Source organism: Castor canadensis, chromosome 7 (assembly GCF_047511655.1).
Source record: "Castor canadensis chromosome 7, mCasCan1.hap1v2, whole genome shotgun sequence".
Lineage (NCBI taxonomy): Eukaryota > Metazoa > Chordata > Mammalia > Rodentia > Castoridae > Castor > Castor canadensis.
In genome coordinates this window covers 137,075,522-137,217,853 of record NC_133392.1, presented here as the reverse complement: position 1 = coordinate 137,217,853, position 142,332 = coordinate 137,075,522, and the positions used below count along the sequence as shown (strand labels likewise).

General features: G+C 47.1%; 4 protein-coding genes, 1 long non-coding RNA gene and 1 other non-coding gene across 11 annotated transcripts; 3 read left to right on the top strand and 3 right to left on the bottom strand.

Annotated features, from left to right (window-relative positions):
* Window positions 1-6,332: 6,332 nt before the first annotated feature.
* Window positions 6,333-11,165, top strand: Gjb3 (gap junction protein beta 3). The gene is made up of 2 exons (XM_020159621.2): window positions 6,333-6,841; window positions 9,592-11,165. The coding sequence occupies exon 2, from the start codon at window positions 9,627-9,629 to the stop codon at window positions 10,437-10,439; it is 813 nt and encodes a 270-aa protein (XP_020015210.1). The 5' UTR covers window positions 6,333-6,841; window positions 9,592-9,626; the 3' UTR covers window positions 10,440-11,165.
* Window positions 11,166-15,415: 4,250 nt separating this feature from the next.
* On the bottom strand, window positions 15,416-15,624 carry LOC141425118 (small nucleolar RNA U3). The gene has a single exon (XR_012450213.1). It is a non-coding gene; the product is annotated as a small nucleolar RNA U3 (small nucleolar RNA).
* A 3,640-nt stretch (window positions 15,625-19,264) lies between these two features.
* Gja4 (gap junction protein alpha 4) lies at window positions 19,265-22,133 on the top strand. The gene is made up of 2 exons (XM_020159620.2): window positions 19,265-19,365; window positions 20,594-22,133. Exon 2 carries the CDS (start codon window positions 20,614-20,616, stop codon window positions 21,613-21,615), a length of 1,002 nt encoding a protein of 333 aa, XP_020015209.1. The 5' UTR covers window positions 19,265-19,365; window positions 20,594-20,613; the 3' UTR covers window positions 21,616-22,133.
* Window positions 22,134-68,532: 46,399 nt separating this feature from the next.
* On the bottom strand, window positions 68,533-72,764 carry Smim12 (small integral membrane protein 12). 3 transcript variants are annotated; one of them, XM_020159650.2, is made up of 2 exons: window positions 72,609-72,764; window positions 68,533-69,459 (listed from the first exon to the last, which is right to left on the bottom strand). In XM_020159650.2, the coding sequence occupies exon 2, from the start codon at window positions 69,452-69,454 to the stop codon at window positions 69,176-69,178; it is 279 nt and encodes a 92-aa protein (XP_020015239.1). In that variant the 5' UTR covers window positions 69,455-69,459; window positions 72,609-72,764; the 3' UTR covers window positions 68,533-69,175. The 3 variants fall into 3 exon arrangements, with proteins under 3 accessions (XP_020015239.1, XP_073936729.1, XP_073936730.1); XM_074080628.1 differs by having other exon boundaries at window positions 72,521-72,678; XM_074080629.1 differs by lacking the exon at window positions 72,609-72,764 and adding an exon at window positions 72,360-72,508.
* Window positions 72,765-72,911: 147 nt separating this feature from the next.
* Window positions 72,912-139,679, bottom strand: Dlgap3 (DLG associated protein 3). 4 transcript variants are annotated; one of them, XM_074080624.1, is made up of 12 exons: window positions 139,479-139,679; window positions 118,846-118,928; window positions 116,282-117,439; window positions 111,739-111,944; window positions 111,300-111,372; window positions 96,615-96,828; window positions 96,060-96,373; window positions 95,584-95,669; window positions 80,900-81,384; window positions 79,550-79,641; window positions 79,094-79,237; window positions 72,912-78,351 (listed from the first exon to the last, which is right to left on the bottom strand). In XM_074080624.1, exons 3-12 carry the CDS (start codon window positions 117,386-117,388, stop codon window positions 78,133-78,135), a joined length of 2,940 nt encoding a protein of 979 aa, XP_073936725.1. In that variant the 5' UTR covers window positions 117,389-117,439; window positions 118,846-118,928; window positions 139,479-139,679; the 3' UTR covers window positions 72,912-78,132. The 4 variants fall into 4 exon arrangements, with proteins under 4 accessions (XP_073936725.1, XP_073936726.1, XP_073936727.1 ...); XM_074080625.1 differs by lacking the exon at window positions 139,479-139,679 and adding an exon at window positions 135,747-136,198; XM_074080626.1 differs by lacking the exon at window positions 139,479-139,679 and adding an exon at window positions 119,140-120,898.
* Window positions 78,347-80,466, top strand: LOC141424982 (uncharacterized). Its single transcript, XR_012449978.1, has 3 exons — window positions 78,347-78,646; window positions 78,770-78,899; window positions 79,461-80,466. It is a non-coding gene; the product is annotated as an uncharacterized lncRNA (long non-coding RNA).
* Window positions 139,680-142,332: the final 2,653 nt, after the last annotated feature.

The following is a 142,332-nucleotide window of genomic DNA, read 5'->3' as shown; positions in this document are numbered from 1 at the left end:
GGACAGATGAGATGAAGCTGCCTATTGTGGGCTTGCATCAAAATAAAAAAGCGTCTTATAAAGCTATGGTCAGAATGCCCCAAAGGCCTAGTCTAAATGGCTGCACCTCGCCAGGCATGGTGGCTTGGTGGCCCATATCTGTAATCCCAGAACTTGGGAGGCTGAGGCAGGATGATAATGAACTGCAGGCCAACTGAACAGCAAGACCCTGTCTCCAAAAAAAGGTGTATGTGGGGAGGCTGCCCTAAAGGATCACTTACAAATACATAATTTAGCAGACTCCAGGCACAATGACCCTTGTGTTTTCTTCTGCCTCTCCTGACATGTTCCCTTTTTTTTTTTGGCCTTCCCAGGTCAGCTGCCTACTCTGTTACTTAGGTCAGGACCTCTTCAATTTGTAGAGACAATTAATTCAAGAGCCGCATCCCTGCAACCCAGACCCAATCCAAGTCCTCCTCTCTGATGCTCAGTGCTCATATCACTTCCTTAGCCCAGGATCAAGTCTCCAGAAGCTATCGGAAGCTCCCACACTTAAGATGGGAGGCTAATTTCAGGGTATACTGCAAATACCTCGTGCCAGGCTGGCTTGCCTAGCCATCCTGATGTCCCACACCCTTGTAACTTGAAGGGCGGCCTGAACAAAGGAGCCTCCCCCAACCTGGAAGGTGAACAGAGACTGGAACAGCCACACAGTCCACCTTCAGCACCATGGGTGGAGGGAAGGAAGGGAGAAAGATGAGGCTTAATTGAAAAAGACTTCCTGGTAGATAGCAGTTAGTCACAGAGAAACTTCTAGAGGCTAGAGAAGAACAGATTCAACAATTGCTCTGTGCTGGAGGCCAGGTAGGTCAGCTATTCTGCTCCAGACAGAAGACAGAGCAAGTACACAGGTGTGAGGCTGGACAGGACCCACTGTGCACCCAGGGCAGCAAGGACCCCAATGAGCCAGGGCAGTCAGTGAGCAGAGAAAGGCAGGAATGAGGACAGGGTATTCAGATAAGCTGGGGCAGGACAGGATCCATTGAAGTCTCACAGGCCATCCTGCTGCCTGTGGCTGTCTGTCTGAGTGAGCAGGAAGCCAATGGGGCATTTTGAACAAAATGGAACATGGTGCCTCTGGAGGTTGTTAGCAATAAGCAAATTGGGGCAAGGGTGAAGCAGGGAGACTAGTCTGAAGGCTACTGCAGTGATCCAGGAAATGAATGGGTCGTAACTTAATATCCCCAGGACAAGATTCATGCAGTCAGAGAGATGTGGCTAGACTCTGAAAATATTTTGAAAGTAGTACCGTAAGGATTCTTCCATTGGATGTGATCCAAGAGAAAGGAGGATCCACTATGACTTTAAGGTGTGGGGCCTGAGTAAATAGGTAAATAAAAATGCCATTTTCTGGAAGAGTGGATGAGAAGAAGGAGAGGAATAAAAGGAGTTCATTGCCAGATAAACACTTCTCAAGTAGACACCATACAATTTTTTAATACAAGGGTATCCCATGTACTGGTTAAAATTCAGTTTTTGTTTGTTTTTGTTTTGATTTGTTTCTATGTTTGACAATCTTTAGAAGTCAGGAACTTAATCTGAGTCATAATGAGTTTGTGATTCCTTAACAGCTCAACACATGAGACAGAGTTCAGGGAAATGGTATGGGTTGGAGAAAAGTATCTAGGAGTTGTTGACCTAATTTTGATTTTTGAGATGGAGTCTTGCTATGTTGTCTAGGCTGGCCTAAACACTCCATCCTTCTGCCTAAGATTCCCAATAGCTGGAAGTACAGGTGTGTACCACCACACCCAGCTTAATTTTGATATTTTCAAACCCTGATAGTGGATGGCATCACCAAGAGAGAGGGGCCCATAGACTGAGCCAAGGTCATCCAAGGCTAGACATCAGGGAGATCTGGAGGAGCCGTCAAAGGAGACTGAGAAAGTTCAGGGAGGAAGAGGGAGGTCAGAAGATTGTGAGGTCTTGGAAGCCAAATGATCCGAGTATCCCAAGGAGAAAGAAACCAACTTCACTACTGCTGCTAAGCATAGAGGGAAAGATGAGGAATGGAACTTGGCCATGGGGATTTAGCTATGGGGACCTTGACAGGAGCACTTTTGTGAAGCAAAAGGATAATTTCAAGAGAATATTTTAAAAGATCCAGGCACCAGTGGCTCACACCTGTAATCCTAGCTGCACAGGAGGCAGAGATCAGGAGGATCGAGTTCAAAGCCAACCCAGGTGGATAGTTCACAAGACCCTATCTCAAAAAATCCCATCACAAAAAAGGGCTGGTAGAGTGGCTCAAGACATAGGCCCTGAGTTCAAGTCCCTGTACTGGAAGGAAGGAAGGAAGGAAAGGAAAGGAAAGGAAAGAAAGAAAGAAAGAAAGAAAAGAAAAAAAAAATGGAAGTCACAGCAGTGTTTTCCATGAATTTATCTCTAAAGACAGCAGGCACCAGACAGAAAAAGAGTGAAGGGTAAAGAGAGGTGTTTTGTTTAGATCAAGTTTTTTCCAAGATGGTGAAATACCATATTTTATAATGGGGAAGCTCCAGCAGAGAATCTGAGGGTGATGATGGAGAAAGAGAGGTGGAGTGAGGCCCTTGGTGGGCAGATGGAGTGGTGCACCTACAGAGTGGCTACATCCCAACAATCACTCAACAAAGGCCAGCATTCGCTCCAGTTGTGCAGGAAGAACTTCCAAGCAACTATAGTTATCTTGGAAGAAACACAGTCCTCCTCCAACCTGGATTTTAGGCATTGCTTCATCCTTACCCACAGCCCCAGACATGTACAAGCACCCATTCCTCTGCTTGGCCTGCTTCCTTCTGGCTTCTGTCTGCTCCACCTCTCTGCTCAAGGATCAGGAACTCCAGGCCTCTGTGGCAGACACACAAATGTATGAACAGCCCCAGCCTGGGATGGGAGGCCCTGTCCATCCCAGGAAGCCCCTGCCCTAGGCCTGGACAGAGCTCAAATTGAGGGGGTGGCCTAGGAGCAAGACTAGCCCTGGCCAAGATCTGGGCTGGAAGAAGTGAAGTGGCTTCACCCCCAGATGGCAGGTGTAGGACCTGAGGGCATGGGGGTGGCAGAGGCAGCTGCCAAGCTCTGGCACAAGACAGCCTTACCCTGAGGAAGAGGGGTGGCCTAGATGGCTTCCCACACAGTCCCCTACTCAAGGAACAGAAATTTAGGGTGGGACAGCAAGGCCTCAAGTCATCATAGCCTCTCTGTGGGGATGAAAAATCTCACAGCTCAATCCAAAAAAAGCAAAGGCCAATTGTTGGGGGCACCGCCTGACACCAGGAGGCAGGGGCAACCATGGCAGGGTAAGAACAACAGTACCTGTACCCTAAACTCACCTGATCACCAAAGCAGAGGAACCCAATTGCACACACACCTCCCACACAGCCACACACGCACACAACCTCCAAACAACACCACCATCTCCACAATCATACACGTTCACAACCACACACATCAAAACACAGCCTCCCATACAGTTCACACAACCCCAGAAACACAAAATCACCCAAAGCACACACAGAGACAGTATGCATCTCCCGTCCTGGGCTGCAGCAGGAACATGACCCTGAGCTCCCGGCTCTGGAGATGACCTTATAGAAGGTTGTGAAGTGAGGCTGCCAAGGAAGGAGGTGAGCAGGCTCCAGAGAGGAGGATCCTGACAAGAAGAGGAACCTGCCAGGCAGAGAGCTGGAAGGCACAGGCCGGCAGAGGGAACAGCCAATGCAAAGACCAGGAGGCAGAGTGAACGTGGCCACTGTGATTGGAAAGCAGTAATCAAAGCAACAGCAGGTGGCAAGAGGTAAGGCAGGACTAGGTCATTTGCAGCCTTGTAGGTCAACCTCAAAGAGTAGGCATTAATCTAAAAGTAATGATAGGTCACTGAAAAGCTTAAGAGGGAGTGACGTGGTTGTTTTGTGGCATTAAAACACGCTTTAACTGGAAGACACCATGGGAGAAATTTTTATTTCAATTCTAAGTGGCAAAGGCATTTCTAATTATGACCAAACCCAGAGGCCATAAAAGTAAGATTAATACATCCGACTATTTGAAGAAAGTTTAATCCCACGTGGCAAAAACACCATATGCAAAGTCAAAATACAAGTGTCAGACAGGAGAGGGACACAGACAGAGTTTTTTCCTTCATATGTAAAGAGCTCCTAAAAAATAATGTAAAAAAACGTAGCCGCTGGCTCACACCTGTAATCCTAGCTACTTAGGAGCCTGAGATCAAGAGGATCGCAGTTCAAGGGCAAATAGTTCACAAGACCCTATCTCCAAAATAAGCAGAGCAAAATGGACTGGAGGTGTGTCTAAACTCTGAGTTCAAACCCCAGTCCCACAAAAAAGAAATAATAATAATAAAAAGACAACTATCTTTAGATAAATGTGCAAAGGCAAAGGATTGTTCACAGAAAAACAAACAAAAATGGTTCTTAAATGTAATGAAAAGATCAATCTCACTTATAAAAGTGAAATGCAAAATAAAAGTATACCACAGTACCACTGGCAAAGATCATAGAGTTTCATTATGCTGGATAAAAAGGGCGTGAGGAAACAAGAATGCTCATGACTCGTGGCAGTGAAAACTGATACACCCATGGAGGACATTTGACAATATCTGTCAAAATTTTAAATGAGCAGCTGGGCACCAGTGGCTCACACCTATAATCCTAGCTACTCAGGCAGCAGAGATCAGGAGGATTGCAGTTCAAAGCCAACCTGGGCAAATACTTCACAAGACCCTATCGAAAAAAAAAATCACAGAAAAGAGCTGGTGGAGTAGTTCAAGATGTAGAACCTGAGTTCAAACCCCAGTACCACCAAAAAAAAAAAAAAAAAACTTAAATGAGCATACCACTTTAACCCAAATATACATCCTATATACACAATTTCAAAATGGGTTAATGCTTGCTCAAGAACATTGGTTGCAATGGTGCTTGAAATAAGAAAGAGGAGGGAAGGGAGGGAGGGAGGGAGAATTGACGTAAGCCTTAATTTTCATCAATATGGGACTGATTAAACATATTATAGTACATATACAATTCAGCTCTTTAAAAAGATACAGCTCTATATCTACTGGCAAGGAAAATATCCAAAACTTTATTAAATGAAAAGACAAAGTGTACCATGGCATGCACGCATACTTCCATATGTCACACAAAGACTTCTCCAAAGTTAAATACTCATGGATGTTTCAGGATGGAAAACCATGAAGTAGTAGCTTTCTGGTCAGGTGTGGTCACACAGTCTGGTGTTTAGGACTAGCCCTAGAAATGTGGAAATATCAGTGAGTGAAGGTAGAGCTCCAGGACTGGATGAGCTCACCTCAGAGGAGAGACACCAGGCCAGGGACACCCACAGGAAAGATCAAGATGTGAGGCTTCCCAATGACCAAGAAACCAGGAGGGATGTCAAGGAAGCCAAGGGAAGAAAGTGCTCTGAGAAGGAAGGAGTGACCAACTGGCCAGGAGCTTCTGGTCAAGAAGGGGGACAGAGATGTGACTGTCAGATTTAGCTTCATGGAGATCCACATTGACCTTGATAGACTGTTTTTAGTGACATGATAAAAAATAAGTTGAAGATTACCTAGGAAGTAAGGAAGTGGGGGAAAGGCAAGTTTTGCTCTGAAATTGGTAAACAGCAAGTAGCAGAGTCATGGTGCCCAACACCCACCCACCCACCCATCACACTCACACAGCTACACACCAGCACATGGGCAAAACTACTGGGACCACCCCTGGCCATCCAATCCCAGCACAGATTTTCAAGGGCCATGACCACAGAAAGTAAAAGGTGGCCTATGCCCTATGGCTTTGCCCTATCCAAAAACAACATCGATGAGGTCTCCTGTGTCACCTAACCACTCTTGCCTCAGTTTTCTGGATCATAAAAGTCAGAAGGATCATACATGCCTCATCTGTGAGGATGAAATAAAACATGTGGGGTGGTTGCCCTTGTCCCCAGAGTCCAGCCCAGGTGGGAGTTCTCTACCAACAGGAGTAGGAGGAGAGGCACCACAATCGACCTTCCTAACTTTGGAGGTATTTATTAGAATAAAAGGAGGCACTGCTGATTATCCGGATACCCGGTTACAGTCCTGGGCAGATGAAATGTACAGTCACCATGGCTCTGGCAACTTCATCTCTGTCTAGACAGTGAAGGCACAGCCCCATTGTGACTAAGGTCCAGGGATTCGCTGCAAGCCAGGAGACTGGAGTCTTGGGGCTTTCATTGGTTCTAGTCATTGGCTCACTAGCAAATAAAACAAAGCCTCCTTGTCCCCAGACCCCAGCCCTGGTGCAGCCCAGCCACAGATTCCACCCTCCAGAGGGGTAGGGAGCATAGGGGCATAGGAGGATACCCCTCAGAAGTGTCCCCACGCAGGTTCGTGGCCTTGTGCCAGGCAGGGCGCGGGCCTGGTATCCATGGTAGAAAGCGTGGGCGAGTCATTTTATTGCCATCTTCCTGCCACAGCACTTAACAGTTTACAGAGTGTTTCATGCCTCTCATCTCATTGGAGCCTTTGCAACAGCCCTGCCCATGGCCACCCATGTCCCCATTCCACGCGTGAGCAAAGCAAGGCTCGGAGGAGCCACGCTCCTCTCCCGGGGCTCCGGGCGGCGTCGGGATTAGAACCCAGACCCCTGCATCCCGCCAGCCACTGCCGGCTCCTCCCCTGGCTGTCCCTCCTCCACGCCGCCCCTGGCGGTGCTCGCAGCGCAGCGCGCCTGGCCGGCTGCGGCCGCAGAGCTCGGCTAGTGGCTTTCTCATCTCTGCTGCGGACCTTGGGGACGTGGGGCCAAGCCCCACGGTGGCTGCACCACAGACGGTAAGTACCAAGCAGGGGAGGCTCCCAGGGCCCCTCGGCGACCCCTCTGCGGCGGCCGTGGCCGGGATGGGGTGCGCAGTGGAGGAATCCCCAACACCCCAACCCACCTCAGCTTTTGCGCCCCTAGATGCCGGGCGTGTGGCGGTTCCAGCTGCTGGAAAGTTCCAAGAAGGAATTCCCCCTCCCGGGTCCACAGCTCCCAATGTGCCTGGCATGGAGGGGAATTGGGGAGGCGGGGCAGGGAAGAGTTCTATCTTTGGAAGCCACTGTGGGAGGAAAAGAGCAAAAGTTGGACATGGCCGGTTTGGGGACCAGAAGGAAAAAACGGTTGTGCTGGGAGCTAGCCTTGGGGGGCAGCTGGGGGATGCAGAACCGGCTCCACCAGTCCCCAGAGAGAGACATTCTTGGCCGGTGAATTGCTTCCCTGGGGTGTGTCTTGGGGAGGGACTGGGCAGCCACACCTGGAAGGCAGAAGGGGGGCCCAGAGGGGTCTGCACCCCTTAAGCAGCCAGGGAAGGAGGGCAGGGGGGAGAGTTCAGATAGAAACCGCTCTTGGGGCCCCTCTCCTTCCCTGGCTGGGAGGCAGGGGCCCCCACCTCCACCTCACTTCCTTAAGCACACCACAGGTGAGTGGCCAGGCTGGGAAGGAAACAATCTTGGGACTCTTACAACCAAGAAATAGGACTTCTTTCCCTTTAGAGATAAGAACAGGATCGATAGATAGGAGGAAATTCTTGGATGGCACCCAGCCAGTAAGTGCAGAGTTGAGCTCTGATAGCAGACAGTGTTCAGAGCGATTCCACACAAAGGCCAGGGCTTAGAAGGAACAGAGTGGGCACAGAGGAGGGCCTCTGGGGATGGGGTCTTCCCAGTCACCCCATTCTGTCACAGCCTGTAATTCCCAAACGACAGGCACCTCGGAGGGCAGAAGTGCTGCAGGAGCTGCAGGCTTGCTTTTCCCTATCCCGCCTGGCCCTCCCACCTTGAATCTGAGAACTAAGCACTAACTCCTTTACCCATTCAGCATTTATTAAGTGCCTACAAAATGCCTAGCATCAGGCACTAAGCATGAAGCAACCAGCAAGATGGGTTGATGTTGTAACTGGGGAGACAGATGATAATAAAACCCCCAAAGTGACAAATACCTTAATTTCAAATGGTGATTCAGCACTGTGAAGAAAACAAAGGGGACAGAAGCAGAGGGTCTGGGGGCAGATTCAGATCGGAGGGACTCTGAGGAGACCCTAAGGCAATGATGTTTGAGTATAGGCCTCCGATGAGAAGGGCCAGCCATGTGAGGTTCTGGAGACAGAGCATTCCAGACAATCCAAATCATTGCAAACCCCTGAGGGGACCGTGTGGCAGGAACAGAGAGAGGCAGGTTGAGCACATGTGGGAGAGGAGGATGCGAATGTAAAAACCTAGGTTTGAGTTCTAACTACAGAGAGAAGCTAGTGGAGAGTTTTAAGCAAGGTGGTGACATGATTGAGTACATTGTTGTGGGCAGGAGGAGACCATGAAGGTAATATAGGGAACAGTGATAGTAGCTTGGACCACAGTGGTGCACCCCCCCACCCCCGGCATAGTGTATGCCCAGAGGCACAGGCCCAGCCAGAAGCACTCCCATGTATACACAGGCTCATACAGGCGCAGAAGAGGTACATGGTCTATACCTGTCCTGTCAGCGCGCCAATACCAGGTGCACTTAGCAGACCCACCTGTCTACACCCTCTGAGTCACGGAGACTGGGAGGAAGATGTGGAGCGCCCTTGGACACGACATGGCCTGACAAGCAGCACAGTGGGGGGTTGGCTGGGGCTCCCCAGGCCCAACACCGGGAAGGGGAGTTGTCTCTACATATTCCCAGGACCTTATGTTCCCAGAAGCAAGACCAAAATCCTCATGTAACTCCACCTGACCAGATACCCCATCTTCACTACCAGCAAGTTATGTGAACTCAACAGGCCCTTTCCCCTCCCCACCTCAGTCTCCTTTCTGTAAAATGGTCTCATGAGCTCAGCTGCACAGCATGGTGTTGAGGCATCAAAAGGAAGTTTCCAGATCCTGGCCTGGGGTACATGCAGCAGAGGAGGGGAGGGAAGGAAAGGTGGTAGAAAGCAAGGGTCTGGCCTGAATTCAACTCTCATCCTCAGTGAGTGGCCCAACCTCCTGGACTCCACCAGCACTTACTCAATGCCTACTGTATACTGTGAGCTGTTGCAATCATTGTATCATTTAGTTACCAGTTGCTTCACTTGCAAGTGGGGAGCAGAGTAGCATCTACCTCACGGACTCATTATGAGCAGCTGAATGAGCCCCTGCACACAGGTGGCTAGCCTCTTGCCTGGCACACAGCAAGTGCTAAATGAATGGTTATTGCTATTATGAGCAATGCACATTCCCTGCCTTCCAGCGTGCTACCTGTGTGTCTTTGGACAGGTTCCTTATTCTTACTGTGCCTCAGTGTTCTAACTGCATTTTGGGAGGAATAATAGTCCTGATACATAGGGGCATTGTGATAAATGAACAAGTACATCCATGTTTAAAAAAAAAATCAATTAAACCAGACGTGGTACACATCTATAGTCTCAGACCTTAGAAGGCTGAGGCAGGAGCCTCAAGAGTTCAAAACCAGGCTGGGCTAAATGGTGAGACCCTGTCTCAAAAAGAAAAAAAAAAATTAGAACTCTGAATGCTCAATAAATGTCGCTGGTCCATTAATATACTGGTTTTCCTTATCACTTCCTCAGGTGGGCACTGGTGCCCGGGGTCCCCAGCAGGCACCATGGACTGGAAGATGCTCCAGGCGCTACTGAGTGGTGTGAACAAGTACTCCACAGCCTTTGGGCGCATTTGGTTGTCAGTGGTGTTCGTCTTCCGGGTGCTGGTGTATGTGGTGGCCGCTGAGCGTGTGTGGGGCGATGAGCAGAAAGACTTTGATTGCAACACCAGGCAACCGGGCTGCACCAACGTGTGCTATGACAACTTCTTCCCCATCTCCAACATCCGCCTCTGGGCGCTGCAGCTCATCTTCGTCACGTGCCCCTCACTGCTGGTCATCCTGCACGTGGCCTACCGCGAGGAGCGGGAGCGGAAGCACCGCCAGAAGCACGGTGAGCAGTGCGCCAAGCTGTACAACAACCCAGGCAAGAAGCACGGCGGCCTGTGGTGGACCTACCTGCTCAGTCTGGTCTTCAAGCTCATCATCGAGTTCCTGTTCCTCTATGTGCTGCACACGCTGTGGCACGGCTTCACTATGCCACGCCTGGTGCAGTGCGTCAGCGTGATGCCCTGCCCCAACACCGTGGACTGCTACATCGCCCGGCCCACCGAGAAGAAAATCTTCACCTACTTCATGGTGGGCGCCTCAGCCGTCTGCATCGTGCTCACCATCTGTGAGATCTGCTACCTCATCTTCCACCGGGTGCTGCAAGTCCTGCGCAAAGACAAACCAGCAAAGAGCCGCAGCCTTCCATCCTCCACCAGCCGGGCCTCCACCTGCCGCTGCCATCACAAGCTGCTGGAGGCCGAGGAGCTGGGTCCTCACCCAGGCGATGCCAAGCTGCAGGCTTCTGCGCCCAACCTGACCCCCATCTGATCCCAGGGCTGGGGGAGGTGGGGATGAGGCAGGGTGGTGCTGCAGGTGGAGGGGTCCTATGGGTACTGGGTGCCCCCACTTTGAATTCGCTAAGCTATCCAATTCTATTTCAAGCAGGTATGTGTGGACACCAGGCATTGGGTTGTCTACCTGGGTGTAGGTAATACCGCAGCTCAAGCCTGCAGGAGATGGACATTTAAACGAGCAAATTAACTATGCATGCAGGGGTAGGCTTCATGCTTTGAGCTAGCAGTGGGGCTTCTACCTAACTAGTGCCCCAAGGGTAATGAGGCCAGGCTCTCCTGGGAAAACAGTAGGGGAGAGAGGTGAGAGGTGGTCCCCCACAGAGATAGCAGCAGCAAAAACACCTGGGGCTGCAAGAGCAGAGGTGCCTATCCTGGGCTGGATGGAGCAGACCTTGGAGAAACTGCCATGTGTCTGGGTGGAAAGCTCTTCTCCCAGAGCAAGTTTAGGAAGAGGCAGTGCCCCTGCGGATGCCCAACTGCAGCTCAAGATACCTGGGGATCCTCTGGGTCGCCACTTTCCTCAGCAATAGCCCCATCCTGCAAACCCTCCCCCCGCCCCTCCGCCACAGTGGTATTATAGCCCTCCTCCTACCAATGTGTTCACTCTGGTTCCCCTATTCTCTGGAACTCAGGGGGCACGTGTCAACGGGAGCACTCCCAAGGCAGTTTCTTTGAAAGCAATAAACGTGCGTTTTATACAGGTTGGCTCTGTCCTCCGTTCTCCCACTGTTCCACCCACAGCTCCCTGAGGACAGGGAAGGCAGAGCTGGGAGGGGTAAGAGCCTGTGGCTGGGAGGTGGAGGGATGAAGCTAGAAGCTAGGGTGGGGACTGTAGGAAACCTGCTGGTATGCGTTGTGGCCACAAGAGGGCGAGGTGCCCCCTCTGCAACGGCACATCCAGCTTTCATATTCCACCCTGAGTACACAGAATCACAGACACTCTCATTACAGACAAACCACATGCCCTCCTTCTTTGTCACCCAGTTACTGCCATCACAAACCACATCCCCACCCTGTGTACACACAATCCCTGCTATTCACACTCTTCATTCCTTATGGGCACTCACAGCAGGCCTTTAGCCTGCTCTAAAGGCGGGGTGCATCCCAGCCTCAACCAGCAGCTTTATTCAGCCCATTCTATTTTCCCCAGAGCATCTTCTCCACACTGGGCTCTTGGAAGGATGCTGGGACTGCCTAGGGATGTCCCTGAGCCCAAGATGCTCTTAATCTGGGGGGCACAGAAACACGGACTCATCTGCACTAGCCATTCCTGGGGTGGCTGTAGTTCAGGGAACACCAACACCCCACGCTAGACCAGAATGGGAAGCAAAGAGGGGGCGGGGGTGCAAGGGGGTGCAGAGGAACATTTAGTGACTATATCAAAGCCAAAGTCAGAAAGTCAGGCACCAGTAAGCTAAGAGCCAATGCAAGCAAGACAGGTCAGGGCACTATGTAGACAGAACAAGCTGGGGTTTACCTTTATTCTCCCTGTGGCAGTTAGCAGGTAGATGAGCCAGCCAAGTTTAAAGGGCCAGAGCTGGACTAACACTGTTCCTATACCCCCTAGATTTGAATCGTTTCTTGACCACTTCCCAAACACAGCTTCACCCTGCACACCTAGAGTAAGCGTTCCAGACCTCAGTCTTATCATCAATACAATGGGAACCATATCATCCATCGGGATCATAGCAGAAACAGATGGCACATCCAAACCAAGTCTCCTACAGAGACAGTTTTCAAAGGCATGAGCATGATTCAGAAAACTCACAAGGGACACTGCAGTGCCCAAGGGTAGAGCAGTTATCTTGGGGTACCATTGTACCAAGGTCACAATGGTCAGGAGCTACAGGATATATCCCTATGCTGCTGTACTCTCCTGCCTCCTGCTCTCCTGCCAGTGGCTCAGATTGACCCATCCAGAAGGCAGAAGACAAGGGAGCCTGTAAAGGCAGCCTCCTAGGCACAGGGCAGGGTGGGACAGGGGCTAGTAAAACATTAGCACAGTGTTGATGGAGCCAATAAATACCCAGGTATGACCATAATGGGAGTCTCTGCCTGATCACAGGATCACAGGGCCGGCTGTTACAAAGGTCTCGGGGAGGAGCATAGCCACCTACCTGTGGCAGTGCATTCCAGCATCTTCCTGGGTGGTTCCAGCTGTCTGCCTTAAGGGTGGCTTGGAGGTCAGAGCAACCAGGAAACAACATCGGCTACCCCAGAAGGGACTGAGGGCAGGGCATGGACTAAGCTTCCTGGCATGATTACCTTTCTCCAGGATGCAGGCCAGGACCACAGAGAAAGAGACATCCAGCCCTGTACATTCCATCTTCAGACAGGGAGCTGTTCTGAGCCATGCGGCCCACTGTCTCAGCCAGTACGTGTTTATGATCAAGTCCCAGTCGCAGCACTGTCACCATGAGGTGGCCCCCGCATCCCCTTGGCCTTCTCTTCCTAGTGTATATCACTACCTCTTGATCCCCCATTGCACAAGGACTCACAGCAAGCCTCCTTCAGCCATGTATGTGACAGATGGAGATTTCATAGTCTGCAAGTCCAAGTCTTACTGCACATGGTCACCACCGCCCTGCAGCCCAAGGTAAACAAGAGATCATTTTGTCTTCATTCACCTGGGCCCAAATCCCCTGTATAGATGGAATTTGTGTTCCCCTGAAATTCGTATATTGAAATCCTACCCCCCAGTGTGATGTTATGTGGGGTCTTCAAATGATTAGGTCATGAAGGTGGAACCCTCGGGTTTTTTTTGTTTTGTTTTGTTTTTCTTTTGCAGTACTGGAGCTTGAACTCAGGGCCTTCACCTTGAGCCACTCTGCCAGCCCTATTTTTGTGAAGGGTTTTTCGAGGTAGGGGCTCAAGAACTATTTGCCCAGGCTGGCTTTGAACCATGATCCTCCTGATCTCTGCCTCCTGAGTAGCTAGGATTACAGATGTGAGCCACCAGTGCCTGGTGGTAGAACCCTCTTGAGTGAGATTAGTGTCCTTTTAAGAAACAAGGGCCCTGAATTTAATCCCCAGAACTGGCAAAAGAAAAAGAAAGGAAAGACAGGAAAAGTTGGATGTGACGGTATGCACCTGTAATCCCAGGATTTGGGAGGCTGAGGTAGGAGGATCATGAGTTCAAGGCCATCTAGGCTTAGAAAAAAGAAAAGACTGGAAAGATGATCTTTCTGCCATTCAGGAAGTGAGTCTCCACCAAGGGCACTGGTCCCTATGTCCAATTTCTAAGCTCCAGCACTGTGAGAAATGAATGCTTCGCTTATGCCACCCAGTCTCTCGTATTATTATAGCAGTCTGGACTGGCTAAGACACCCCGTCATCTCTCAACTGGATTATTTCTTCCTTCTCTCTGCTGCCTGCCCTGATTCCGAGAGGTAGGCTGAGAAGGGCAGAGAGTGCAAAGGTATTGGGCTATTGGGAACCCACACCAGCACACAGAAAAGGAGAGGAAGCAGGATGGAGCCACCAGACCTGTTTCAGGAGCTCTGAAGTTGACTGGCCATGAGTAGTTCTGGGCTGGGCAGAAACAGTGGGGCCTTTGTCATCACTTATTCATTCCCCAGGGTCACCCCAGGAAAAGCATAGCTGCCTAGGCAGCAGAAGCAGAACTAAACTGCTAACAGCTGGTCTGCCAGAATGCACACAGCTGGGAGCAAGTCCTACAGTGAAGGAGGCTATCTACATGTGACACCCTCTCCTTAGTCTATTCCCAGCTCTGCCGCCAGGGGCATCCTGCCTAAGTTTAAGTTAGGTCACGTCACTCCTCTGCCCAGACCTCCAAAGGCATCTTTTCTTTACTTTTCTTTTTCCTTTTCTTTTCTTTTTTAAGAACGCCATCCAAGTATTTATTATTCAAAAATGCTTCTTACAAGCCAGGTGACAGTGACTCATGCCAGTAATCTTAGCTACTTGGGAGGTTGAGATCAGGAGGATCACAGTTTGAAGCTACCCTAGGCAAATAGTTCACCAGACCCCGTCACCTAAAAACCAGAGAAAAATGGACTGGAGGTGTGGCTCAAGCTGTAAAGAACCTGTTTTGCAAGTGCAAAGTCCTGAATTCAAATCCAAAACCACCAAAAAAATGCTACTTACAGAAAATTGCATACAAGCATTTACCACACTGAATTAAAACGGTTCCCATCATGGGAAGGCATGATAGAGGAGTTAATGATGCTGTGCTAGGGAGATGAGAGTAACATTAAAGGACTGGTGAAATAGCCCCATCTAGAAGATAACAGTAAATATAAACACTAATTTAACAGGAGACAAAAACTACACAGAAGAGGCCAACTCCTACTACCATCAGTCAAACAACAACACTAAAAATGTTGGAAAATAGAAAATGGATAATTTTAAACACACCAAAAAAGCTTTACTCCAACTCCTAAAAAAAAAAAAACTGGAAAGTCTGTTGGGTGCTGGTGGCTCAAGCCCATAATCCTAGCTACTTGGGAAGCTGAGATCAGAGGAGGATCAAGGTACAAGGGCAGACCAGGCAAATAGTTCACGAGACCCTATCTCCAAACTAATCAAGCAAAACTGACTGGAGATGTGGCTCAAGCAACAGAGCACCTGGTTTGCAAGAGCAAAGCCTTGAATTCAAACTCCAGTGCCACCCCAAAAAAACAAAAACAAAAAACCCTGAAGAGTCAACACAAAATGGTAGCACAAAGGTTGTACTACAATACTACAACAAAAAACCTACATGAAAACAACTTAGCAAGTACAGAATCTGTGGAAATGAAACTGGCCAGATAGCCAAAATTACCCTAGCCAATTTCACCACTCCCAGTTACAGAAAAATCATATGCATCCCCAAAATGGCACATTAGAAACACCCGAAAAAGAGACAGCCTTTCAAAACTGAACTTCAGGACTGCACGAAACCAAAACACCAATTAACCTTCCTTTTCCAACTGATATTTGAACATGGAAAACACTCACACTGCACCATCTCACTCTCTCTCCTAAAGAGTAAGAACGCACATCAATTTCAAATTGCAGTTGCATTAAAGCAACACCAGGAGCCAGCTTCTTCACGCTAAGTAGTATGCTGTGTTTCCTCCCCAAGGTTCCCGTATGACACATAGAGAGAGACTTCTCTAGTGAAGGACGGTAGAAATGATCCCTAAAGGTATAGTATTCCAAAGTCTGCAAGAGCTGTCCCACCTCACACCTCACTTGCTACCTGCCTGAACTCACCTCTCCTTTCCCAGCTACTCCAAGTCACATCCGAGCAGGAAACACCAGGCGCAGCCCTACCTCAGGGCCTTTCACTGTAGGTTCCTCTGCTTGGAATACTCTGGCCCCCAGACAGCCACAGGGTTTCCTCCCTTCCTTCAAATGTCAGCTGCTTAGTGCAAACTTCTCTTCTACCTGAGGTTGAAACTGGCCACACCTGCCCTTTCAGGACTCCTACTTGATTTGCCCCCAGCATGTACCACTAACATGACCTGCATTTATTTCATTGCCTGTCTTCCCCCAGTTAGAGTGTAAAAATCCATTTGGTTAGGGGTTTTCTGTATCCCTTGATTACTCTTCAGTGTCTAGGACAGTGCACAGCACCCAGGAGGTGCTCAGTAAATATTTGTTGAATTAATAAATTAATATGCAGGCCTGGTGCCCTGCTAGGTGCTGGGATGTAAACAAGCAGCTGCCTGCCCTCAAGGGGCTCACAGTCAAATGGGATAATAGGAGGGGGGTAAAGAAAAGCAAAGGTGTGGACTGAGGAGTGCTTCAAGTGGTAGAGGGCTTACCTAGCAAGCTGGAGGCCTTGAACCTAATCCCAGTACCACCAAAAAAAAAAAAAGAAAAAGGAAGGTGTCTAATGGGTACAGAATTTCAGTCTTACAAAATGAAAAGGTTCTGGATGGCTATCATATACCAATGCAAATATATTCCATATATATAAATATATACATATTATATATTACTGAGCTGTGCAACTAAAGTAGTTAAAGATGGTGCATTTTATTATAAATGTAGCATATTATATATTGTATATATAATATATGATATATATGTAGCATATGTATAAGTATATATATAAAATTTTTTCAAGACAGGGTCTTGCTATGTAGCCCAGGCTGGACTTGAACCCATAATCCTCTTCCCTAGTGCTAGGATTATAGGTGTACACCACCAGGTTTAGTGTGCATGTGGTATACATATATATATAACATATATATTAAACATATATACATAGTTTTATATATATATATATGTGGTTTTTTTACAACTAAAAATTTTATAAAACACTCTCACAGGGCAGCCACTGAGAACACAGAGGCACACCAATGCAGTGGAGGCCAGCAAGGAGACTTCTGGGAGAAGATGACCCTGAGGGACTAGGAGGGATCGCATGTGAGGTGCTCCAGGCAGAGGAAACAACGTGGACAAAGGCAAGAGTGCACAGGGACCCACACGGAGGTAGACGTGGCTGGTGACAGAGTGGACAGGGATGAGGGGTGAAGCCAGAGAAGTGGCCAAGGCCTAGAGGGTGGAGAGCTCAGGCCTTACTCTGTAGGCAATGGGGAACCATAGAAGGGTTTTAAGCAGGGCAACCTTTAGTCAGACTCTAGGGAAGTATGGAGGCTGAGTGGAGGGGGTGAGGCTAGAGGCCAGGAGATCAGTTGGGAGGCCACTGAGCTGGTGGCAGCCTGAGCAGGGTCAGGGCAATGGGAAAGGAAAGAAGTGTAGGGCTCTAGGGATATCTCCCCACAGATGGCCAAGTTGTACAGATTGTCTTGTTTGGTCTCACCTCTTTCCTCCTCCAGGGAAAGGACCCAGTTATTTAAACCCTCACCTCCAGAGTCCTTGAGGCAGAGTTTGGAGCAGAGTGAAGGTGCCTTGATGTTGTCACTCACTCCAGCCTCCACCTGCTCCCCCTTCTTCCCAGTAAATCTACTGGGAAAGTTTCAGGAGGGTTGGGCCCAGCCACAGAGGAGACACTGGTGCAAAGACTTCAGGCCTCCAGGGACCTCGGTTCCCATGCCCTTAAGGGTCAGAACTAAGTGGGCCCAGTTGTCCAGTTGGAATCCCAGGAGATTCGGCTCCGCCTGGCCCTGAGGGAGGGGCCTGGGACAGAAGCAGGCTGGGCCTGATCCCCCAGGACCAGTCATCCTAAAGTTTTTACAATCTGAGCCCACCTACTGCACCCCCAGACAGAGCTCTGGGTCCCAGCCCTGGGGCCCTGGGAGTCCACGGATTGACTCCTATTGTGGGGAAATGGGACCTTATTGCCAAAACCCCCAGGCCTTGCACCCATCTGCCACTCCACTTTCCTTAGCTGCCCCAGCCTCCACCAGCCTTTTCTGCCCCTCTGAGACCAACCCATAGAACCTTTTTGTTACAAACATTTTATCAGCGTTTTTAGCCACTGCCTTATATACTTTAATGTACCAAAAGTACATGAAACTCTTTGATTGGATTTCCCATCAACCCTCCATGATGGGTCCAATTCCTGTCCTCATTCTGCAAAGACAGAACTAAGCTTCCAGACTTAACCGACTTGCCTAGGGCCACAGGAGGTAACAGTTGTCTCACCAGCTGGGCTCTGCCACCCTGGGCAGTGACACCATATCAAGACCTCACAACTCCAGGTGCCCTTGCCCACACTGTCCAGGCGGAGTAAAAGATCCAGGAGTGCTCTTTTACTCCGCCTGGCTAACACAGTCCCAAAACAAGCTCCGTGACTCCCCTGACGCTCCCATAGAAAACTTCTCACATTTGTAATTTTACTGTCACCCAAGGGCTCACCTGGCCAATTTCTGCACCAGTCAGTGAGTGCTGGAGCCCAAGACCAGGTCTGGAGGGTTGATGGTGGTACTTCTGAGGGAGGGACTGCAGGAAGTCCCAAAAGGTGATAAGTGGTCAAGGAGATGCCTCTCCTTCCCAGGCTGACCCGTGGGAACCACCAGTTTCCGAGTTCCCCTGCATGCCCCACCATGCAGTCTCTCTCTTCTCTTCTCTACAAATTATTTTTTTTTTTTACAGATTTTTGAATTTTTAATATATTATATATAAAACCATAGAGACCACGCTTCTCTACAAATAAAATCTTTCTGACCTCTGCCGCTGGAGCCAGCCTGTGCTCTCATTCTCAGAGCCGACTGAAGAACCCTGAGCACTTGAAATTCCTGGGCGGGTCGTCTGTGCATCACTTCCAGCTGCACACTCCGTCCTTAATCTCATTAATGTTCATCCACACAGCAGGCCTGAATGCTTGAGAGTGAGCTCTAACTTTCATTCCCTTTGAAGCCTCTTTCCCATTTAGAGGCATGAGAATGGGAGTCAAGCTACAGATCAGGAGGCTCCCACCCCCAGTCTCAAGGGGCGCAAGGGAATTGCTTAGTGGCCTTCGATTGTGTAGCCTGACCAGGAGCAGGGATGGTTGAGAATTCTGGAAGATCATAAGGTATCTGGAGCCCCCACCAACTCCATCGACTCTCCCATTGTGGGACTCATATCCCAATGAGCCGTGATTGCTAAGTCCCGGCACACTAATGAGAGATCCCAGCCCCCGCATCTCAACCCCATACACACTTCCCAACCCCTCAGCCAGTTGCCAGATCTGCAACTGAACTGAACTATAATCCCTTCAAATCCAGGCGCCCTGAAAGATCCTAGTCTTGGAAATCCTGTTCCACGGATGCTGGGATACCGGATGGGAGACAGTGGAAAACAGAAGGAGGGGGCTGGTCAGTCCGTCGTCCCCGTCCCCGCCCCCCTCACCGGCGCCCTCCCTGTGGCGTTTCCTGCCCCCACCCCCGCCCCTTAGCTCTATTTAAGGCGCCCCCGCTGTCTGCGCGCTTCAGCAGGGCTCCCGCGGGCGCCGCTCCGGCCATCGTCCCCACCTCCACCTGGGCGGGCCCAGCAGGCAGGCGGTGAGTTGGGGAGCGGGTGACGGCGGGGGGACTGAGGGTTGCTGCCGGGCGCCAGCAAGATCAGAGCCACCCCAATCGGGTTCACCTAGCCTGTCTTTGGCCAGGCTCTTACAAGAGAGGGAAACTGAGCCGCCTAGATCTTGTTACTTATTCAAGCCCCCAGGTGGTAAGAGGGCGGCACTATTTGGACCCAGATCTTGTTCCAGAGCCTGGTTCTAAACAGCTTTCACCAGGGAACAGGCATCTCCCCACTTCTTTCCCCCTGTCTTTCTTCCCCCTAAATGTTCTGAGAACTTTGTGACCTGTGCCTCCATCCTGCAACGAGAATTCAAGAGCCTAGCTTTTGGAGGTGAGGGTGGGGTGAGGATGGAGGCAGAGAACAGGATCAAGTGCCCCCTCTAAGTCACAGGTGTTCATTATTGTTGACAGGTGGAGCCAATCATGATGTGGTTCTCATCTTCTAAGCCCCTCTCACTTCCATCCTCCCACACCCAGGCAAGGGCAAAGATTAGAAAGAGTGAGGCCAGCTGATGAGGCATGGGGTGCAGGGACCCAAGGTTTGACCTCCTAAGTACCTGAAGATAATGCTCTTCTACTACCCCTGCTATCTAGGAGTAGCCAGCCAACCTTGGGCAAAAGGGAGGAAGGCTATAGCATGGCTTTGGGGCCTTGGATAAGTTCCTCAGATTCTCTGTTCCATTAGGTAAAGGAACCTCAACTCCATCTAGATCTCCTTGGGCTGTGGCCATCCTGGGGCTTTGGCTGGGGACAAGAAGGCACAAATACATGAGACAGGGACCCTAGTCACAACCCTGGCATTCAGAGAAGCAAGAGTATTAAAAAGAGTTTAGCAATCCAGGCCCAGTGGCTCACACCTGTAATCCTAGCTACCCAGAAAGCAAAGATCAGGAGGATTGCAATCTGAAGCCAGCCCCAGGCAAATATTTCACGAGACCCTATCTCGGAAAACCCCAACACAAAAATAGGGCCGGTGGAGTGGTTCAAGGTGTGGGCCCTGAGTTTAGACCTCAGCACCACAAAAAAAAAAAAAAAAAAAAAAGTTTAACATCCCATCACCCTAAGCTCTGCATGGGCCCTGACTTCCTGCAAGCCAGGGTCTCCTTGCAGGTAAAATAGGCATGGCAGGCCTCCCTGACAGATTGTTGCTAGGATAAGCTGAGAAAGGTACTGTTACTGCCTTGCTGACCTGCTCTCTGTCTCCCTGCAGACAGAGGAGGCCCAGGAACCATGGGTGACTGGGGCTTCCTGGAGAAACTGCTGGACCAGGTCCAGGAGCACTCCACCGTGGTGGGCAAGATCTGGCTGACAGTGCTCTTCATCTTCCGAATCCTCATCCTGGGTCTGGCAGGCGAGTCGGTGTGGGGTGATGAGCAGTCCGATTTTGAATGTAACACAGCCCAGCCAGGCTGCACCAACGTCTGCTATGACCAGGCCTTCCCCATCTCCCACATCCGATACTGGGTGCTGCAGTTCCTCTTCGTCAGCACACCCACTCTGGTCTACCTAGGCCATGTCATCTACCTGTCTCGGCGAGAAGAGCGGCTGCGGCAGAAAGAAGGGGAGCTGCGAGCCCTGCCAGCCAAGGACCCACATGTGGAGAGGGCACTGGCAGCCATAGAACGTCAGATGGCCAAGATCTCGGTGGCGGAGGATGGTCACCTACGGATCCGAGGGGCGCTGATGGGTACCTATGTGGCCAGCGTGCTGTGCAAGAGCATACTAGAGGCAGGCTTCCTCTATGGGCAGTGGCGCCTCTATGGCTGGACCATGGAGCCTGTGTTTGTGTGCCAGCGTGCGCCCTGCCCCTACCTCGTGGACTGCTTTGTCTCTCGCCCCACAGAGAAGACCATCTTTATCATCTTCATGCTGGTGGTTGGACTTATCTCCCTAGTGCTCAACTTGCTGGAGTTGTTACACCTGCTATGCCGCAGCCTCAGCCGGGGGATAAGGGCACAGCATGGCCAGGACACCTCCACAGCCCAGGGCCCCTCCTCGGACCCCTATTCTGACCAGGTCTTCTTCTACCTCCCCATGGGCGAGGGGCCCTCATCTCCTCCATGCCCCACCTACAATGGGCTCTCTTCCAGTGAGCAAAACTGGGCTAACTTGACTACAGAGGAGAGGCTGACATCTTCCAGGCCCCCCCTCTTCCTAGACCCACCCCATCAGAGTGGCCAGAAATCCCCCAGTCGCCCGAGCAGCTCTGCTTCCAAGAAGCAGTATGTGTAGAGAGCCTGGGGCTTATGCCCCTCAACAGAGGGATCCTGACAAGTCTGGCAGCCTTGAATGCCTCCTCCTCAGATGCTCTGCAGAGGTGACTGGGACAGGACAGTGGATGCTTGCTGGCTAGAGAGCCTCATTGCAAGTTCTGGAATACCTGGGACCATCCTGGTGACAGAGGGGGCATTATGGCTTCCTCTCCGTAATGTGGCTTTGCCCTAGGCACAGACAGAGCCAGCTGGGGGTGCTCATGAGTGTTGCATGCCCTCTGACCTTTTTTTACCTGATCCAGAGGGACCCATAGCTAACTGAGTCCACCCTTACGGAAGAGTCTGCCAGGCTGCCCTCACACCTTCTCCTCCTGGGAAAAGGCTGATACAGGCTGCTGGGTCAGCCTTGGTCACATGGACAGACAGAGCCTGAGCTGGATCTGGCCCTGTCCAGGGGACTGACTGGTGCCTTGTTTCCATCACTCCTTCCTAGGTCCACTGTTTATGCTTCTAAAATAAACAGGACTTGATAGCAAACTAGGTGTGTACTGATGCTATTGTGTGCTTTGGCGCTGGGGGAGTGGCCTCCCTATTTCTCAGTTTTGTATAATCTATATTTGGTCTCTGCAGCCCCAACTCCAGCCAGCACCTTAAACCCTCAAACTTAAACTTTCAACTTCTCAGCAGCCTGAGTCCTAAATGGTCCACCTTTTGAAATGCCCAGGTGCTGGCCTTTTTTCTTCCCCACTGCCTCAGCCCAGTAATTGGTGGCTAGAGCAGTATCCTTGCCCATTCTGCCCCATACCCATCTGGTCCTGGCCATGCTGTCTGCTGCAGTGTGCTTTCTGGACACTGTGCTCTCCAGGTGTACCTGCTTCCATGTCCTTCACAGTCCAACTCGAATGCATCCCATGCACCCATCCCTCCTCATCATGGACCCCTTTGGGATTTTGGAAGGGAGGTTTAGGTTATTGTCCCTCCTATTGCAGACCTTTCTAGTCTGCCCACAAGAAGGAGCAACTCAAGGGTGTGCATTGTAGCTTCCCTCCATGTACCCACAATGCAGCTGGAGGCTCTCTTCCCACTATTCTAAACCCCACAGCCTCTTAAACACTGGCAGACCTGGAGAAGGCAGAGCATTGGTGCAGAAGGAAGCATAAGGTGAACTCTGGTATCAGAGGGTCCTGAATTGAAATGCTGCCTCCAACATGTACCAACCATGTGGTTTGGAGTCCATTGATTCTGAGTTATGGTTTTCTCATCTCTAAAATAAAGATAGCACGATAAACAAAAGCGAAAATGTGACTGTGCCTGGTTCATAATAACCAAGTAGTAAAACTTCTACACTTTCCAGCAAGGCCTGCAACATAGGTCTTTCCTCCTCCAGGAAGCCCTTCCTGACTTCTCCAACAATGCCCTCCACCTCTCAGGATCTGAACCACTGCTCAGAACATGTCCATCTCAGTGAGTCTTTAAGTGCTGCTGGAAAGACACATTTACTCCCCGGAGGCCCAGCCCAGCACTAGTTCTGAGTAAGAAGTGTAGGAACGAGTTAGACTAGGCAGAAAGAAGGCAGTTCTCATTTTGAAACGGTATAACCCCAAGAGATTGAGTTCCCCTGACAAGGTGCAGGCCAGAGGATGTGGTCCTGGAGCCAGTCCTACCTGAGGTCCTGAGAGATACCTGTTTCTGATATCCCCTACCTGTCCTCACTTGGAAAGGCAGGAGTTTAAGTGAGAAGTGAGCTTCCCAATCTTCAAAGTTCACCTTCTCTAGACTTAGTTTGGGGACTGGGGTAAGGCCAGGGCTCAGGACTGGGACATTTGGCAAGTCTGAGTTTGGGATCCAGACAGGTGGCCAACAAACACAGGGCAAATGGTTGGGGGCTTACAGGTGAGGATAGCATGGTGCTTGGGATGAGATGGTTTGGGGAAGGAAGCATGGTATGAAGATTTCTGTCTTCATATGAGGAACACTGTGTCCCATCCCACCCATCTTTTTTCACCAGAGCTGCCTAACAAAGGTCCACACATGGGATAGCTGGAACACAAATGTATTCCCTCACACATTTGTGGGGCTGCAAGTCCAAGACCAAGGTTATCTGAAGAGTTGGTTCCTTCTCAGGGCTGGAAGGGAGAATGTCCCATGTCCTTCTCCAGGCTTCTGGTAGTTTTCTGGTCATCTTTTGCTTTTCTTGACTTCTTCATATGACAGTTTCTTTCTCCTTTCTCTCTCTCTCTCTCTCTCTCTCTCTCTCTCTCTCTCTCTCTCTCTCTCTGTGTGTGTGTGTGTATCCAAATTTACCTCTTTTTAAAAGGACACCAATCACTGGATTTGGACCAATGATTCAATTTTTCTAACTTGATTCTCTCTAGAAAGACCCTATTCTAAGACCCCTAATAAGGTTACATTCTGAGGTACTGGTAGTTAAGACTTTAGTGTATCTTTGAGGGGAAGCACAGTTCAAGCCATATACCACCTCTTGACCTCCTCACCTCCAAGCATTGGTCAGGAAGGCTGAGGAGAATCTGAAGTTCTGTGGAACGCAGGCCACTCCTTGGCAATGTGGCCCAGATGAAAGCAGGTTTACATCTCACTTCTGGGGCTTGAACTCAGTGCTTCGTGCTTGTGAGGCAGGATCTCTACCACCTGAGCCACATCCCCAGCTCCACATATCTTACTTCTTCCTTTGCCCCTTCCTTTCACCCACCAGCCTATCCTTGACTATCACCAAAACCTAAGTGGATAACAGATGGCTCTAAGACACAGAAAGAGCATCCATCATGGAGTTAGGCAGCTTGGCTCCTGCCTCCCCACCTCACACTCAAACTACTACAATTCTTTCCATTCTCTATGCCTCAGTTTCCCTATTGTGAAATGACAGAGCTGGGTGAGAAACAAGACAGTAGGTATGAGTAGCAGTACATGGGGGAACTTGTCACTAATCACTGGTCCAGAGCTTATGAGTGACATGGTGTTATCATGACTTAGAAGAGATTTAAGGTTAGTTCTATAAAAGAGCACTTGAATTTACATTGTCTTCCTGTGTAAGAAAGGTATGAGGTTACAAGAGGTCCACTGGCAATTTTGCATAACCCTAGGTCATTTTATCTGTGACCCATGGGAGCATGTGAACATCATAGACCACACATAAACAAAGCAGATTGCTGCCAGGCTGCTGATACCAAAACATCTTCCCAATCAGTGTGCTGTCTACCTGGCCACTGGGTGGCTGACCTCCAGCACATTGACTGGGTATCCTTCTTTCCTTGCCATGCCTCCACCTGCCCATGGATGCTTGCAAGTAAAGGTATCCATCACCAAACTGCCTGAACATCTTTCTCCCAACTCGTTAAGCTTTTCCCACCCTTGGTTCTGATCCCAGGAACTACATGGCACTCAGCCGTGCAGTCTTCTCAAACTGCAACCACATGCAGACAGCCACTGAACTTGGCTCCTCCCATTCCTCAGGGAACCCAGATCTCCAGGGCTCTCTGACTGACCTCAAACTTGTCTACTTTCCTTTACATGTACCACTGTCCCCTGCATGCTGGACATAATACTCTGTCAATCAGAATCCAGGTTATCACCTCTTACCCTAAAACTTTTACCTAAGATGACATCAGTTTTTATATTTTCTTTCCTTTTTCACATAAGAATTTTTTTTTCCTGTATTTTAAAGGTAATATATGATCATTGTAGAAGTCCCACTATCTGGGATTCACAACTGTTAGTCCTCATAAATCACTCCTTCCTATTTTCTCCTGTATTTATGTTTAAATAAAATGTGAATATAAAGGTGTGCCTACAATTTTATACTCTGATTTTTTTCATTTTACATTATCACAAGCCTTTTCTCCACATCATTCAGTATCTTCAGAAAGATAATTTAGGAGCTTTATCAAAAAAGCTTTATCATTAGCTACTTAACCATAACTCCAGTACTGGATTTTTAGAATATTTACAACCAGTGATCTTCTATAACAAATTGTGCTGTGATGTACACAAATGTTTTGCAAAATGCTATTTCCTTAAAAGAAAGATATTCCAAGAAGTGAAATTACTGGGTCAAAAGGTATGAAATTTTACATTAAAAGAAATTTAGGGACTTTTTCTGATTGTGAAAATGATTTATAGATGATCCAGAAACTCAGAAAAGCACAAGCAAATCAAGAAGCAAGGCACTGACTACCTCCAAATGGAATGGAGGTGGAGCTGTAAAATCAGAAGCACCAACTCTAGGTCCAAGGCTCCCCTCCTCCACCAAGCAGGGGTGGCCAACCTTCCCCAACCCCATGGAAAGATGGAAGTTTATTCTCTTGAGAGGATACAACTCTCAGGATGGGAAAACACCATGCAGTCTATAAAGAAAACAGAGTAATTAAATGCAAGTTTGCATACTGAATAGTGAGACTTCAGCCTCCACCCCACCCCCACTCCCATGACCATTTGATTCCCTAACACTGGTTGAGGAATAAGGCTGAAGGCAGAAGGTCTGATCTGGCCTAGAGGTTGTGAGAGCCTGCCTAGAGCTGGTGAGCTTCAGTGCCTGATGGGTGAGGAGGACCATCCAGGAAGAGATGGGGAACAGCATTTTCCAAGGCTTGATATATTTGTGGCTCAGTGTTGGGTTGGTTTTTTTTTTTTTTTTTTTTTTTGGTGGTACTGGAATTTGAACTCAGGGCCTCACACTTGCTAGGCAGGCACTCTTTAGGGTTGTTTTTGATATGTACCACCAAGTTGCTTTCCAGAAAAAAATTGCATATTGTTTAATAGCACTGTATGAAAATGCTTATTTCAAGGCACTTGTAGTAGCATTGTTACAACTTTTAATTCCTATACTTATTAACTATTCCTTTCAATGTGTAAGCTTTGTTAACTAATGAGGGCAGACATTTTAATGCATACTTACTTCTTCAGCACTTGTGTTTCTTTTGTGAATTTTGTTTTTTGTTTATTTCTATCAGGTTTTAGTGTTGTCTGATCAGATTTTACAGCACTCTTCATAGAAAGAGAGCACTATGGCCTGAATGTTTGTGTCCCCCAAAATTCTCCCCTCAAAGGTGATGGCATTAGGAGGTAGGGCCTTTGGGCAGTGATTAGATCAGTGATTACAGTAGCCCCTTCATGAATAAGATCAGTACCCTAACAAAAAGAAGAAAAGGTCTGAAGCATAGCATGGTGGCACACTTCTGTAATCCCAGCTACTCAGGAGACTGAGGCAAAAGGATCACTTGAGCCCTGGAGTTTAATACCACCTTGGGCAAAATAGTGAGACCCATCTCAAAAAACAAAAATAAAAGACTGAGGGCTCTCACTCCTTCCACCACATGAGGACATGCTAAAGACACCACCCACAAAGAAACAGGCCCTTGCTAGACACTGAATTTCTTGGTATTTTGATCTTGGACCTCCCAGCCTCCAGAACTGAGAAAAATAAGTGTCTGTGTTTCATTTAAAAGCCACCTAGTTTATGGTATTTTGTTATAGCAGACCAAATGAATTAAGCCAGAGAAGATTTTAACCCTTTATTTGTCATATTTGTTATAAGAATTTTTCCCAGTGTGTCATTTTGTCTGCAGACGTATTTTATTTCTATGTTGTAAAATTTATCAAATTTCCCTCTCCTGTAACTTCATATATTAGCATTTCACCTACATTAATTTTAGCATATAAGGTGAATGGCTAACTTTGCCCCCAAATGATCTGTGGTTCCAGCAGTACTTAGATAATCCTTCTTACACTCATTTGTCACATGAGCCTTACCATATTCTGCATTTTTATACACAAGACAGTGTTTATAATTCTGTTCCATTAATCTATCACTTTGTTTAACACTGCCAGTCTTTTCATTAGTGTAGCTTGAGAACATGTCTTAAGAAACACCTGGTAGAATATATTCTCTCTTTATCACTTTTACTTTCCTTGAGAGTCCTGGAAGTCAGGTACATATTCTCCAGGCTGGTGTTTGGAAGTGTGTTCTCGGCAGAATCTGATAGACCCAGAAGAAAAGACCTACAGATAACAATCATTTGGGATTCCCCAAGGAAACAGACAGCTAGATGCATACAGTGAAGAGTATAGCCAGGAGGTCCTGACCACTCACACAGTGTCCAAACAGCTTTTTCTTTCATCATTAAGTTAGTTTTTAATATTTTTAAAATTTTTTTAATGTTGATAGGTAATGGATTTATTATTGCCGGGTCTTAGCACTTGCTAGGCAGGTGCTCTACCACTTGAGCCATGCCTCCTGCCCAAGTTAGTTTTTATTTGCCTTTATGCACTGGTTGGAACCTCCTATACAATGTTTTATTTTTGTTTGTAGCATTTAGTAGACCTTATTTTTAGAGTAATTCAGGTTCACAGCAGAATTAAGCAAAAGAGGCCAAGTGTGGTGGTGCACACCTGTGGTGGCAACTATTAGGAGGTAGAGTAGAAGGATAGATGGAAGCCAGCCTGGACAAAGTTAACACAGCCTATCTGAAAAGCAAGCCAAAAACAAACAGACTGGAGACGTGGCTCAAGTGGGAGAAAGCTTACCCTAAATTCAATCCCCAGTACCCCCCACCACCAAGAAAATAATTCAGCAAAAGATATAGCGATTTCCCTTCTATCCCCTGTCCCTACACATGCACAGCCTCCCCATTATCAACACCCTCCCACCCTGTACATTTGTTACAACTGATGAACCTACATTGAAACATGACTAGCACCCAAAGTCCATAGTTTACTTAGGGTTTATTCTCAGTTAAACAGACTTTAGTGACACTGTGTGTATATGTGTGAGCTAGGGATCAAACCCAGGTCCTTATGCAAGCTAGGCAAGTGTTCTGCCATTGAGCTATAGCCCCAGCCCTAGTGATATGAGTACATGGTTGAGGATTCTGGGCATTTGAGCAAAGCACTGTATATGAAAGAGTCTGAAATGCAATATAATAAAGCTTTCCAGAGGAACAGGAGATTTTCCATGGAAAATAAAACATTTTTAAAGCTATCGGTATTTTATTCAGAGAGAAAAAAGAGGGTCTTGCATTCAATAAAGAAATATATAGAGAACAACAACAAAACCAAGTAATCAGAAAGTGAAAACATGATCACAGATAGTGATCAGAAAGTGAAAACATGATCCAGCAGATAGGCTGGAAGAGAGTTAAGCAACTCCCCAGAAACTAGAGTAAAAGACAAAGATAGAGACATTAGAAAAAAAATCAGAGGGCCAATCCAGTCAGTCCACCTAACAAGAATTCCAGAAAAGGGGGACAGAAAAAGTAGAGGTATAAGTAATTAAAGAAAATTCAATAATTTTTTATTAAGAAGGCCACCAAATGTTAGCCCAGTGGATGAGTATAGATCCACACTGTGGAAAGTTTTCAAAACACCAGAGACAAAAAGACATGCCTACAAATTTCTAGAAAGAAAGCATAATTCCATGCATCCTTCATCTGATAAATCTAAGGAGCTTAAAGCCATTAAATGGCCCCCGGTGGAGATGATACTGGTTCCTGGGTCTGTGTGGTTGAGGTCTTTGGGGTCTTGACATTTTTTTGGGGGGGGGGGCGCGGGGGTTGGTAGATTGTTTTTAACTTTTATTTTTATTTTGGTGGTACTGGGTGTTAGAAATAAAGTCAGTGGTGGTCCATTTTCAAGGCAAGGCATTTAACTCTGGCCACTTGCTTGCATATCAGCTTGTAGATGTTGGGGGAGGACCAACTGATAAGGGAACTTAAACTGGAAGGGGTAAATCATAGGTAAAAACCGTGTACATGCCAGAAAGCACATTATTACAGGCAGACCTTCCTGCCACAAAGGGGACAAATACCACTTCAAGCCTGCTTCTAAAATTTGACCAGTTCTAAGACAGGCATATTTTAAAATAACCCAATAAGAAGTTTAGGTGATGTATGGGAAAGAATGTACACCCCATAGTACTCAGCCAATGAGGAACCGGGGGAGGGACTTGCACACTAGACAATATAATGCTTGTTTTAACTGCTTTGGGTGTCTCTGCTGGCCAGGCCCCCAATCTTGCAAGATCACCATTAAAGTCTCACTTTCACTGTACTCCAATGTATCTCTGAGTTCATTCTTTGAGTTTGGACAGGTGAATATATTTCTCACACTGAGGTTTGAACTTAGGACCTCATACTTACCAAGCAGGTGCTCTACCACTTGAGCCATTTCACCAGGCTTTTTGGCATTATTTTTGAGATAGAGTCTTGCAATATGCCTGGCTGGCCTGGATTGTGATCCTCCTGTCTGTGCTTCCTGGCATAGCTGGGATGCCACCATATCCAGCCATTGGTTGAGATGGAGTCTTGCACACTTTTTGCCTGGGCAGGCCTGAAACTGTGATCCTCCCAATACAGGCTTGAGCCACATGCTCAGCACATTTTCTTAAGAGAGGGTCTTGCAGTATAGTCCAGGTTGGCCTTAAATTCCTTACCCTCCTGCCTCTGCCTCCCAAATGCTGGAATTTGGGTGTGTGCCACCACGCCTGGCTAGGTCTTTGTTAAGTGGGAAATCTTATGTCTTTCTTTCTTTCTCTCTTTCTTTCTTTCTTTCTTTTTGTTGTTTGTTTGTTTGCTTTGTTTTGTTTTGCTTTGGGTACTGGGGCTTAAACTCAGGGCTTCACACTTGCTAGGCAGGTGCTCTACCACCTGAACCACTACACCACCCATGAAATCCTATTTCTAAACTGCCTTATCCCCTGTTCCACCTCACCCCACAGAATGGGAGAGAGGAAAGCAAAGTATCACAGACAGCCTGAGGTTGTAGGGACCTGCTTATATAGGCCATTCACAGAACTCAGAGAACCTCAACCAGCTCAGCTTGGCCATGACCCAGAGGAACCTCTAAAACCAGAATCAGGAACCCTCGAGAGGAAGAAGAGTGAATCTCAGGAGGAGGAAGGAGGGCTGGTAGACAGGAAGCCAAGGCCAACATAGGACCTAGAAAACTTCCCAAATGCAGCTGCCTGAGCATTAGGTCAGATCTTAGGTACAAAAGCCTCAGCTCATGGTGGTCAATCCCTGCCAAGGGTGGAACATAATATGCCAGAAACCCAGGATGGCTTCCCAGAAGGCTCTACAGAGGCCTCCGAAAGGACAGAGAAGATGACAGCAGGGCATTTCAGAGCCAGACACAGCTAGAATAGAGAAGAGGAGGAGACAGGCCAAGACTAAGAAACTCTACCAACCCAGTCACAACATCAGTGAAAATTCTGACATTATTTCAAATGAGGCCAAGCATACAATTGTGTTTCAGAGTGTGTGTTTAAAAAGGCATTCAATATTCTCATATTTAAACATATCAATATTCTTTCAATTCTGTCTACACAATTCTTTACTATTTAGTATCCCAAGAGGCTCAAAAAAAAGTTAAAGTAACACAAGCTTCTTAACACAGGAAAGTCTTTGAAAAGAGCCAGAGAACAGGACCAAGGATTTTGACATCCCAAAATTCTAGACCAGGAGTTTCTTGAGGGCCTAGACTATGCATCCCAATGCCAAAATCAATCCTTACACACAGCAACCACTTTCTGATCCAGGAGCATGAGTTCATTGAAGTTGGTAGAATTTAATTGAACCAAACTCAAAGATTTTGACAGAGCTTGGGGAACACACAAAAGAGTGAAGTCCATGAGTTTATTTGCAGAATACGGGGAAGGAGAGGACAGGGGAGACTACTTCTTCCACAACCAGTTTAGAACATAACTCCAAAATATTGCATAGGAGGCAGGTTAGGGACACAAAAGGAAAGGCTATATTCCTAAACTTGGGGTAGGGAGTGGGAAGAAGTGAGTGGCAAACAAGGTCCCATTCTATACAAGAGAAGCATTCTCTCTGGGTTGGAGCTCTCTCTCTCTGTAGTGAAAGTGATAGTAAAGTTTATTAGGAAAGGAATACACTTTCAAAAGACTGAAAGTGAGTCATCTCTAGGGTGAGAAGACAGGCAGCTTCTGAACCACTTCCTACTGAGGAGAGGATCCTAAGACAAATTGAAGGCAGTGTCTACCATCTTCTCATGATGGAAATGAAAGTGGGGAGACAGTACCTTTTCCCTGGAACCAACCACAGCTTGGCCATGACGTTCCTGCCCAGAACTCTCCAGGAAGGGCTGCAAAGACACAGAGCAAGCAGAAAGAAGTCCAGTGTGTGATGGTGAGTGTCCAAGGACTACAGAATCAAGAGCACAGGAGGACAGGCCCTGTAGCAGCATCACCAGCTCAGGAGTTCTAAGCAAACTATTGTTGTGACAGCATCTTGGCTGGTATCTTGGTCATTCTTCTGCTGAAATGAAGTACTTGATACTGGGTAATTTATAAAAAATAGAAGTTTATTGCTCAGAGTTCTGGAGACTAGAAAGTCTAAGATTAACATGCTGACAATTTCAGTGTCTGGTGAGGACCCTATCTTGCTTTTAAGAGGGCACCTTGCAGCTTCAGCCTCCAGGGAAGATGAACACTGTGTTCACATGTGGGAGGGATACAGGGGTAGAAAGGGAGCCTAGCTAGTTACCTCCAGTCCTTTTATAAGGTTTTGAACCCCATTCATAAGAGCTCCACCCTCACAACTTAATCTCCTAGAGGCCTCCCTCTCATTGACAAGTTTCAAAATGAATTTTTAAAGTTTTTTTATTTTATCATTTTTACATTTACTCACATGTGTATCAAATGAATTTTGGAGTAGACACAAACATTCAAACCACAGCAGTTGGGGCTTTCCTTCTTTGGGTACTGTTTAAGCCTGGTTCCCAGTCTTTCCATCAATTTTATAAATTATCTAATGCCTTCCAATTAAATTTTCTACTTAATCAGAGTCCATGTATATTGCTTTCAACCCAGAGTTGTTTTGCTTTGTGCTTGTGTGTTTTTGTTTTGTTTTTGAGACAGGGTCTCACTGTTTTGTCCAGGCTGGCCTCAAACTTTTGATCCACCTGCCTCAGCCTCCCATGTAGCTAGGATTAGAGGTATATGTTACCACACACTGCAAAACAAGAGTTTTGATTTATACAAAGCCTGTATAATTCTCTGGCACAGTCCCTAAATGTCATCCAATTACTAATTTATAAATTAACCAGAACAAGAGCCAGATGTAGTGGTACATACCTGTGATCCCAACTACTTGGGAAGGAGGTAATAGGATAGAGGTCTGATCCCAGTCCCACATGGGAAAAAACACAAGATCCTATCAAAAACAAACTAAGGACCGGATGTGGTGGTACACACCTATAATCCCAGTTACTTAGGAAGTGGAGATGGAGATTGGGAGGATTATGGTTTGAGGCCAGCCTGGGCAAAAAAGTTAGCAAGACCCCATCTCAAAAAACAAGCCAGACATGATGACATGTGCCTTAGTCCCAGCTATGCAGGAAGCATTGGTAGGAGGGTTGTGGTCTGAGGCCAGCCTCAGGCAAAAATGTAAGACCCTATCCGAAAAATAATTAAAGCAAAAAAGGACTGGGGCCATGGCTCAAGTGGTAGGGTGCCTGCCTAGCAGGAGTGTAGCTCAGAGTTCAATCCCCAGTACTGTCAAAAAAAGAGTTAACCTGAGCAGAGACTAGGACAGAGCCCTAAAGCAGACCACTAAAGACTTCATCTTCCCTCATTTATATTTCTCAAGCCTTTGGAAGTCATATTTGTTTAACGCATTGGAAATGACTTTGACTAACGTATTATGATGCATACAACTTTAATGACACATGATATTTCTAAGTATCACAACCATTCACATATTTATTGACAGCTTATTATTGTCTAAGCATTATACTAAGCTCTGGAGATTGGTAGAAAACAAAATAGATCTGGTTTCTGTCTAATAGGAGAGACAGAAGTTAAATAAGGAATAAGTGATTACAAAATGCAGTAAATGCTATGAAGGAAAGTTATTTTTTCCATGAGGGAGAACAACAGGGCTATCTAATTTGTTGGAGGTTTCAAAAGAAATGAGACCTGAAGTATAAGGGGTGTTGCAGGGAGGAGAAAAGGAATCTAAAGAGGAGGGCATATGCAAAATAGAAACACCACTGCTGACAGAGCCTGAAACCGTCCCTCTACCAAACAGAGACAGAGACAAGCAACCTTTCAGGTACATAGTTGAGCTGAAAAGAAAGAGCAAAACTAAAGTAGATATTTAAATCAAACTGATCATGTGGGCAGTACCTTTGTTTGGCCTGCTTTTGGTAACAAATGATGTGGGAGTAAGAGACAAGACTTTGAGTCCATGTTCTCTCTCTCTTTCTCTCTCTGTCTCTCTCTCTCTCTCTCTCCTCCCTCTCTCTCCCTGTGGTTCTAGTGGAGGGTGGAGACAGACTGCCTCCCCTGATGAATTTATATTCCTTGCAATGTCTGGGTAACCCCACACTTCAAAATTAGCATAAGTGGCCCTTGGCTAATATGAACCTTAGGGTGCCTGGAAGAAACTGACAGATCATTCTTAAGAGATGTTTCCTTAAGTCAAATCACATGGAAATTGCACTTTAAAAGCCCCACCATATCTGAACACACAATCCAAAATGGCAAAACACACAAGAAAGCAATGCCCCATAAAAAGAATATGCAAAAGCAATATGGATTTTCCCTCTAAAAATTTCAAGTCACTGAACAACTGGCTAGGATTTAAAGTGTATGTGATAGATTGGATTCCTGACTCTAATACTTAATCGTTCTCAGCAACCCCAGCCTTGCCATGGCCTTGTTGTATGCAGGGTGTACTTTTGCAGTCCTGAATTTTGATGCAGGATCTCAGGTTCCTTACTCTGGACAGTTGACATGGGAAGGAAGTGACCTTGGATCATTCCTAGACTAAGTCTTAAGAAGCCTCAAGCATGTCTGTCTGTCCTTTCTGCTTCTGTAGTTATCATAAGGAAATGTTCCTCTGGGTGCCTGCTTCTCTTTCAGCCAGGACTCTGAGTGAACACTCTGGAAGCAGAGCAGCCCAGCTGACCACAGATCTGCAAAGAGAAGCAGAGCCAAGCCACAGTGTTTAGCAGAAGTCCCCAGCTGAGCCTCACAGTTCATTACAGCTGCTCTAGTCAGTCAGTCAACGGCTTAAAGAAAAGTGGGTTCTGTTTTAGGTTACTGAGTTTGGGGATATGTCACACAATATTATTATGGAAATAGCCATATTATAATATGATATATGATTCATATTATGAATCATAATATGATGAAAAATAAGCATGTTTAAAATGATCAGGAAAAAAACTAAAACAAATTAAAAAATGAGGAAAAATTATTAAGGAAAAAGGACCATACATTTTAGAAAGAGAACTATATTAAGGATAGAGAAATTTTTAGAAGTCACTGAGACTTCTTGACTCACAAGGGATTAACTACTATAAAAACTTCTCTCCCATCACAAACAACTAGGAAACCAGGCAAAATATATAATCAAGTCCTTTTAGACATCGAACAATAAGCAGTGAGGGATTCTGATCCCTGAGAGAAAAGAAATGAAATGTGAGGAAACAGATTCAAGGCTACAGAGCAGGGAAGGGGAACCCAGACAGAAACCAATGGCTTTACTGAACTCCAGGGAAAGGGCTCAGAATTCAGGAAGGCAAAATAGTTAGACTTTCTGGGGCAGATTACCAAGGTAGAAGGTAGATGGACCTACACACACACACAGACAGAGAGAGAGAGAGAGAGAGAGAGAGAGAGAGAGAACTCTGGAGACCTTCAGAAGGGTTCCCTGAGTGCCTGGACACCATTGGTTCAGGCCTATAATCCTAGCTACTTGAGAAGCTAAGATCCAAGCCATCCCAGGCAAATAGTTCTTGAGATTCCACCTCCAAAATAACCAGAGAAAAATGGACTGGAGGTGTGGCTCAAGCAGTAGAGCGCCTGCTTGGCAAGTGTGAAACTCTTGAGTTCAAACCCCAGTCCCACAAAATAAGAAGGAGAAGGAGAAGGAAAAGGAGAAAGGTTCCTTGACTGATTAGCTAAATAATGACCACTACTCATGTGAGGTGAAATTCCATGAATAGAGGGTAAGACTGACTAGAAAACCACAAGCTGAACAAATTCTGAAGCTCCATGGAGCAAGGAACAGTTCCCATTCTCAGCTTCTAGAGTGAGAGTCCACACTAAAACAGCTCCGCTCTAACAAAACCTGAAAGGAATCCTCAAGAATCTGTAACGTCTCAAGTAACTTAACTGCATGGTAGAATAATTCCAACCATTTTTAAAGGACTACAACAAATCCAGAACCCAAAAATTACAATCTACAATGACCAACGCTCAATAAAAATCACCAGGCATGCAAAGAAGCTGGAAAAAAGTAACCCATAACCAGGAGAAACTTTAATCAATAAAAACAGACCCCAAAGTAATAGAAATGATGGACTTGCCAGAAAAATGAATTGTAAAAGTTATTTGTAGGGCTGGGGGTGTGGCTTAGTGGTAGTGTTACTGGAACCCATGAGGCTCCAGGGAGGAGATCTCCAAAAGGTGAGAAGCCTGTACTGGCCCTTGGTTACCAAGTTTGCGATGTTGTCACAAAAAAAAAAAGAATTTTAGAACCCATTGAGGTAGAGGCCAAGAGAGTTTATTAATTAATTAAACAAAGAAAGAATAGTACACAACCCAGGCATGGGTGTGGGCACATCTGACAACAGGTGCAACAAGTGCTCTAACATCAGGGTATTTATAGTGAAAAAGTGGGCTGAGGATTTGGCTTAAATTCACCTTAGGATGAATGTTTTCCTTTGTTTTGGACGCTTACTATATTTAAGCATTATTAATTGGGCCCATAGGTATCAAGGCTGGCTTGTTTATTAAATTTGAGTCACTATGACATAGATGTCTGAGCACCCTTTAAACAAAAGATGGGTTTTAACAGATGCTCCTTTTCAGACAGGTGTCCATCCTTAAGATAAATATTTTCCTTTGCAAATGTTTTTGTTGTCAAAGGAACTATTTTCTCAAATGTTTTGTTGATATTGATATTCTTGCCTAGTTCCCAGAGCATACTAATTATTTGAGCAAGCAGGCAAGGTCTGCTTTTTTTTTTTAACTATATATTGTAGCTTAGTGAGAGAGTGTGAAGGTAAAAGCAAAGAAACTAATGTCTGTGTGTGTGTTTTAATCAAGCTACTCATTAATGCAGTGTTTGAACAAAGAAATGGAAAAAAATTAATGCAGTGTTTGTCTCTGAATTCCTGGCCCCTTAACGTGCCATTTTCCTAACCTACTCTGCCTCAGTAGAGTGCTTGCCTAGCATGGAAGAGGCCTTGGGTTCAATCCCCAGCCCAGAAAAAAAGTTATTTTATAAAAATAAAATACACACTCTTAAGTATGTAGAAGAAAACATGGTCATGCTAAAGAAAAAATGGAAGATATTTTAAAAGACCAAAGTGGGTTTTGTAGAGAGATGAAAATGAAATATCAGAAAAAAAAATAATACACAGGATGAGATTTACATAATAGATACTATCATAAAATTATCAGTGAAGTAGAAAACACACCAACATAAACTTTCCAAACTGAATTGCAGAAAGGAAAACACTCAAAGAAACCTAGCACAGCATCAATGACCTATGGACAAATATCAAGTAGCCTAACAATGAATGAAATAATCCTAGAAAGGGGAAGCAGGGAGAGAAAGCAGGTAAAGTACTGAAAGAAAAATAATGACCAAAATATTTCAGATTTGATGAAAATCACAAACTCACAGAATCTCAGCTAGGAAGCACAATGAAATCCAAGCAGAATAAGTATAAAGAAAACCACACCAGGGTGGCTGGTGGAATGACTCAAGCACCAAGAGCACCTACCTAGTAAGCATAAGACACTGAGTTCAAACTCCAGTGCTACCCTAAAGAAAGAAAAGAAAATAGTAATAATAGTAATTTTAAAAGAAAACCACACCAGGCCACATGATAATCAAATAGTTGAACATCAGAGATGTTCAGAGAAAACCTTAAAAGCATCCAGAGAAAAAAGAAACATTGTGGGCTGGCAGAGTGGCTCAAATAGTAGAGTGCCTGCCTAGCAAGTGTGAGGTCCTGAGTTCAAATCCCAGTACCACCAAAATAATTTTTTAAAGAGTTTTATTGTACTGGAAGTGTGGCTCAAGTGGTAGAGCCCTGAGTTCAAACCCTAGTCTCACCAAAAAAATAAATAAATAAATACAAAAGAAACATTGCAAAACAGGCATGGTGGTGCATGCCTGTAATCCTAGTGCTCAGGAGCCCAAGGTAGGAAGATGGTGAATTTGAGACTAATCTGGGCTATAGAGCAAGTTTGAGGTCAGTCTGAGCTATATAAGCCCAGACTTATATAGCTTATAAGACCCGCTGTAAAAAGAAGGAAGGGAAGGAGAGAGGGAGAGAAGAAAAGAAGGAAGGAGGGAGGGAAGGAAACATATAGAAAGGAACAAAGATAAGAATGAAAGAAGATTTCTCATCAAAAACTAATCAAGCCAAAGCAAAATGGGACTTTTTTTCTTTTTTGGCAGTACTGGGGTCTGAATTCAGAGTCTCATGCAGGCGTTCAACACCTTGATCCACTTCACCAACCCTGTTTTGTGTTGGTATTTTCAGGATAGGGTCTCGAAAACTATTTGCCCTGGCTGGCTTTGAACCTTGATCTTCCTGATCTCTGCCTCCCAAGTAGATAGGATTACAGGCATGAGCTACAGGCATCCACCACAGAGTCCTAAGACTTAATACCAACAAACATGATCCATAAAAGAGAAAATAGATGAATCAGACTTCCTCAAAATTAAAAATATGTGCTCTGTGAAAGATCCTAAGAGGATGAAAAGACATGCAGCAAAGAGAAAGAAAATATTTGCAAGCAGAGGACAAGTTTCTATAATATAAATGAACTCTCAAAACTCAACAGTAGAGCTGGCTGTAACAGTATGTGTCTATAATTCCAGACCTTGGGAAGCTGAGGTAGGAGAAGTTGAAGGCCAGCCTGGGCTACATAGTATGACTCTGTTTAGGAAAAAAAAAAAACTTAACATTAAAAAAAAAAAAGCAGATAATCTAACTAGAACACGAGCAAAAGACATTTCATTGAAGGAGACACACTGTTGAAAATACAACCAACATCATTAGTCATTAGGGAAATGCAAGCTAAAACCACAATGACATGTTGCTCACACACCTATCAGAGCAGCTAAAATGAAAATGGTGTCAATACCACATGCAGAGAAATTAGATCACACAACATTGCTGGTAGGAATGTAAAATTGTACATCTTCACTAGAAAATTGTTAGGTCGTTTCTTTAAAAGTAAACATACAGTCAGGCACCTGTGGTTCACACCTGTAATCCTAGTGAAGGTGAGATTGGGAGGATCATGGTTCATGGCCAGACGTGGCAAAAAATTTTTGAGACCCCCATCTCAATGGAAAAACCTGGGTATGCTGGCAAGCATCTGTCATCTCAGAGATAACAAGAATAATGAAATAAGAGGACAGCAGTTCAGGCCACCCTGGGCAAAAAAAAAGCAAGACCTACTGGGTGCCAGTGGCTCATGTCTATAATCCTAGCTACTTGGGAGGCTGAGATTATTGGGAGGATCAGCATTCTAAACCAGCCTGGGCAGATTGTTTGTGAGACCCTATCTCCAAAATAACCAGAGCAAAATAGACTAGAGATGTGGCTCAAGCAGCATAGTACCTGCTTTGCAAGAGCAAAACCCTGAGTTCAAACCCTAGTTCCATCAAAACTGAAAAGGAAGGAAGGAAGAGAAGAAGGAAGGAAGTAAGGGAGGGAGGAAGGAAGGAAGGGAGGGAGGAAGGAAATCTATTGGGTTTATTCTGTGAGGTACATAGTCTATGGATGAGGAAAATAAGTTTAGGAGAGGTTAAGTAACCAGCTGAAAGTCACACAGCCACCAACTAGCAAAGCTACAAAATGAATTTACTCATATGTTCAATCTTTTAAAGATTTAGTCAACAAATTGTTTCTGCCATCTACTCCATGCCAGGCTATATGCTGGGCCCAAAGACACAAAGAGGCAGGGGGACAGGGTCTGCAAGGTGTTCATGAGGAAATAGACCCATGATTCCTGAGCATAGTCATAGGCATAGTGCCAGTCCTCTCTAGTCCCCTCCCCTGGCTGTGCTGCCTCCAAGAGCTACAGAACCCAGAACCCGTGACAGCCCAGAGATGCTTCCTGAGGCCAGTGTTTTCCTTGGCCCCTGAGGTGAGAGACAGTGTGCCTAACAAGGTGGAAAACAAGACAGGGGCTGGGGGAGGTGAGGGGAGAACAGTGCTGACCCTCCTCCAGCAACTTGTCTGTCTATGGTGGAAACAGGGACAGAGGGGCTGCCCCTCCACCCACCCACCAGTCCATCCAAGCCATTGTTCCCTTGTTGTGACAGGGGGTTCTGCAGGGGCCGGGGGACTGACAGGGGCTTCCTCCCCAGCCTACAGTGCTTGGACAGCTGGAGGAAACAGACTGCCAGAGAGCCAGCTCTACACTCCAACAACAACAGGCTGCCTGCCCATTGGTGGCCCCGCTGGGGGGCCGTCCTGGAGCCAGAGAGGAGACCCCACTCCACCCTGCCACTGGCAAAACATGTTTTCTTGTTTTCTGAGGGGGAGGGGGAGGCAGGTACCCATCCTGAGCAAACACAGGAGCTGATAAGCGTGGACAGGCCTGGCTGCCAAGCTGCCAGCCAGGGCTGCTTGCAGGAGTAGAGCCAGGCTGACCCTGTCAGGCTTAGAGTCTGGGTGAGGGAACAGAAAGCTTCCGGCCACTCCAAAGAAAAAGCACCCAACCCAAGTCTTCCTCCTCTGAAAAGAGAAAGTTCCAGAAGTTGCCATCACCGGCCTCAGAAGCACAGCAGGCTAACCTTTGAGAGCTGGAGTGCTCTACTGGGTGCCTGCTTTGGACCAGTCTCTGTCACTCACTCACACACACACACACACACACACACACACACACACACACAAACACACACACACACAACCCTTACCAGCAACACTGGCCTTAGCCCTCCTAAAAGAACATTAAAGTTTAAGGATTGCTCTCCATCACCTTTTCAGATGAGGAAACTGAAGGTCAGAGAGCCTAGGTCACACAGCAGTAGGTGTCTTGCTGGGCTATAAATTCACAGCTGCAGTGCAGTATCATGGTGCATCCCTGTGTCCCAGTTAATTGGGAGGTAGAGGCAGGAGGATCACCAGTTTGAGACCAACCCTGGGCAAAGTTAGGAAGACATTTTCTCAAAAACAAACTTTTAAAAAATGAAATAAATCCACAGATGCCTGACTACCAAGTACCTGTTCTTTTCTTGTGTCCTGGCCAGTCCCACAGTCCTTCATCTTTGTAGAGCTCTTCAGTTATAAAGCACTTACCAGTCTACTGTATTGGTTCCTGGAGCTGCTGTGGGTGGTTATAGCCACTATCAACCTGCTATAACTACATCTCACTTTTTGTCAGGAAGCTCACCGCAGACTTGTTAGGTTAGTGTCTCACTTTTGGTTCCCCTTCAAAGGAGGAGGCAAATATGTGAATGCAAAGTAATCTGCTTGGGGGTTGATCCCAGAAAACTCCATAAATGGTCAGAGATAAGAAAGGGAGGAAACCAATATAGGGTGCAGTGAGGAGCAGACACTGCAGTGAGCAACAGGGGTTCAATCCCTCTGGGGACCTTGGGGAGACAGCAAAGAGCAGAACTGTTCCCCAGAGAAGCAATAACACTACAACATTATCCATACCCCACCATCAATGGTTGAGGGCTACTGGTGGCACATAAACTCTTCAAGCATCCACCCAGCTGCGTGAATGGCTGAGCATTCCTGCAGCCAGAGAACTTAATGTTCACATTATGTGCAGGAAGGATCAGTGCCAAGGAGATGGGAGTGGGGTACTGACAGCCTCTGTTACAGCTGGTAAAACAGAGAGCATCACCCCAATTATGTTCCCCCCTCTTCACCTCTAAGGGAGACAATGACCTCTCTCCAAGGGTAGCAGCCCCCCTGGCAACTCCACAGGCTCTGAAGCCCAGCAAGAGACCACAAGTCTTACCATCTTTGCCATGTCTGACCCTGTCCAGAGAGTCTGTGAACTTGGGTCTTCCTCTGACTTCCATTCCTATCATAACCTCCCCTTTGGAAAAACTGGGGCCATATTTATTTTTAATCCTTCTGGGGGAAGGTCTGACTATTACTATTCAGGAGGCATATAGTCAATCCCCAAAAACTCTTCACTGTGTCACACTCTCTAGGCCCAGGAGCTCTTGTGCAAACCAGCATCCTGGTGGCCTATGAGTTCAATGCCTACTGAGCTGGTCAGAGTACCAGGAGTGCTCAAATAAGGCTGTACCAGGCCTTCCACTGCACAGAGGAAGAAAATTTCTAACAGTCAAGTAAATTGTTCAACTTTAACATGGTAAGCCGTCTTTCCATTTCAGGTCTTTAGAAAAAAGGGAGTGCCCATTCCATCACTGGAAGTTTACAACAGACACCAGGCACGGTGCTCTGGTCTGCCTTTGTCCCACCATTTGCATGTGTGCAGAGGTATACCACAGTAGGAGAGGTTGGGATGGGTCTATTCCAGGTGTATCTTTAGAAAGAATGAGACTAAAATTCAGCCTCTTTTTATTATCACCATGCATAGCCACCCTAAAAAATAAAATGCACCCCAAGGTGGTCTACTCCCACCAACAGCCTAATGCACCAATACCCTACCATCCCATCCTGTAACCAGGGCAGACATAATGAGCCAGTCAGCTCTCTCTTCCACTGAAATAGGATGCTGCTTCAAGTTCATCTTCTGCATACTACTCTAAGCAGCCACACTCTGAACTGGCATCAGAACTGATCTCTGGCACCAAAGACCCTGGGGACCCAAGGGTATTGACCCAGGTCCTATTGAAGACATGTCCCACGGGGTCTCTCTGGGCTGAGGTCTAGTTAGGACTCTGTCCTCTCAAAATTAGTCCTGCTCCTCTTCTCATCTCTGTGTCTTCCCAATCCTTACTAACCTTACCTTACCATCCTCAGCTCTATTTTTGCTCCATTCTTATCCAACTCCACACCTGCTTCCTGCCCTGAAGGCCCTAATCTGAGAATCTAATCCATCAGGTTTGGCCTCCTGATGGTCTAACTCTAGGACAAACTCTTCCTGTGGTCTGACAGCTCAGCCCCTCAGGGAGCCCTGGAAGGTGACCTCTCAACTGTGCATTGTTATCCATCCAACCTTGAACCTGCTGAGAAATCCCCCACCTGAAGACCTGGCCTTTAGCAGACAGGTCTGAAGACAGGTCTAGGGTCTGTCCCTCCTCCACAGGAAAGTGAATTTCAAGTAGGCTGGTTCATCTTATTTTCTACTGCATCCCTGCACTGGTACCCAGAGCAGGGCCTGGAACATGGTTGGTATTCAACAGCTATCTACTGAATGAAAAGTAAATGATTTTTCCTCAGCCCACACTTTGGTCCCACAGGCTCAGATCCACCTGGGGCAGCCTCAATACTCAGAGACTCTGCCTCAGAACCTCAGCCTCAAAGCCCCCTCCTTCACCTCACAGAGGACCTCAAGCTCTTCTGTAGCTCCATGCTCTGTCCACCATTCCCTACTGTGCTCTCCAGCCTTCTCCCTGTGCCCTCACCAGTCCTCTTGTGCTCTGATCTCTGGGTCTGTCCCCACCTATCAAACCAAACAGCAGCTGCAGATATGGAAACACAGGAAGAAGAAGAACAGAGTCAGGACCCTGACATCAGACAGGCCCAACCAATCAAATGACTCTAGGCTAGTTATTTAACCTCCCAGATTCAGTGTCTTTTCATCAACAAAATGGCAAGTGTAATAATACCCATCTCAAGAGTTCTTATGAGGTTAAATAGGGAGATAAAATATGCCAGATGTATAGTGAGCACTCAGTAGGGTTTACCACTATTCATTCTAAGTTAAAAGGCTTTTACAATAATCCAGAGGAAAAATTACAGCCAACTCAGCCTCCCCCAAGACTTCCAATGTTCCCTAGGAAAAGGCAAAAAACAGGTTTGCACAGAACTTAGACTAAAAACCACATGTCTAACTTCCATTCATCATGCGCTGTGCTAATGACCCTAATTCTTTACCCTTCTGTACCCAAATTCTTTGTCATAGATGGTGCAGTTTTTCTCATGGGTCAGATTCCATATCCCCACTCCCTGGACCTGGGCTGGCCTTGCAGCCTTCTCTGCCCAACAAATGCAATAGAAGTAACTCTGTGCCAGGGCTAAGCCAAGGCCTCCAGAGGTCTTCCATGTTCTTATCTACTCTCTTGCACTTCCAACACAGGCCAAGATAATGGCCTGAAATGGTAATAGGATGGGAGACCTATAAGATAGAGTGGGGTTACACCATTATCCCAGCCAAAGCAACCTAGATCAGCCAACAACCCACCATTCCCAGACCTGTGATCCAAAAATCCCTACTGCCATATACCATTGAGGTTTTGTGGTTCTTATGCAGTACAAGATGACTGATATATTTCCCAGACAGCTATTGGACCCATTGTGTTCCAGCTTCTCTACCAGTGGCTGCCCAGATTCTACTTATACCACCTCCACCAACAGGAATCTGGTAACCTCCAGGGGCAGCCTATTTCAAAAATGTGTCCATATTTTGAGCTAAAATTTCTGTGTGTACTTGAACCCTGGGAACAAACTCCCAGATTCACATAAAAATAGTCCAATCTTTCTCCTAGGTCTATCTTAATGCCCATCTGAATAAACACCAAGCACTTCAAAGTCAGAAAGTCCATGGGCTCAAGCACAAGACCCTGAATTCAAACTCCAGTATCACCAAAGTCAGGAAATCCAAAATGAAAAGCTTTTTTCTCTGCACAAGACAAGAACCTCTCAGTGTTCTGAAGCCTCGCTCTTCCTCACCCCTATGTTGAAACAGCTGCCAATTGTGAAGGTTCGATTTCCTCAGGGTCAGACATGACTCTCCAGGGCTGGCTCCATGTCTCTGACCTGCATCCCTGCCAACATTCACACCTCTCTATTCCTTCCTCCACATCAACTGTGGTGCTCTGTCTACTCATCTTCCATTCAAACAATGTCATCTTCTCTGTTCCAGGAACTATACTAAGAATAAGGAGATTAATGTCAAGTCCCTACTCTCAAGGAATTCAGTTAGTGAAGAGGCTAGCCATTGTAGCACAGGGATCCAAGCCATGTTTAGGTAGCCTTTATTGAATGTCTGGTATGTACCAGGTACTTTACATGGTACAATATCTTTTTTTCAGGGGTGAGGGCAGTAGTGGAGCTTGAACTCAGGGCCTATACATTGAGCCACTCCACCAGCCCTTTTTTGTGATGGGTTTTTTCGAGATAGAGTCTCGAGAACTATTTGCTCTGGCTGGCTTCGAACTGCAATCCTTTTGATCTCTGCCTCTTGGTAGCTAGGGTTACAGGTGTGAGCCACCGGTGCCCGGTTTACATGATACAATATCTTAAACCTTACAACAGACTACTGAGTTTTATTGTACTCATTTCTTTTGCTTTTTGTTTTGTTTTGGTTTGGTTCATACTGGGGACCAAACCCAGAGCTTCACTCTACCACTGAGCTACATCCTCATCCATTTTTATACATGAGAAAATTGAGGTTCAAGCCTCTTGACCAAGCTATAGCTCATACATGGCAACATCTGGTCTCCAAACCCAGGCTCTTCCTGTGCACCAAATTGCCTCTCAGGTTGTTATTCTGACCCTCCCCTACTTTGAATTTAAGTGACTCCCACAGCCAATAAAATGAAGCCAATTCCTTTAGCATGGACTTTGGGGCCTCATCTGATGCTAGACCTATACCAGGCCAGCATGCCAGACTTTCTGTCCCTTGGCTTATTCTGCTCCCTTCCCTGGGATGTCCTCTCCTCCACACCTGTCTCTTCCTTAAGTCCTTGCTCAGGTGCACCTCCTCCAGGAGTCTTCTCTCTCCTAGGACTCTCTTGTGTCGCCACAGCATTCTGTCAAGCCCTCTGGTAGCCCAAGCAAGTCCCCTACATCAGACTTAGGGCTGTGTGGAGTCACAGAAAAAGTGTGACCCATCTCTGCCAGATGCATACCACCAAGGGCCTGCACTCTTACCTGTGGAACCAGACAACTTGGATTGGATTGCTGTCAGGAAGGTGGGCTGTGTAGATTTATTCAACCAATATTTCTTGAGCATCTATAGTGTGCTCAGTCAGGATCTTGGTTGTAAACAATGAGCAATTCAGACTAACCTAGGTGGAAAAAATATTGAAGGGAAATAGAGTATCAATGGGAAGACTTAAAGGGAGGCTCAGAGAACAGCCAGGCATCCAGAGAATTTGGCAGCAGGTGCTCCAGCCGAGGTGACATTGTGGGCAGAGACTGTGTAGAATGCCACAGTAGAGGGCCATCCCTGCCTATAGGCATGGTGTTCTGAAACCCCTCTGCTGCCCCCCCACCCGTATCTCTGTGTCTTTCCCCCTCATTTAAAGTCCTGATCCTAGGTCATGAGCCCTTAGTCAAGTAGCCAGAAGCACAGAGGAGGAAATATCTTGCTTCCTTTGCCCTCTGTCATGAGAAATGGAGCTCTGCTGCCCCCCAAGATTCATAGGAAATACCTTCCAAAAAAGGATAGGCCTTGGGGTATTGACCAACGTCAACAATAGCTCTTAGCACCAGCGCTTACATCTTGGAGGAGGGACTTAGAGATCACCTCACTCCCAAATGTTTTCAATGGAATGCTATGAGATCAGAAGTATGAGAAAGGTTCTATGGTAAAATAAGTAATTTAAGAAATGCTGGCAACCTTGGATTTCTTCATTTAAGGACCTCTCAGAGCCTCTCATATGAAATGTAAATGTGACCATCCAGGGGTAGATGAAATTATCAGCTTTTCCCTGGCTTGCCTGACCACACAGCCCTTTTCCTGGGGAATGTTCTAATTGGACTAATATTCAAAGAAACCAAACTTACCCACCCCACTCATTTTCAGACTGGAAACTGAGGGACTTTCCTGGTCTCTTGTCAGGCCAGGACTTAGGGAAGGCACCAGGTCCCAGGAGGAGGCAGCAAAGATGGAGACAAAGACCTTGGCTTAGGGAACTGCTCAGACCCTCTCCAGCCTGGCTCTGCCTGTGCATTCTGTCTCCCAACATGAGCTCACCCTCCAGGTGCAGCTGAACAATGTACCCTCACTGTGCCTCCAGGTCTCACTTCCACCCTAAGAAAACTCCTTCCAGGGAATAGGGGACAGCATCATGAGCAGCACTGGGCAACCAGACCAGTTCCCCAGCTGCACCAGCAGGCAGGAGGAAGGAGCAAGACACTCAACAATTCACAGGGTGAAGCAGGGATGTTGAAGTTTAGTCCTGGTTCTGCCATACAGCTGTGTGACCTTGGGTGAGGGTAGTTAATTCTCTGGGCCTTAGTTTCTTCTTAGTTGGAAAAAAATTGATCGGTTGAGACATTTTAAATGAAAGTATCCAGTAGTGTGTAAAGATTTTTTTTTCTTTTTCTTTTCTTTGTGTGTATGATACTGGAGATTGAACTCAGGGCCTCGCACTTGGTAGGCAGTTGCTCTACCACTTGAGCCACTCTACCAGCACCTTTTACTTTTAGTTTGTTTTTCAGATAGGACCTTGAACTTTTGTCCAGGATGTCCTCAGACTGAAATCCTCCTGTCTCTACCTACTGAGCAGCTGGGATTATGGATATGCACCACTACACATGGCCAGGTGTGAAGCATTCTTCAGATGTGAAGATTCACTGTTATATCAGACATCAAATAAGAAACATCTCTCCTCCGCCCCTCTCCCAGTTTGAACTTAGGGCCTCACACTTGCTAGGCAGGTGCTCTTACCTGTGAGCCACCTTGCCAATCCAAAACATCTCTTTTATCTAATGACAGACCCTGAAAAAGGATTTGTCAGATGGGGCTCAGCAACTCCAGGGGGACTGCTCCTGAAGGAGGTGTCTTCTTCTATTTGGTTAGGTTTGTCAGGTCCATGACCTGCTGAAAACAGAGACAGAACACCAGAACACCAAAGTACTCATTCCAGAAATACAATATTGACTGAGTGCTGCTAATGCATCAGACCTATGCTTATAGTCACAAACACACACACGTGCGCGCACATGCACACACACACACACACACACACACACACACACACACCACCATCACCACCGCCATCTTGCACCTTTGTCTCTATGACCTTGCTCTGATGGTCCAGGCTACCTAGGATATACTACCCTAACTTCGCCTGGTCAATTTTAATTCTTCCTTCAAAATTTCAATGATGTGTACCTTTCTCCAGGCTAAGTCAGGTGCCTCTTTTGACTCTACAGATCTTCATCACGGATCCTCCTGTCCTACAGTGACTTGTCTGTACACCTATCTCCTCCAATAGATTGTGAGCCATCCTGCCAGCCCAAAAGTCTGTAAGCCTTGCCTGGCACATGCAGGTTGAGTGAATGAATGTGTAACCTCATCTCATCTCTCTTACCTCATGTCAACCCCTAAAGAAAGATTCCACATTTTCACCTCTCCCCCAAAGAAAACATCTGAGCACTTAAAAGTTTGTGAGGACAGAGGAGTTGCACACCCCATAGCAAGACCCCCAAATACTCATCAGACAAGTTTATTCCCCAGCCTCTGTCCTACCACCTAGTCCTTGGTGGTCAGCAGAATGATGCCCCCATCCCAAGATGCCTGTGTCCTAACCCCAAAAACCTATGAATATGTTAGGTTACATGGCAAAAGGGAATTAAGGTTGCTATTCAGCTGGCACCAAAATAAGACTATCCTGAATTATCAAGGGAGTAGATTATTTACTTACTTACTTACCTACTTATTTTGGCAGTACTAGTGTTTGAACTCAGGCCTTGCACTTGCTAGGCAGGAACTCTACTCCTTGAGCCATGCCTCCAACCCCAGGGAGTCATTAAAAGTCATTTAAAGGAAGTCAGAAGTGGAGGTCAGAGTTATGATAGGAGAACTTGATCTAGTTTTAAAGACAGAGGAAAGGAGTCAGTGCTGAGGAATTCAGGTGACCTCTAGAAGCTAAAGACAAGGAGATAGATCTCCTCTAGAGATCCAGAAAGGAACACAACCCAGTTGATAACTTGGTTTTAGCCTGCTGATATTCATTTCAGACTTATGACTGCCAGAAGTGTAAGATAATAAACTCGTGTAGTTTTAGTTTAGTTGTAAGTTTATGGCAATTTTGTCTTAGCAGCAATATGGAACTAATACATCCTCCTTGCCTTTGCCCCATACCCTACCTATACTGTCCTGCCTCAAGCAATTCAGCTCTGGCCCAATTCTTGCACATCTCAGCCAAACAAAATCCCTGCAGATGCCCAAACCTAGCCTTAAATAAAGGCAGCAGTTCAGCCTTGTTACTCAAGAATATACCCCTTGACAAGAGGGTTAGACTCTAGCAACTAGTCAAAGTATCCCTTCCAATAGGTTGTTATCTGTTCTCCCTGAAGGAACTACTGGTAAGTGAAATTTTCTCTACCCTACCACTAGCAAAATGATAACTAGCTAAATCTGGGAGTGCTCCCAAAGACTTAGTGAAGTAAGTACTAATGTCTGCTTTTACAGTGGAGGCAACTGAGACACAAATTCAAGTAACTTGCACACAGTCACACAGCTAAGACTGTAATTCAGGCAGACTGCAGAGTCTGGGTTCTTTACAGAGTGTACCATCTCCATCATATGAGTAAGTGAGGAAACATGGATGCACATGTGGACATATGTCTATAAGTTAGGATACTGAGAAACACAGTCATTAAGTCAGGTACCTGCCTTAGTCCAGTCATAACTTATCCCTCAACAGTGCAGGGCTCAGAAAGCATCCTCTGCAGAGTTCTGCGAGCAGAGGGAAAGGAAATCCAAATCAGGAAGGTCGGGTCAGAGAAAGCTGTCTGAAGAGGAGGCACTAGGTGAGCTGAGTTCTTGAGGGTATGTTGGCCATTGAGTGAAAGGTGTCAAAGGCATTGGGTCAAAATAAGCCTGACAGTTGAAAGAGAAATACAGAGACAGGACAAAGACACTAAGAGACAGAATAACACTGACTGCCAATTGTAAAGGCAGAAAGTCATGGAAAAAAAGGCAGAAAACAGCTGAGTGTGTCATGACTGGCTGCTCCCAGCCCAGCCTCCCTCCAGTCCTGGGACAGAAAATAGCCTGGCTGACCCACAGTGTACAAAGCATTTCCTGTGAAGCCCTGGGGACCCTTGAGCTGTACTTTCTCAGGGGTGGGGCTGGCTGGGGGTGGGTAGTGAGGGCAGAGGAGGAGGGGACAAGCAGTCCTGGGTCTGAATAAAGTCTCCAGTGCAAGAGTGACTGACGGGGCCCATTCCTGTGGGTGTGCCGCACCTGTTTGTGTTCATGTGGATGACTGTACCTACGTGTGTGTGCATAGATAATCCTGGCTTCTATGTGTCTCTTCATGGGAATGGAGGATGGTGGACACACAGCTGGTCACGCTGGCCACCTCCCTGTTGTAGGTCCCAGGGCAAAGGGCAGCTCTGAGAGCCTTCTGGAGGTCACAAACATCTCCTTTGGGAAACCTCTAGCTTTGGTTTCCTGGAGCAGCTTCCAGTTGACTTCCCCTGCCTGTTCCTCAGGGACACCACCTCTGTGCATGCCCTGCATGGGTCAATGACATGGTCCCAGTTTTGCTGGGGACTGAGTGATCCAGCCAGAACTTTCTCTAAGGGTCTTTCCCAGGAAATAGGAGGAGGGACTTGGGGACAGTTAGGCCTGGCTCCCAGAACTCAGGTCATCTGACTGGGGACGATATCATCTCTCAGGAGGATCCCAAACATCCTCAAGTGACTTCTCTATGACATAGCCTAGCTCTTTCTCCTGCCCCCTTGTTGAGCCCCTGTCCCCATCTGCAAAACAACTTTTTCAGATTTTCTTTAAACCTGCTCTCTATACCCTACCTCTAAGCAATTTATTAGACCACCCTCTAGCCCTGTTAGATTTTTTTTTTTTAATCATTCCAACATAGGGAAATACCTTGGATTTAGAACAAGAATTTTTCCTCTCTGATGGACCTGCTGTCAGGGGCATCCTAGGGGTGCTGAGTGGTAGGATCCTTTCAGGAGAGAAGCTAGGCTTTCAGTGGGGACGTGCCCATTGAAGGGTCATCCAGGTGAAATACTGATTTTCAAGACACTCAAAATATATACTGTTGCACTCCTGGTAAGAGTGAGGTCCTGTCCACATTTCAGCCAGGATGACCTCTTCCTAGCCTGTTGTCTTATGCCCTGACACATGTTACCACCAGCCAGAATTTTTTTCCTTTTTTTCCTTCCTTTCTTCTTTCTTTCCTTCCTTCCTTCCTTTGTTTCTTTCTTCTCTCTCCCTCCCTCCCTCCCTTCCTTTCTCTTTTTTTCCCCTTCATTCCTCTATTCCTTTCATTGTTATTTTGGTCTTTTAGTTTTTTGAGTCAGGGTCTCACTATATACCCCAGGTTAGCCTGGAGCTCACTATGTAACCCAAGCTGGTCTCAAATTCTCAATCCTCCTATCTCAGCCCCTGGGTGCTGGGATGACCATGCATGGCCAGCCAGGGTCTTTAATTCCACATCACTGGACCACATGGAGCTCCTTGTCAAAGACCACAGAAGAGCTGCAGGGCTGAAGGAACACCTTCAAGTCTTTACCTGACCAAATGGTGGCAGAGTCCTGGCTCCCAAGCAGCTACATAGGTTACAGATGATCATTCCCACCTTCCCAAAAGGATACCAATGAACCCTCAGAAGAAGGATAAAGAACTAGCATTTGTTGTACACCTGCCATGTGTCTCTTTTAATCAACACAATAATCCTAAAAGGGAACTGCAATTCTGGTGAAGGTTTCTAGATGAGGTTAAATCAGGATTCACAGTCAGGTGATATCTGATGGGTTGGAGGACAACATCCCTCCTTTCAGCATCATTAATAAGAGGAGGCTCCAACATGGCAGGAGTATGCAGAAGACAGGCTCCTGGAGAAGGAAAGGCAACAGCAAAGTGAGATTTCCCAGCCCAAGCCCCCGGAGCTGGGTCAGACTTTAGGATGAGAGAGGAGGGGCTGCTGGCAGAAGCCAAACATGGCTTCCTTCTGGCTGTTTGTGAGAGAAGCTCACAAAGCACACTGCTTTGGAACCTTATGACAAAGCACGATCTGGGTTTGGTGAGAGAAATTCCCCCAGTTCTTCATAGAACTCCAAGAGCAATAAAGGCTGACAGAAACATGAGGCCACCCAGCTGTCTACTGGGTTGAGGTCCCTGGGATAGCACTGGATGTGCAATGAGGACTTTCAAGGGCTTTGTAGCCCCTCTGTGGCTTGTAGGATAGGTCCAATCATGAAACAGCAAGCAATGAACATGTGGAAATACACTGGCTCTGAGTGGGTGGGCATCTGGAGTCCAATAGATATGGTGCTATGAGACAGAAGAAAAAGGGGGGTGTTCAGGTCAGTGTAATTTCATTTGGAGCCACAGGTTGGTAAGGCCAGGGAAATACCACATCTCTTGTACTTTTAGATATGAGGAATGGCTGAAGAGGAAATGGTGGAACCAGTTCCAGCCCTCCAGTTCTCTGGCTGTAGGCTGTACAGCTACATCTTTCTAATACACCAGCCTACCCTTAGTGCCCACTTCCAGGCCCAAAGATTAGGAATCCTTATAGCTATCCTCACCTTGGTTCCATCTCTAGGGCCAGTGCACTTCTGCTGAGAAATCACCTTAGTGGAGAGAGCTAAATTCACCACTGAAAACCCCTGCCCTGCCCAAGAGGCACTGTAGCACTGAATTCCCTATAATGTCATCTAAGGAACCATGTGCCTTCTCAAGGAACTGTGGCCATTCCTTATCAAGGGACACAGTTCTTGCTTAACCAAGAACTTCTTTTTCCTAGCCATTATTTATTAATCTGGGGACAGGGCCTGGGCCAGTATGTCTCTTCCTTGGGAGTTTTGAATTAAGAAACCATGGATCAAAGCCAACCCTCTTCTGTGACATTTAAGACTTGTCTTCTTTCTGCCTGAACAAGTGTAAATTGCACTTTGGTCACTTGTCTAAGACCGAGTCCAGCCCCTACATGCCCCTTTGCATCCTCCCTAAGATAGGAAGGACTATAAGTAGCAGCTCCAGGGAAAGAAAACCCTGGAGGGGGGAACACCAGTTGGGTTGTCCCTTGGGCTTCTCCCAACAATGGCATGGGCAGCAACATTGTTTGTTTCTGGAATCAAGACCCCTCCCCGGATACCGCCACCCCTCAGCTGGCAGTCAAGTGAGGCAGAGGCAAGAATGGGTGGTAGGGGCACTTGCTAGTGTCTTTGGAAACCTTCCAATGCCTGGGAACCACCTCTTTGACCCAACTTTATGTGGGCAGAAGGTGCAGAGGAAAAAGGTCAGATGGGGGTGGGTGGTAAGAGAACAGCCTGTTCTGTACTAGGAAGGAAGAGAGTGACCCTAGGCTTGAATGTAGAAAAAGGTACCAACAGAAGCAAGATGGAGACTGGGTTCCTACTTGGGCTCCCCGTGTGGCCTTACAGCAGCCATTTTCTTTCTCTTTTCTTGCCTCATAGCCCCCAGCTGTGAAAGAGGCAATAGAAGCAGAACATGCCCTGAGGTAGAGACCCTAATTGGTCCCAAGTATAAAGACAAGATAGCCTTATGTGTCATCCCAGACAGCTCCCAATCTTGACACTTACCCAATGTCTGAACTCTAACTGCTGTGACTATCTGTAAACCTAACTAAGGTGGGCAAGCCTAGGAGCCTAAGTCTGTCCAATACTAATGGCCTCATTGTAAGGCATGCTAGGACTTCACTGTTGGCACAGTTGACTGGAAAGGGTAGGAAGGTGGGACTTGGGAAGGAGTAGGAGCTGCTGCAAAGGCAGGACCCAGCATCTAGTGAAGTCTTCAGGCCAACCTGATGTTCAGAGCAGACAGATTTCAGAATTGGTTTGAGGAAACCTGAGTGATCAGAGCTAGGAACCCAGACCACAGCTTAGGAGCACAAAAGCCCAGTCCAGCTCCTGCAGGGGGAAGGGGTAGAGGACACTGACAAGGTTAGTCAGTATCAGGAAGTAAAGCAGGATTTATAAACTGTATAAATTCTGGGCACTGTGGCTCACACCTGTAATCCTAGCTACTCAGGAGGCACAGATCAGGAAGATCGAGGCTCAAAGCCAGCCTGGGCAAATAGTTCACAAGACCCTATCTTGAAAAAACCCTTCAAAAAAAAAGGGCTGGTGGAGTGGCTCAAGCTGTAAGCCCTGAGTTCAAACCCCAGTACAACAAAAACAATAACAACAAAAAACTGTCTAAACTAGGAAAGTGCCCCTGAGGTTACCCAGCTAAGGCCCAGGACTCACGTACACCAGGCTGCTGGCAACTAGGCTAATTCCGGAGCCCAACAGCCTGCTGAGGCCCAAGGGCCAGGCCTGCTTAGAGTATCCATGCTAAGGGCCAATATCTACAACCAAGTGAGCTGAGAAAGGAAAAACCAAGTCACTCCCCATCACATAGAAAGAGTGTCTATGCTTTCTCTACACAAGTTAGGATGGGAGCCAAAGGGAAGAGCGTAGAGAGTGAACTTCGGGATAAAGGGTCTCATAATGGTTATGGCTTTCCCAGGCCTAAACAGTCACAATTCACACCTGTATGGGGATCATGGCACAAGGCAAATAGTAGGTAAGGACTGGAAATGACCTGTCCCTGGCACACAGGTGGCTTTCCCAGTTCCAACTTCTGAAGTCTCTGCCTTTGAGTGTCAGAACAAGTGTCCTCTGGATGAACCCCACCAAGGGAACAGAGCACCAGCATGCAAAGACAACGTCCTGGAGAAATTCCCAGTGAATAGGGCATCATGGACCCAGCCCTCAGCCCCCCAAGCCCTCATCCTCACTTATGTATTTCCCCCTGAATATCAGATACTACGATTACACACAGTCTCTAGCCCAGTATTATCTAATAGGACATTCCATGATGATAGAATGTTCTGTCTTTCTGTCCACTACCACAGTCATTAGGCACATGCAGCTGCTGAGCACTTAAAAGTGGCTGTGAGGAACTGCATTATTCTTTTCAGTTCATTTCACTTATAATAGTGACATGTGACTATGGTTACATACTGAACATAACCACCAGGCTCTTCCATGAAATGGGGCAGTACAATCCTGTGAAGTCCAAATGCTTAACTTTATCTGTGACCAGAACCATCAGAAAGGGCTCTTTGTCCAGAGCAAAGCTGAAGTCACAGAGACAAGAGGAAGAGAACAAGAGAAAAACATATCCAGGCGATGGATATATGCATTCCCTTATTTCATCAGCACAGAAACCCTGCAAAGTAAGTATGATTAAAACTTGTAAGGTGCCACCTTACAACTGAAGAGACTGAGACTCAAAGAAGTCAAGTAACTCGCCCAGTCACATTGTTAGTTAGGGCCATCATCAAGATTTGAACCCGAATGTCTGACTACAAAGTGCAGAGCTATCAGACAGCTGAGGGGAAAAAAAAAAAGTGACCTCCTCTTCCTAGCACTGACAGGTTACAAAACTGATCAGGGCAGAACCATGGGCTGCCAGACAGTTCTCTAACTCAGCCTCTCCTGAGCTAGGTCTGCCCTGCTGCAACCACATTATTTGGCTTGAAGTGAACTTCTAGAAAACCAAACATGCCCAGATTCACACATAAGGCCAAAGGCACATGGCCAAAGAAAAATGATCCACTACTGTGCTGTCCATTAGTGCAGATAATTAACAGTTGATTTGATATTCTTGGCATAAGGAAGGTAAAATGATGCTTTGTTTGGGCTGACATTAAAATACCTCTTCATAGGCTTGCAAATACTGATTTGCTCACTCACTGGAGGACCAGAGTGAGAGGTCAGAAGTGAGCTAGAAAGGAAGATGAGGGTGGAGAAGAAGCTAACATTTCTTAGGCATCTAGTAAGTACTGGGTACCAAGCTAAAATCCACAGGCTATCTCAAGTAATGGCCATTCCTATGAGCTATGACTGTCCTCATTTTACAGAGAGGCACTGAAGCTCAGAGGGGTGAGGTGACTTGCCCAAAGTCACACAGTTGATAGCAGTAGAGGAGGACTTCAAAACCTGACTGCAAGCCCATTCTATATCACACTAGCTCTTGGCAGATATCTAGAAAACCCACCAATGCTAATGAAACCTGCTGGTGCTACTACAGTACTGACCTGCCTTTCCACCTGTGTCTAGCCCAAGTTCAGGCTCCCATGAGCAGGAGAGGACCCCAGCCCCCAGCCCTATTGTGCAAGCTATGACAATGAGGAGCAGGCGTCCCCTTTCTTACCCACCACTTTCCTCCCCACCCCGTAGGGTGCTGCCAGTCCTGCACAATAGCACATTCTGTGTCCAAGAGCCTCTGCTGGCGGCTCCCAGCCTTTTGCAGTCTGTGTAGACAATGGCAGGGCCCAAAAGGCCTGATAGCCGGTGACAAATGTATGTGAATGACCAGCTCACAGGAAGTGGCCTTCAATAGTCCGATAGCTTCCTGTATCCTGACATTGTGAAGGCCCACTTCCTGTGCTGTCTCCGAAAATATAGCCTGGCAAAGAGGGGGGCAGGGGCAGAGACAGGGTTTCCCCATCTCCCCCAGGTCCAGGCTCACCTACAGTATCCAACTCTGTCCCTTAAGGATGCCACCAGTCTCACCTGACTTCTGATTCAAGGGTGAATTCTCTGCTGGCCTCTGACCAGTCCTTCTACTTCTTGGCCAAACTCTACCAGAACCCAGTCAGAACAAAATGACCTATTTTTACAGATTTAACAGCTTTCCTCAGTTTCATCTGCCACACCCCCATCTTTCCAGGATCTCAGGCCTTCTGCTGGGAAAGGCTTTCTCATGTCCATGTCTCATGCTGTGTACCTCTGCTGCACTCTAAGTACATTTCCTGGTGTCCATTTGGTCACAATGCTTGGAATGATAACCTTCAATAGGCTTACAAAGGCTTATTAAGTCACCCTTCAATTTTATCTTCCCAGAGGACATAATACAATTCCTTCAACTTCCTCCATGTTGCAAAAAGCAAAGTGAAGTTGGGGAAGCTGGGAGGCCTCCTTTATCTCCCGGTACCAGTTGGGTTGGGGAGAAGGCTTTCCTAGGTTGTGTTTTCCCCACTGCACCTGGCCTTTCAGCAGAAGTTGGTCCAAAAGTTCAGGAAGGGTGGCTGGGGCAAGAACAGGAGCAGATGTCTTCTGTGGAGCCAGGTACTATGCTGAAAGCTTTCCCCTCAATACTTGGTGGAGTAGGTAATAATCCCCATATTAAAGATGAGGACACAAAGAAGTTAAGTCACTTGGTATAGGGTCGCACAGCTAATGAGAGGCAGAGCCACACAACCCACAGCTGAATAAGAGGTAGCCCAACTACCCACAGTCTGCTTGGCGCTGAGGGTACCATTTTCCCCCTCTGCTCACAGTCTTAGGACCTCCACCCCATGTCCCAGATGTCCCAACTTTCCTGACACTGGAGAAACACTCTGGGGAGGGGGGGGCAGGTGGCAGCTCTGGGTCCTGCTGGCAACCTATCTGTAGGAGCATTGTTTTCCACTTTCAACAAAGCAGGCACTGAATCAGCCTCAGGCCATTGTGGAAACCAGGGTCAGGTAGGAGGGGGACAGGTCAAGAGGTGACAACCCATTCAATCCCTCAAGGCCATTGGAACCTGAGCTGCTGGGAAGCCAGTCAGGAGCCCCAGACCCAAGTGTGCAGGATGGGTGAACAAAGAAGTCTCTGGAAACAGAAGGAGGAGGGGAGAAGGCCCTCAAGGCCTTCACAACTTTCCCACCCTCCACCTTTTGCTTTGTAAGGAAAGGAAAGGCAAAGAGCACAGTGAAGTTGGAAAGACAGCCAGCCTCACTGCAGGCAGAAAAGAAACCCAAAGCAGCAGACCTGGGCTTTCCTCCCACACACCTCCTCAATGTGTCATTTAAACAGTTACTTAGCTTCTGTGCTTCAGTTTACTCACAGACTACAACTCTGTCATGCAGGGCTCTCAAAAGACTAAACAAGAGTGAAGCGTCCAGACCAAAGCTTGCCTGAAGGAGCTCAGTGAGAGTAGTTTTTCTTCTCTTCTTTTTTGGGATCTGTCTGCTTCAGCTTCCTTAGTTGGACAAGATCCACAGAAAGAAGAAACCTCTACAATACCGAGACTCATGGGAATGGCTGAGCACAAGGTAGTGGTTGACCAGACCAAAAGCATCCACCTTAGCAGGTAGTTTAAAACTGCTTTTACTAAAAAGGAAAAGCTCCTCACCTGGGCCCACAAGATAACAAAACAGAAGAAAAGCCTGGCATCCTGCCTTCATTTTGCCTCTGCCTCCTTTGTCTTAAAACTTTGGATCAGACTCCTGCTTAGCTCTGCACATAGGAGTATTAACTCAAGGAGTGTCTACCTAAACACTGGTAACACCTAACCTATCACACTTACCTTCAAAGCTGAGAGCACAAAGATTAGTAACTGAAGTATCTGTTGGCTTTTACAATGTCCTGTTTCAGATCTCTAAAAGGATGCCTGAAAGTCTCATCATTGTCCTAAACCTTGGATTCAGGAACAGCAGAGCTCTGAAGACAGATCATCCATGACAGATGGATCATCCACCCATGCATCAATCACCCTGAACCAGACTGTCCCCTAAGCACTCCCCTCAGGCGCAAAGGACTTCTTCAGGCTACCTTGCAGAATGAGAACAGATATAATGATCAAACACACCACACTTTGACCAAGACTGCGTAACTATGCGTACCACTTGCCCCTGCCCCAATTCTATTTAAACAGACTCTAAAGACAGACTTGGGGTGACTAAACCCCTTTATTTGTTCTTACTGACGTGGCCATTTTCCAATAAATCTCTCTCTGCCCTTTACCGCTACTTGTCTCTTTAACTGCCATATTGGGACAGGGAGCCCAGTCAAGTCTGCTGGGATTATTGGATCTGGGGCTTTAGTCCTTAAACTCCAGTAACTCATCCTGCCTGTCCCTCCAGTGCTGGCTCTGGGACCCTGGGGGACTAGAGGCCACAAGAGACCCAGGACTGCTAACCCCAGGGGGAGACAATGCCCCTCCCAAAAAAACAAAACCTCTAAATCACCTAATTGGGCGATTTAGAATGTTAGAGAGGTGGGCTCCAGGGGGAGGCAAGGTACTCACTTGTCATTCTGACTCCCAGTGTGCTTCTGAGTCACTTCCCCATCCTGCTCTCAGCTCTTGTTAGAAAACACATGAGCAAAGTCTTTAGTAAAATGTCAGCCTGAACCAACCCAATCGGACAGGTGAATCTTCTGGAAAAATAATAGAAGTGATGTTTCAACTCCCAGTCGTTTCTACCACTCCCTGCCTAGTAGGGTACATGAAGAGTTACAGAGCTCAGCTAAAACAAAGACAAGAGCTGCCACTTCAAAATCAGTGTGCCCCCACTGGGGAAGCCTAGGGTTATAGTATAGAGGTGGAAGAGCATCAGGCTCTGATAAGGCAGGGGAAGAACAGAACCATGCCTTAAGCCTGCTGACTGTCCTTTCACCCCATAGACTACAGGGATAATCAGAGCCTTCCGGCCTCAGGCATGTAGTTCCCACCCTAAGGCCTCTTGAGGGACAGGAAGAGGAGGAACCAGAGCCAGCCTCAGTTCAAGGCCAAGCATGCAGCCAGCGACCAGTGGAGCAGCCCCTCCATAGGCCAACACCTCTACGTTGAAGGTCCTGGTTGGTAGCCTGTCCTCTGCAGAGGTTTCCACAAAGGCATTCCCTTCCATGATGCTGCCATCTGTCCTCTGGCCATGCCTGAATGTGTCCTTCCAAAATTCATATGTGAAGTTCTAGACCCTTGTGCCTCAGAATTTGACTATATTTGGAGATAGGTCTTTAGAGCAGTGATTAAGTTAAAACAAGGCTGTTAGGGTGAGCCCTAATCTAATCTGACCAATGTCTTTATAAGAAATTTGGACATAGAGATACCAGGGCTGCTCTTTCATAGAGAGACATCCATGGAAAGAGGTAACAAGAGTGCAGCCAACCCCAACAGCACCTTAATCTTGACTTTCTAGTGTTCAGAATACTGAGACAATAAATATCTGCTCTTTAAGCCACTTAGCTGGAAAAGTTTTGCTATGATAACCCTAGTAAACTAAGACACCCCCCTGACTTGTTTGGAGGATCTCTAGGAAGACTTGATTTGAGGTTTGGGGGACATTTCTGAGCCTTGCATTGTGATAATGCTCCAAGAGCCATGATAACCCACCCCTTAGCAACCCAGCTTCTCCAGCCTCCTCCAGAAAGCCAACCAAGGCAGGGCTGTGGATGTCGGGACCCAGTTGGAGCTGGGGGATGCTATCAGATACCAAGACAGTGTGGAGGGGTCTGGGGAATAGGAAGGCAATGAAACAGGGGACAGAGAAGCAGCAAAACAGCAGGGCCAAGAAGCTTCAGCACAGAGGATCAAAGTGCCCTTCACTTCTCCTAGTCCTCTGCCACAGTATTAATGTGGGCCTGTTTCCCCTCTGCACTCAGGCACCCCTCTTAGAACCCAAACACATCAGGGTCTTTGTTGGTATTGGTTTGTTTTGAGCAGGTTGGGTTTTTTTTTTTGAGGGGGGGAACGTTATTTTTGTTTTGTTGGGGTTTTTTGAGACAGGGTCTTGCTATGTAGCCCAGACTAGACTCAAATTCTGTCCTCAGAGATGGAGGAGGTCTGAGTCTCCTGGGTGCTGGGATTACAGGCATGCACCAGCACACCCATCCAGACCAAGGTCTTAAAAGTATGGCTAAATGCACGAAATGGAAAAAATTCTACTAATTATATGAGTCCATGTTCCAAAGGCCTGTATTTTAGTCCTCACAATAACCCTGCAAAATAAGCAATATATTAATACCATTTGACACACGATTTAAGACACTGAGAAGTGAAGGGGCTTGCCAAAGGACCCACAGCTGTAAGTGGCAGTGCTGGGCTGAATGCAAGCAGTCTAACTCCAGAGCAGAGTTTCTTGGAGAGCACAGAGGGAGGGCTGGGATTTGAGCCCATAGAGGCCCTGGCATATGTCAGCAAGGTGAGAGGCAGCCAAGGACAGGGCCCTGGGGACAACAGCAGCTGAACAATCCTCCTCGTCATCAATCGGCCAAATGATAAACACACACAGGGCTCCCATCTGTGGGAAAGACTGTGACCTCCTACCCTCCCACACGTGGAGAAAACAGCTTAGAGAGCATCAAAGGCCCAGAGTTACCCCAAGAGTTGATCTCTGGTGCACACACTGGAAAATGAAACCAGAAAGGGCAGGAAAAGCAGGCTGCAGTCTCATAAGGAATAAGCCAGGGTAGCTGCCAGCCAAGGGGTTATGGCAGTGTTCAACAGCCAGCAGGCACTCAAGGGTGTTTCCCCTCATCATCACATCAACCACTCTGCTGCTGGCCAGAAGGTGACCATGATCTGGAGTGATGACAAGAGGCAAACTGGGAAGAGAGGGACATAGGGTGTGGGACCAGCTCTGCCAAGAATCCTGTGTTATCTTGGGTGAGCCATTTCCCGCTGCAGACCTCAGATCCCTGTTAGCATAAGAACCAGTGTTCTTCTAGCTATCTGAATTCCTTGGAGATGAGAAACAAGTGGAAAAAGGTTCTCGTATAAACACAAGAAGTCCTATGTCAGCTTGGTTTTTGTTTGTTTTGCTGGCAATGGGGAATGAAGCCAGGGCCTTGTGCATACTAAGCACAAGCTCTATACCATTAAGCCATATCCCCAGCCAAAATGCAGATTCCAGGGCACTTACCCAATTTATTGAGTTAGAACCACTGAGGTAGATGAATAAATCAGGTTTCTAGGGGGTGGAACCCAGAACCTCACACACATGCTAAGCATATGCTCTACTACTGAGCCACACCCCCTACCCCCTAATGTCAGGAGGGTTTTTTGGGTTTTTGGTGGGTTTTTTTTTTTTGTGTGTGGGACTGGAGTTTGAACTCAGGGCTTTGCACTTGCAAAACAGGTGCTCTATCGCTTGAGCCACACCTCCACTCCATTATGCTCTGGTTATTTTGGAGATGGGGTGTCATGAACTATTTTTCCAGGACGGCCTCAAACCATAATCCTCCTGATATCAGCATCTCAGACTAATGTCAGCTTCTTAATGAAATGGGGAAAACAGAGCCTTCCTCTTCTGTGTGTGAGGCTTCCAGGTCTCATTGCCAGCCTGCCCCACTTTCCAGGCCATCGGCTGGAGAGAAGGAGCTAAAGGGGAATTGAGACAAAAGAAGAGGCTCCAGGAGGGCTCCCACAGGCTCATCAGGCAAGCATTCCCAGCCATCCCCAGGATTTCCTTATCCCAGAGGGTTGGGGGGGGTTCTACGGAGAATACTGAGTGTTCCACCTGGCAAGTGCATTAAGTGGTTCCCTGGACTCAGACCCTGGCCTTATTGGACTCCTTGGAGTTTTCCCATCCACCCTGCCGAGCTGCTGCAAAGCTTTGATCACTACTACACGAAGGGCTTCCTGAATGCTTTCCTGAGGACATTGTTCCCCACTACAGAGTCATCAGGGTCAAATTCATCATGGACTATGCTGGTCCAGGTCTTACTCAGTGGGGAAATGCAGCCCTCTGCCCAAGCCCCGCTTTCCCTGAGAAAAGTAAGGCAGCAGTTTCTCCTGGAGAAGGGAAAGCTGTAGCAAAACATTGCTGCCATGAGCTCTAGGCTGCCACGCACCTCAAAGCATAAATCCTGCTCCCTATCCTTCAAAGAGGCTTGTCTGTTGCCAGACTTACACCTATAATCCTAGCTACTTGAGAAGCAGAAATCACGAGCAGCACAGTTTGAGGCCAGCATGGGCAAAAGTCTTCATCTCAATCAATAAAGCTGGGTGTGGCAGTATGTGCCTGTCATCCAGCTATATGGGAAGCATAAATAGAATGATTGTAGTCCAGGTCAGCCCTGGCATAAACACAAGACTCTATTCAAAAACTACCTACAAAAAAAATGGCTGGGGGTGTGGCTCAAGTGGTAGAGTACCTACCTAGCAAGTACAAGGCACTGAGATCAAACCCCAGAATCCCCCTTCCAAAAAAAGAGACTGATCTCCGACACCCAACCCCACTGTCTGCTTCTTTACAGAATCACACTTAAGGACCTCCTAATTCATTCAACATTTATTGACAATGACTATGTGTGAGGCACTCTGCAAGGGGCAGACATAAGATGTGGTCTCTGCCTTAAGGAACAGGGAACAGAGACACACAGCAATCAGTGCCTGGTAACAAATGCTACAATAAAAGATGGAACCCAGGGCTGAAGGAGCAGAGATGGACTAAGTGCATAGGGGAGCACCGTTTGAACACATTCAGGAAATGACAAACACTGGATTCTGCCTCAGGAGTGATGGAAGAGAAAAATAGGAGGTGGGCTGGGACAAGATGGTGAAAGATACTGCATGACAGGCAAGCAGCTTTGTCTTCCCTGTAGGCAAGAGGAGCCAGGAAGACCTTTGAGGAATTACTTCAAACACTATGTCTGAGAAAGAGCATGCCAGCAGAAAGGAGAGCCTTTTCGGGAAGAGCCCAACAGTTTAAGCAAGACATGATGAGGACCTAAAGTGGAAGACAGATTCTAGATATAAAAATAGGTCACACAAATTGGCAATGGACTCCATGAGGTGGGCAATGGAAGAAAGACTAAAAGCAACAAGAGCAACAGGATGGAGATGTGTTCTGCTAGAGCCTGTGCTTGGTGTTTCATAAACACTATCTTGGCCTTCACAACTCCGGGAAGTGGGCAGAACTAGCTCATTTTACAGATGATGCATACAGAGTTAAAGAACATCTCTAGTCATGTGATTATATAGTTAACTTTCGCATCTAGGTCAATACTGTTAACCATTATACAATATGGTAAATCTAGACATAGATGCATAGTACACTATTTTGGAGTTGAAAGGGAAGTTCAGAACTAGAGACAGACATCTGGGAGTCATCAAGGTAGACAATGGCGATGGCTGAAACCACAGAAATGTTCTGACTGTCCAAGAAGGAAGCAGAGGCAAGAAAGAATCTGGGAGAACACCCCATTTAGAACAGGAGGGAGTGGTGGCAAGGAGAGCTGGAAAAGGACCCGAAGGTGGTGATGTCATAGGATAGGGTACGGACAGTATCAAGTACTGCAAAAAGGTACAACATGACCAGACCCAAAGTGAGGACACATTTGCTGTTACAAAGGCTTTCAGCCAAAATGGCTTCAGCACTGGAGTGGTGGGGGTATCAGGCAAGTAGCAAATCGCTAAGAGTGCAGGCACAGTATTGAGAGCTCAAGGAGCTTTCTTTAAAAAAGGATCACCTTGAGTGTTGCTGACTAGGTGCATCCAGAACTCATAAATGGAGAGTGCCAGGCAGTAGGGTTATGCAAATTGCTCCAGCTGCACTTGCCATTTGGGCTCAGAAGCAAATAGAAATGGCATAGGGACTAGAGTTGGACATGAAGAATGGGGTCAGTGAAAGCGGGCATAAAGCACAAACGTCTTTGGACTCTTCTACACAGAAAAGCAGCCTTTGCTGGGATACAATGGATTTTTTAAATTCTCAATAATTTGAAGAGCCCATTTGGCATGTTTAAAAACCATGGTTTACTTTTAGATTATGGAAAAAAGTCTCTTATCTCATAAACAGATAAATAATGTTAACAAATTTAATTCAAAATGAATAAACTCTAAGTACATGACAGGCAATGCTGGAACAGGATGAAACCTAACACACCAATTACTAATTCTTCCTTACTTGGCAAGCTGATTCCCCCAAAGACTTCTATTTAGCAAACACTTTTAAGAGGCCATGTACCGCTAAGGAATCAAAGAGCAATTATTTATGTTTTACTGTTCAGACTGGCTGCCATCCCACTTAGATAAAAGGGAGGCTTTACTGGGTCATCTCACACTTGCATGTCTCCAAAGCACCTGAAACTGCTTCTTGTTTTGTCCAACTATCAACAGGGAACACGTCAGCATCCCTATTTTGCAGTGGGGAAGGCAAAGGCTAGGGGAGGTGAGGGTACATCTCACGCCACCCAGTTCTCTTGCCTCCAAGTCCAAGGCTCTATCCTCCACTCATTCTGATCTGTGACCTCTTGGGCATTCTCGCCTCTGGCTTTGCAGACTATAGGTCTGAAGTCCACCATCCCCCTGGCCAGCATGTATCCTGTAAAATATCCAAAAGAAGTCCTTGACCCCCAGACCTGTAGGGGTCACTTAGCCAGCATGCTCCTTTATCCCATTTTCCACTCATCAGGATCACATGCAATTATTACAGGAACGGAACTGAGGCTCTTCCTGAAATAAAATTAAAGCAGGTAACATTTCTTGAGTCCCTACAAATGCCATGGACTATGCTAAAAACTTTATATGCATTACCTCATCCTCACGCTCAGCACAAATTCCTACCCATTTTAGACCACGATACCAAGGTTCAGAAAGGCTCAGTGAATTGCTGTCATTCAGTATTCCTAACTCAAATCTGCCAACCTCCAAATTCCACTTGGTTTTCCCTCTGCTACATTGCCTGGGTCCAGCACCCTGGCCAATGTGGAAGAGGGCAAGTTAGGCAAAGCACATCCTTTTCATTGTAGCTGCCTGGCTTTCAACCCAGACTCTGGTGAGGTTAATTCCTTGTTTCTCACTTGGCAGACGGCCCCCCAGCCTAGGGCTCTGGGAAGCTGACAAGAGTCAAAGGGCTCCCTGGCAGGTTTGTCCTGGCAGCTGCCCAGATGACTTGTGCTAACACAGCAACAGGCACAGGAAAGGGTCGAAAGAGAGTGGAAAAGCACCAGACACCAAGCCGCTGAGGAGAGAGAAGTGATTCCTGCTGTGTTCAGGCTGGACAACCATGCTCCAAAGCCACCCATCACAAGGCAAGGAAAAGACTCAGGGGAGGAGGAGAGAATGACAAGAACCCCAAGCATATCTTCTTAGTGTTTCTGTGAACTATGACTGTTGGGCCAGCCAAAGTGAGGGTCACATGCCTCCAAGGCGAATCAGCAAAAACAGATGAAAACCAGTCCATGCCCGGGTTCATCCTAGCAGTCCTGACCTGTCTTTGGCCACATCCACATCAGCCCTGCTACTTAGCATCATCTGCAGAGAGGCAAGACAGCATGTCCTATCTTAGAGCCATGGCAGCAGCCACAGACCTCAGCCAGCCCGTGGGAAAGAAAGGTCTAGCTGAGAGTATTAATAGACTTGCTGGAGGCAGAAATTCAGCAAGGACTAGCCCTGAGAAGTGAAATTATTTAAAAGGGGCACAATCAAAGTGGAACTGGAAGGAAGCAAATTGGATTTCCAAAGATAGGCCTCTGTTGGCTAGGCATTGGTAGGAGGTACACCAGTAGACATAGGTTTTCTAAAATGTCTGAAAATCTAAAAATGTCTGTAGGAAACCTTTTTGGAATTGTTTCTCCGGCTTTCCATCCTCAAATGTTTTGCTAAGGTTAATATTAAATTATACATACACAAGCTACCTAAAAAAAATAAAATAAAAAAGGAACTTTGTTTGGTTGAATTTTTTTTTCTTTTTTTTTGTTTTGTTTTTTTTTGGGGGGGGGGGTTGGGGTTTTTTTTTTTAAGTTTTTGTTTTGTTTTTTGAGACAAGGTTTCACTCTGTAGTCCAAGCCAGTGTTAAACACCAGATCCTCCTGTCTCAGTCTCCTGAGTTCTGGGATTAGAAGGCATGCACCACCAAGCCTGGCCCCAAAAGTGTTTGATGAAAACTAATTCTGAGATCTAATGTTTACCACAAGTTTTTAGACCACTAAAAAATGTATACCTCTCAGGGGATGAGTTTTTTTTTTTTTTTTTTTATCTTTTTTGTTGTACTAGGGATAGAACCCAGGGCCTCACACACACAAATCAGCAGCCACTGGGTCAAATTAACCCCATGAGTATGTTAGCATGCTTAGATTTTTTTTCCTTTGGCAGGACCAGGGTTTGAACTCAGTGCTTTGCATGTGCAAAGCAGGCACTCTATCGCTTGAACCACACCGCTAAACCCACTTTGCTCTGGTTATTTTGGAGATGGGAGTCTCAAGAAAGTATTTTCCTGGGCTGGCCTCAAACCATGATGTTCCCAATCTTAGCCTCCCAAGAAGCTACGATTACAGGTATGAATCACTGGTGCCCTGCATCCTTAGATTTCTTAAAAGAAAAAAAAATTGTCAACATTTAAGAAAACAGGTTTGGCCAAACACAGTGGCTCATGCCTACAATCCCAGCTACTGGGAGGCAGAGATTGAGAGGATTATGGTTCAAAGTCAGCCCAGACAAAAAATTTGAGCTTATGTCTCAACCAACAACCCAAAATACCAATTACGTGGGAAGCATAGGTAGGTGGATCTTGGGCCAAGACTGGTTCCAGAGCAAAAAGTACTTCACTACAACCTATCTGAAAAATAACTTGAAGGCAAAAACCAAAAAACTTAAAAAACCAAAAAGTGTGTGTGAGAGGGGAGAAGGTGGAAAATAAATTAAGAAATCAAAAGAGAGGTAGGGAGAGCTGGGGATATGACTCAAGTGGTAGAGCACTTGCCTAGTAAGCACAAGGCCCTCCCTGAGTTCAAATCCTAATACAACCAAACAAGAACAATAAAAGCCCTGGAAGTTTCAACAACAACAAAAAAACTTCACTGAATTTTTAGCAATGAGGAATGAGTTTTCTGGGGGATAAATGGGAAATGTGGTGCCACTGGTTGATTCAGTTGAAAATTAAATCATCACTGCCCTCTCTTGGCAGGCCTGTGCTTTCTATTTCTAGTTCCCAGCTAAGCCAGCTGGTCCACTTATTTGTCACCTGACTGACCCCTCTAGGCATCAACCACTACTACTCCTGGTTTAGCTCAGTAGAATAAGCCCAGGCCTGGTAATGCTCATTACGGTCACAGGGTGGCAGCACCAGTCTGTCAAAGAAGCATGCCACCAACCAGGACCTCTAACAGGAAGCTGAACTTAGCAAGCCCTTTAGCAACCAGAAACCTTATCCTTACTTGGGTAGCAATCTTCCCCACACTCCACATCAGATTTGTTCCTCAGGAAACAAATCCTCAGCATCTCAGTTCAACACCTCCATTAGGCCTCAGCCTAGATACCAGGGAAGGTCACTAATTGACTTCTTCCTTCTCTCAGGTCACCTTTCCCATCCTCCTAGCACTTACCACTCCACAGCTGGTATCTCCCTCCACCTGGTCAGGAATTCTATCCTCATCTACCTCTAACACCTTGGTGCCCCAGAGGAGAAACCCTGGTAATAAGCAGAGGCAGATTAACTCTTCACTGAGGGCTCACTATCTCTGCTTCCCTTTACTCACTCAGGTTGATGTTAGTCCCCCTTGACTCAGCATGTTCTGCCTCTTCCAGCCCTCTGTTCTAGCTCCCCTTATGCAGGGAAAGCCTTATGCCAGACACTCATTGCAGTATTTAAACTCATGAACAGTCAGGAACAATTCAAACATCCAACAAGAAGGAAAATGTGAAAAATAAACTTTTGCTATATGCAACTATTAAAACAATTATGATGACCATATGATAAGATGGGAAAATTATATGAAATAATTTGTGAAAAATAATATAAAAGTACAGTGATGTAACTATTCTAAAAACTAGAGTAGTAAAAAAAACAAGAAAATATTAATAATAGCAGTTGTACTAGGGCACTGGGACTTTTCTTCAATGTTGCATACACTACTTTCATGGGGGAAAGTACGTGTGTATTGTGCATGTGCTGCACTCCCATTGAGACTTTGGAGTTGCTATAGCCTCGTTATCATGGTAAAAAGGCTCTTGGGAACCTTGAGAGTCCTCTAGGACTCTCAACAACCGCTCAATAAAACAAAGTTTCCAGGGCCCAGGAGTTCTCAAACACTATTGTTTACCCTACCCAACCAATGCCCACTCTTCCTAACTTCTAAGGAGGCCCCAAATGCCACCGGGAAGATAGAATTCCATTGCTATGATTCTCAGAGCCACTTTAATCATGGTTTTCACTACATAGTGATGAGGGGTGGAAGACGGTGACTGTTTTCAATTAAATTCACCAGGCACCGTTCCTCCCTGCCCCAATGTGAATAGCTTGAGCTTCTGACAACAACAACAACAAAATGCTTTTGTTCTCCAGGGAATCCCATTCCTGGGCTGACAATAGGATTTCAGGAAGAATGAGGATGAAGGAAAGGGACTAGGCAAGGGAGTCAGGGTGATCTTTAAATTCTTCCCAGTGTAAACTGCAACGAGACATGTAGGTGCCCTCCTAAAAGAACACCCAGATCCAGCCACTGCCACTCAAAGCTGCATTGCCTCTCCAGGGAGACTAAAGGTCAATGTTCATTTCATAACACTCCTCCTGTAGTGCACCCACATAAGCTCAAAGTCTGAGCATTTGTGGCCCTTGCATGACAACAGCAGCCTTCCTCTGCTTGCCCTCAGCTACTGCTGTCTGCCTGGCCATAAAGGAGCAGCCAGTACATGTGTGGCTGTGGGGTGTGGGAGGAGCCAGAATAAGCAGCAAAGCAAATCAAATATATGTTCTGGGGCTGGGTCGCCATGGTGCAGGACCAGTCACAGCCCTGTGGACCACAGGGCCCTGTGTTCTCCATCAATTCTTCTCCGGGCGGTTTCTGTTCAGGACAGCTTTAGGGGCAAATTCCAGTTTGTCCTTAAGGCTCACCACTTGGGTGTGGTCCTTGCCTAGCAGCTCATCCAGTTTTCGATCCTCCCGGCGCTCTGAGATGCTCTTTTCCTCCTCCACAGGCTGGGGAGCCTTTCCCCTGATGAACCATTCCAAGTGGTAACCCACAGCCCCGACCACAAAGGCCACAGGAAACGTGACATAGGGAGCATAGGTACGCACCACGGTCCAAAGCACAGGCCACATGACATCTGCAGAAGAGCACAAGGTAGCATTAGGGATAAACAAGCATCCCTTCCCCCACCAAACATGGACAACCCACAGGGCACTTTCCTTACCAGGTAGCCTGGCACAATCTACTGAGCAGTTACCCAACACAGAGCAATGCAAGAGGGTACTATGTTTTATGCAACAGCTCAGTCTCTGAAACAGTCTAGGAAATTGTGAAAGATCCAATTGGTAAGGAAGGAAGAAGAGAATCTCTATTTTATGAACCACTCTCTCGACAGTTGTGCATCTGTGTATGGCAATGTTCTCCACAAGGGGACCTCAAAGTCTTAGCCAATATAGCTTCAAGCCTGTTAACCTCAGACACTCCCTCTCCAGTTTGGCAACATTACAGGAAGGAGAAATCTTTCTTAGCTCCATGAAATTCTTACATGTGCACAAATCCCTCTGTGAATCTCCTGGCACCTTCATATTGAATAGTTTCTTTTCTTCATGTAAAAGATAAGGAGCTTATTTAATAGCCAAAACCTAATCCTTTGCCTAACTATTCTGGATTCAAGACAGATAAGGGTTTTAATTCTATTTTGAATTTGACCTTTCTAATAATGGAACTAACCTACAGTTTACAAATTTAGCCGGGTGTGGTGGCTCACACCTGCGATCCCAGGTACTCAGGAGGTGAAAGCAGGAGGATCTAGAATCTAAAGCTGTCTGGGCAAAGCTAGCGAGACACTATCTCAAAAACAAAATAAAAACCAAAGGACTGAGGGTCTGACTCAAGTGAAAGAGCACATGCATTGGATTTCAATCCCCAGTATTGAAAGAGAGAGAGAGAAAGAGAACAAAAAAAAAAAAAAAGAAAAGAAAGAAAGAAAAGAGAAAGGAAGGAAGAAAAGAAGGAAAAAGTAATCTATTAGCCAAACCACTTTCAAAATATACTGTCTTGAGGCTGGGGGCATGGCTCAAATCGTAATGTATCTGCCTAACAAGTGAAAGGCCCTGAGTACAAACCCCAGTACTGCAAAAAGAAAAAAAAAGATAGATAATAGATAATACACTATCTTCAGCCAAACCCATACCCTCACATTTGCATAGTAAACTCTTAAAACCATCAGAAAGCGTTATATACACTCTGGACATCCTAGGACTACAGTATAAGCCATGGCAAGGGAAAAAAAAGTGGAATTGTCCCAGGGCCTTGTGAAATGAAATGGAAATGGAACAATACCAAAGTACAATAAAAAACACTCACTGTAAAGGCTATTTAGTCATGAATGACTATCACTGTTAACATTTTTCAAAAATCATTTATAATTATCATAATAATGGTAGCTACTGTTCACTGAGCACCTCCCACTCGCTGAGCTAAGCACTTTACATACTCCATCTCCTTTAATCCTCAGGCCTGCCCTAAGAGGTAACCGGATATTGTTACAGAGTTCAGTAACTTGCCCAAATTCTCAATTAGAAGATCTTCCTAACTGTGCTACTGTAGGCATTTTTCTAGCACAGGCCTAAAAGGAAAAATCAAAACAAATAAGATAGCTCTCTCTCTTTGGCTCCAATTCTCTTTGGAGGAAACCAAAGAGAATTGTGTGAGATGAACACGATAACCACTATACTATGGAAACAACTTCAAGAGTTTTGTGGACCTAAGACTATAATGGGTCATAAGTGGAGGGGGCTGCAGCAGCTTAAGATTCCCCTCCTAGTCATTTATCTTAGCACCAGGCCCCATGCTGTACAATGTACACAATCATCTTCATCTAACCCTCACAACAGCTTTATGATGTAGGAACTATTAGCCCAGATTTTTGTCTAAGGTCACAAAGGCTCAGGGACATGTTAACTTGCCCAAGATCACAAGAAGTGACAGATCCATTGATTTGGAGTTTATGCTTCTCCAACTTCAAAGCCTGTGCTCTTCCTAGTAGAAAGAATACCTGCAGATCTGTGCATGGCTATGTCCAAATCCTGAACTTAGGAAGAACCTCCAGCGGTTTATCACGGTTTGCTTAGCATTTCGTTACCTTGAAGAGCTTCCCTGTTTGCAAATTCTGAGTTTATGCTACAATATTTGGAAAACTCTAAGATCCAGACATTGTCAAAAGAGGCACTCCTGAAGAATCTCAAGCCTTCATTTTGTTTCCTTTTAGGCAAGTTCTCTCTTTATAAGCACTTTTCCAACACCCCATTCGAACATTCAATTTGCCTTCAAACATATCAGGAGTTCACAAGGTCTCTCTCTCTGTTGTCCTGCTCAGATTCTAGCCATTCCCAAATAAGTCAATTCATTCGTTTATTGAACACGTATAGCCTCTTGCTCTGTGTCAGGCACCGTGCTGGCTTGCCCTAATTGTCTGAGTTTCTTAAAACACCTTAAAGCTCCAAGAGAACAAGGACCAAGTCCCTCGGGCCTCACTTCTGCCCTATCCATCCTCCCACGACTCCTTCCCACCCTCCCTGGCACAAAGTGCTCCAAAAAAGTTTGTTGAACGAATAAATAACAGACAGCTCAAGCAACTGAAAACCACAGCAATCGCCCACCCACTCTCCAAAGGAGGCGGGAACACTGCAGACAGATGCGTTTGCTGATCACAAGAAACGACAGACTCGGTGAAGTCATCGCTAAGACAGCAAAATGAAAGAAGCAAAAGTGTCTGGCGAATACTGTGCCGCTTATTTCCATCCCGGCATGCAGGATGCCTGCCAAAGCTTCCAAGGCAGGTCACTGGTACAGCCAGAAAAATTATCCTTGGGTCCGGACCCTGGAGGCCCAGTGAGATCCCAAGCTGAGATCCCGAATTCGAGAAATGCTAACAAGGGCTGAAGAGGCTCTGACAGTTACAGGAGCCCAGTCGGGGATGGGGGCGCAAATCACCTCCCCTGGACTCCCAGTCCCCTGCCCCATCCCACCACTCACGGCCTTGTCAACGTCCGTCCTTACTCGAATGCCCGAGGCCTAGAAGCCCTGGCCGCAGAGGGTCAAGCCAGGCAACCAAGCTCGACAACCGACCGCGGGGAAGAGGTCAGGCCTCGCCAGGCCCGGGGCGGACACTTGTGACCAACCCTCCCCTAACTCACAGATTACGGCCGGTAGCCGTCACCATGGAATGCGCGGCCGGACAGCCACTCCAGGGACTGGAACTGCCCTCGCGGCCCGCGTGCTCACCTGCGGCCCAGTCCGCACTCCTCCGCCTGGCCCAGATATTCGCCCGCTAGCCGGGAGAACCGAAGATGCGGTTCCCAGCGGCCCGCGGGGCAGCGCCTCGTGACCCCGCCCACTAGCCGCCGGCTGTCTCGGAGCGCAGGGATTGGCTGAGCTCCAGTCACAGGGACAGGAGAAAGCTAGGCGTCCTCAACCCTGCCGGCTGCACTAATAGATACAGCGCCCTCTAGTGGTCAGGATGTTTCCCACTGGCGTCGCCACTTGTTTTTCTTGTGGAGAAAGTAAAAGGTCATGCATTCATTCATTCATTTTACTGACGTTTATTTGGCGTCCACTAAGACCTAGATCTGGTAGACAGAAATATAAAACATGATCACTGACCTCAACAAGCTCTCCTTGCCGGGCGGTGGCTCACGCCTGTAATCCTAGCTACTCAGGAGGCAGAGATCAGAGGGATCGCAGTTCAAAACCAGCCCGGGCAAATAGTTCGTGAGCCCTTATCTCGAAAAACCCTATCACAAAAAATTGGGCTGGTGGAGTGGCTCAAGGTGAAGGCCCTGAGTTCAAGCCCCAGTACCGCAAAAAAAAAAAAAAAAAAAAGCAGCAGCTCTCCTTAGCAAAGTATAATCTAGTGCTTTGAAACCTCCCGGACCTGCACTAGCTTTCTAGCTGTGTGACCTTGGGAAAGTTATTAAGCTATCTGAGACTCCCTTCCTTCTGCGTAGAGGTAAGAACACCCACTGTACAGGGATATTATGGGGATTATATGAGATCATGTATGTAAATACTGTGCCAGGCACAGAGCAAGCAGGGAAATAGATGGTAACTATTGTGAGTCTATAAATAATTTAAATATAGTAAGCTACTTCTCTCACATGACCCCTCAGATACACTCCCTCCTCTGTGTGTCCACTGTACCCTGAAAAGATGTCTATTTTATCACATACAGGTTACCTTCCCAATTTCATTTCACAAAGATTACAAGTGGTGGAGGGCTTGCCTAGGAAGAGTGAGTCCCTGGGTTCAATCCTCAGTACTGCAAAAACTTAAAAATAAATAAATAAATAAATAAATAGAGCTCATTCCACTGATTTCAGCCTGGCATGTTTCTTATCTTCAGTAACAGAGACTAATCCCTTCCTATTTCTCCAAACTGTTTTAGATGTCTGTGCCTTTACTTACTTTTTTTTTTTTTGACTATCTGGTGTGCCCTTTGAACCTTCCTCTACCAAAGTACCTCTTTTCAAGTTCAAGTTCACAAGCCTCCTTCATAGGAAGCCTCCTAGACAGCATTATCAATTTAGAGACCCTTCCTCTATTATCAGAGCCCAAAGCTAAGCTCAGTAGTGAAGATGATGAGGAAGAAACAGTATAGAAATGTGTGGGAGACTGTTATTAGCAGAACTTGTTCATTTGTACAATGACTACATAGAGAGGAGAAGGAAACAGAATTGCTAGAGTAACTGGCACTTGGTCAGCCAGTCAGTGTATGTTAGGCATTGGGGATGTAAACATGACTGGGATCGCCCATGTCCTCAGGAGTCCTCTGACAAAGGGGAAGCCAATGGGTCTACAAAAGGTTAACAGAATGTAAGAAATGTGATGACAGAGGAGGGCAGTCAGTCCAGTCAGGGAGGGCTCTCCGGACCAACGGGCTCTTGAGCTGTCTTGAGTACTGGCTAGCAGTCCTCCAGGCAGACTGAGTGGGGCTCAAGAACCCAGAGTTTGAAATCAGGTACCTATGGGTTGAAATCCTGGCTCTGCTATCTGCTAATCTCAGAAAAGCTACTTACACTCTTTATTTTAAAAAGACAATAAGAGTCCCCACCCTCCATGACTGCTGACTATCAAATTACCTTAATGTGTGATAAAGTGCTTGGTATAATACTTGGTACCTCCTCAATAAGTGCTCAGTGGTTACTGACGTGTCAAGTACTACCTAAGTTCAATCTTCCTTTAATGTCCTATGTCTATTTTTGGCATGACTCATTCATTAAGCCAAAACTCCAAGTGACATTTCAAGGTCTTCTCTTTTCATTTTCCCCAATCTAGCATACAGTACCTACACCTACTAAATGTCTCTCCAAGTCAACATCATTATCGCTTCCCTGGACCATTCCAGCAGCTCCTTCAAGGGTCTCTCTTCCTTCCCACTGCTCCTTTGCTCCATTTCCATTCCTTTGGCCAAAGTCTTCCCACTCCTCTCTCTCCTCCAGGACCTCTTAGCCTGTCCACCCTCTCCAGCCTTGGCTCTCCCCATCACTCGCAGCACACACATCCTTCCACGCCCCTGCCCAGCTGGTCCCTTTCCCTGAATATTCTCTCTTCTCTTCCCTGACTACTAAATGTTAACTCGTCCTGCAAGACCCCAAAAGAATACTTCCCCACACTCCCTGTGCTATGGTTTGAATGTTCGTTCCCGAAATTTAATTATCACCACATGAGCCCTCCATCCTCATGCGTGGGACTGGTACTCTTATGAAAGAGTGAATTTGGCCCCCTCTTCCCCTCCACCATGGAGTGATGCAGCAGGAAGGTCCTGCCAAATGCAGATACCTCTTCTTTCGTTTTTAAGACAAGATCTCAATATGTTCCCAAGCTCAACCTGCACTTCTCGGGCTCGAACAATCCTCCTGACCTGCCTCCCAAGTAGCTGGGAAGATACATGCAGTGCTCTAGATTTGAACATTGATATTGAAAACCTCCAGCTACCAAAACTGTGAGCCAATTAATTTTTTAGGATTTTACTTACTTATCTGTTTGCAGTACTAGATATTGAACCCAGGGCCTCCCACATGCTAGGAAGCACTCTGCCTCTTGAGCCGCACCCCCAGAAAATTTCTGTTCACTCTAAGTGACCCAGCTTGTGGCACTCTATTATAGCAGCATAAAACAGACCAAGACACCCAGATGGCTGGAGACTCCCTTCTCTCATCTACTAAGCCCCTCTGGAAGAGCTGGCCTTCCTCGGTACCATAACTTTCTGCTCATGCGCCTAGCTATGGCCAAACTGGGAGCAACTCACGCACGAGGACTGGATCTTTCACCTACCTGATGGGGCTCAGCACAACTACCCAGGCCACAGCAACCAAAGGAGGCTTCCCACATTAGCACTCCCGGAGAGATTTTAGACATCGTGCCCATGGCAGGATGACCAGAGCTGCAGGTGTTGACCTGTTTCTCCATGCCTACTCCCATATACCTTGTGATTCCAGGAAAGATGGTCCTATTTCTGAGAAAAGACACAGACCCATTTAAAAACTGTAGAAATTAAGGTTGGACTCAGCTACTTCCTACCTTTCAGGATTTGGGCCAAGTTGTTTAATCTCCCCAATCCTCTGTTTCCTCATCTGTAAATGAGGGAGCAGGGGTGGTAACAATACCTCCCTACCTCATAGGATGACTCTGAGTATTGTTTGGTTCAAAACTCACTCGTTCCAATTTTAAGGATGAGAAAACAACCTCAGAGAAGTCATGCAGCCCAGGTCTCACTGGCAAGTCTATGGGAAAAGAGACCAAGGAACGTTTGTAGAGGAATCCTATGTCATCCAACCTATGTGTTCCCAAACCTGGTTGTGCATCAGAATACCTGGAGCACTTGCTAAAAACTCATACAAGGACAGAATCTGTTCACAAGTCTTGGATTAGCCCCAGGCTGATTTGCTTTGGGGAATTCAAACTCCACGGGAGCCCTCCACATGTCATATGCTTGTCTATGTGTAGAATCTTTTGCTCTCCAGTCATCTCCCAAATGAGCCTGTAAAAATGTCTGCACCACTCTCTAGTCCAAAAACCTCCTATACTTCCCCAGGGAGCTCAGGATGTAGACCCAGCCTCCTTGTCAGGACCCAGAGACCAACATAATCAGCTCTGCTGCTCCCAGTGTCCTATCTCCTCCAGGCCTTTGCACAACCATTGCCTGGTCTTGGAGCATTCTTCCCAGCCCCAGCCCTCCAGTGGGTAATGCTGAGTCATTGCCAGCACTCACCCCTGTATTTTAGCTGTCTGCTTGCTTGTCTGTTTTCCCCCTAACACCATAAGCTCCATAAGGACAGAGGCTACATTGTTCAGGGCTCTCTCTGCAGTGCCCACCAGTGACAGATGTTTGCTGAATAATGAATGAGAATTAGCCGGTATGGTGTGGCCCAAAAGAGCAGCCACGCCTGTGGATGACACAACACAAAGGGGCTTTCCTGGTGGGGGCAGCCAGCAAATCCTTTCTGGCCTAGAAGACTGTGGGGGCTAAAAGCTCACGATTTGGCATTCCACCCAGCTTTGTGACTTTGGGGGTCACTCAACCTCCCCTGAGCTTTGGTTTCTCATGTGAGGCACTCATCCCTTGGCCTGACCCTGGGAGAGCATCCAGTACATACTAGCCATGGCCACTAGGGTTGGGTTGGCTTCCCAGGAAAGTTTTATTCTTCCTACCTCCTTCCCCCAAAGGAGGCACCAGAAGTGACTACGTTTTCTGCTGCCGACTGAGAATGACTGGAGCAAGAAAGAACACTGTGCCCTCTCCGAAAGGCACATATTTGTTGATACCTAACAATAACCCATGCCCCCATTTATTGAGCACCTGCTGTGTGCCAGGCACTGAACTCCAGAGCTTCCCTCTCTGAGGGAACCCTGGGAAGACAAGGAGGCAGAAGGAGAATGGGATTCAACATGGAGGCGTGAAGAGGTTCCCAGCATTCCCCTCAGGCCCATCCAGGAAGGCCCAGGTCCTTATTGTGGCCACTAGAGGCTTCTTCCAACTGGCCCATCCCTGGGAGCGGCTCAGGCAACCCCTGCTGTCCCCAAGCCAAGAGTGCGTGCTCCAGGCTCCCCCACACCAGGCAGAAGTAGCCTCTTCTGGAGAAGCAGCTGGCTCGAGTGCAGTTCTGCGGTTTTATTTTTCCTGGGATACTCAGGGGGGATGTGGGAACAGCCACAGGTGTGGTGAGGGGAAGCCCCCATCTCCCCTCCCAGCCGCTGGGAAAGGGGAGAGGCCCAGGCGCCCTGGTCCTGGGTTGGTCCAGCCACTGTGGTCCCTGGGCCCTGTAGGCTGAGGGCTGGAGGGTGGAGCCCTGGGAGGGTGGGACGGGCTCCTAGGCGGGGTTCGGGATTCTTCATAAAAAGCCACGAAGCTTGATCCCCACGAAGCCCAGCCCCGCGGGGTGGGGGGGTGGTGGTGGGGACGCAGAGCCCAGATGGGGGACCCGGCCCGGCCTGGCCCGTGGGGAGGAAATAATGGCAGAGATGGTGCCCGTGGGGAGAAGGTGGGGACAAAGCGTCGGACCAGGAAGGTGGGGATTCCAGGTGGGGAGCGCAGGGCAGAGAGGCACGGCCCCCAGCCCAGCCCGGGCGCCTTCGCGTGGGGTCAGGAAGGTAAAAAACCCACGAGAGTGTGACGGGCTGGAGGGGCCGGGGCGTGCGGTGCCGGCGGGGCGGGCGCACGGGGCGGCCCGCGTTCACAGTGACCTCGACGCTGGGTGTACAGTACGGGTAGAAAACCGCGGCCCGGGCCGGGCTGGGCGGGCCGGGCGGGTCACAGCCTGGTCTGGGCCTCGGGGATGTAGATCTCGATGCTGTCGGCGCTCTCGGTGGCCGAGCTGTGGCGGAAGGAGGCGGCGCGCTTGGCCGCCAGGAGCCGCTTGCGCGCTTCCTGCCGCTGCCGGTCCACGGAGTCCAGGGAGCGCTCCTTCACCGGCACGCCCCGGCCCCGCGAGGGCTTCTTTGGTATCGGCGGAGGGACCTTCTTCTCCTCCTGTCGGGACAGCGCATGGCGGCTGAGCTTGTGGGAAAGGACCACCCCAGCAGCCAGATTCACACCCCGCCCCCGCATCCCATCTCCCCCGATGAAAGGAAATCTTGTGTCTCTGAATGGGACAGCGCTCAGAATTCTCCACGAATCCCGCAACCTGGAGCGCCAGGTGTACTTGGTCTGGCAAGGTCAAAAACCCACCTGTCACTAAAGCATGACGGATTCGAGCGCCCCCTGGTGGACCCGTTCTCACGGCTCGCATCAGTACGAGGCCGGGCAGGAGCTGTTTTCTCTCCAGGTGAGAAGGGGTGCGGCTCTTCCCGCCCTCCCCCAGCTCAGGTAAGGAAAAGGGCGGCTAACCCACCACGCCTCTGAGACTCAATATCTCATAGAGGGCTGAGGTTCTGCCCCATGTGCCTAGGCCTGAACTGAAGGTCACCTTGTAGAAGATCCAGTTCGCCCTCAAACTACAGCTGGCCAGAACTGGCTGAGGCAGCTCTGGACATTCACACAAGGATGAGCACTGGAGTCAAGGAGACAGCAGTGACCAGGTGTGTGGGCTTTCTGGAAGTGGATAATCACCCATCACCACGTGACCAGGGCTCTTTGCTGCCCACACAGGTCTCTTCTCCTGTATGCCCCCTCCCTCCCCATCCCCCTCTCTGTGAAAGGCATTTTCCAGATAGTGGCCCCTTGGCCTGAAGGGTGGACACACACACACACACACACACACACACACACACACCTTGGGCTCCAGGAGTTTCCAGCTGTTGGCCTTGAGTTGCTGTAGCTCCAGGAACTTGAGGGTCACATCCTCGATGGAGAGCTGGAGGAGGTCCCAGAAACCCGCCAGGTCCTGGAAGGTGGGCACGGGGAACGCAGTCGGGTCCTGCAACAGTTGGACACATGACATAGGGGAGGCAATCAGTCAGGGCAATCTGGGCTCAGCCAGAACCACAGAAGGTCCTGTCCAGCCTCACTATCAGGAAGCTCAACCTGGGAAGTTGGGGTGGAGGACAAGGGCCAGGTCAAAAGCATACCCAGGCCTCTCCTTCCTGGACACAAAGCCCTGGCCCCACCTCCAGGCACAATACTCAGAACTACCCCTACAGGTACACAGACCTTGGTGCCACCTCCTGGCCACACTTTGAGTCACCTGTCAGGTCCACACAACTGGTGGCTCTACTCCTATAGCACTCACCATGCTTTGCTGACACAGCCGGAAGAACTGCTGGACCTTCTGGGACAGGAGAAGTTGTGTGCTGCCCACGGCACTGCGGATCTTTTCCAGGACTGGAGAGCAGAAGGAAAACTCAAGGACCAACCAAGACCTCTTCTTCCCCAGTCCCCAGAAGTCGGTCCTGAATGACCCCACCACTCAGTCAATGATCCATCTGTCTCTCCCTCCCCCATCTCCACCCCATTCTCAACTTCCTGACAATCAGCTCCTATCCCACCTCACCAAGACTCATGCCTTCACACAGCCTACAATCACCAAGCACTGGTCCTTCTGTATCCTTTCTCCCTCCCATGTCCTCCGCCAAGCCTTGGCCAGGCCACTAGCTCAATGACTATCCTTTGGCTGAACTTTGTCACTCCACCTAGGAGTGCCAATTTTTAAAAATCGCTAAGTTGGGCTGGGGCATGGTTCAAGTGCTAAAGCACTTGCCTAGGAAGTGCAAGACCTTGAATAAAACCCCTGTACCTCAAAAAAAAAAAAGAAAGAAAAGAATTAAGTAGTCAGTATGGTGGTGCATGCCCTTTATAGCAGCTACTTGGGAGGCACAGATCAGGTAGACCGTGGTTCAAGGACAGCCCAGGGAAAATGTTGGCAAGATCCCATCACAACCAATAACGTTGGGCAGGTTGGTGTGTGCCTGTCATACCAGTTATGAAAGAGTTATAAATAGGAGGATTGAGGTCCAGGCCTGCCCAAGCAAAAATGTGAGACCCTATTAGAAAAATAACGAAGGCAGAAAGTGCTGGGGGCATGGCTCAAGTGGCAGAGTTAAAACCCCAGTAATGCAAAAATAAATAAATAAATAAAATAATTTCATGAACATGACACTTGGCTTCCTAGTTACCATCCCATCAACTTGGGGATTCTGTCCTGTGATAAGTGTGTGGCTCCCCTCACAGTGGGCTTATGGGGAGTCCTTCCTCATGACAGGTCCACGTTTACTTAGCTGAAGCCCCTTGCCTATGCCCATATGTCACACATGATAGGACTTGAACTGTCTCCCACTGACTTGAGGCCCCACCTGAATCACACTAGATCCTCAAACAAGTCCAGATCTGAAGAATTCCCATTTCCTGGTGACTTGCACTGGTAGCGACCGCCTACAAAATCCGCCCTTTTGCCAGGCCAGTGTCCCCAGTCCTAGCCCTGGCCTCTGAAGCTGCTCCATGGCAAAAGCTCCAGCGTGTCCTGCTGCCACTGGGGACCCCCAAGCTCCACGCTGAAGGGCCAGTAAGGAGGCAAACCCACGCCTCCTTCCACTGTAGCCAGCTGCCCTGGCCCCTACTCCCACCATAGCATCAGCCCACTCACTCTCCTCCGGCAACTCATAGTCCTCCGCCTCGCGCTCCATCTGCTGGCACCAGTGCTCCAGTTTCTCCACCTCTGCCCGCAGCATCTTGATGAACCACTCGCCGTCCCGTGGGCAGGGGGACGTGCGGCCTGAGTCGGGGAGGCTACGTGAACCACGCTCCATCCAGGAGTCGCGGCGGCCGGACCCGGGGCCGGGGGCAGGGGCGGGGGCAGGGCCGGGCGACCCATCGGTGGCCGGCGGCTCATACGGCAGTGGGTAGCCCTCGCGGTAGGCCCACTGGCCCTGCGTGTGGACCGTGCGGAAGACTGAGTAGGTGGGGGCCCGGGGTCCGGGCTGGGGCTCAGAGGCGTGCCTCTGGAAAGAGCGTCCGAACTGCAGGGCCTTGTCTTCAGTGGCCACTGTGGCCAGGCCAGCCAGGCCCTCCAGCTCCAGGTCTGCCTGCACGCCAGCCGTCACACTGTTGGAGCGCTTGAACCTTGCCCGCCTGTGGAGAGAGATGCCTGGTCCCCACTACCCCTGCCCAGTCTCATCTCAGCCCTTGCTCCCACCCCAGGAAAAAAGGGAAGGAAATGAGGATGGGAACCTACAAGCAATGGCCATTAATTCATGCACTTGATATCAATTAGTCCTGCAATTGGTAGGACTAATTGGTACTATCATTGCACAGCCTCTAGACAGGGGTGACAGTCAAAATAATTAACCACCAGCACTCAATGACCAAAACAGATGCTGGCCATAGGCCAAACAGAGCAGACACTGACCAAAGTGCTGGAGCCATAGGGACAGAGGCCAGACTGTGGGGCACTGTGGAGCAGACTGTAAGGGCTACGGAGGAGCCCGGTGGGGGTAAACCCTTCACCAATGTATGCAGAAGTGGTAACAAGGTGTGTCTATTCTGGTTTGCACTGGCTGTACAATGTGTCCTCAGCCCTACAGAGATAAGTAAACAAAGCTAAGAGAGGCATGCCATTCAGAGCCACAAGTTAGAACCCCCAAATGCTGGGTTCCAGGCACTCTGCACAGCACCAGCTGCAAAAGTAGCAGAGAAAGAGATGCTTGGGAGTGGCTGTGGGCTGGAGTGGGCCTGCAACTGGGAGGACTTCTCCCCTGGGGACTCTGGAGGCTCAGCCCAGAGCCTCAGTGTGCCAGAGCCCATGAAGCTGAATTAAATTGTTGGCAAGAATGACACAGGGCCTGGAAATTTCTTGTCTTTAAGTTAATAATATGCAAATCCTATGCAAAACAGAAAGTCAATTGACCTTGTTCATTTTTTTCCCTCTGAGTTCAGAGTAGGGGCTCTTTTCTGTAAGGAAGTCAGTGACCCTCTAAGAAGCATGAGTTTGGGGCCAGACAATACTTTAAGAAGTGGGAAGTCAGAAGATGTGGGGATAGGGGGCAGAGGATGAACAGAATAAGGTCTGGGAACTCAAGGACCTCAAAAAAAGGGCCCATGGGTCCTAATTTGTCTGTTCCCACATGGTCAGAAGAGAAAGGGGTTTCTTAGGCCAGCTCCAGGGGTCTGCTCAACTTCCCAGGAGGCTCTCCCAACCCCCACAACTTCAGCCTTCCTCATGCTGCCCAGGCCTCCTCGCCTTGCCTGCCTGCCTGCTTCCCTCCAGCTGGCGGGCTGCCTGCTGGGAGCCTGTTGCCATAGAAACCAGGCCCAGAAGGATGCTGCAGGACCCAGGAAAGAGATTCATGTGCAGTCTATACCAAGCCCTATGTCCCCACCCCCACCCAGAGAGAAAAAGGAGAGAGAACATGTCTTCATTGCCTCCTACATGTTTTCACCTTAGTGTCTGCCCTGGTCAAGACTGGCATCAGTATTTCACTTGACTATTGGACTGGCCACCTTTCAGATACTACCAGATCCCCAGTGTAAAGGATGAGCACTGGACTAGGAGGCAGACCTGAGTTCAAATACTGGCTTTGTCACTATGTGCCTTTGGGACATCCTCCATCTAGGCCACTTAATATGTATGAGGGTATGTTTAAAATATAGTATATTACATATGTGATTATATATTATATGTAAATACAGATGCACACATATATATCTAAAAATATACATACACACATACAAAATTATAGGAATGACCCAGTAGTTGCCACGGTATCTCCTCTCTCTAAAACAACATCTTGCATATTTTAAGGTCTGCTACCCAACAAGCCCTCCCCAAAATACCCAAAACAAGTAGTCGTCCTAAAGCTGAGTTCTGCCAAGGTACCTCCCTGCTCAAAACCTTTCCATAGTTCCCCAGTGCCAGCAAGAGAAAGTTCAAACTGCCTGTGCTGGCATTACACTGAGGCCCTTATACTCTGGATGCACAGTCCTCATCTTCAACCTTATCTCCTCCACATTCGCCTTGTTCCCCAAGAAGATTAAATGTGATTCTGACTTGCACTTTGTATGTGCAGTTCCCCTGCCTGAGATGGACTTCTCCTCCTTACTCCCTGCCTATCCCCTGCTCAAATTCTTCTTCCTTTGTGCAATTCCTGGATGTCCCCCATACCACTCCCTCAGTTCCACACCCCCCTCCCCAGTCTTCCAGCAGCCCCAGGATTTAAAATTGCTCTTTCTGGCAACAGTCTTGTGTCTCTAACCAGGATGCACCTGGGCTCCTTATGGGTATTTTTGTGGCTTTGAGCTCCAGTTGACCTGTGGCTCCTCCAGAGCTCCACAGTTACAAACCCCACAGGTAAATAAATTTCTGAAGAACTGTCATCCCTGCCTGCTTCCCCGTCACCCCCACTACACAAGGATCTGTTCTTCAGCACCACTGAGTTTGCTGCCTTTCAACTGTCCTTTGGGAAGTCCCGAGAGGATCCTGCTCCATCTTGATGGAAGCAGCTGCACAGTCTTAGGAAAGAAGCACACAGTGCCCTAGGCTTCATGGTTCTCAGTCACTACCTCAGTGAGCTCTCTCACTGTGCATGCTTGCAGGAAGGCTGAAGGCCCTGAGGATCTAATGGGCTTAAGGGAAACACAGTCCTTGACAACACTCCCAGTCAGAGCCCAGACAGTTGCATGGCACAAGCAGAAGTTGGTCATCCTTGTGCAAGTGACATTTCAAGTTAGCAGCATGGACAAGATCACCCAAGAAAAAAGCAATGAATCAAAGATCAAAATACCCTGGGAACCAGGACATTTCATGGGTGGGTGAAGATGGTGTAGTCCACAGAGGAGAGGATGAAGTCAGAGCTCACAAGGAAAAATACCAGGAGAAACACCTAAAGGCAGACAAGATAGAAGGTCTTGAGAAGGAACAAGCAGTCAACTTGGAAAATGCAGCCAGGTAAGAATGGAGTCCATTGACGGAGAGCCATTGATAACCACAGCGAAAGCATGTTTGGTGGAATGTGGGGACAGATGTGGACTAAAAGGGGTTGTCAGGAGGTGGGGGAAAACAGTCACGACAACTCCTTCAAAGAGCACATCTGAGGAGAAAGTGAAAGTGAGAGGAATGCCTGTCAGATGAAGGGCATTTTTCTTAGAGTAGTTTTTGCTCCCTATATCCCAAGGGGCAGAACCTGAGGGGTAGGCAGGATAATGGCACCTAAGGAAGCACATGTCCTAATCCCTGGAACCTGTGAATACGTTACCTTCCACGACAAAAGGGACTTCTGAATCTGGTTCAGGATCCTGAGATGAGGCAGAGAGCTAGGATCATCCAGATGTGTGCAATTTTACCACATGGGTCCTTAGAAGTGAAAGAGGGAAGCCAGAAGCAAAGAAGATGGAAAGAAGGGAATCAAGGTTGGAGTGTTGCCACGTGTGGACTCAACCCACCATGGCTGGCTTTGAAGCCAGAAGTGGCCACAAGCCAAGGAACACAGACAACCTCCATAAACTGCAAGTGGTGACAAAATGGGGGTTCTTCCCAGAGCCTCCAGAAGAGGAACAGTCCTGCCAACACCTTGATGTTGGCCCAGTGAAATCCAATACAGACGTCTAACCTCCAGAAATCTAAGAAAATAGATATGTATGGATTATGCCACTAAATTTGTGTTAATCTGTTGATGGCAGGAATAGGAAACTAACACAACTCCTAAAGAGAACTTGATTGAAGATGGAGAAGAGAAAGGCGACAGCCCAAGGGGTGTAAAAAATGCTGAGGAACATCATGAGAGCCCTTAATATGTGCTAAGTACCTGATGTGAACAAACACGCTCAGTCCTCACCACAGTCCCATGATAAGGGTGTTAGCATCACCCATACTCACAGATGAGAAAAGTGGTGCTTAGAGAGGTTAAGTGACTTCCTAACATGAGACAGCTATCTGATCAGTGCAGAGGCCACCTCAACCCACTGCCTCCCAAAACCAAGGGAGAGGGCAGCTCTGATCAGGAAGCAGATGCCCAACCACCGAGGCAGGGCTGGTGGAGGCAAAGGGAGAGACACAAACAGATGGGGAAGCTGCTCTGGAAGCAGAGCAAGGTCCGACCAGATAACCTCAGTCATGGAAATGAGGTAGCTGGGTGGGAGGGGGACTGTCTTCTGGAGATTGGGGGGACTGGAGGAAGGATGGAGAATGAACCAGTCTGCTGGGAGAGGCAGCAGAGCAGAGGTCAAACCCTGGTATTCCGGAGCCAGAGTACCAGCTCCACGGCTTATGGCTCGTTTTCTCATCTGTAAGTGCGCAAGACAACTGGACCAGCTCGACAGATTGCTGTGAGATAATACATGCAAAGAACTTAGGCCAGCACCTGGCCTGCACATTGTGCTAACTATAGTAGAAAAGCGGGAAAGTTTGCAGCTCGCTGCTATGCAGAAGGGAGCTGGCCAAACACAATGGTCCGAATGCCGCACTGAGAGCCCAGTGAGGGCGGTGTAGTCATTAATTATTCTGATTGCCATGATCATTTCCATCTGTTCTCCCACAGCACTCAGAACAAAACCCTTTTTTATAGTCCACATCACACTGTATTGTAGTGAGTTATTTGCATATCTGTCTCTTTCACTAAATAGGGCAGTTCCTCAAACATAAATGTTAGCTGAGTGCTTGATGGATTGGTTGGCTGGAAGGATGGACGGTAGAGACCACTAATTATCCCCAATATCCATTCTCCCTTTCTTCCTCAGTAACAGAATCCCGTAATTTGAAGCTGGACACGTGGCCAGTTTGGATAAAGATTCTTTTTCCCAATCTCCTTTACATCGAGGTATAGCGATGGAATGAAGTTCTAGCCCATAGGATATTAGCGGAAGTGGTGTGCAAAACTTCCAGAAAGTGTTTTTAAAGCAAAGTGTTGGGTCTGGGGAGGTAACTCAGCGGTAGAGCACTTGCTTAGCATGCACAAGGATCTGGGTTCAATCTGCAGCACTGCAAAATAAATAAATAAGTAACCTGAGCACGGTGGCTCACACCTGTAATCCTACTACATGGGAGGTGAAGATTAGAAGGACTACAGTTCGAAGCCAGCCCTGGCAAAAAAAGTTTGTGAGACTCTATTTCAATCAATAAAAAGCTGGGCACAGTGGCACCCATATATCTTTCCAGCTAGATGGCAAGTATAAATAGGAAGATCAAGATCCAGACCAGCCTGGGAATAAATGGGAGACCCTATCAGAAAAATACCTAAAGCAAAAAGGGCTGGGGTTGTGGCTCAACTGGTACAGCACCTACCTAACAAGTATGAGGCCCTGAATTTGAACCTCAGTAGCACCAAAAATAAATAAATAAAATAAATAAAGTGTTATTAAAAGGAAGTTATGCCCTTCTTTGTTCCTTCCTCCTCTCTGATAACCAGAATGCAGACATGGTAGATGGACCTAAGCAGCCATCTTGGAACATGACATTGTCATGGATTTGCAATAAGACTGAAGGAGCCTGGGTCCTGACATTGTGGAACACGACCAGCCCTCTGGACTTCTAAGCAAGAAAGAAATTTGACCATATTTAAGGCACTGTATTTGGGAGTTTTCTGTAACCCACAGCTAAACCTAATCCTGCTAAAACAGATGAATTTTCAGGGTAGCAAGTCCAGGGCTTTCGTCCTCATTTAGCTTTGATTTGGCAGTCTTTGCTGTGGTCTTCACTACCTGATTTAGCTGTGAATTATCACTAATGTGTACCAATGTGTCACAATAATCTCTCCCAAGCCTTTTACCTAGGCTGCAGAGGCCTCCTCTCCTCCAATTCTTCCTGGTGACAGTCACCACATTCCTGGTGATTTGGGAAGTCAGTATCACGGTTACTTTGGGGAGCTGTTCCTTCTGAGTCTCTCTGTGGAACACTGGACTTCTCCAAAAGACATAGTGTCAAAGGGATGCTCAGTACTCAGAAACTGTTGTGAACTTTTGCTTGGAGTGTTTGACAGCAGGCTGGCAAGGGTGGGAAGAGGAGTGAGTGTGTAGGGAGAGGAGAGAGAGGGACATTTCAGTCAGGCACAGTCATTGTACCAGTTCTTGTAAAAGCTCTTGTCCCAGAAAGCATCTAAAATAATCAAGCTGGGGTCCCAAGCCTACCCCACTCCCAGCCCGGGGTCTGTGACAGCAAGGCTGAGGTGGGGCTGGGGTGGCAGATTTAGAGTCACAAAGGTCAATTAAAGAGCCCCCCTGGCACTGAAGGCTGAGGAGTGGAAGCTGTGCCTGGGCTCAGGCTGGAGCTGGTCATGTCCTTGGGACTTGCTTAGGGATAGGTGAAATACAACTTCAAGGATAAATGATTCTCCCCTAGAGCTCAACGCCTCCTTCTCTCTGCACATGTACCTCCTAAGATCCTAAAGCCAGAAGTGACCACAATGCTAAGGAAGGGGTAGACAGGCTTTCCCACCCAGGGTTTTCCATATGGCACTGGGTGGCACAAGTAGGTACAAGTTGGACTGGCAGATAAAATACAGTATTCCCAATTAAATTTAAATTTCAGATACATAATAGATTTTAATTTTGAGTAGAAATAATATTGATAGGACATATTTATAGCAGATTTATCCATCATTTATCTGATAAGCTCAATTGGGCACCCTGGTGTTTTTGTTTGTTTCGGTGGGGTTGGTGAGTTTTGGTGGTGGCTTTTGTTTTTGTTTTTGCTAGATCTGCAACTTAAGATAAGACCTAAGTGGGAAGGATCTAAATATAGAAGATACAGGGGATCCCTATGATTTGAGAGAACTGAGGCAAAAAAAAATACATTTTCTATGCCCCCCAAGAAGCTACATGAACAGCCCTCTAATATTCAGCATGGACATTTACTGTACTCCTTTGTCATGACCCAGAGGGCACTGAGTCTGGAAACACAGGTATAATAAGAACACCTGAAGACAGGGCTGGTAACTGCTTCTTAAGTATGTTCTCACCACAGAGCCTTAGTATATGCTGTTCCTTATTCCTGGAACATTCTATTTTTTTTTCTTTTATTTTTCACATGTGCATACAAGGCTTGGTTCATTTCTCCCCCCTGCCCCCACCCCCTCCCTTACCACCCACTCCGCCCCCTCCCTCTCCCCCCCCCCAATACCCAGCAGAAACTATTTTGCCCTTATTTCTAATTTTGTTGTAGAGAGAGTATAAGCAATAACAGGAAGGAACAAGGGTTTTTGCTGGTTGAGATAAGGATAGCTATACAGGGCATTGACTCACATTGATTTCCTGTGCATGGGTGTTACCTTCTAGGTTAATTCTTTTTGATCTAACCTTTTCTCTAGTACCTGGTCCCCTTTTCCTATTGGCCTCAGTTGCTCCTGGAACATTCTAGCTTCCATTTACATTTAGCTAATTTTTGTTCATCCTTCAGGTCTCTAACCAAATGTCATTTTCCCCAGGATTCTAGGCCTGACCTCTCTGATGGGGGTCAAAGCCTACAGGATACACTCCCCTGCCGAACACACCTCTCCCTTGTGGCACCTGTCACAGCTGTAATTCTATTTTTTTTTCCTCAAAAACCCAAAGCTCCCCACATGCTAGACAAGTGGTCTGCCACTGAGCCACATCCCCAGCCCCAACTCTACATTATTTATGACATTCTCAGATGTAGGTGGCTGCGTCTGGTCCTGCTCATCCTGGTACCCTCAGTGCCAGCTCAGTACTTGATAAATAATGGATATCCAATAAATCTGGGGACAAGTGAAGCAAGGGTGGATGTGGGGGTAGAGTGGAGATGGAACTGAAGGGGCGCAGCCCACACCCCTGTGCATTTCTATCCAAGTGACTGCTGATGATAGGTAACTAGAAGCATCCACAGATACAAATGGCAGTAAGTCCAAACTCTACCCAAGAGGTTAGCAGGGAGTGTGCTAAAAGACAGGAAGAAGAGACCTTTCCTGCCTGGCAATTTCTATAACCAAAGTACAGACAAGGGATACAGGAGTAAGGACAAGAATCCAAGAAAATGGGTGGCAGTAGGTGGGGGCTAGCCCTGGATGTGTGCCTAGCAAGACTAATGGAATTCATGGCTCACTTCTATGCACCAGTTGGGGCATGGTGTGTGGTGAGTCAGACTCCAAGTGCCAGGGACAGAAGGGACAGTAAGGACTGTGCAGGTGTATAACTAAGGACGCCTTCAGCAGACAAGCAAGGGAGCCTGGCCAGAGAGTTGGGCCAGATTTCCCCTCTCCCCACCTGTCACTCCCTGAAATTCCCAGTGTGATCACCTGGCCCAGGCAATTTGGTTCTTCAGACACTATTTCAACACTGTCTCTCCTCCTCCACCACCCCATGAAGACCTCACCGAGCACTTAGAAGACCACATTCTCTTCCCTGCCTTCTGCTCCAAAGTGCTTCTCAAATCAGTCCACTTCTCCCTATAGCCACTGCTATCAAGTGTAATCCAGACAACTGATCAATATGGTAGCCTGAACTGAGTTAGGAAGCTCCCACCCATGCCCCAAACAGAAGTGCTGGATAAAATAAAGTCAAAAAGGTGTTTTTGTTACAATGCCAAGCTTGAAAACTGGAGAGACATCTTCAGGTACTAGAAGCAAAAAGGAAACTCAAAACCTGAGTAGTGATAGGGTGTCTAAGCCAAGTGACCACAGGAATATCGGGCCAGACATATGCTAGAAGCTAGATGGGAATGCTGAGGGGAGGTGAAAGGAGAGACCCCAACCTGAGCATCGTGGGGATCTGGAAGGAGACCCGTGCACAAAGCCAGGGAGGTTTGTTTCATTTATAAACTTGGGCTAGAAAAAAACTTCATGTCAGTGATTCAGGAATGCAGCCTAGAAGGAGGATGCTGGGAAATCCAGCATTAAGGCTGCTTCGTGTGTGGGTGTGGAGTTCAAATGTGGACTACCAGGGAAACACAGAAACCTCAGGCTGAGATATTAACTTGAAAACTGGTCCCAGGTTCAAGCAGTACTCAGTGTGGCAGAAATTGAGCCCATGAGGGAGGAATGGGCAGTAACACACGCTGAACACATGAATTATTCAAACATGTTTGTAAACCTACTCTATTAAAACATAAAAGATTTAACAATAACTGATTTAGGAGAGCCTTTTAAAGAGGTATAATCAAAATTCTAGATAAAGAGAATAAGGAGAATGGGAGGAGGGAGGTTAGAAGGAAATTCAAGGGCTTAAGGGTCTTGTTTGGTAACTTAAGAGGGACAGAACTACTAATTTTAGACATTATTAAGAAACTATGAAATTAAGCGTATCTGTCAAATTTGTAAGGAAACTCTTTACTAAAAAATGTAAGCTTCCAAACCCTCGAGGAAAAAAAGAGAACTAAAGTAAACTTGATCAGTTCAGCAGAAAACAGAAAAGTGAGAGAGGAAGAAAGCAAAGAAAAAGTGTGTATAAATAGAACTTTTTTTTTTTTTGCAGCACTGGGGTTTGAACTCAGGGCCTCACACTTGCTAGTCAGGCGCTCTGCCACTTGAGTCTCTCCACCAGCTAGAACACTTTTTAAGAGATGACAGAAATAGGTCAAGGGATGTGGAGTGACTCTAGTGATAGAGTGCCTGCCTAGCAGGCATGAGACCCTGAGTTCAAACCCCAATACTGCAAAAAAAAAAAAAGAAGTCCAAATAAATTAGTAATCAAAATGTATAAATGGATTAAATTTGTCTACTAAAACCTAGCTACATATCGCTTACAGCAACACATCTAAGACATAAGGATGCAGGAAGCTTGAAAATAAAGAGACAGAAAAAAACATGTATTAGAAAATTAGCCAAAAGAAAGCAGCCAGAGCAATAAAAATCAGGCAAAAAAAGACAAGGTAGCAGAGCACCAGTGGCTCTTGGCTATAATACTAGCTATTCAGAAGGCAGAGATCAGGAGGATCAAGGTTTGAAGCAAACCCAGGCAAATAGTTCTTGAGACACTATCTTAAAAATACCCAATACAAAAAACAGCTGGCAGAACGACTCAAATGGTAAGAGTGCCTGCCTATCAAGGGTGAAGTCCTGAGTTCAAATTCCAGTACCACTAACGAAAAAAGAAAGAAAGACATCAAGGTAAAAATCATTAGTAAACAGGAAAATCAGCCTGCTTCATAACAGATTCAATGATTATAAGGTTGTGTGTTTATAAACAGCACACTCTCAAACTCAAGTAAAAATTAGTAAAGTTAAGGACACATGCACAGTCATAGTAAGACATTTTAAGCACACACCTCTCTCCCAACAATTAACAAGGCTGAAAACAAAAAGACAAATACAGAAGAAGAAATCAAATAACACAAAAGTAGAAGAAAGGAAATATTAAAGATTGTTCACCGAAATAAAAAGGTAGTTTAAAAAAACTAATAAAATATAATTTTAAATACATTTAAATGTTAAAACATATAAGGTTAATCAAGAAAGAGAGGACAGGAATAAACACATGGATTAAAAACGGAAAGGGAAATAAACTAGACATACGATGGACCTTTATGAAATTGTTTGTTACACATGTGCCGTCATGATGAGACATTTTGGCAACATTTAATTTATAATATTATGAGAAAGAATATTTTCAGCCAAAATTTTGAAAACTCTTAATTTTTTTAAGATGGTTCATTGTTGAGAAAAAATATAAATCACTAAATTTGACTTAAGAAAAATAAAACCAGAATATATTCTCACTAAAGAAACTGAAGTTTTAAAACCTCTTGCAATCCCCCAAAGGCATCAGGCCTAGATAGTTTTATAGGCAACCTTTCCCAACCCTCAGGGAATAGATCATTTCTGATTTATTTCCTCTTTTTTGTTTTTTGGTGGTTCTGGGGGTGTTGAACTCAGGGCCTTCTGCTTGCTAGGGAAGTGCTCTACTTCTTGAGCCATGCCTCCAGGCTAATTATTCCTGATTTACACAAATTGTTTCAAAGAATAAAAATACACAGAAAGTTACTAAATTCATTTTAGGAGTCTAGCATAACTTTAATACCTGCACTGAATAGCAATAATTAACATAAAACTGTAGGCCTATATCACTTGCAATCATAGATATGAAAATCTTTAATAACTATTTAAAATCTAGTTAAGTATATAAATAATATAACAAGACTGTGATAAAAACTGCTAGAGCACCATATATCTATCCTTGTCTTTGTCTTTAGCCATAAGAACCCTTATTTTTAGGTGTGGACTTCATACCCTATACTCCACAACATCCCCTGCTACTAGGAGTCCCCATATGATGTGGTCATAGCCAATGTGTTTGTTGTAGGTGAAAGGGCTGTGTATAAGTTTCAGGAAGTCCTTTAGAAAGGAAGGACTGTATCCTTCTCCTTCCCTTCTTCCTTCCCTCTGCTCAGAATGCAAATATGACAGGTGTAGCTTGAACTTCAGCTTCTTGAATATGAAGTGATATATAAAGAGTGGAAGAGCCACACAAGAGAGGGAGTCAAGGTCCTGACACTACATCTCTTACATTTACACTGCCTTTTATTAAAGAATGAGAGAGAGATACACTTATGAAACTATTGAACCCCTGTACATAATAGGATCAAGCAGAATTTATCCCAGGATTGAAAAATAGACCAATATGGAAAATATAATGTCCCACATTACATGAACAGAAGAAAATCTAGGGGTATCTCAGTAGACTCTGAGAAAGCAGTAAATAAAATTCCACTTGCACTTTCTATTTAAAAAATAAAGGTAAGAATTCCCTTCTAGCCCTAATTGATAAGGAATAGAAGAGAATTTCCTCAGCCTGACAAAATAGTACCAATCAGAATTTGTAGCAAACATCATCTTTTTTTTTTTTCATTTTTCTTTTATTATTCATATGTGCATACAAGGCTTGGTTCATTTCTCCCCCCTGCCCCCACCCTCTCCCTTACCACCCACTCCCCCCTCTCCCTCTGCAAACATCATCTTAAATGTATTTACTAAAATCAGGAATGGGGGCTGGCTCTAGTGGTAGAGTGCCTGCCTACCAAGTGTGAGGCCCTGAGTTCAAACCCCAGTACAGCCAAAATAATAATAACAATAATAATAATAATAGGAATGGGACAAGCATGCAGATACTCAATAGTGAGCTGGAAGTTCTAGTCAATGCGTTATTACATGAAAAATGAATTTTAAAATACAGATTGGAAAGAAATATCTTCATTTGCAGAAAAACATTTGACTATATAGAAAACTCATCAGGATTCTCAGATAACCTCAGACCTGATAAAGAGAGAGGGCAGCAAGACTGCTGAATACAAAATCAAAATTTAATAGTGTTCCCATATACTAGCAGTGCCCAATTATAGAAAAAGACCCCAGCCATAATGGCTACCACACTGCAAAACACTGTCACCTTTCTTCTGCATCGTCCCACTAGACTTATCATTTCCACTCTTACTTTCCTCAAATCCATTCTACCATTCAGCAGTTTAGTGATCCTTTGTAAACATAAATTAGAGCATGTCACCCTCTTCCTTTAACCTTCTAATAGCTATTCATTACCTATAATTAGATTCTAGCTCTCTAGCATGCCTATGCGCTGCATGACCTGGTCCCTGGCATTCTCCAAATCACCGTCTCACCACTCCCCAGACCCCTCCATATCAACCTTCTTTCAGATCCTTACATGCCCAACTCTTTCCTGCCCCAGCACCTCCATATATGCCTTTTCCTGTCCTTAGAATGCCTTTCCCGCAATCATCACCTGAGTGCTTAAGTCTTGGCTTAAATGTCACCTGCTTAATCTAAATAAGGTCCCTTCTCTCTTATCTCCTATTTTCTTTCATATCCCCACCATGATGTGCAATAATATTCCATTACATATTAGACTACAATATGTAATCCTATTTTTATTCATAGTTTATTCATTGCCCCAATTTCCCTCTGTGAAGCCAACAGTTGTGTCTTTGATGTTTCCCCAAGTATTTAACACAGCATACAGGAGTTGTCACATAACAAATACTTATTTGCTGAATGACCGAATCAATGAACGGATAAGTTTGCTCAGCTAGAAGGCCTGCTGCACTCTTCCCAGGATTCCAGCTTTTTAGGGGGAAGGGAGGGGAACACCTCTCCCTTCCCCCCAGGGAATCTATCTAGATGAGGGGCCAAGAAAGCCTCCCAGGGACTCAGTGGGGACATATGGGCTTGGCTTAGGGTCCACAGGCAGCACTGGAGTCAGGAAGGGGGGACGGGATTCAGAGCATAAAGATGCATCCATCCATGATGCCTACTCTCCCCTCAAGAACTCAAACCATAGATTTACAAATTGAGTATGTCATAAAGTGCCACTTTTTTGTAATCTTTGTGGCATATAAGAGTTTGGAGAAGAGTGACTTTAGGAGTGATTGAAACAACAAGAGCGGCTTTTTGCCATCCTTTGTGGAGGCATTTACTCCTCAGAAGCATGTGGAACTTCTGGGAGCTAGAGCAGGAGTGGAGAGAAATGGAGAACCCCTGGGATTCCTGGGAATAGTTAGTGGAACTTTGGAAAAGGTCAGAAGACTCAGCAATGGCACCTGGGAACAGAACTGCAATGGCTACAGAGGTCCTGGCTTGATCCCTGGACAACCCAGATTACCATTAAATCCTCACAGCCAGTCCCAGGAAGGTTCCCAGACACCATATCTAGGGCCACTGGCCTGGTAGCATTGCAGCCCAGAGGGCACATGAGCTACTGAGGTACTGCCACCTGGTCATTAGATAAAGTATCTCCCACAGGCACCCCCCAGCAGAGATGACTCTACCATATTCCCTCAAGAACCACAATGTTAATTCTTCAGTTAGAAATTAAGGAAACAATGTTTCTGAGGCCACCTAATGCCAGAAGAGTGACTGCTGGTAATTCTACTATCTCTGACACACCAGTGACTCAGGCATATAATAGGTACCCCCCACTGGTTAAATGCCTGCACCAGCCAAGTGAGGAGGAGTGTTCTATCTGCCAGGGGCTCACAAGAGGCAATCTTCCTGTTTGTTTATTTCTTTTTGAGCTCACATACTTGTACTCCATGGGATGTAACGAGGGACTGGCAGAAACCCATTATCCCCTGTAAAGGACAATTGTTGGAGGCCTGCTCAGCACCTATTACCTTACTCTACCTCCCCCTCCCCCCTCCCACCACAGTATCTGTCCTGTCTGCCTCTGAGCACCTGAGATAGAGGACAAGAATTCACTGTAGATGTGATAATTACCCTGGCAACATCTTTGTGGACAACCAGTGTCTCTTCTGACTAATCCCCCAATAAAAACGTGTAGTGTCACCCCCAAGGGCAGCATGTGTGTAGGGACATTACACATTAGGGAGCCCTGGTTCCTCTTGTTCCCCTAAGAAGCCTGATAGTCCTCGCTGTGACCTACCTCTTGTCCTCTTCCACCTGTACCCCGATGGAGTGGAACTCTCTTCGGCTCCTGTTCTCAGTGTCAGAGTCTGAGATAGTCTCCACCTGGTGGCAGGGTGGCGGAGTCAGTGACTAGGGCTAGTCCAGGGACACAAGCCCTTCCAAGTCAGGAATTGCCAGCGTGGCTGCACCCAAGCCAGCTGACATCCCTGCAAAGATAATCTTTCTGAGCTAGCAGAGGCATCGCGTGGCAGCCACTGGAAACCACTCTGCACTCACCAGTAGGGATGACCAGGGATAAAGGGAGTGGACTGTGGGAATGTTTGGAGCAGCCATGTCGATCATCAGGCATGGGGTCTATTTGCAGATCAAGACAAGTCAAAAAACAATACAAAACAAAAAAGCCCTGTGCATCCAGAAGGCCTCTTCCATCCCCTGAACCCATTCCCAACCGACCAGGGCCTGAGACTTGGACACTGCACCCCTCTTTCATACCTGCACCCCAATGGACGGCCTCCACTTCCGCTGCCGTGCCAGGCTCCGCAGCTCCTCCCTGCCAGGGATGGTCTTGATGATGAGTGTCGGGGGCTTGGGGCTGGCCCGGGGTGGCACCGGTGCCAACTCGAGGGTGCGCGCGCCCATGGCAGGGCCGTCCAGCCCATCCGCGGAGCTGCAGCGCCGGGCCGGGCCCTCGGCCGCGGTGAAGCTCTCGTGGGCGGAGTCGGTGCTGCTTTGGGCGGTGATGGAGATGCGGGGCGGGGCCTGGCTTCCCGGCGGGATGGGGGGAGGGGCCTTTCTGAAGTTGAAGGCTGTGGACATCCAACGTAGCGAGTGAGAAACACAGCCTCGCAGGCGTCATGGTCATCACCCGATCCATCCACGTGGTCCCCAGGGCCCAGCAGCCACCATACTCCACGCGCGTCAGTACAGAACTAAGGACTGTTCTCTGGTCTGCCCAAGGTCACACAGAACAGTGGTGGGGCTGGCCAGAATGGGCACCCATAACTCTCTCCAACCAAGGCCCGGCCGTGGGCAGGGGAGGGTACTCACAGGAGCCGGGCCTCCCTGAGACAGACGCAGGGGCAGCAAGGAGGGGTAGGCAGTCGTCGTCTTGAGAGCAGCCGGCCTGGATGGCCCGGAGGTAGCTGTGGCTCCGCATGCGGAAACAGCCGGGCAGGTCCAGGGCGTCCACAGCCTGGGACTCAAGCTCCCCAAACACGGACCCGCACACGGCCTCCAGCTGCTGGTTCAACTCCTCGCTGAGCTAAGGGAGGTGGCGGGGAGGACAGTTACTGAGGTGCTGGGGTGGGATGGAGTAGGGATGGCTGCATCTAGATTTACAGTGCTCATCAGGAAACCCTAACCCTCTACAAAGAAAAATGGGGTGCTTCTTCCCTGTGCTATTCCCAGGACCCACTCTGAGGCCACCCCTATCTCCCCCTATCTCTCCCAGCTCACCTATGCCTCTTCTAGGTGTCTGTCTGTATCCTACACTCCAGACCACTTTGTTTTCTTCTTCACCTAGTCCAGTCCCTCACGTTTCTTACTTAACCCTGAGAGAGAGGATCAGGGATTTGACATCCACCCTCTACCCTGTATCAGGGTGGGGACTGCAGAGGTAGACATCTTTTATTACTTATAAACCACTACATTACACAATTGATTGAAAGCAACCTTTAGAGATACATACCAAGGGGCAGTTTGGAAATTGACAGGTAAGTGATGGACCAAAGTAACTTACAAATGTCCTAACCCTTTCTCTACCTTCTGCCTACTAAGGAAGGTTCTGGCTTGGGCAGCTTAACCCTGCCCTGCTCTGCCCTCACCCTCTGGGGAAAACTTAGCCATTGCTGGAGGAGGTTCTTGGTTTTGTTTTTGATATTTTGTGGTACAGAATTCATGGCATTAAAAGGAATTAAAACAAGGAAGAAAAAAGCAAAATGAAAATCTTGTTCATGGAACCATTCCGTACACCACCACACTGAGACTAAGCATACTACAGAGGATGCAGAGCAAAGGAAAAACAGAGGGAGGAACAGGTGGTGCCAGAGATAAACTCTACACCAGAACACAAGTACATAGTCTGAACACTGCTCTAAATGGGTACATACTTGACCCTGAGCATCCCCCCAGCCAAAGCCTGGAAAAATGTTGCCTACATGGGTCATGGAGTGAGACTCACCTGGATTCAAGGGCTGGCTCTGCCACTTCCTAGCAGTATAGCCTTAGAAAATAAAAGTTTGGGGGCCTCAGCTGACTCACCTGTCAAATGGGAGTGATAATGGTACAATTTTAGGGCTACTGAAGGCATGCAAAGAGACATGGGAGGCATTTGGTGCAGGTACTGGCACACAGTAAGTCCTTGGTGACATGTGAAGGTCTCAGGGCCTACCTGGCAAGCATAGGCCAGGTGCTCATGAGAACCACAACTATTCCTGTCACTGAACTCAAGAGACATCCCCCTGTGGATGATTATGTAGAGGCCACTGGATGGAGTCATGGACATGGTTCTCGATAACATCCCAAGATGAATGTCACAGCAAGTATCCTAGGGCTGCATCTTGTGACATCTCCCCAGAAAGAAGCATGGCATCCTATTTATGTAGGTCAACAGAGGTTCAAAGGAGTGGCTTGATCCATGGGCAAAATGCAGCTCAGCATTTCCCTGCCTCAAACAGAGCAGGTATTTCCATCCCGTTCTACCAGTGGGCAGACAGACTCAGAGAGGACAGATGCATTCATCAAGAATGCCCAACAGGTAACTGGGAAAACTGAAATGAATGCATGTTTCCTGACTTCCCTATAAAGCTGACCTAGCACCACCATCTCCTGAGGAGCTTGTTAAATCTCCCTTAACCCAGGCCCTCTAACTAGGGGCTGCTCGCTGCTTTGGCTTCTTGGACACTCAGAGCCAAATGTGCTGAAGACAGAGACTTAGTGGTTCCAATGTATGCCTACTAATGGAAAAGGACTGTCTGGGCTTCTTCATGCAGCTCTTTCCAAAGGAACTTCATTACAAGTGTACAGAAATCACAGGACATGGAAAAAAATCAACCCCAGGAGAAGTTAAGTGCGCTCATGTCCAACTGGCAACAAGTCACGTTGTGTGGCAGCTGTGACTCTCAATAGTCCTATAATGCACCTCTCAATCCTCCTCTCTGGACTTCTGGGGCACCAAAGACAGCAGGGTACTTCTTGAAACGCAGGAAGTACCCCCTGCTATTTCTGGGCTATGCTCAAGGTGCTCCCCAACTAGAACCAACCCAGCCTCAAGGGTCCTTCCTGGAGTCCAAGGAAGTGGACTTAACCCTAGCCAAGAGCATTCTGGGTTTGAGGAGTCTGGACATCAGGGATAGAAGGACTCTCACTCTGCAGTCATCTCCAGGCCTCTTCTGTGTATAAAGCACTAGGCATGATTTCTGGGACACAGTTGCTACACAGCAAATGTTAGCTACTACTATTAGTAGCCAGAAGCTTCTTTCTTTCTTTCTTTTCTTTCTCTTTTTCTTTCTTTTCTTTCTTTCTTTTAATTTTTGGGTGGCACTGGAGTTTGAACTCAGGGTTTTATGAGTTTGAACTTTGGAGTCTCCTCTTGAGACACACCTCCACTCCAAGTCAGAGGTTCTTAAATCACAGTGACATTACCACTCAGAATGAGAGGCCTCTCCATCTCAGGGCTTCCAAAGCTCTTGAAATCCCACCCACCATAGGCTGTTCTTACAACCAGCTCTATTCAAGGCAGACACAGGGAAAAGGAACAACTTCCTAGGGCCATATACCTTCAAGTTGGACTGGCCAGGAAGAGATCCTGGGTTTCCACAAGGGACCAGGACCCATGGGAGAAAGACTCATGTGGACTCTCAGAAGAACACCTAAGTTGGTCTGCATTGTTTGTTATTATCAAATGGTAACATCTGTCTGTGAATCCTCCTATTATCCCTGCACAGACTTCCATGCTGCTTCCCCCAAACCCTCACATGCAGGAAAGCCTAGGTCAAAGAATCCTCTAGGGAAATGAGATCCTTAGCCTGTCTCCAAACCAGACTCAGAAGCAGTGGCCATTTCCAGGCACGTGAGATATGAAGAGGAAAATATTTTGTCTGGATCTAATTGTAAACTGTCCATGCTAAAGTTGGTGGGTCCAGATGGGGGCCTGTACACTTTTACGGTTGTTATTTAGCTTAGATAACCTTTGGAAATGCCTCCCATTTCAAACCATTCCACAAGTCTGTATAAAACATAACCACCATCATTTTATATGCATAGCTGAGCTCACAAGAAAGCGAGATAAGTCCCCAGGGGACAAAAGCAAAGAGAAGACTGGAAAATCAGAATATGAACTGTGTGCGCCAAAGCTGTAAACAGCCCAGTGGAGGCAGGAGGTGGGGGCAGGGGCTGCTGGTCTTAGTAACCAAAAGCCTTAGGTTTTAACACCCACTCCAGTGCAGGAGTGAGGATTTGGGCCCACATGAAGCCCAAATGAGAAGCAGAAATGGGAACCTTCATAAACCTTTGATGAAAATGTAGACTAGAAAAAAAGAAGTAATCATCACTACAGATCAATGACAAGGAAGCTAGTCTGTAGGGCAGGCATGAGTGGGGCGGGGGAGGGGGAAGAAAGCAAATCCCCTAAGAATCTGTACCCATTGCCAGTCCTCCGCAGATGCAGGATTGTGTATCTGCATGGGCTTCTGCGGCCCAGATTAAAAATTAACATAAAATGCTCCCAGACCAGGAATATTCTAACAGAAGCAACTACAAAACATTTCCTCGGAGAGCACATCCAACCCAGGCTGCTCAGGCCTCTCCTAGGGGACGCTCCATTGACAGTGAGCTGACAGTGTCGATGTGGGAGACATCTGTGACATTGCCTCCAACAGTCTTCACCGCCTACATGCACATCCTTCCTTTGGACATGGACTGGACTTATTGGCCCAATTGTAATGAATAGAATATGGCGTATAGAGTAGGATGTCACTTCTGAGACCAGTGTACAGGCAAAGTATGGCTTCTATCTTAGACACCTCCTCCCCTCTTCCTCTCTCTCTCCCTCCTCAACTCACTTTCCCTCTCACACTCCCTCCTCTGCCTTTGATATAAGGGACGCAAGCTTCCATGTTGTGAGCAGCCCCAAAGGGAGTCCCATGTGGCAAGAAGCTGGTATCTCTGGCCAATACCCAGCAGGCAGCTGAGACCTGCCAACCTGCCACATGAGTAAACATGGAAGGGGATCTTCCCCAGTCAGACCTTGAGATGACCAAAACCCTGGCCATCGCCTTAATTGCAGTCTTGGGAGACACCTGACCCTGGTTCGTCCAGAATCTGCACTCAAATTTCTGACCCACAACAACTAGGAGATAATAAATGTTTTTAAGACACTATATTTTTATAACGTATTGTGAAGCAATAAATAACTAATACAAATCATGATATAAACAAGAACCATCTGTTATTAAGTCATTGAGAGTTCAGGCTTTGCCTCTTACAGCAGCTAATGTTACCTTAGCTATAACAAAATCTCTTTTAAACTATATTTAACTTTTTTTTTTTTAAAGACAGTCTCACCAGGAACTGTGGCTCACATCTATAATTCTAGCTACTCAGGAGGCAGGATCAAGAGGATCTTGGTTTGAAGCCAACCCAGGCAAACAGTTCATGAGACCCTATGTTGAAAAAATCCATCACAAAAAAGGGTTGGTAGAGTGACTCGAGGTATAGGCCCCGAGTTCAAGCTGCAATACTGCAAAAAAAAAAAAAAAAAAAGGTTCCCCTATAATCCTAGCTACTTTAGAGGTAGACATCAGGAGGATCACAGTTCAAAACCAGCCTGGGCAAATAGTTTGCAAAACTCTATCTTGAAAAAACTCAACACAAAATAAAAGGGCTGGTGGAGTGGCTCAAGAGGTAAAATGTCTACCTAGTAAGTGCAAGCCCCTGAGTTCAAACCCCCAGTAAGACAAAGTAAATAAAGTTTTAAAACTGAAAAGATAAAATTTTAAATATGAGGAGAGAACAAAAGCTTTGAAAAAAGCTTTTGAAAAAGATTCTTTGAAAAGGAACCAAATGAGATTTCTAGAAATGTAAAAAAAAGTCTGTGAAATTAAAAATATGATTGATGAGTTCATAGTAGATGAAATTCAGAAAAGAAAAACTGAATGAGATGGAAGATACACCTGAGGAACATACCAAGAAGGCACCATCGGGAGACAAAGAGATGGAAAACTTGAAGCAATGGTGAAGAAACCTGGAGGAAAGAATAAGAAGGTTTTGCTCATAGGACCTTGCTAACAGGAGCTCCAGATGGAGAGACTAGGAAGAACATGGGAGCAGGAATGTTTAGAGATAATGACACTGGTTGAGATTTTTCCAGACTTCATTATGACTTCTACATGGCTTGTACAACCCAGATGAAACACAATGAGGAAAACACCAAATCCTATCACCCAAGACAACTACAAAGCTGGACAAAACTGTCAGAAACAACTCTTTTGTCACTCTGAAAACTGATCAAAGGCACAAAGAGAGACAACTATCATGAAAATCCATGACTCTGTGGTAGCCTGGCCTGAGGCTGCTTCCATTCCCCAGCCCTGGCTCTCACAGGTGCAATGACTCCCACAGGGTGCTTCAGGCTGAAAACCAGCTGCTTCACTGCCACTGCCAGGGGCGCCACTTAATTTGGAGTGTCAAGTCAGTGAGAGGGTCAAGAATGGACAGGGCCAGCAGCACTGCTAAATTGAGGTTTTAGTACCATGTGGGCAAGCAATGGACTGGCAGACTAAACATTTATCTAACAAAGAAAGGGTTCTGATAACTTCTCCATGGATGTTGGGTTAAGTGGAGGTCTGGGTGAAGGCACAGCACAGATCAGAGAGGCGGGAGACTCTCACACATCCCTGGCTGGTGGAACTTGGATACATGTGCAAAGGAAACACAAAAGTGCTGGTAATGAATAAAAGCCAGAGAAGGTTTGAAAACAACCTTACATTTTCCCTACCAGGCCACACACAGAACCATAGGCAGACAGCAGAAACCTTCCTGGCTCAAAGTTTCTGAGCACAACTTCTGATCAATCTTTGGTGGCTGAACACTGAGCTGTGCAAACACAGGAGTAATTTCTAGGAAACAAGGCTTAAAAGGGAAAAGAAAAAATTGAGTGGAGACCACTGCATGTTGCAGGGAAGATAGATTTCACAGATTTAGTCCAGGAATTAATAAACAACCAAACACAGCAATAACAATCTCCAGAAGGGAAAAATAAGAATCTAGAGTTACTACAATATATTACCTAAAATGCTCAGTATTCAAAAAAAATGATGAGTCAGACAAATAAAGAAGAAAGCATGAATGTCCCAAAATGTTGGGTTTATCATATAAAGACTACAAAATAGCTATTATAAGCATATTCAAAAAGTTAAAGCAATTTAAAGATTTAAATATGTTTAAAGATTTAAAGGCAAACATGAAAACAATGATTTCATGAATTCAAATCACAATAAAGAGATGGAAATTTTTATGTGTTGGAGGGTGGGGTTGAGACATGGTCTCACTATGTAGCTCAGGCTGGCCTCAGACTCTAGATCCTGTTGCTGCAACCTCCCAAGTTCTGGGATTACAGACATGTGCCATCACACCTGGCTTACTTTTTTGAAGAAGAAACAAATGGACATTCTGGAATGGACAAGTTACAACAAAGGAAATTAAAATTTCAGCAAAGGGGCTTAACATAAGAAATGATCAGTAAGTCTGAAGACCAATATATTACCCAACACATTAGATGTATATTAATGTATTAGATCAATATATTACCCAATCTGAAGAATGGGAGGAAAACAAATGATTGAATAAGATGAAAAGAGCCTCAGAGATGTATGGGGCAACAGCAAACATACCAACATACGTGCAATGGCAGTCCCAGGGAAAGAAGAGAAAGAGAAAGATGAAGAGGAAGAGGAAGGGAAAGGACAGGAGGGAAGGAGGGACAGAAAGAATATGTGAAGTAATAATGACTAGAAACCTCCCAAATTTGATTTTAATAAACATTAATCTATAGATCATAGAATCTGAATGAGTCTAAAGTAAGTTCAACACTAAAAGAGCCATATTGAGACACACGATAGTCAAAATGCTGAAAGCTAAAGACAGAGGAAATCTTAATAGCAGCCAGAAAAAAAGAATTCAAGCACCAGTGGCTTATGCCTATAATCATAGCTACTGTAGAGGCAAAAATAAGGAAGATTGAATTTCAAGGCCAGCCCAGCCTTTAACCTATTTAAAAAACACCCATTACAAAAAGGGCTGGCAGAGTTACTCAAGTGGTAGAGTGCCTGCCTAGCAACCATGAGGCCCTGAGTTCAAACTCCAGTACCACCAAAAAAACACAATTCATCACAAATAGGAAAACCACTGGCTTTTCACCAGAAAGCAGTACAATGGGTATATTCAAAGTGCTGAAAGAGGGCTGAGGGGGTAGCTCAGTTGTAGAGTGCTTTCCTAGCATGTAAGAGGTCCCAGACTTGATCCCCAACATTGCAAAAAAAAAAATGCTGAAAGAAGAAACTGTCAACCAGGAATTCAGCAAACTATCCTTCAAAAACTGAAGTAGAAATAAAAATATTTCCAGGAGATAAAGATAGACTGAAGAACATATTGCCAGCAGGCCATATTGCAATAAATGCCAATGGAAGTCCTTCAGGACAAAAGAAAGTAACACTTGACAGAAACCCAAATACACAAGAAGAACTGAAAAGCACCAGAAATGGTAAATATGTGAGTAAATACAAAAGCCTTGGGGAATATTTTTCTCACTTACTACCCCTTAATTTCTTTGAAAGAAATAAGGCTATTATACCATTGTTGGTTAATATAAATAGTTAAGTTTATAATATATAGAGAGATCATTTATAAGACAATATCATAAAAGAGAGAAAAGATATATTGGAGTCATGCTTCTATATTTTGCCAGAATCAATTATATTTTGATAAGCTAAGATACATATTGTGATTCCTAGTGTAACCACTAAGAAAATAACTCAAATAAAGCAACAGGAAAAATCAATTCAAAATGGCTCAAAGACCTCTCTCACTCTCTTAGCAGTACTGGGGTTTTGAACATAGGGCCTCAAGCTTGCTAAGCAGGTGATCTACCATTTGAGCTACACCTCCAGCCATTTTTCACTTTAGTTAATTTTTGGACAGGGTCTCAATTGCCTGGGGCTAGCCTTGAACAACAATCCTCCTACCTATGCCTCTCAGTTACTGGGATTACAGGTGCATGCCTGGCACAATGGCTGAGATTGGTCTTGCTAACATGGTGCCAAGGCTGGCCTTGAACTGCAGTCTTCCTGATCTCCACTTCCCAAGGATATGAGATTGCAGGTGTGAGCCATCGTGCCTCGCCTTAGATAAAAAATCTTAATGTAAGACCTAAAACTTTGAAAATACTACAGGAAAACACTTGACTATACAGGCATAGGCAATTATATTCTGAACAGGACTCCAACTTCCCAGGAAAAAAGAGCAAAAATGAAAAATGGGATTTTATCAAAATAAAAAGCTTTTGCTCATCAAAGGAAACAATCACCAGAATGAAGAAACAAACCACAGAATGGGAGAAAATCTTTGCAAGTTATTCATTGGACAAAGGATTAATATCCAGAATATACTAAACTCAAAAAAATTAAACACCAAAAGAACAAATAACCCAATTAATGAGGGGGCAAATGAACTGAACAGACAGTTCTCAGAAGAAGTACAAATGGCCATAAATACATGAAGAAATACTTAGCTATATAAGAAATGCAAATCAAAACTACACAGAGATTCCATTTCTCCTCATTCAGAATGGCAATCATCAAGAAAACAGACAATAAATGCTGGTGAGGATGCTAGAGGAAAAAAGGCAACCTTATGCATTGTGGGTGGGAATGTAAATTTATGCAGTTACTATGGAAATCAGTATGAAGTTTTATCAAAAAATTAAAATAGACCTGCCTTATGACCCTGATCTACCACTCTTGGGCATATATACAAAGGAGTGTAAGTTAATATACAAGAGAGACACCTGCACATGCATGTTTATAGCTATGTCAAGCTATGGAATAAGCCTAGATGCCCAACAATAAAGAAATCAATAAAGAAAATGTGAAATATATACACAATGGAGTACTACTCAGCCATAAAAAAGAGTTAAATTATGTCATTTACAGGAAAATGAATGGAACTGGAGATCATCATGTTGAGTGAGATAAACGAAACTCAAAAAGCCAAGTATCACATGGTTTTGCCCATATCCAGAATCTGGACTTAAAATGCAATAACAATGATAACAGGACATAAGCACAAAGGGGGATGTCTGGAGAGAAAAATCAGTGAGTTGGGAGAGGGGAAAAGGAGAGAATACCAGTAGGTGAACATGAACAAAGTACATTACATAAGTAAAGTACAAAGTAGCATAATGAAACCCATTAAACACTGTTTGAAAAAGGAAGGGAGCAGGAAGGGGGCTAAGGGAGTATAAGAGAGGGGTGAAACTGATCATAGTACATTTACACATCTATGGAAACATCACAATGAAACCCCTTTGTACAAGTAAAGTACATGAATAAAAAGTTTACAAAGGAACTTATCTAAGTACACCAAAATTTAATATAAAAGAAGGCAGTAAAGGGGAACATAAATAAATAACATGAGATGATCCAACCACATCAATAATTGCATTAAATGTGAATGGACAAAACACTTTCATTCAAAGGCAGAGATTGTCTGATTAGATTTTTAAAAGACAGACCCAACTATGCAATGTCTACAAGAGACATACCTTAGATTTAAAATGAAAATTAGTTAAAAGTAAAAGAATGGGGGAGGGGGAGGTAAGGTACACTATGCGAACAGTAACCAGAGACAATTTTCCAAAATTGATGAAAGATATGAATTGTCAGATTTCAGGAGCACACACACAAAGATATCACAGAATAATGGCAGAACACCTAAATGAAAACAACATCTTAACAGCAACCAGAGGGACATTAAAATCACCTACAAAAACAATAAAGCAACAGAAGACAGATGACAAAGAAAGAGCTTCAAAACATTGAGAGAATAAATATTGACTTAGAATTCCCCTAATAAGCTAAACTACATAAAATGAAGCACAATATATCTGCTACTAACAGCTAATCCTTGAAAAGTTTACCAATGAATGTAATTTAGGAGGAAGGGATGGATATAAGAAGCTCTAGTGAGGAGGAGAAAAGGTGAAGATATAAGTATACACAAATTAGTACTAATACCATAAAAAGTAGCAATATTAAAGACAAAGTTGAGAGATTCAAAGGTAGAACTAACAGCACAGGCCTGTAATCCCAGCACTTGGGAGACAGAGGCAGGTGATGGCAAGTTTGAGGCCAGCCAGGGTGGTGGAACTGAAATACTGGCTAGCTGACAGAATGGCTCAAGTGGTAGAGCACTTGCCTAGCAAGCATGAAGGAAGCCCTGAGTTCAAAGCCCAGTACTACTATAAAAAAAAAAGAAAGAAAAGAAAAAAGAAAAAGAAATATTGGCCAAAAACTACAAGAAAGAAGGGAAGAAGTCATCAAAATTAAAGTAGCCCAATGTCACTTCAGTATCTGAAGTGATGGATATGTTAATACTTGTATTTAATTATTCCACATGGTATTCATACATCATAACATCACTTTGTACCTTATAAATATATACAACCACAAGCAGGGTGTCAGTGGCTCACACCTGTAATCCTAGCTACTTGGGAGGCTGAGATCAGGAGGATCGAAGTTTGAAGCTGGTCTGGAAAAATAGTTTGTGAGATCCTATCTCCAAAATAACCAGAACAAAATGGACTAGAGGCATGGCTCAAGCTATAGAGTGTCTGTTTGGAAAGCACAAAGGCCTGAGTTCAAAACCCCAGTCCCACAAAATAAATATATTTCAATTTACAATAAAAAATATTTAAATGCTAAAAGAGATCAAAGAAAGAACTGAATGTAAAGAAATCCAATATCCAAGGAAAATAGTAATTAATATTAAGAATATAATACCCCATAATTTAATCTACAGATTCAATAAAATGTCTTCAAAGTCCCTACTATATTTTAAGCTTCCTCAAAATCAGTATGTATATGCAAAGGAAACACAAAACAATCCTCAGAAACAGTAACAAAACTTACCACACTTACCAAAATCAATTCTCACTATAAAGTTAACAGCAGTCAGAGCAGGTGGTAATAATGGCACGATAAACTAATGTCCACCAACGGAACAGATTTAAGGTTCATTAATAAACATATGCACTAACAGTAATTCTTTTTTTTTTTTTTTGGCAGTTTGAACTTCAGGCCTTGTGTGTGCTATGCAGGCGAGTTCTACCACTTCAGTCATGCCCCAGCCCAACTTGTAGTAAAGCGACTTTGACAAAAGGGCAGAGAAATTTCACTGAGCAAAGGAAAGTCTTTTTAATAAATGATACTGGGAAAATTAGACATCCAAATGCAAAAGAATGAAGTTGAACCCTCAACTCAAATTTTACACATACACATACATAAATACGCAAAGTGGATCATATACCTAAAGGAAAATGCAAGAAATGTTAATTTTTTGTGATCTTAGATAGGCAAAGCTTTCTTAAATTTTACATCAAAAGCACAATCAAGAAGAGAAAACTTGATGAATTGTACCTCATCAAATTTAATATGCTATGTTCTTCAAACAACATGAAAACACAAGTCACTAAACAGGAGAAGCCACCCCAGCTGACACAATGATATTGCCTTTCTAGCAACCAGAATTAAGAGAAAATAATTTTTTGTGTGGCCCTGGGGCTGGAACCCAGGGCCTCATGCATGCTAGGCCAAGTGCTCTAGCACTGAGCAAGGACCTCTCCAGTCCAAAGATAAGTTTTTATTGTTTAAGAAAAAGAAGGGGTAAAGAAGTCATCAAAATTAAAGTGTCCTGAGGTCTTTACATTATTCAGAAGAAAAACTGTCAGCTCCAGATTGCAATCATTAAAATAACTAGAATATGTAACTGCCAAACCAGTGTAACACTTTGCAGAGAGAATAAAGAAAACTCAATCAATCCAAAAGAAGGCAGCAGAGGAACAGAAAAGCATTACTCAAACAGCACAAAATACAATTAATAGAAGGCACAAAATATAATGATTGAAACAAATCCAAGCATATCAGCCATCACAATAAATATATTTGTGCTAAACACACCAGCAATTATGTAATGGATATAGAATCAAATCTATGAACCATTTACAGAAGACATACCTGGAACATAGGAGACAAAAAGCTTTAAAGTCAAAGATGGAAAACGCTGTTCTAGGCAAATACTAAACAAAAAAATAGACTTAAAAGGAAAAGCACTGTTAGAGGTACTAGGGTGGCCTCTCTGGTGCTTTAAATCTCTTTCCTCTTCTGTAAAGAAGGGATTCCAAGCCACATCTCCAGGAGAAATATGTCAAGCATATGTGCTGTTAGATAATGTAAAGTAGGAGGAGGAGAAGAGAAGAGTAGGAGGAAGGGGAATAGGAAATGCTGGGGAGGGGACTTTAATTTTAGAACATTTGGGAAAAGACCTGACAGAAGTGAGGTAGTGGTCCATGGGAGTGTCTGGGAAGAAGACATCCAGGCAGAGGTAGTAGCAAATGCAAAGGCCCAAAGGCCACAGCACACCTGTGACTGAGGTGCAGCAGGGGTCTAGTGAGGCTGGAGGAGGGAGGAAAGTATGGTAGGAGAGGAGCTCAGAGATAGCACTGGCCAGATCACGCAGGGCCTTGTCAATCATTCCAAAGCCCTTGATGGTTACTCTGAGCAAAATGAGAGTTTCGAGCACAAAAGTGAGTGGAGGTATGTGTATTTTTAAATCATCACTCTGGCTATACTGACAGAGAATGAACTGGAGCAGGACAAGTTATAGGAGACCAACTAGAAGGCAGTGTAACTACCCAGACAAAAGGACATAACGACTTGCAGTGGAGGTGGTGAAGGATCCTGGAAATATTTGGAAGGTGGGGCTAACAGGATTTGCTAAAAGATTGGATGTGGGGGGAGCGTGTGAGCGCATGCGTGAAGGAGAGAGAGGGGGGAGAGAGAGAGATAGAGAGGGAGAGAGAGAGAGAGAGAGAACAGTAAGACTGACCTCTGACTTCATGGACTGGGGGTATAGCTCAGTGGTGGGGCAAATGCTCAGCATATTTGAGACCCTGGGTTCATTCCCGGCACCAAAATAAAAGTAAGGGAAAGATTGATGTAGGCTTTTAGACCAGAGCTTCTGGAAGAATAAAGTTATCATTATCTGAAAAGAAGACAGTTGGAGGGAGCAGCAATTTGGGGAGGAGCAAGAAGGGGGATCAGCAGTTGACTTTGGAGCATCTTCAGTTTGAAATGTCCACTGGACATCCAAGTGAGATTTCAAGGCATAGCTCGATACCCAGGCTTGACATCTACAAGAGGGTCTGGGCTGGTATTATGCATCCGGGGTCATCAGGCTCTCAGTAATATTCAAAGCCATAAGCCTGGATAAGATCACTTAAGGAGTAGGTGTAGAGAGCAGTCTTGGGACTGGGCCCTAGAAAACTCCAGTGCTGAGATCCTGGGAAGCAGTTGAAGTACCAGAGACACAGGTGATTGTGAGTGACCAGGGGTGAGAATCTAGAGGTATGGTGTCCTCAAAAGTGTTCTGGGAAGAAGAGTCATGGACTGTGTTAGATGCTGCTGATGGGTTGATGGATCAAGGAACACAAGGACTGAGCATTAACTAGTGGGTTTAGCAACATAGGTTGGCCTGATGTGAAAAAACAGTTGTGCCCATCAGATTCCCTGATTCAGGAAATGTCATAAAGGAATACTGAGAGACCGCTGTGTTGAACAATGGGAGCCAATGTGGATGGTCTTTTTGCATGGCTTTTTGCATTGCTTTCTTTCCCCCCAGCAAACAGTAAAAATAGCTAACCTTTATTGAGTGCTGGCTATGTGCCAAGAATGCTATTATCATGCTTATTTTTAAATAAGAAAAGTGGGGCTCAAAAAAGTCAAGTAACTTGCCCCAGGTCACTCAGCTGGTGAGTAGTTGAGCTGGAATTCAACTCAGTCTCCTGCATTTAATTACTAAACCACCACTGCCTCAGTTTAATTAAGGGGGAGGCCTACACTTTGGTAAGAAACTCACATTTATAAAATATATATTTGGGGCCAGGTACCTTGTGTTGGAATACGGTTTTTTACTGAAGTCTCACAAATCCCCTGAGAGATAACTATCACTACTGTCATTTTAAAGATGAGAAAATGGAGGCAATGAGAGGTAAGGTCTCTTGCTGATAGTCCCACGGATGGAGGCAGTGGGGGAAGCTGAGGCCCAGATGGCCTTGGAGACTAAAGGTTGGCCCCTGCCCTGGCTGTACATATCAACCCTACCTTTCACATGGATGGGATGGGAGCAGTCAGGCCTGGGGAGGGCTAGGGAACCCAAGCGAACTGGTACTTCCCTTCCTTACAAGCTCATCCCTTTGAGGACCCCGGGTGGGTTCCAAGGACTTGGTTCTCAGGGAGTCCCCTCTGAGGCAGCTCTAGAAGTCATGAGGCAGGTTTCTAGGTTTCCCCCATAACCAGCCCTGAGCTCTCCTTATGGACAGATTCTGATTTTAAGGCCTAAGCTAACCACAGAACTGAGTCTCCCCTCCTGCCCTTCCCTCCAGTGCTCTGGGCCTCTGCCTACCTGTCCAGTGGTGAGGGAACGGCTGTAGCCAGGGATGGAGCTCCGGGGGTGGATCCGGGGTGGGACACAGCAGCTGGAAAAGGCCAAAATGCCAGTCAGAACAGGGGTCTGCTAAGAGGTAGAGGAGGGAAAATGATAGCACTGGGGCCTCTGACCTGGTCCTCCTCTCCCAAACTCCTCTGAAGAGATCCCCCAGAAGACTCTGGGTAGAGACTCCCCCAAAGAGGCACTCATACAGAGACTAAGACTACACCGCCCCCCCTTACATGGGGCAGAGTGAGACATCCCAGTTGAACCCTACTCAGGGCTACTGGACTGGAGCCCACTCTATACAGACCTCCTGCAAGAACCCAGCATCACTACACTTTGGTAACTACCTCACATTTATAAAATATCAATTTGGGGCCAAGTCCCCACCCCTGGCCTTCCCTGTCCTTACTTGATCCGGGCAGTGTCCACGCTGGAGGAGCGGCGGGAGGCAAAGCGCCGGGCGACTGCTTTGGGAGATGTCTTGGGGCTGCCATCTGAGTCTCCACTTTCCTCATCCCCCATGGCTTTGATGTAGCTGCCGCTCCGCATCCTGCGGCAGGGGATCTCCCCGTCCTTGCCACCCGTGGGGTAACCCCCCCAGTCATCTTGCGGCACCTGCAGGGACAAGGTCCTGTATCTCTCAGACATGTCCCCAGTCCATCTAGAGCTCAGGATCCTCTTTGCCGCTGCCAGTGGGAGGCTCTCTGCCCAGCTGAAGCAGACCAAGCTCAGAAGCATGCAGAGGACAACCAGGAGGAGAGGTCTAGGGCTGTCCCCCTCCCTTACAGGAGATGCTGCACCATCCTCCAGAGGCCTTTTGCCACTTAATTGAGGGCCACCTCGAGTGTCTAGGGGTGTGACATGCCAGGTGCCAAGAAGTTGAAGATCGGAGGCCTAGGTGACCCATGCCAATTGCATCCCCATCAGCACCGCATCACCTGACCTCAGTCAGCTTTTACCCCTGCTTCTCCTCCATCCTTTTAACCTGCTTCCACTCCATACCCTCCAACTCTCCCACACCCCTTGAGGAGCTACAGAGAGTGTTAGGCAGGGTGCGCATAGATTTGTGTTGGGAAGGAGCTTTCAACAGTCCTGACAGAGATTGGATAGTGGAGAGCCAGGAGTGGAGCAGAGGCTCAAGTGGCAGGAGGGAGACCAATTAGGAAGCTGAGGCTGTTATCCAAGCAAGGGATGATGAGGCTTAAATTAAGACAATGACAATGAGGGGAAGAGGAGTAGATGGAGATGAGAGGTGTTAAGGAGCATCGGAGAACCTGATTAACAGTGGGGAAAGAGGAGGAGGTGGGGAGGAGCTGAGGATGACTGTGAGGCTGATGGCTGAGGACCTGGAGGATGGTTCTGTCACTCACTGAGCCACAGAACCCCAGAGAAATAGGTTTGGGGAAAGGTGACAGGTTCAGAACTGAGCACTTTGAGCAGGTGGTTAGACGTTTGTTTCTAGGGTTCAGTGGGAAGACTGGGAATGGAGGCAGACACATGGGAGTTCTGGGTCGCAGCTGGATCCATAGGAAGCCCAAGGAAAAGGGGAAGAGAGAACTGAGGAGATCCACTGACATTTTAAAAAGGACTGCAAAGAAAGGAAGAAGAGCCTGTGAAGTCACCTGAGAAGGAGTGGGCAGACGGTAGGAGGAAAGTCAGGAGAATGCCATGTCACAGAAACAGGAGACATTTCAAGAATAAAAGGAGTCGATTATGTCAAATGCCACAGTGCATTCAGGGGTTAGTAACTTGGGCTCAGGAGTTAGGAGATCCATGTGCAAATTCTGGCACCAAAACTTGCCAGCTCAGTGAACTTCAGAAAACTGATTAATTTCTAAGCATCAGTTTCCTGGTCTGTGAGTTGGTAATGGCAATTATGCCTACATCAGAGGGTGTGCAGCACAGATACTCAAGCCAATACAGAGCGCCCAGAACATAGAAAGTGCACAATAAATGTTAACTATTACTATAACCACTGAAGATACATTTGAGGCACAGTTCTCCAAAGACCACCAATGACCACTGTCAGGACACGTCAGAGGATGAGACTGTGGAAGTCTGACTTGGTAAAGGGGAGAATGGAAGGGAAGTGAAGAGAGCAGTATATGCTCTCAGAACTTGGGTAAGAAGGGAAGACAGGAAGTAGAAGGAGGGTGAGATTGAGGAAATATTTTTTATAACAGCAACTCTGGACATGTTTTCAGGATGAAAGAGCTATAAAGATAATCTTTAAATGTGGGGACAATTGGATGGAGGGGGCCTGAGGCAATGCACTTGAGCCCTGGTGGAGCAGTTAGTCTGAAATAAGAGGTCCTAGCTTTTCCTTTAGATGGAGTCCATGGTGGTCACCTACACTGTGAAGAATGAGGTGTAAGTGAAGGTAGGGGAAGAAGGCTGGGGAAGGTGGTGTGCTTTTAAAACACTTGTTGTAAAGAAAAGGTTAAGCAGGGCAAGGATGGGGGTTCCAAGAGGAAGCAAGGCTCAGGAAGAGCATATAGTTCAGGGGACAGGTGAGGCTAGGGAGGGGACAGGGATCAGTATGAGAACAGGGAACAAGGGAGGAGACCTCAGGGAGGAGCAGGACTCAGCAAGTAGCCAGGGCTCCATCAAATGGAAATGTTGAAAGGAAACGAGCCTCCATAAAGGAACAAGAGCTCTGAGTCGAAAGGGAGGATACAAAAATGGTCTGAGAGAGGGTTGCTGTGCAATGAGAGAAACACAGCTTCAACCAAGGTTGTGAGTTCAACCTAGTTTAATGAAGCCAGCTTCCCCTGATTTTGTGCCAGGGGAACACAAGGCTGTCTGCAAGGTCCTAAAGCTCCTTTGTTTGCCCCAAATGGGTCAGACTTCCCAGTCCTAGAACCCCAACCCCTGAGTACATTCCCCTCCCCAGACTCTACAGAGAGGAGTAGCAAGACAGGCCAGCAGATGGGATGGCCAGGGCACACTCTGCCTCACTGCAGGGCTCCCACTCCACAGCCACTGCAGAGCTCCTTGCCCTTCTGCAGGGCACTGTGAGGTGCATGTTAAAAAGGAAGCCCCCAGGGAGGTCAGGGCAGCCCTGGAGAAGCAGCAGGAACAGCAAAATGGTGGCAAGGCTCCAGAAATGACAAGAGCTGGGATATGGGGGAGGAAAGGCTGTTCCCTCCCCACATCCTTCAGTTCTCTGCTTAGAACACCTTCCTACCCAGACAGGGGGCAATCCACAGGCAACCTACAAATTCTAGAAGTCTCTTTCTGCTTCTACTATAACCATATTTGCTCCCTTGGGCTTTCATGAGATTCCTCCAGGAGAGTCCTAACATGCGAACAATTTACCAGCAAGGCCAATGACACCCAAAAGACCTGAGCAGGCTCACTTCTACATACCTTTGAACATGCTGTAGTCTCTTCCAAGAAAGCCTTTAATCTGCATTCAACTAATTTCAACTCCACTGAGATTCAGATCAGGGGACATTCCTCCTAGAAGCTTCCCAAGCCATCCCTTGCTACCATCACCAGGTAGGTGAGGGGCCTCCTCTGTATCCCCATGGTGGTCAGGGTTCTCTCTCTCTCTCTTTCTCATGAGACTGGGGTTTGAACTCAGGGATCCATGCTTGCAAAGCAGGAACTCTTTGAGGCACACCTCCAGTCCATTTTGGGCTGGTTATTTTGGAGATGGGGTTTGAAGAACTATTTGCCCAGGCTGGCCTTTAACCGTGATCCAATCTCAGACTCACAAGTAACTAGGATTACAGGTGTGACCCACTGGCACCTGGCCAGGGTTCTCTTCTACTACATCCCACCATTCCATAATCCATCTGTTTCTTGGTCTAATCTCTTGAAACTGAGCTTTCACCACAGCCTGGTAAGGGTTGAGAACCCTGATCCCAACCCCAGGAAATATTCAATGAATGAATGAATAAATGTGGATCAACTGGCAGGAATGTTTGGGAGATAGCCCTAGATCTACTGGACCTCCAGAACTGTGTTGACTTTTTTTTTTTTTGACAGTATTGGGGTTTAAATTCAGGGCCTTGTGTCTGCTAGGCGGGTGCTCTACTGCTTGTGCCACACCCCAGCCCTTGCATTTACTTTTCCTCCTAAAGCTATGGAAGAGCACTTTAAAATAGTATGGGTGGACTGGCAGAGTGGCTCAAGAGGTAGAGTGCCTGCCTATCAAGCATGAGGCTCTAAGTTATATATATATTTGGGCTGGGTGAGGGCAGGACAAAGGCTTCATTAGGAGGGGTCAGAGTGCCTAGCTTCATCAGAAGAGGCCACAGAGATAGTAAGATGGGATAGGAGTAGCACCCCAGCCATCACCTGTACCATCCACTCTCAGGAAACCCTACCTGGAATGTATCAGGGCTCAGACTTCATTGTGTCCCCAGCCTGGGAAAACCAATGAAACAGGTTCCCAGGGCTCCTCCACAGCTTCAGGGCTGTCCCACTACAGGCAGCCCACAATGGAAAAAAAAATACCCAGCAGTGTCATATTCTGGAAACTAGCCTTCATTTAAACATCTGGACCACTCAGATTTGAGCAGAAGAGATCTGGAGAAGGCCTGGGGGCAAGAGAACTGCTTCCCAACTGCTAGCCTCCAAGCTCAAGGGCAGCTGCAGCCAAGGAGCATCACACTATCCTGTCCACTGCCTTCCTTCAACCTCATTCTGCCTCCAACCTCAGAAAACAGAGGTCAACACTGCTTGTTGAAAACAGTAAGTCAAGGAGAAGTCTTCCCAGCACTGATGTTCAGGGTCAGAAGTAGAAAGGACCCTTCATTGCACCCATGGAAAAGCGAGGCCCCAAAAAGGCCCAGGATGTCACAGTGAGGCAAAACTGAGCTGTCCTGCATCCAAGTCCCCCAACACAGGGACAGCTGGTTCCCATTCAACTGTTTCCACTGTTGTTTGGCCGAAAAGCCTGGTCAGAGCTGAGAACCCTGCTCCCCACCCCCACAAAGCCTCACCTGCAGATAGTGGTAAGTCCTGGCTTTAGCCTTGGCCTCTGGACCCAGGAGCCCCTTGCTTGGCCCGGCCCCTGGGTATCCATCCCGACCCTGGCTGACCATCATGGTATGCCAGGCACTTCGCTTGACCGATTGTCCATCCAGTGACATGGACATGCCAGTGCAGGCAAGGCAGCGGCCTTCTGACCCGCCCGAGCGCCCCTTGAAGCTCAAATCCCGGTAGGACCCATCTGGAGCCTCTAGGCAGAAGGGACCACCAGGTTCCCCAGGAGGCCTTCCACCCACCAGAAAGCCACTATCACTGTCCAAGTTGTCATCAGAGCTCCACCAGCCCGCAGCCTTGGTCTGGTGCCGCCCATCCCCCTTGCGGTCCTTGCTCTTGCTTCTTTTGCCATGCCGGGACTGGTGGTGGTGGTGATGGTGGTGGTGATGGTGGTGGTGGGAGGTGTGGGAGCCTCCAGAGCCTGGGCCAGGGTAGCTATCACCCCCAGAGCCCCCTCTTCCCTCAGCCTTGGGCCCATTATAGTCCCGTTTCCCAGGCGCCTCCAGAGAATGGGACTTGGCAAAGAGCTTCTGCACAGAGTGAACCAGATGCCGAATTCGGCTAGGGCTCTCACTGCGGGGCTCAGGGACAGTGCTAGACCCCGGCCCTGGCCCAGGACCAGCCCCTGCTGGACCCCGCTGGTATGGTAGTGTGTGGAAGCCATCTTGTTGAACAGGCAACTGCTTCTCAAACTGATCCAAGAGTGTAGGAGGCAGGCGGGGGGCACCCTTGCCTTGTGGGTGGCCCACACAGTCTTCACAGGTGTCGAAGGGGCCCTGGCCAGGGTACATCCTGGGGAAGGTACTGCTGCCTCCCCCAGTCCCGGCCCCACCTGGCCCTCCCTCAGGGCCTATGGATGGCCCCTCACTTAGGCTCAGGGGCCCTTCTGGAGAAAGGTGTCCCAGGCCAGCTCTCGGGGCACAAAAGCGGGGCTCGGTGGAGAAGGCCTCCCTGGAGCCCAGCAGGTATGGGGCCCTGGCAGCTGGGCCCACGTCCATATGCTGCTGGTCAGCAAAGCGGGCTGGGCGTGGATGGCTGCCTCGGTCGCCATGGTAACCCCTCATGGCCTCAGCAAAGGCTCTTCATAGTGTTGGGGGCCAGGCCCCGGGAACCTCCTGGGAAAATAGGGAGAAAAGGGATTCGAACTAAACAACAGGCCACTTCACCTAAAACCATCTTTCATTAGGCATTCTTATATCCCTTTTGGTAATGCCTATCAATTTACTGTGATTAATTGTACTATCTTTCCACAATGGGCTGGAAAGTCCTTAAAACAGTCATAATAGACAAAGACACAAGGGCACAAAATAATCCCATCATTCATCAAATGCTGAAATTTTGATAAATACTTATCCACAAGAGAAAATGCTCTCAGCCAAATGGGTTTTTAAATATCTTTAGATTATCAAAAACAAAAGGAGACATACAAAATAGTCAAAGAAACTAGTCATTAGGTGAAATAGCTTTTAACAACAAGCTGGGTTTAAGCAAACTGATCCAGAGCCATCTATCTGCCCCAACCCTACTCCACCACCCTACTGCTGCACATGTCAGGCCTCAGGGTTACACTAACCAGCACCATGACCCAAGAGAACACTGAACCCATATCTACATATACAGCACCATTAGCAGATAATTCCTCCCCTTTCTTCCACATCCTACTCCTTCCAACTGACTTCAGGCTCATTCTCTCAGGGCTGAGATAGGAAGGAAAACCTGAGGTAACTCCCCCTCCTTCTTTTCCTGGCTTTAAAAATATTCCCCAGTGAAATTTCCCCTTTTGCCTTTTACCCCATCCCACAGTTCCCTTCCATGAGAGGGGTGTCATGGAGAGAGGAAACACTGTAGAGGAGGAACACTGGCTATACAAGTAGCATTTGAATTCCTGAACTAGGAACGGAATCCTCCTCCCGTGAACAGTGAACTAGTGAGGCAGGGAGCTGATGGAGAAGAAGCTCTGAAGCTAGTGACCCTGGCCCCCATCCCAGGCTTGCAGGACAGAGAGGTCATCTCTCAGCAAGAACTGCCTCCAATCATGGCTCCAGGAGCTGCCAGAACAGGAGCTATGGCAGGAGGGGGTGACAGCAGGAGGGACAGGGACAGAGGATCTGGCAGACGGAGCCCTCCCTCACCCCAGACCAGCTCCTGGGCCATCTGCTGACTAGGAGGGGATGACAGCCTCAAAGATTTCAGACAGCAGCACCTCTAAGACTCAATCTCCTGTCCTCCCCACACTCATCCTGCTTCAGGCTTCTTCCAGATCCTGCTCGCAGCTCATTTCCTACGATGTTTCAAGAACTTGCTATGTACCAGGTACAGTACACACCTCACATTTTCTAATTCCACTGGAATCCTGTAATGCAGATAAAATCCACACTTACCATGAGAAAATGAACCTCATAATGGTGAAGTCACAAGTCCAGTAAGTGGTGAGTCACTTTGAATCAAGATTCAAATCCAAATTATTTGGATTTGAGAACCTGAATCTAATCCCCATCTCCCAGACTTTCCTAACACTCACCATCCGGGGTGTCCCATCCTTGACGTCAGGATCTCCACCACCAGGTAGAATCCTAACTTGAGAAGGCGCAGGACCACTGGCTCCTGACGTAAAAGAAAGAGGTGGTCAGCAAAGGAGGAGTGGAGACTCTCCTGGAGTCCTTCAGACAGGTCTCTGTCCCTGACAGTTTCCCTTCCCAACCCCCTAAACCAGGACTGATTGAATCCCCCATGATGCAGAGCTTTCAGACCCCTGGGGAAATGAAGTTGGCTTCATTATGCAAATACATGCAAATAAGCTCACAGGTTGGACTACCTCCAACTGCAGGTGTCTGTGTGATCTGTCCATGGTGCTGAGCCACAATGTTTTCTTTGCCCTTAAATATGGCTGCATTCCACAGACATTTGTTGAGCAGCTACCATGAGTAAGACTCTGAATGAGAAGTGTACAGAGGTAATTTAAATGTGGTCCCTGTCATCAAGAAGGTCTATAGTCTAACGGGAACAACCTCTCACAAAACAGAGTTCTTTTAGGTTCCTATATTTTTGCACAAGCTCTTTTCTTCTCCTAGAATCTCCTTTCATCTACCTCCAAATTCTCCTCCTGGATAACACGTACTCATATTAAACCCTACCTTCCCTTGAAGACTTTCTGTACTCTTATTCTGGGTTATGCCTCTCTATTGAGCTTTTATAACACCCTGGGTACCCCCATGGAAACAGCTATCACACTGCATTGAAATTGGTTGTTTCAGTTTCTGTCTCCCACATTACAGTGTGGACTTCGACAGGGTAGGAACCAAGTCCTATTCACCTCTGGATCTCTAGCATCTAACTCAGAGCTTTTCCCAGAGTTGGTCTTTAATAAATGTTCACTAAGTCAATGAGTAAATGACTGTGCTGGAGAGAGGTGACAAAAGGTTAGATTAGCTCAGGTGAGGGCAAGATCAGATTCAATAGGTAGAAATCAAGGAAGACATCCCAGAGAAGAAAGTATCTCAATTCAAGTAGAAGATGGCTATGTATTCCACAGACAAAGGTGGGAGAATAATTACAAATGAAGGAATCAGCAGGCAGAAGAGGTGTGCAAATAAGGAGTAATGAGGGGTGGGCTGGGGAAGTTCCAGCAGACAGTTAGGGTTTGGCAAGTACTTGGAAGGAGAGAAAGAAAATCAGAAAGGAAGATGACTCTGAAGTTTGCAGCAGCCGTGACTGGAAGACTAATGATGCCATTATTAGACACAGGGATGTCAGGAAGAAGAGCAAACTTTGCAAGCATGATTAATAGTAGTGGAAGAGACACAGTCAGACATCAGGAAGAACTTCCTGACCCTGAGGGATGGGAGACAATGAAGAAGATTGTGGAGTCTTCTGGGAATCTTCCATGGAGCAGAACGTGAGATATGCCCACTGCCAGGTCCATCCTGTGGCCTGGACCACAGAGATGTTGGTTATCTTGCCTGGAGGGAGACTGCACTGACCTCATTGATCAATGGACTGGCTCTGTAACAATTCTCCTCCACTGCCCTTTTCTGGGATAATGGAGGGGTCTTCAACCAAGATGGCTGCCTCTCAGCTCTTGGAATAATACTTGGAAGGATCTCCCTGCCTTAGATAGATGCTTTGGTTCTCTGGGTCCTGCAACCATGGCGTGCCTCTCTTCATGCTCCAGGCAGGACACCTGTCAGACTCACAACACAAAGGCCATTCTGGCAAACCCCACACCATCCCATTTGCTTCATTTGTGGTCATGTTAATCTGGAACCTCATGGAACTTCCCAATGGTGGATACTCTCAGGTGCTCTTCACCCCCAGTTTCATACAGGTGCTGCTGACAAGCTGCTGAGCTGTCATCAAGATCTTGTCAAACTTGTCTCACTACCATCAGTCCATGATCTCCTGGTTCTGGACTCAGGGATGAGCTCGTCTCCAGACAGACCCCCTCCAACTTGCTTACCTGTGTCCTACAGACCAGCATTGTCTAGGGGAAAAAGGACAGCCCCAAGACCAGAAGGTATATGACACTATACAAGTGACCTAACTTCTCTAAACCTAATGACATCTGCTCACCTATCATCCAGGACTTTAAGGAATATCAAATGACACAGGCATATGAAGACACTTTATAAACTCTAATAAGATTACACAATGTAATCTTTTATGGGAAGCCTTTATTTTAGATTTCCAAAATTCCCAATGTTCAGATTGCAAACAATACAGTAAATCCAAATTACTGGGGGTAGGAGATGTCCAAGGTATGCATTTCCTAAAGAAAAAATTGGGAGTATTTTGGCTGGGTTTGTTTGTGGTGCTGGGGATCAAACCCAGGGCCTTGTGCATGTGTAGGCAAGTGCTCTATCACTTCCCCTGCCCTTAGAAATAGGCTGGGCCTAGTGTCTCAGGCCTATAATTCCAGCACTTGGGAGCAGAGAGAAGATCACAAGTTCAAGGAGAGCCTGGGCTACATAGCAAGAACCTGTTTCAAAAAAGAAAATATTTTATTATTGACTGGCTTCTTCCTATATATAATGCTTTACAATCACATTCCTCAAAAAAAAAAAAACCCTCACATTCCTCCATCCTCTGCCCCCACCCCATTATGAAACATAATCAATGGGAAGGAAAAACAATGAAGAGGAGCCTCATAATTCAACCCATCACCAGGTCCTATGGATTTTGCTTCCTAAAAATAGCTGTGCACACTTATTTTTAAATCCACCAATCATTGTTGGCTGAGTAGCTGAAACTCCTTCCCAAACCCAGTTTCCCTTTTCCAGTCTCCCTTGTAACTAGAGGTCACATGATTCTGTTTTGGCTAATGCTTTATACATAAATATGATGAGGGTTTCTGGGAAAGATTTTGCCTTTGTGATCATCCTTCCTCCCCTTATTTTTGGCTGGAATAAAATCATGATGGCCAGAGCTAAGGTAGCTATCTTGCCACCATGAGAGAAAGGCCCAGAGAATCGCAGAGATGTTAATCCTGGCACCACTGAGCCACAGAACCAACACAAACAGTTGCCTTTCTCCAGGCCTATATGTGATAAGGAATAAACCCTATTTTAAAGCACTGTTGGCCAGATTTTCTGCATTTGCAGCAGAAAGCACTGCTAACGAATCCAACTACACCTCTGAACATCACCTTCTGCCTGATCATCTGCAAAAGTCTCCTATCTGCTTCCATTCTTATCCTGTTCCAAACAAATGATCATTTGAAAATGCAAATCTGATCATGTCACTTTTCTGCTTAAACGTCTTCATTGGCTCATTGACATCCTTAGGACACAGCACCTTAACCTACCAAGCAGACCTACAGCATCTGGCCCTTCCCTCTGCCAACGTTCTCTCACCACATGCTTCCCCTTGCTCTCTTTGCTTCAGCCAAGCCAGTCTTTTTCAGTTCCATGAACCTTCACATCATGGGGCCTATTCCCCATGTCCAGAAAGCTTTTCCCACCCACCTCTGCCTTGCTAACTCCTGCATGCCCTTCAGATCTCAGCCCAGTTGATGCTTCCTCAGGGAAGCTTTCTCTGGCCTCCCGACTAGGTCAGATCCCCCTGCTGTTTGCTCTCAAGGCACTATGTACCCAGCTCTTATATAGTTACCATTTGAAATTTGTGTGTTTCCAAGACTGCTGTCTCTCCTGTTAGAATGTAAGTTCCAAGAAGAATTCTGGCCATCTTACTCACTGCATTCTCCTAGCTCCTAGCACAAGGCTTGTCGTGTGACAGGTATTCATTGAATGAATATAACCAAGATTCTTTCTCTTAGGACATTTTATTTGATTCCCAAAACTATTTCAAGAGTTAAACATCCCCCTCTCCCAATTTACAAATAAACAGAGGCCTAGAGAGGCAAATTGACCTGCCCAAGATCACACTGAGAGCTGTGAGCTTCTGGCAAAGCCAGAAGTCAAACCCTGACTCCAAAGTTTTAGCTTCTCTTCTGCCTGTGCTATTAGCCAAGAGAAGTTGAGCTTATTAAATGCCATTGAGAAGCAAACACAGTAATGAAAGTGAATCTGGTTTTTTTAAAAAGTAAACAAACTAATAAAAAGAACTCATACATACCGAATTCTCCAGAGCTAACCAGAGCCTGGTTTAGCCTTTCCCCTGATGTAAGCATGTGTTTATAACCAAGTCCAAGGTTAGATAAGTGCAGAATAAAGGAAGCTCCTGAAGTTCTATGACCACTTTGGGTGCTGGTGTTACTTCCATTTTACTGCACCAAATCATCTCTCTACTATCCCAAGACAAAGAGCTGCCCAGATGGTGAACCTCTGGGCCAAGGAAGCAGTCACTTCTGCAAATGCCTCTGGCTGGCTGGGACGTGAAAAGCAAAGGAGTCTGGGAGGGTGCTGTGTGTGACAATTTTTTCTGTGATGTAGCTTAAATCTATCTGGGAATGGAAGAAGTGGCACAGATGCCGTCACCAAGAAATTACCCAATTTAGCACCAACTACACAATCCAGCAATTAGTTTCTTAAACCGGAACTTGCTGGGGGCTGCCAGGCTGGCGGGGTTGTTGTTACAAATCTCACTGGGAAACCAGCTGTGTAATTCGCCAGGAGGTTGTCACTGCCCCAAGCAATTACCTTCCAGAAAAAGAATGGGAAATGGGGGAAGGAAAAGGGCTGCAGAGGAAGGAAGTCAGTGTTTTCTCTTTCTCTCCCCCATGGCCCTGCCCAGCCAAATCAGTTGATTTTCCTTTCTTGAGACCTAGGTGACTCATGAACTCCCTGGATCAAAGCAGTTATTGGTGTGGACTCTGTCATCAGACTATCTAGGCTCAAACCCATCTCTACTCACTTACTAGCTGTGTGTATTAGGGCAGGTGACTCACCTCTCTTAACCTATTTTCTCATCTGTAAAATGGGGATAATATTAGAGCCACCATTAAGGTACTAATGACACTACAGTTAATAAAGTAAGGCATAAAAATCCCTGAGCACTGTACCTAGCACAGATAGTCAATAAAGGTAGTTGTCATTATTTGTAGTTTTATTTTTATTATTTCCTGCTCTAGTTTACAGTGTGACCTTAGGAAGGTCATTTAATCTCTTTGAGACAACCACCTAAGACCAAAGGTACTCAGCTGGTGAAAAGATAAATTTTTCTTAAGATTGTCCACATCTGGGGACCCAGGGATTCAGGTGTGCTTGACAAAGGCTAGTGTCTCAGGGGTTGACACAAAGTGATATCTTGGACAAAAATGAAGATTTCAAAGATGAAATATTAGCTGATTCACTCCTTCCTCAGGAAGCTTCTAGAAGAGCTACAAGCAGGACATGATGGTTCAGATAGCAGCAAAAGGGCACAGTTGTTCTCTCACGGCAGGTCAGCCCTATCCAACACTCTCACATGGCCAATGAGGTAATTCCCACACCAGTTCCAATATAGTAGCAAGTAAGGTCCACAATTCTTTTGCCGCTGGAAACCTGGGTTCATTCATGCCTGTGGGTGAGCCACGTGTATACTCTTGGGACCCTCAAGATTCGAGCTTTGTCTAACCGCTGCCTTTCCCTGTGTTGATCTAAAGCCAATAAGGACCAAGACTCTGTCTCAGTTTCCCGATCCAGCCCTCTACCGCTCCTTGATCTGGGTATCAGGGCTGCACATCCACTAGGCATAGAAGAGTCCCTGGGAACCACTAACACAGAGCCTCTAGCCTTCAGCTCACACTCTTGATTATTCAACTTTGCCCATGGATCGCCCCAACCCCTCTTCTCTTCCTAATCCACTTTTGCCAGAGCCCCCTTGACCAATTTGACAATGGCTTTGTTCAGATGCTTCTGGCAGCATCTCTGTTGCAAGGCTGGTGCCCTGATCCCTATCCTCCCTCAACCCCATTGCCAAGCCCTAGGGCTGAACAGTCAGCATGCCTTGTGCCCAACCCCAGCTCTTAGGACTCCAAGGAAAATCCTCCATCTCCTACCTTCCCTATAGCAAAAAAATGGAGGAGGAGGAAGGAGTTCCAGAACGGAAGGAGGGAAGTTCTTTATTACTTTATTTAATCAACTCTTTCTGGGGGCCTAACGCAGAATTCTACAAAAAAAAAAATGGGTTTGCTGTTTCAAGACATTTAGATAGGTCTGAGTCTAAATGTATCTCTTGACCCACTGGACAGTGCTCAGCCTGTGAATAACCCACATTACCTATAATCTCTTTGAAAATCCCACCTCAGGGGGCTTTGCACTAGATGTTCTCTCTGCTGGAACACTCTGGCCCAGATATTCCCATGACATCCTCTGTCTCATCTTTTGGGGCTCAGCTCAGAAAAGCCTTCTCTGACCATTCACTCTAACTGAAGTTGAGCCTCATTTCCCTGGGTTCACTCTACATCACCTTATTTCATTGCCCTCACAGCACTTACGACTCCTTTAAATTTTCTTCATCCAGTCCAAGTTCATACTACATCTTCCCATGGTAGAGCATAAGCTCTAGCTGGGCAGGTACTATCCCTCCTGCAGTATTCTAATGTCTAGAAGAATGTCTAGGAGAAACAGGCTCTCCAAAAATCCCTACTGTGTGAATGAATGTCTCATCCACTCTCCTGTGCACAACACTCCACAGAAAAGACCTCTGTTCCTTTCCTTCAAAAAGGCTTTGGAGAGCTCTGGAGAATTTGATGTTAGAAATCTTACCTCCAAACCCAGCCCTGCTCATCCTGCTTGCCTATGTCTCCCCCAGATGTGCTCTTTTGCACATAGTAGGGAAGGAGTAAGAAGGAAAAAAAGGTGACTCTTCCAGTGCTGCAGAGAAAGACAAGGCTGTGAGGAAGCTCCCAGTGATGAGCTTAAGGAGCAAGGCCAGGGTCCACCACCCAGCCCTGTGTAGGTCTCTCCTCTTAAGTTTGCTGGACTCTTGCTCCTTCTCCAGCTGGGACCATGTAGCCAAGAAGCCCCCAGCAGCAAAATGTCAGCCTTCTCCTCTTTCTCCAGGACTTCCAGAAGCCCTTTGAGATATAATTCATCCTTATTGGCCTCACCCCAGAATGACCAACTTCTTCTGGCTAGTTGGTTCTCAGCTATCTCTTCCATCTCTGTCAACCAAACCTATTCACAGTGTCACATCTACACTCTCTGTCCTGAATGTCTCTAGAAGCCTTCACTGGGGAGCACCCCTACCCCACAATACCCAGAGGGGGCTGATGAGAGACTGTGGGTCTGGGTCTTGAGTAAATTGTTTGGGTTCATAGTTCAGGTTCACCAGTTATTAAACATGTGGCCTTAAGAAAGTGCCCTTATTTCTCTCAAGTTTGGTTTCCCCATTTTCAAATGGGAACAAGACAGTCCCTTCCTTATATCACAAAGACTAAAGACCTGAAGTAATACAGGTAAAATGTCCAACACAGTACTGGGGGCTAGCTACTGACAATGAGGGAGAAAACCATTTAAATGCATGGGAGTCAGACAGGAAGCCTCTGAGAGGATTTCTCAGACAGCCCTGGGCAGAGGTTGTGGCCAGACCTGCCTGGCTTGGATCAGAAATGGGTACTCTGAAAACTCATTTGTTTCATGCATCTAGGAATGTGTTTGCTTAGGACCCTTTCAAAGACCTCCCACATCTTGAGTTTGCAGAAGACAGCAAAGCAGCCCAGATGGCCGAAACATGGTAACATCTAAAAAGCACTAGAGGCCCTTGATTCAAAGAAACTCACAACCCCTGCAGCCAGAGCTAGCAGTCTCTTTTCCAAATCCAGGGATCTAAAAGAGAAAGTCCAGCAACCTCAGAGCTGGGTACTGGAAAGACAACTATTTTACCACAGCCACCTGCATGACAGTGAACAACTTGTTTTCTCTGTCTAAGCCTCAGTTTTGTCATCTATAAAATGGCCACAATGATATGTACCTCCTTAGACTGTGGAAATGAGTAAGGAGGCTTCTCCTGACTTGAGCACTCTAGTGCCTTCTTTCATTTGTGTGTGATTTGGGCTGGTGCTGCTCTGACATCTGGGGTACTGCCAGACCTAAGACTGCAAGAGCCACCAGAAAATAATAGGTAGGAGCCCAAGTCCATGACAAGGATCCATTGGGCATGAGTTGCTGAGCCAGGCCAACCCCAGAGCCTTTCCTACCTCTGGCAAAGCCATCTGGTCCTTGACCACCCCACAGCTTAGGACTTGCCTCCAGAGCTAACACATTGTCCTGTAAATTATCTGTGTTAGCTGGAATGGGTACTTGCAGCATCATGGCCTATCCCCTTCTTCTGGGCCTCCCCTCCAGGAGAGTCAAGTATATGACTGTAAGGCCCTTTGTTGGCTGACTCCTGGGCTCACATGGTGGCACTTCCCACCCCTTGGCTCTTCCTGAAGCTGCGTGACCCTGCCCCTATCACAGGGATGCCTCAGCCCCTGCTCTTCTCTGAATCTCTGAGCTTAGGAGAAGAGGAGAGAGTGGGTAGCTAGAGACACAGACGGAGAGTACACCGGGAGAAGCAGCAGCACAGACTGTAACATCCCTACATGTAGAAGTCCTGTCCTGTCAACTTCACCCTCTGATTCACCCTCTTGTCCAGAAGCCTTCCCTAAGAGTTCCCTCCTCACCCAGCCTCTTCAATCCCATACTCTACTCAGCACAGTAGGGTAAACATGGTGTGCAGGCTGTGAGCTCCTTGGAGGCCAGGGTTTCTATACAGACAAACAGAACATACAGTAAGTGCTTAGTGGGTTCAGTGTCAACGAGTGAGCCCTGAAGCAGTAATACCCCAGAACTGATACACAGGGAGAAGGGGAGAACTAGGAGAAGGCAGGGGAGAAATGACTTCTGGCATCTGGGACAGGATTCCACAGCAGGCAGAGCTGGTCCACAGTGATGTGGTTTTGCTGAAGAGCTGGAGTGTCCCGCACAGTGAGGCGTGCAAACAGGTCAGATTCAAGAACTGAAGAGAAAATCTTGCGTGCCTGTCAACTCTGAAGTCTAAGGTCCAGCTCTTTGAATGCTGCAGCTGCACAGGCTCTGTGTGAAATACTTTAAATGCATCTTCTCATGTGTTCTCACAGCTGTCCTATGCAGTAGGTATTATTAGTCCCACTTTACAGATGAGGAAATTTGAGTCTTAGCATGTAGGGAAGACTGCCTGAGTTCACAAAGGTGGTATAAGGATTTGAATATGGGTCAAAATCCAGGCCTGACACTCCCAACCCTAAAAGACCAAGCCAAGGCTAAACCATGTAAAGTCACATGTCTCGCTGACCAAACTGGTCGTATGAGGCCAGCCATGCACCCCTAGTGAGCCTGGCTCAGCTCTCAGTCTCAGAAAATCTCCATCCACCCTTGCCATCCCCTCCCTCACCTCCCACCTGCACATGGCCACACATGTTCCCAAAACTTCTCATTCACAATTTAACTCGTGTTCATCCAGAATTAAATTAAATAGCTGTGCAGTCATCTATACACCTCTTTCATGACACTTGCCCTCTCATATGTAGTCACTGTCATTTAGTGCACATAAATGACACACAAAGTTGTTCTGACAAAGGCTCATACACGTGCATTTTCATCCAAAAGAGACTCATGTTGGTGAGTATAGTTACATATATGTCCACACATATGAAAACCTTACATATATGTCCATGTGCTTATCTCCACATGACAGCTCTATGTGTTCATTTCACAGCTGGTCGGCACCCACATCTGCTCGGTGTCATACTCCAAATCCTCCCCCAACGAGAACTTTCTCCATTGTTCCCAGATTCAATACTAGGCCCAGGTGAGCAATGATGCTCCCTCCCTCTGGGGTTGGCCAGGGAGCCCAGGGAGGGGGAGGAGGCTTGGCCTGCCTGTGATGGATGGAATTAATTTAGTGAGCTAGAGAAACTAAATAATTAAATCCCTAATCACCCCCCAAGCCAGCCCAGGCCAATACAGCAGTGGGAAGGAGGGGGCTCTGAGGCCCAGACCAATATCCTACAGAGGGGGAGGGGCTTGGGAAGAAAGGCACAGGCAGAACCTTCTAGGAGAGGTCTCTTGGAGGAACTCTGGCAGGCAGGCAGGCAGGCAGGCAGACAGACAGACAGACATGGTTCTCCAGTGCCACAGGCTCTCCATTTCCATGTGGAAATGGAGCAGCCTCGGAAGACAGCCCATCACCATCTACTAAAACAATGTGAGAGGAGAGTCCTTCCTACCACTCCAGTGAGATGGGAGATGCTGCCTGGGAGTGTAAGAGGCTGGCAGACATGGAGCTCAAAGGGCCCAGGACCAAGGCAGTCAGGGGTGTCTACCCAAGGCAGGGCTCACTGATCAATCAGGCCTTGGCCCACCCATGGCACACTTGCAACAGAATCCTCCCTAAACCTGGCTAGAATGGCGGGCAAGGACCCCTCCACACAGGTGCACCTGCTTCCCTCAGGAAGTGGGTCCAGCACGTGGCTAAGAGGCTGAGGATGGGGCAGAGGCATGGGCAGGGGGGCTCAGGGAATCAGCCTGGGAACAGGCCCCAGTCCGATTGGCTGAAAAGTGGGTCATTTTCCTTTTAAAAAATAGTGAGAAAATGGAGAAGTAGGTCGGGCTCACCATTCCCTCAGCCCCAGGCACCATCCCCGACTTACAGGATAGGGAGGGAAGGAAAAAAATGCACGTGTCAACGCCCCATGTCCCCCAGGACCCTGACCAGGGACCCACAGTGCCAGGAAGCCAAGGTCATCCACTACCCCGGACACCCAAGGACAATCACACTCTGAGGCCAGGCTTGGAACACCAGCCCCACCTGCCCTGGAGGGTCGGCGGTGAAAGAAGCAGGGCTGGGGCCAAGCTATAGGGATGGGGGCTTAAGCACGAGGGACCCTGAGAAGCCCCCTCCCATCCTCACATTGGTCGTGATGCCTCTTCTCTCCTCTCCTCTCTCTCTACGTCCACGTGGGCAGAGTCGTTGCCATGACACCGCGGGCAGGTGGGCGGCTCTGGCGGCTGTTTCGGCCCAACCCCCATGCTCACAGCCCAGGTGGGAGGGGAGCGGCTGCAGCACCAGGCCCCTAGCCCAGACAAGAGAGTAAAGCGGCAGAAGCCCCTCACCACCGCGACTACAACCACTACTCATATTAGACCTGGAAGGGGCTCCAGCATTGTTCTCTCCGAACCAAAGCAACCCAGACCCAGGCTGAGGGAGGAACTCTCCAAGAGGGTCTTAAGCCTTGACTTCCCTCTCCTCCAGACCTCAGGGAGTGGCATGGGGTGAGGCTGGCCCGTAACTTCCACTTCCTCGTTTTCCCACAGGCTCGGACCATATACTATGCCTTACTTAGCCCCTTCATGCAAGCAGCTGCTTGAAGTCTACTCCTTCTGCAACACAACTCAATTCTCTATGCTCTCTTGAAAGAGAAGAAAAGAGATTCTTTCCCTACTGCCAAGTCCCAGATTGTCCTGCAGAAACTGGACATGACCTCACATCACAGCCTGGGAGACCAAAAGCTTCCAAGCTTATCCTTGACTAAGGCACCAGCCCCACCAGGAGTGGATGAAGAAGGACATTACATCTGGCTACTTCAGGAAGTCTGCAGGATGGCAGAGTGGCTCAAGTGGTTGAGCACCTGCCTACCAAGCACAAGGCCCTGAGTTCAAACTCCAGTACCGCCAATTAAAAAAAAAAAAAAAAACACCCGGCTGAGATCCGGATCACAGTTCAAGGCCAGCCCAAGCAAATAGTTAGCAACACCGCATCTCCAAAACAACCAGAGTAGAAAAAAGAGCTGGAGGTGTGTCTCAAGCTGTACAACAAGCAACGACCTGAGTTCAAATCTCAGTCCCACCTACAACCCCCCCCCCCCCCGCCAAAAAAACAAATGTAGGAAGTCTGGGTCATGTCAGAGCCCTATGGCCCTGAGCTCTCCACAGTTCTCTTATCCTCTCTCAGTGTGTCTCTAAGACTCTGTCTGTGGATCTGACTTTCTAAGCTCCCTCCATTGTTTAGGACCTTGCTTGCTCTCTATCCTTGTTTCCTTAGGCAGGATCTCTGCACCACTAATGGAATGGAACCACAGAGACCCTGCCCTCTGAAACCTGGCTGCCAGAAGGATGGTGGTTACAAGATCCATCCAAAAGGAAGGGTGAAGACAGCCAGGGTTTGCTGGAAAGTGTCCAGTTTGTCATGGGGTGTTCATGACATGCATCACATACACATATAGACACTTTCCTCCTTAGTCTTCCCCTAGTAAAACAGCAGATGTGATTGGCTAAAACACACATGTGCACATGTGTATGCACATGTATCTCCTTCCCTCCACACCTTTACTACCCATGTGCTCCATCCAGCTAGTCTCATCCTAATTTTTCACCAAAGCTATCACAACAGGTTCCTAACAGGTCTCCCTGCCTCACAACTTATTCCATCGTGATCCATTCTCCTTATCAGCTACCAGTATGATCCATGTACATTACAAATATATTGAGTCCCCTACTCAGAGTCAGTTATTCTTATGGACACAGTAGATACAGCAATTAACAAAACCTATGAAGCGCCCATTCTCATGAAGTTTATGTTCTAGTGAGGAAAGTAGGATGATAAAACCAATATATGAGATAATTGTGGTAGCAAATGCTGGTGAAGGAAGAGAATGACAAGAGTCTATTTAAGTTAGACTGTTGGGAGACATCTCCCAAAAAAAAAAACTTGCATAAATTTTTCATGCATGTCTGAGGGAAGACCATTTCAGACTAAGGGAAAAAGCCAGTGCAACAGCCACAAGGCAGGATTTGTGCTTAGCATCTTTGTGGGACAGAAAGGAAGCTCATGTGGGATCAGGGAGGAAGAGGTGACTGTTTTACACAGATCCAACTAAACACTCTGGATGTCTCTCCGAAGGAGATGGAAGGCCATTGAAAAGTCATGACTTCATTTTGCTCTGGCTGCCTTTGGAGGAAGAGTCCATGGAGGTGAGCTGTCAAGGGTGGAATTAGTGAAGCCAGTTGGGATATTTTCTGCCACTCCAACACATTTCCCCACAGTTGCCTGCCTGGCAAGAACCCACCCCACTTTTAAGCCTCAGCTCAAAGGCCTCTTCTTTCCAACTCCAGAGCTGATCTAACCCTCTTCAGGTCCCCACTGCCCCATGAACACTCTCTTCTTTAATACTCTCCTTGTTTCTAGGTTTTTTACCCTCTCTAGATTTTAAGTTACAAGATCAAGGACTATCCTCAGTGTCTATCACAGTCTAGGGCACATCACAGTAAAAAATAAACATTGGTTGAGTGAATAAATACATAAGATGAGGCACATCTGATGAGCAAAGGACTACAGGCTGAGTAAGGAACACAGGAATATGGCCATGAGCTGCAATCAGGCCACTGTTAGCGTATATTCACATCTTTCTTTTTCTTTTTCTTTTTTTTTCCCTTTTGGTTTTTAGAGATAGGTCTCTGTGTAGCCCAGGCTGAACTCAAACTCCCAAGTCCTGGGATTACAGGTACACACCACCACTCCTGGGATGCCCTCATATTTCTGCACTCCCTGTTCGCATGTGTATGTGTGCTAACATGGATGTGTATGTTGACAAATCACCATGTTGGCACGTACACTCCTGCAGATTTCCTCACGTTTGCATGTTAGCAAGTGCACCTAAGTTGATATGTGCGTATAATGGCGTAGACAAATAATACACACAGGTACATGTTCGTCCCATGCCCCACCTGCATGTGTGAGGCTTATGCATACACTTGGGCCTCCCTAAAATCCCCTGCCCGTTTCTTCCACTAGCTCGATTCCTGAAATCTCTATTATAAATCTAGTTTTTCTCCTCCCATACCCTTTCCCCACATATACCCCGGAACACCACAGCATCAGAAAAGCATTGGACCTCGATCCCTTACTTAGTTGTTCCCAAGGCCTAAATAGGCTTTCCGTCTGCAAACTCCCTTCACATGGATGGTGGTGGGGAATCATTGGCTCCCCAGGACATGAGAATTTGAGACATTCAAGGGATCCTGCTTTCAGGAGAAGAGCCACAGGCATCAGAGTGGATCAAGTTCACGCCAGTGGGAAACAACTTTTGAACAGCCTCAATATTCACTCAGAATTTCAATATCTCTATCTCTCTCTCTCCCCACATGCATGAATCAACTTATGCACATATATTCATATCTTGTTAATTCATGTAAGTACAGTAGATATATGGTCCCACTTACATGCTCACATGCATGCTTACACTCACACGTATGCATCACTGGGTAAACACATCACATACCCCCACGCACACATACACACAAGTTTAATTAATTGCCATCACAGTCACATATATACATGGATGCATGCAATCACACATACATGCATGTATATATGTACCCACATTTATACATATAAAGTGTACCCGGACACAGAGCAAACTTACTTATACATATGTACAGTCATAGGCCTACTTACAAAACTATACAGCCCCTCCCCGGACTTCTACCCTGTCCACAAAGTGTAAAGTCTGTATTATCGCCAAGTAACATCACAAGTTTGCATTTCCAAACTTGCAAGTCTACCACTTCTCCATTTGCAAAGTTGTTCCTGTTATCTATAGGATATACCCTACTCCTGGATACACCCCATTTTCACCCACTCTCAAAAAACAAAGGCATTTTTAAAGAAGAGCTCTGAAATTCCCTTGTCCCATGTCTGGAGAAACCAGTAGTTATTCAGATAATTTGGACAGGGAATGACAAAGAAGTTGATGTATCTCTTCCCATCCAAGAGGCAGTCCCCCAAACAACCCCTTAATTCTGATAAGGGAAATGAAAGGGAACTATCAAAGCTAGATTCCTTCCTCCCAGTACTTCTGGGTATGTTCCACAACTCTCAAACTCCAAAACAGATCTGAAGCAGAGGAGGAGGTAAGGGAACTAGTTCAGGTCCTAAAATCTCCTGGGATACCCCTCTTCCTCCCTAAAAGGTAGCTTTATGATGTCCAGTGGACCCCTCCCATCCTAGATGGAGGACCCTGTCCAGGATAGACCAGGAGGCTCACAACCAGTAGGCTCACAAATGTAAAGGGGGTGACCTGGGCTCAGAATAACAAAAGGGAACAAGCATTTAAAAACAGGAGTGGGTCAGGGAACAGGGAGGCAAGTTTCGGACACCTCCTGGCAGGGAAGCAGCTGCTAGAACGCTGGACCATGAATAGCAGGGCTCTCCACAGGGCCAGGGAAAAGAGGGTGGACATCTAGCATTCCATGTGGGGGTGGAGGGGTGACTGCTTTAGGCAATAGCAGCAGCTCCAAAGTAAAGTCTTATCAAAGCTGTTATGTAACCAAGGGAGCTGAGTGGAGCACAAACACCTCCCCTCTCCAAACAGGCAACCACACCCACACCCACCACCTCCCAGCACCCACAGCATAAGAAAACTCCTCTCAAGCAGCTAGAGAAAAGAGGAATCATCTTGGTAAGTTACATCAAAAACATGATGGGTGAAGGGCTCCTTACTAACTTAGAAGTCATATCTGGGAAGGGTGGGACTGGTTCAGTTTGAGGCTCCTAGAAAAGCTCTCTCTTGCCTTGAACTCACTGATACACCCAGTTTCTGCCCAGCCTTATCTGAAAACTCTTTCCTTCCCTTCCCCCAACAAGGATTCTGTTTAAATATTTGATTGTGCCCTTGGGGATAGGAGGTGAGTTGCAGTCAACCCCTCCTGCCTGTTGTTCTCCCACAGTTTCATCTGCATGTCCTGACATTTGGCTCTCATTCCCCTGAGATAACAAGAGAAGGGTCCTGGAGAAATAACTCCTTGCTCTATTCCCTCCACAGTTAAAAAGGCAAAGCACAAGAATCCAGGTAATTGAGATGACCCTGGCCATAGGTCAGTGGGAAAAAGATATCCAGGGGAGCTTGAGAATTGAAACCCAGACCTTATTTCTCAATTTGAATATTTCTCACTCCCCCAGATCTTCCTTTTTCCCACTGCCCTGTCTCCAGTAGCCTCCTCCTTCTCTTCTCCATGGTACTGAACAACCCCACCCACTCCTTGAATCCTTTGCTTAGAAATCTTCCTCCCCAACAAAAGTCTCTCCCAAATGCTGCTCTGAGCTAGGGCTGGGGATGGGCAGAGCACAAGACAGACTCTAAGAATATTCTAATGTCCCTGTCCTGAAATCCAAAGTATGGTGAGCAGGGGGATACCAAGTGGTCAATGAAATTATCCTGAACTCCTGAGCTCTCTCCACCCCAGGACTAGCCTGTAAGACTCAAGCTCTCTCAATCCAGAAAAACCTTGAGACCAAACTTCTGGAAACCAGGAGAAAAGCTCTAACCTTGTTGCATTAAAAATGATCCCAGAAGAAGAGAGTTCACAGCCACAATTTCATCCCCCTTCCCTACTCCCCACACCAAAAGTAGGATGGTTTTAAAAAGAGGGGAGTGAACTGAAACAGGAAATGGGGAGTCCCTTTTCCAAGTACCACCAAAAACTGTGAGGCCTAAGTCCACAGGGAGGACCCCAGAATCTTTATTTCTATCCAGGGACTTTGTCCTTGGAAAGTGGGTCATCAGGGAGAATTTTTCTAGTGAGCCCTAAGCATTGCCCAGCTGCCTTTCCATCATCGGTCAGAATGCAGCCCCATTCAGCACTTGGGACAGCTCTAAAGGAGCAAATCCCTGCCGAGTCCCTTCAGCACTCCGGACAGCTCCCAATGACCCTGGCTGAGTTGACAGAAACCCAGAATGTCTGACAGGAGCAGGCTTACCCCTTCACACTCTCTCTAGAACAGAAGTCCCCTTTCCCCCTTCCTCTACCACACTTGCTCCCATTCACTGAGAGCACCAGATACCCCTCCCCTCCCTGTATGTCCCAAAGAGAAAAGAAACCCAGAACCGGAGCTTCCCTGAGGGAGCCTGGAGATAGGACCCCACCCACCTCCTTTCAGCCCTGATCCTCTCAACGCCACTCACAGCTGGTTCTAAAAAGCACTTTCCTTCTTAACCACCACCTCAAAATTAAAAGAAATACTCACGTGGGGGCTCCCAGCCCTGTAGGCAGATGTGCTGGGGGGAGGCAGAGAGAGGTAGCTCCCCACACCCTGTTCTGAGCCCCCTTTCTGAAGGAGCCAGCTCCCATCTGGACTGGGGGGAGGAGAGACATGTGGAAGCACTGAGTGAGAGGAGGGGAGAGGGGAGGAAGCAGGAGCGGGGGACTGCGGGGTGGGGGCGTCAGGATGGGGACAAGGGAATCTTTTTTAATTTCATTCTCTCCCCATGTCTACATCAGCCCTGCAGGCTCAGCTCTTTAATATTTACACACAGGAAGAGGAGAGGATGAGAAAGAACAGGGGAGCGGGAGGGGGGCAGGGGCTACCCAAGCTCAAAGGGCACAGAGGCAGAAACCTTTGAGAACTGAGAGCCTGGGCCCCCAACACTGTCCCCAGCCCACTCCCATTCTGAGCTCTTGGCTGGAAGGAAGAAGGAACCCTGGGACCATTCTGTCCCTTTGTTAACAAGACACTTTGAAGCTACATCAGAAAAAGATCAGTTCCCCACCCACATACCTGGACACCCCCACAAACCCGGATTTCTTGGGTGCCTTATGTGCAGATGGTAGAGGCAGTATTCATGCACAAGCATGTTCTGATGCTCGGAAGCATGCTTGCCTGTGGGCTGCTGTGTAGAAGCACATGAACATAGCATGAACAAGTTTACAGAAACATGTTCTGAGTGTATTCACATGTTAACAGCCCACACAAACACAAACCTATGTAACCACATGTGCAAACCAGCTCCCAAACTGGCTCTCCAGCTAGAGTCCCAGGGAAAAGGCCAACCAACCTCCTCAGACTCCCTTCTTCCCAGGCCTTTCCCTCACAGCCTCACTTTTTCTGTCTGTGACATGGGAACAAGGACTGGTGGGAAGGGATGCTGCATTGAGCCCAGGGGCCTGACAAGTTATTAGCAACGATGAGCTGGCAGCTCGTTACCATAACGATGGTGCCACCGCCTCATCCCAGCTCAAACCCAGACTCCCCAGACGGCAGGAGGCCTGCTGAGCCAGCAGCCTTCAGACTAAAGGGGGGGTGGATAAAGAGGGAATTGAGACATAATGCTTGCATAGTGGAGGGTACACAGCTGTTCTTCCAACCCCCGACTGGGAGACAAAGCTTTGACTCCACCAAGTGGGAATGAAATTGGAACCTGGGAAGGTTTCCTGACCATGGATATGGGAAGACATGGGGACAATTATGTTTATCATTTGCCCTTAACTCCTGAAAGATTTCATCAGGGGTAATTACAGACCCTTCCTAAATCAGACAAGACCCAGAAATTTCTCTACCCATCAGAAGTCCAAGAAGGTAAGAAACTGTCAGCCTAGCTAGAGGCAAAATGCATCAGAAACTGGGTGGAATGAAGAAAAAATGAGCTCAGCCAGCTCAAGCCCCAGCATCAGTTGGAAGAGATGTTAGGTGCCAGGCAGCTGCTGAAACAGGCACTGACACAGAAGAAAGAAGTCTGGAGTGGGGCCTGCAGCAGCTGGAGCCCTTTACCAGCAGGAACTAAGACAAGTCAATGGCCTACCTCCTGGTGGGTCTGGTGAGGCATCACTGTCCCCAGGAATACATGTAGCTTCCACCTTTTAGAAAGAAGTCTTAGGTTGAAGGATTTAGAGATAGATGTATTGAGCCTTCATTTCTTCTCAAATCCCCTAACAGTCAGCTCTGATGGGAGTGGGGAACAGAAGACAACACAGAGAGTTGGAAAGTTCCTGGGCTAAGACTGGGCTGGGAACTCACAAGTTCCTTGTGTGACCTTGGGCAGGTCCCCTCCCTTCTCTGAGCTTCAGAGTCCCCAGTTTGTAATTAAGAGGTTGGACCAAGTCAGCCTCCCCTGGCCATCATTCTATGGTTTATACAAGCTCACTCCTTGGATGTGAGGCCCCTGGCACAAAATGCAATGGGCACTGCCTGCCAGTGGGCCAGTAGAGGGTGGGGGTGCGGGGGCAGCATCTGAGGCTGTTCATCCTATGTGCATGTTCCTTTTAGAAACACCTGCCACCCTAGCCCTCCCAGCTCCCTTTTTAGACCCTGATTCACTGCCAACTCACGAAGCCTCTCTCTCTCCTCCTCCTCTCTCCCCTTTAGGCATTGGCAGCTGGGTGCAGAAGTAACATCAGGGAAGACTGGGCAGAGGTGGAGAGCAATGCCCCCAGGGTCAGAGAGAACACACCAGGGAGTACCATTCTCTAACCTTGGCCTGGCCTGCTTCCTTGGGTCACCAAAAGACCTGGGTGGGAGAGGTTTTTTTGTACCACTCAGCAGCAATGTATGATTGTGGGGAATGCAATTTCATCTTTCAAGCCTCAACACTCTCATCTGTAAATTGGCATTACATTTAGGTTGAACCATGTGAAATGGCTGGTTTCTTTAAGTTAAAAAAAAAAAAAACAGTTGAATATTGGCAATTTCATATGGCTTAACCTGACACCTGTCCTGCCTTCTTCCCAAGAAGAAAGGGTTGAGAGGCGACCGTGGTTAAAAGTCCTGGACTGATACAGGTACACTGCTGTATTATTACTTCAAGGAGCTTTGTACAGACCCACCCGGAGACAGTGTGCTAAACCAATGGCCCAGAACTTAAGAGATTCAGAACGTGAAACTCTGGGAGAAGGCCACCTGCTCCAATGACTAACACCTGGCCTCCTCATCACCTAGTTCAAAAAGGCCACTGGTGAAACATAACTGAGAAGACACAAGCTTGAAGGCCCCAAAAAGGACAGGTACACAGTCTCCAGATCCCTCCAAGCCCATCACCAGAAAGGATCTCTCATAAAGGAAGTGCCCCAGGTGAAGGTGGAGAGCAAGGCAGGAAGAGCCACGAAGCTCTTGTCTGAGTCCAGGATAAGCAGTCCCTGGGAAGAGGGGATGATGTGACCTCTGAAAAGTCGGATCTTCCAGGTCTGTGTCTCCCCAGGAATGGGGGTGGGAGCAAAGCCAGGTGTGGGTGATTCAGAGTGAATCCTGCTCAGATACATTCTCACACAGCCAACACACACTAACACACTCACACAGGACAGATGCCCGGACCCACTCTGAGAGAGTCACATGGGCACATACACAACCATTCACACACTCACAGACACACGGACACACGGTGACACCTCACACACTCATTCTTACACATGTCGACAGATACATGTACAGCAACATCCTCCACACTCACTGCATACGCTCACTGCACGCGCACACGCTCGCCCAGTGACTCACACTCACTGCACACACTCTCTGGCACACACAATCCCACGCGATGACACACTCACACATTCATCACACACAGTGACACGCACTCACACTCACACACCTGCAGAGGAAACTTCTCTCCGGATCTCCCCAACACCATGACTTACCCCCCACAACCAGCCAGCTGCTCCCTCCCAGACCCAATCCTTTAGCCCGGCAAAGGGCTGGGCTGGGCGGGCGCTGGCCGGCCTCCTGCGGCCCTGGCTGGGAGAGCGGGTCCTTTGGTCCTCTTGGCCCCCGCTCGCCCGTGCGTCCCTTCGGGTCAGGCCCGCGAGCCTCCAGGCCAGGGCGGGGGCGGGAGCGGCCGAGGAGGCCCAGCCCCTCCCCCCTCGTGGGGCCGGAGCCGAGGTCGCCGGAGCCCGGGGCGTGGGCGGCGCCGGGGCTGCAACCCCGCCGAGCCTGGGGGGCGCTGCAGAGGGCGCGGCGAGCGCGGCCCGGTCCCCACCCCTCCCCGCAGCTTACCTGGCCCGGCTCGGGCTCCGGCCGGGTTACATGGTGCCGGCGGCCCGGGCCGGGGGCGCTGCGGCGGCGGACGGGTGGTCAGGCTCCGGGACCCGGCACTGCGGAGCCCCCAGCGGAGGGGCCGTGCCGGCTGCGGAGCCTCGAGCGAGCGCCGAGCGGCAGCGGGCGCGGGAGCGGGAGGCGGCCAAGCCACGGAGGCTGGATTTCCCGGGGACCAGGAAGGGGAGGCGGGGGGATCCCGCCCGCGCGCTCCGCCCCCGCCCCCGCCCCCGCGCAGGGCGGCCGAGCCGGGAACCGGGGAGAGGGAGGGGGACCAAGCTCCTCGCCCCCGCAGCGGACCCAGGAGGGCCGAGGTCGCAGCCGGCAGGCGGCCGCCGGGGTCTCCCAGGAGCTCCCGCCTAGCTGAGCGACAGCGCCGGGGAGGCCCAGCTTCGGGATGCGAATAAGATCCCTCTCGCCGGGAGCCCCTCGGTTAAGTGTCGGTGGAGGACCCAGGAAAGGGCACATAGGGTGTCACGGCCACACGCACAGCCGACCTAGGCACAGGGACCTAAGCCCAGGGGCGGTCACACAGCCTCGCAGACAAGGTCTCCTGCCCCACCGAGGCAGTCACACCCTGGATATCACACACAGCCCACCCACCCCCTCCCCTCGGCATGTTCCCCTTGGGAGACTGTCCTTCGGGTTTTCCGGGTCTGCTACCCGACTTCGGCCATTGGCCTGGGTTCAAGGAGCACCCCATCGGTCCCACCCCCGCCAGGGTGAGGCGCTATGCCGGGCCTCAGAGCCACGGGCAGGCGTCCCCCACCCACAGTCCGCACAGCTGAGGCATCCCCAGTGTGGAGGGAGCACTCCGCTATGCCTGTTGTCTTTGCTGGGGCCCCCACCCGTGCCCACTGTGCCCGCCCACCTCTGGGCCCTGAGCCAGGGCCTGTGCCATGGCGGGGGCGGGGTGGGGGAGGGAAAGGGGACTGTCCGGCGCACAGCCCGAGGCTGCAGAGCCAGGACACAGGCTGCAGGAGAAGAGAGAGGCGGAGAGCTGACTGCAGCAGTCCCTGGCTTGAATCCGTCTTGGCGCCCAGAGCGATGCTGTAATGGGGGGGAGGGGGCCGCGCGGGGGAAGCCGCAGGGGGGAGGGGCTAAGGAGGTGGAGGAGGGACTGGCTCTTTATTTCTGACTTCCCAGGGTGGATGTGAGGGCACACTGCCTCAGGCGTTGAAAGTTAGGGTGTGGAGTGGTGCCCTTAAAGCTCTTTCTTTCTCCACCTGGTCTGGTATCAAAAACTTGAGGTGGTGAAGTGTGAGTTTGGCCAGCTTGAGACTATCCACACTGTAAGGACAGATCTTGGAGTTCTGATTCAGGATCCCCTAACAACTCCTTTCTCCATGTATCTCTTTGAGATACCTTCTGTATAAAAGAGTAAACTGAGGCACAGAAAGTAGAAGCCACAGACCCATAATGGCTAGACCTGTGAGCCAAGCTCTCGCCCTTTCCCCAGGGAGCCGTTTAAAGATGTCACATTCAAAAACGACGTAAAAGGTCTTGGAGAGCCCTTCCCCCAAGACAAACCGAAAAGTCTAATGGGAGATTAGCAGATTGGCCTCTTAGACCACTTCAATGTCCCTTCAATCAGGTACTGAGGTTCTCAGCCCAGGGTTCATCCAGCGGAGAGCAGATGTCAGAGAAAGTAAGATAGAAAGTTAGTCCCAGGAACACTCTACAACTGAAGGAAAAGGCTCGCTTTCCATGGACATAGAACAGCCATCACAGGTTAAAAGGCACCACTATCTATGCCTTGTCAGCTCTAAGATATATATTTGGTAAACCATTCTGAAAGTGGAAAGCATCTTACAACGATAAGGACATTTAGTACATGGTTTTTCTACTTTTCTCTTAAAGCTGTTATCAAAGAGCTGTGTTTTCAAATCGAGAACCTAATGTAATTTTCATTTGTTCATTCAACAACCATTCACCTTGCTAGCCTCTTGGGACATAATGATTAATCGGGAAGGCTTACCTTGGACAGAGAGAACACCCACCCAGTGATTAATAAGGACGATGGAGATTTAAACCAATAATAACTCTCTGAGCCAGCTTTGTGGGAATTTGACCCATGCTAGTCATACAGAACCCCACATTTGGGAGGACCTCACTCTTGCTTTAATGCTCTGCTGTCATTGTCTTGAATTAATAATTTTTTAACAAGGGGCCTTGCACTCTGTAATTTATGACTGCTAACAGGAATTTCTATGCTTTAACAGAGATGGGCACAGAATACTTTCAGTGTCTAGAGGCAATAGCCAGCCCTGTCTAGGTGAAAAGAGGCAGTCGAAGCATAAGGGTAGAGTCTCAAAGATTGGGAGAGTCTCAAAGATTGAGTAGAGTCTCAAAGATTGGGAGAGAGAATCTCAGGTAGAGAGTCACAGAAAGTGCAAAGATAGAGACTCATCACGGTGTCAGTCAAGCAGTATGGCAGACCAGGTGCCTTAGTTGATCCTCCCACTGAAAACATGATAAATGATTTTAAATGATAGATAAGACTTTCTCAAAAACTTTAAAAATATGTCAATATGCTGGTAAGAAAATAATAGTCCAGAATCCAGTCCAAATCTAAGTGAAGCTAGAACCAAAGAAGAAAGTAAAACATTGAAGACAGCTTTGTGGTTCGGGGCTATGACGGAGCTGTGATAGAGCTGAGGTCAGTACTCCGACCCTCCTTAAATCCATGTCCTTTGCGCTCTAACTTTGCAACTCTCTGATCAAGAACTGGACTCTTCCTTCCCCTTGAATCTGGGTAGACTTGTGACTTGCTTTGTCTAATCTAAAATGTGGACGAATTCATGATGTACCAGTT

Excerpts from the sequence above, each read along its gene's own strand:
- Gjb3 (XM_020159621.2), top strand. The coding sequence starts at position 9,627 with ATGGACTGGAAGATGCTCCAGGCGCTACTGAGTGGTGTGAACAAGTAC.
- Gja4 (XM_020159620.2), top strand. The coding sequence starts at position 20,614 with ATGGGTGACTGGGGCTTCCTGGAGAAACTGCTGGACCAGGTCCAGGAG.
- Smim12 (XM_020159650.2), bottom strand. The coding sequence starts at position 69,454 with ATGTGGCCTGTGCTTTGGACCGTGGTGCGTACCTATGCTCCCTATGTC.
- Dlgap3 (XM_074080624.1), bottom strand. The coding sequence starts at position 117,388 with ATGAGGGGTTACCATGGCGACCGAGGCAGCCATCCACGCCCAGCCCGC. Across the intron at positions 96,374-96,614 it reads CTCAGGGAGGCCCGGCTCCT|CCTTCAACTTCAGAAAGGCC; the intron begins GTGAGTACCCTC and ends GGATGTCCACAG. Across the intron at positions 95,670-96,059 it reads GGCCGTCCATTGGGGTGCAG|GTGGAGACTATCTCAGACTC; the intron begins GTATGAAAGAGG and ends CCCTGCCACCAG.